The following is a 141,939-nucleotide window of genomic DNA, read 5'->3' as shown; positions in this document are numbered from 1 at the left end:
TGTCAGGTTCTAGTGACGGGGTGAGGCTCAGGCACAGAGTGACAGGCTGGACGCAATATGAATAACAAAAAAAGCACTCTTTAATGAGGCAAAACAGTTTACAAAAAACAAGGTCCAAAAGGGGCAGGCAGAGAATCCAGGATCAGGGTAGGCAGGGTCAAACAGGCAGAACCAGGAACACGGACAGGACGACGGGAAAAGGACACAGATCTATTGACGACAATCCAACAGGAGACAAGGGAAAGACTGACACAATATATAGGGGGGGGGGGAGACACAGGTGTACGACATCAGACACTAACGAGACAAGAGTGGCTGAGGGCAGGTGCAGGGAATTAAACAATCAAGAGAGGAAACACAGAGGAGACAGAGGAGACACGGAACACAGGAGAAACAGAACAGGGTGTTACAAAAACATGTATAAAAGCCATAATGTGTTTTTTTTTAATGGTAAAATACATATTGAAAATGGACAGGGGGCCTTAATGTGACGAATGTTGACAAAAGGACATGTTACTACTGAAACGTTCATATGGAACACGTGTTTTGGGCATGTTGTTCTTGTGTTAGAGGGATTAATGATTGACGTGCTTTATTAAAACGCACGCTGCTGCTAAAGCCACGACACACTGAATACCAACTGGAGCACATCCAGAGACGACACAACGGACCCCAGTGCGAGCCCAGTGGGAGCCCAGTGGTCATACAAACACTGCCACTGTGATTGCTTTGGACTGGATTGAGCTATAGAATAAAGGTGATAGTTTTCAGAGTGGGTCAAGTGTCTGTGGATTTGACACTATGAGTCATTAATTTAACATTATGCATATTAATCTGTTTGATCCCATCTGACAAGATGACCTCACCTAAGAGGAGTTGTATTCCACCGGTAAAGCTTCTGCAGCTCAAACGCTTTGAAAGTAAGCTGAGGATTTAAAGACGAGGATTTAAAGACGATGAATTACGGCGACTAAGGAATTCCAGGTGCGTTAAAAAGACTTTATCGTGATAATTAAACTACAATGAGTGGATGATGAGAGAGAGCGAGGAACCTCAAGGAGAAAGACATGAAAAAAGTATGAGTTGTTGAGAGGCTCCAACGCGGGACGGAGCCACATTTATCACAACAGGAGGAGCTGGAGTCGGATGCCATGAGGTTCTCATCTGTTGGGTTAGTTCTTCCTCATTGCACCGGAGACCCAGAGGACGGAGAGACCCTGAGACGCCACAGTGTGACGGTTCTGTTCAATAGCAAACATTAACAAACTCCGGTGCTTTCAGTTTTTCCGGCTCATTGCTTGCCTGATTACCGAGGCACTGGAAGATAAATGGTCGTAACAGAAAAATATATATATATACACTACCGTTCAAAAGTTTGGAGTCACTTAGAAATGTCTTTATTTTTCAAAGAAAAGCACTGTCTTTTCAATAAAGATAACATTAAATTAATCAGAAATACACTCTCTACATTGTTAATGTGGTAAATGACTATTCTAGGTGGAAACGTCTGGTTTCTAATGAAATATCTCCAGAGGTGTATCGAGGCCCATTTCCATCAACTATCACTCCAGTGTTCTAATGGTACATTGTGTTTGCTAATCGCCTTAGAAGACTAATGGATGATGAGAAAACCCGTGCAATTATGTTAGCACAGCTGAAAACAGTTATGCTGGTGATATAAGCTATACAACTGGCCTTCCTTTGAGCTTGAAGTTTGAAGAACAAAATTAATACTTCAAATATTAATCATTATTTCTAACCTTGTCAATGTCTTGACTATATTTTATATTCATTTGATGAATAAAAGTGTGATTTTTCATGGAAGACACGAAATTGTCTGGGTGATCCCAAACTTTTGAACGGGAGTGTATATATATATTTTTTATAACTAAGTCAACATCATATTTCCGTGAAAGACTATTTGTGTGTCGTCAGAGTGATCAGTGTGTAAACACACGACGAGGCAGAGAGGAGAAGGAGCGTGTCGTTCCCACCGCAGAGAGTCAACGGAAATAAAAAGGGATTTAAGATAAACAAGAGAATTTAACGGCTTTCACATGGAGGAAATCTGACTTGAAGCTGTTTGTTTGTTTAGCTTCGCAAGATCAACAAATACAATTTTGAGATATACCAAGAATAACCTCCTCTTCATCACTGGAGGAATGTGGCTGGATGCCATTCCTTTTGTTGTGCGGAAAAGAAGACAAAAATGTCTGCATTTAAAAATCCTACATTGCAAAACATTCATTCTTATTCACCCTGCGCGCTGCGTTTGATAGAGATATATTATTCATGTCCGGGGGGTAATTGGGGGGATTATGGGTTTCGAAGCTGACATTTTGATGGCTTTTTAAAAAAAGAACACTGATTTCCTACGAGACAACCAATAGTGTGCTTTACAAGTATAAGTTGTATTACCAGTGTGTTTCTGTAAAAGAGGGAGCCATTATGAAAACAGGAGAATATAAAGGAAGTCACCTCACCCAATTCAATCCATCGCTTTCTGTTGCGTAAACTATTTAATTGGGCGTTGTCATAAAGTCGCTGGAGGTGTTACTGCATTCATTTTTTGGGTTTTACTTTGTCTTTTGTGGATGAAAAATCAATATGGTTATTTATTTTGAAGGGATTAGAGGAGCTCATACGATGCTAATTGATAAAATACTCCAACAAACATGATGATATATGATCATGTATAATAATGGGTACTATACACTTCATTATATCACTGATATATGATTATGTTGTAGAGTTGTAATGGTTTTTATCTATATTTGGACATGAAAGTATAATAATGTATATTACATGTCTGTACTTTATTATGTCACTGGTCAGTTCTCTAAAGTTTTTGGTGTTACTTCTCATTGTGTGTTTTTGTTATTTTTCTTCAAGGTTGGAGAGTGATGAATCAATTGTTACATTTCTATCCTCCCGTACACCCCCGTATACACTATTCACCATCTTAAGCCATTAATTCAGTGGCCCGTTGTGTACAGTCCTGACAAGTTTCAAAACTTTTCTTTACCTCAATTTGTCTCTCGCGCCCACTCAGAAAGTTTGAAGTTGTTCAGAGGCTTTTTGGGGGTTTTCTCAGCCACTGCTGTGCTTGCTCTTTGTGCCCATCCATTTTATTCTTCATAAGAAACACTGAACATGTGACCGAATAACAGGAGGAAAACAGGAGCTGCACATAAAAGGAACAATTTGTGGGCAAAAAAAGGTGAACACAATCATTGTAAATGTGTGATTTTTCTGGATGGATAAAGCCTTCAACCAACAAAAAAAGGGCGGTATCAAAGGGCCTCCCAAATGTTGTGTGTTCACACTCCACCACATGGCCTCTTGTTGGCATACGGTGAGGATGTTTATTATCATTTAAAAAAACATACAAGGAAATTAAGTTGGCGACTCATCAGTCAGTACAGCAGTAACAGGCAAAAACATGTATACAACTAAAATGGGCACTCGGTAGAGCGCATACCTTCGCATATCACAAGATTGGGCATTGCATTATGAACATTTTGGCATTAGTTGCATGCCAATTGGATAGAAATTGACCGCGCTATGGTAAAAAGAAGATGTTGACCTTTTCATGACCTTGACCATGACCTTTGACCCGATCGATCCCAAAATCTAATCAAATGGTCCCCGGATAATAACCAATCATCCCACCAAATTTCATGCGATTCGGTTTAATACTTTTTTACTGATGCGAATAATACTCATACAAATAAATAAATACACGGCGATCAAAACATAACCTTCCGCATTTTCAATGCGAAGGTAAACAGTAAGACATGACGGTAGAATTCAAAACAAGACATTTAAAAATAAAAATAAATTCAAAAAACACACATTAGTGGATTAAAAGGGAAAAAGTGTTGTGTTATTGTCTATTGTTGGTTATTTGTTGGTTTTACTTGCTCTGCATCACATTTGTGTTCTAGATACTCGCTAAAGATGGAGGTGGACTTAACTCTGACCTCTTCGTGGAAGAGCTCCGCCCACATTGCAGTTTCCTGGGAGGCATCAGCCAATCAGTGGAGCTGGATGTAAACTCCCTGGATATAAACAGCTCTTCCGACCTCTTCCCTCTCTGAGCTGTGAGCGCTCATGTCGTTTGAAGTCTTGTTGTCATTGTGAGTGCAGGCGACCATTTGTCATCATTTGTGGGAGCTGTGTCGAGCTTCGCTGCTATTTACTGAAGACGTTGTCATTTCTGTTTTCTCCTGTTTTTTTGTGGATAGTTGGGCAGCTCAGTATTGTTCTTCTTGTTGCTTCGGTAGGAAAGTTGAACTTATTTTATAGTTAGTGTGAGTTTTTCATTATTATTTTGGCCTGAGAGACTCTAAAGCAGGGGTGTCAAACTCATTTTCACTGCGGGTCACATCCACATCATGGCCGCTTCTTAAAGGGTACCTGTAGTGCAAAACAATATGTAGCCAGATCAAAAGATAATGTGTTTCTAAAGGTTATTCATGCACTGACGGTCCAGTATTCAATAACAATACGTAGTTTAGGCTGTTCAAAGTCCTCAACTCCGACATGCGACATTGCACTGGAGCTTGAATATGTCGCGGGTGGTGTGACGTCAGATCGTTGATAGATCGACAGCCAGCCACAGCGGATGTGTTCAGAAACCAATGTAAACAACGTCGAGCGCTCGCAAACAAATGCTGAGAGATTGATAATATGGACGATGAAAGATTGTCTGATTCACCAACTGGATACTTGTTTGAACCTTTAAAAGCAGACTATCCCCATTTAGTGAATTGTGACAGCGATAGCGATGATTCTGATGAAGTTGATGCCGAAGGACCGCTGGTCCAGATGCTTCACCGTGCGGACCGTGCACGCAAGTCGGCGGACGTTTGGTGCAGTTGTGGGAAATGTGTGCCACAGAAAACAGACATAGAGTGCATTTGTTGTAAAGAGCACGAACTTATGTCCGATGATATAGCAGGGCTCTCAAGTTTTGAAGACAGGCAAGCGTGAGATTTCCATCAGCACCGATACAGCTGACTGTTGCGCGCCGCATCGAGCGAAAAGAGTTGTCAACGGGGGTGCTAGTGACTATTGCTACTCAACAATCGATCGGCGATTGAGCACCCCTGCATTCAAGCATTAAATAGCCGAGAGGTTTTTTCAGCGTGAGGAATTAGATGTGTGGCGGGAGTGCGTGAGATAAGACCGAAATGCGTGAGTCTCACGCTCAATGCGTGAGACTTGAGAGCCCTGATATAGTGTCATTAGACCTCATCTGCTTCACACAAAAGAGTGAGCTTGAGAGCTACATCGCGCATAAGCCAGCGCTGGAGATGTCTTTCATTGATGCAATGTTCGGCCGACATGTTCGGGGGTGCTCGTGACTTTTGCTTTGCTCCGTCCGTCCCGATGCGCGCAAACCGGTGTCGGGAGCTCCGCGGCGCATGAGACGGCGGGCAGAGGACTGTCAACGCAACACGTAGAGACAGAAATGACATGCTTCTGCTGTAATGTGGCGCTATAGAGAAAGTGACAGGGGGGCGGGCCAATTTTTTTTTATGTCATGCGATCTACCAATACTACGCCGCGATCGACTGGCAGGTCGCCGCGATCGACGTATTGAGCACCCCTGATATAGATTGTGTAATTCTTGAGGCCACCGATCTATCCCAAGAAGCAACGCGTGTAGAAGTGGCTCCGGATTGGCTGAATTCCTTTCAACGACTCAACGTCATAGTTAGCTTTGAGCTGGAGTAAATAACTAGCAAAATGGCTGCGCCCACGGACTCGGAATGTTGACAAAGAAATGTAAATCCTCGGGCTATGCGTGACTTGTTGACAATAGCGGCGGGGTAAATATGATTTATTTGATGCGCCGAATGGATGTAGCATGTTGTTGTTTTGCACTACAGGTACCCTTTAAAGGGCCGGTTGTAACAGAAGTATATAAAAGTATAAATTACTCCCCAACATATTGTTAAATAACTCTCTTTGCATTTAATTATTGTTTATTTTAGTGTAGAAATATTGTACATCAAAAAATGTCTCTAATATTATAACATAAATCCATTTAATTTAAAACCTTCAAAATAAAAGCACGGCATATTTTTCATAAATTTCTTGAAGAAAAGGTGACCGTATGTCTTTCAAGCCGTAAGGCACCACATAAAATGAAAATGTCTCTAATATTATAACATGAATCCATTTAGTTTGAAACCTTCAAAATAAAAGCACGGCATATTTTTCATAAATTTCTTGAAGAAAAGGTGATCGTATGTCTTTCAAGCCGTCGGGGGCCACACAAAATGACGTGGCGGGCCAGATTCGGCCCGCGGGCCTTGTGTTGGACACTTGTGCTCTAAAGGCTTCAATTTTAGTCAGTGTTTTAACTGCCTTGTCGTTTCATTTTTGGATCAACAAGGTTTTCCTTTACCCTGATGATGGGGATATAAATGTCTGTTATGCTCTTGCTGACCTTAGCTAAATTCTAAACACACACAAAGGTTAAAGAACATATCTTCGGAAACGTGTCTTGTGAAAACGATATGGAAGTGAAAGAGATGAGCCCGCAGTTCCACTTCCCTTTTATGATATGTATGTGTGTGTTAAGCTTTCAATAAAAGGCTGAAGCAAAGGGGTGCTCAGTGGGAAGTCTTGGACGTCGACACTGCTCTGAGCAGGTGTGACTGAGCTCCCCCTTTTGCAAAAGCCATCAAAGATACTGCTTGTCTGTGGTTCATTCTCGCCTCCTTGACCGTGATATTTTACATGATATAGAAAATACCTATCACCTGACTTCCTGATATGACCCATAGCCCGTAAAGGGATTCCTGGTTTCCAGAGCACAGTTTTGGTAACATCCCTGAAATGTCATGTGTCTGTGTAAAAAGGTCGAGTTAAGGTTAGAAGCCAGACGTGTTTAAGCCACACTAGCTCTCAGGATAGTTTTTAGTTAAGAGCAAATATTGGATGGATTGTCATTTGACCTTCATGGTCTGCAGAGGGCGCAGCCTAATGACTTCCCCTGACATTTCATGTTGTCCAATACATTGAATTATGACCAAATATCAGCAAAACCACTTTCCCCCATCAGCCTCAGCTATACTTGTTGTTTAAAACAGCGTGTGTGTGCATGTTAACACGTTACATTGAGATGAACCTTTTCCTGCTAATATACTGTTTATATTATATTAATATATTAGTATTGTCATTATAAGCATGTTAGCATCACAATATTAGTATTTAGCTCAAAGCATGTTGACAATGAATTACATAATTACAATAATATATATATTTTTATTTTATTTTTAAAAAAATATTTATTTTGAATATCCTACATATCATAATATTGATATACATGCATGAAATAAATATCAGATGTTTCTAACTGTCAAGACATTGCTCGTAGTATTTGTATTTCAGTGGGAATAATTAGAGGGACAAGAGCAGACACGGTCAAAGAAATACTAATAATAAAATCAAAAATCATATGTACTGTGTTAAAAAATTTATATTACACGCTGCTAAACTCCGGCAATAAATGTTACACAGGAACCGAATATAGACGTGTTCACTGAGTCTTCGTCTTGCTTCCATTAAAGTTATAAGATCATTCACATCCAGAGCACGTGTGCACCGTGATCAATATTCTGATGTGATCGTTAAAATAGATAGCAGGTTCATTGTCATTTGAAAGAAGTTATAGACTGGGGGGGAATAGTATAAGTTACCCTCTTTGTTATATTTTGCACTATCTCTCGGGGCACTGACCGATTTGTATAGTCAGACAATCTCTTTCCCATATGCCCAGATTTTTAATAATTCATTCCCTCTGAGAAAAATTCCCACACATTCAGAGAGATATCTGGACGTGGACAAGTGAGCAGTGCAGAATGTGTGTAAGTGTGGTCAGACACACCCCTGAAGGTCAGTAGGGACTATTGGGGGGGGGGGGGGGCACCTGCGGGGTCACACCACTCGTTTCTTTTTTCCCCGCGCACGAGAGCGTCGAGCAGAGCCGATAGAGCAGTAATTCATCTGGCTCATTATTATTTAATTGCGAAAGGAGAATTGTTCCCATTACAAGTCATTACAAGCAAAAATATACACTCATCGTCCAAAAATGCCCGACATTATTTCTCGGCCGCTGAATGAAGTCGTCCTCGGCGATGTTACATTCCTTCAGAAATCCTTGAGGTTTCCACGCTCTCTCTCCAGAGAAGTGATGATGCCCTTTTTAAATGGGGCGACACTGCGAGGGCCCGTTACACTTTGATAAAACACTGAGAGAATACTGATATAAATCTTCTTTTGAATGGCAGTCACTCTTCTACCTACTTCAATAAAGGTCATATACCCAGAATATGACTGTAAAGTCATTAATCATCTAAAGGCATTGTGGGCTCTACGGGGAATCTTCATGAATATATAAAGGGGAGAGCTCGTAATATGTGAAGATAAAATGAATGAATGATGGACGAGCTGTTTGGATAAAAGCATTTTAAAATATATAAAACAGTTATTACTGCTTTCTTCCTGATTGACTAATGACATTTAACTTCTGAAAACATGGCAACCCATTCATGAAATAAGTCTCTCAATACGTGTTTTGTGTATCCCTGAAGAAAATTCCCCAAAAAATACCTTTGCCTAATCATCAGGACCTATTCATTACCAATTATAACTATCTGAGAAAGGAATATAAAGCCAGCTCTGCAAACTAATTATTCCATTCATTAAGAATGACTTCTGCTCCAAGACATTTACTCCGAGACATTTCACACAAATCAGCACAGAGGACGAAACACGGCTGTCATGTGAAGGCCAGATCATAAAGCAATCAATTCATCATATTTTTTAAATATATCATTTTTATTAGTATTTAATGCAAGTTAGTGGCTCACCTTGAATAGAAGATAAATCAAATGACGAGCGGAGGAGGAGAGGAAAGGATTGCCAGATGAAATTTTCTCTTGAGTATGTGTTGACCAACAGATGGAGCTCAAATAAACACACACACACACACACCATAGATACACATCTGCAGGTGTGTGTTCGGTTTATCCCTCTGTTGTCGCCTGCAAGACTCCATTTTTATTTGTATTAATTTTCTCATAAAGACATTTTACTAAAACAAACTTTGAGTTTCATTACAAAATCCCAGTTGACATAATTAAATTAATTAAATACCATATAATTTAATTGGTTAACCTGCACATATTCATTTATACTTTATACTCGACTCACATAAAAACAAGTTTTATTAGATAAAGCATTAATCTTTCAGTCTTTTTTGTGTTCTCTTGGTATCTTTCTTCATAGATGTTTTAACTCATCAGTGATTTAATGTCAAATCCAATGAGTCAATTATCTGCATTCTGTTAATTAGTCTAGAATAAAAAAAGTACATAACCACGAGCACTGCAGCGATGTCTTTCTACTGCAAGTATCTGCTCTTCACCACAAAGCTACAGCTCACATATGACTCGCTCTGTGTGGCTTCCTGTGAAGATAAGTCATCCTGCTGTCTGTCTCTCCGTCTCTACCCCGCTCTTGAACCTCAGTCAACAGCCTACCCGCTGTCTGATTGGTCGTTATGATTCCGGGGAGCTCAGACGTGGCGGCGGCCGCCCTGGGAACGGCCTTCTCCCTCCTGCTCTGTGCCTCAATTATTCAAGGTAATCCTGGACCACATGTGCTGTCGTCATGTCGCGTAATATATAATGGCACATGACGATGGGATATCTGGGTTGGACATGTGTATTGGCTGTGTGACGCGGTGGTTCAGTATCATGCTACCATCGCATATGTCTGTAATACCAACTTCAAAGTGGAAGTGATTATGGATTATGGATATCTGTATTAAAACACAGATTAGCACTGAAATGGCACTTACGGTACTTTTTGTAGTTCGACTTTCTTGAAGAAATGTTACTTTCTTGATTCTTGTTTTTCTGAGTTTGTACTCTTGGTTGAATTCACTTATTGTAAGTCGCTTTGGATAAAAGCGTCTGCTAAACGACACGCGATGTTATGTAATCACGTCTCCTCGCTGTTCTTGCTTCTTCCAACGCCATACGATGTGCTCAACAGGGCGTCAGGAGGCGGAGGGGTTAAAGTTTGAAAGGATGGAGGCAGTAGCTGGCCAGAACGTCACCTTGCCTTGCACGATAAAAAAGATCCCCGATCTCAAGATCGTCAATATCGTCAGTATCGAATGGAGGAAGAACAAACCCCAGGGCACAAAGCTGGCTCTGTACAGCCCGGGTAAAGAACTGGTTCTGTTTTGGCCTAACATCACCATGCAGGTTAACAACACGTCTCTCTCCTCTCTTCAACTCTACGGGGTGACGACCCAGGACAGCGGTATCTACATTTGTGACATTGCGAGTTATCCTCAGGGCTCCTTCCGGAGGAGAATACAGCTAGAGATCAAAGGTAAGATGGAGGCGAGTACATGCAGAGCCACATACCTGCAAACCACAACCAGACATGTGCAGTAACTTTTTATCCTCATGCCAACATCAATACTTTTGTGCTTCTGAGCAAATACATGTAATAATTGCAAAAGAAAACACATCCAAAAGGTTTTTGTAATCCATGCCTTGTCATCTCTCTGTTTATATATTATTTGGCCTCATCACTCATTTACTTGTCCAATGATGCAGGTCCTTGAGGGGTCCTGAAGGGGTGTTATAAACCCAAAAGAGGCAGAAGAGGCTGTTCATGTGTATTGCATCTGACAGAATTGTGTTAGCTAAGTGTTGTTATGCTGTATTCATGTTTTAACCCTCCTGTTGCCTTAGGGTCAATTTGACCCCATTCAATGTTTAACCCTCCTGTTACCTTTATATTTACTGACATATTTTACCCTCGGGGTCAATTTGACCCCAGCAATTAAAACCTCCAGAAAATTATTAGAATTAATATTGTTTTCCAAGTTTAAGTGTGAGGTACTTCATGTTTGTTTGTTTGTTGACTACCTAAATAGCCCTTTAAATATATAAAAAAGTTGATATTTCTTATATGTTTGACAGTGAAAAACAGCCTGGGGTCAAATTGACCCGAAAGAACACCGACATTAAACATTGAATGGGGTCAAATTGACCCTAAGGTAACAGGAGGGTTAAATAACCAGTATTGTGTTGTCAATCCAAATGAATCGGACATTTTCTTCTCTATTAGATGATGTTGACATAAAGTGTGATGCGGAGAGCGCAGTCGAGGTCCACTCTGGAGGAAATGTGACCATAACGTGCAGAACGATGATCCCTGATGCAAAGTACACGTGGACCAAGGTATCAGAGAAATGCGTTAATCAGCCCCATGTCTGACCTTAATTTAATTGTCATGCATTGAAATGTCAAGATGGTTTGATTACCTCCGACATTGAAAACCTACAATACCCCAAAAGATCTCCGTATGAGGAAAAACAGAAGGTATTCATACACTTATAATCTCGTTCTGCCCTAGAACAAGGCGCTGGTGTCAGACAATGAATCTCTGGAGCTGCGGTGTGTGTCTGAGGCTCACACGGGGGTGTACACACTGACTGTCAGCAGCACAGGAAACGCACGTCTGCAGAAAGAGTTTACCGTCACCGTGCGAACAGCAACCACAAGCTTCAGTAGAGGTGAGCCTCCACATTTATTTTCCGTTATGTCTCTGGCGTCAAACTCAATTTCATCATTTCCTCAGAGCTCCACAATCCAGTAGAGGGTCCCAGAGACTGAACGACTTAATAGACTGCACTCGACCGAAGAGATGATACTTGTTTATTATTATCATTACCTTCGCATTGAAAATGCGGGAGGTAATGTTTGGATCGCCGTGTATTTATTTATTTATTTGTATGCGTGTTATTCGCATAAGTAAAAAAGTATTAAACCGAATCGCATGACATTTGGTGGGATGATTGGTTATTATCCGGGGACCATTGATTAGATTTTGGGATCGATCGGGTCTAAGGTCAAGGTCATGAAAAAGGTCAAAATATTCTTGAATCGCATGGAATTTGGTGGGATGATTGGTTATTATCCGGGGACCATTTGATTAGATTTTGGGATCGATCGGGTCAAAGGTCATGGTCAAGGTCATGAAAAGGTCAACATGTTCTTTTTACCATAGCACGGTCAATTTATATCCAATTGGCATGCAAATAATGCCAAAATGTTCATAATTCAATGCCCAATCTTGTGATATGTGAAGGTATGCGCTCTACCGAGTGCCCGTTCTAGTTATTATTATTATACTCGAGCTCACTCCATTTCATTTTTTTAATAAGCAAAAAAAGGGAAATAGAGATTCAAAAGGATGTTGGAGCTGCCGGCCGTGTTACGAGAACGCATTGGTATAACTACAAATTGGGAGCTACAAAGGTTTAAGAGAGGAAACGAGTAATGTGTTGCTGCAAATCGATTGCCTCGTGGGACCGAGCTCCACAAAAACAGTATTTGCAGTTTTTAAATTGTAAAACAACCAAACTGCATGTTGTCTTGCCCCCCTACTGGTGTGGTGCCTTCAGGTGCCTGTGCAGGAAAGCAATCCTCAGCTGTATTCTTTCTCTTCCTGTGTTAAGATAAGATACGATATGTACTTTATTCATCGTCCAGGGGGAAATTTCTTTGAAGAAGCAGCAAATATGTTAACAATATATATGCAATACAATACAATAAAATGAAATAGCGAGGCAGGACATATTTTATATATATTCAAGTTTCTCATGAGAATTTCCAACTGTCACAAAAGTAAAAAAACAAAACAAAACCCACATAGAAAGGAGGAGCAGGAGAGGACTTCGGATCTACGCAGGCGAACAAAATATATACTTTAAAGGGTACCTGTAGTGAAAGCGAATATGTAGCCAGATCAAAAGATAATGTGTTTCTAAAGGTTATTCATGCACTGACGGTCCAGTATTCAATAACAATACGTAGTTTAGGCTGTTCAAAGTCCTCAACTCCGACAAGCTTCATTGCACTGGTGCTTGAATATGGCGCCGGTGGTGTGACGTCAAATCGTTGAGAGATCGACAGCCAGCCACAGCGGATGTGTTCAGATACCAATATAAACAACGTCGAGCGCTCGCAAACAAATGCTGAGAGATTGATAATATGGACGATGAAAGATTGTCTGATTCAGCAACTGGATACTTGTTTGAACCTTTAAAAGCAGACTATCCCCATTTAGTGAATTGTGACAGCGATGATTCTGATGAAGTTGATGCAGACCGCCCCGTGGACCAGATGCTTCACCGCGCGGACCGTGCACGCGCAAGTCGGGGACGCTTGGTGTTGTTAATGGTGTGCCACAAAAACAGACATAGAGTGCATTTGTTGTAAAGAGCACGAACTTATGTCCGATGATATAGTGTCATTAGACCTCATCTGCTTCACACAAAAGCGTGAGCTTGATAGCTACATCGCGCATAAGCCAGCGCTGGAGATCTCTTTCATTGATGCAATGATCGGCCGACATGTTCGTGAGGGGGTTTTTTTTTTTTTTTGCCCCGTCCGTGCGCCGCGCCACCCGTGTCGGTCGGGAGGGCGCATTTGAGACGGCGGGCAGAGGACTGTCAACGCAACACGAGACAGAAATGACATGCTGCTGCTGTAATGTGGCGCTATAGAGAAAGTGACAGGGGGGCGGGCCAATTTTTTTTAATGTCATGCGATCTACCAATACTGCGCCGCGATCGAATGGCAGGTCGCCGCGATCGACGTATTGAGCACCCCTGATATAGATTGTGTAATTCTTGAGGCCACCGATCTATCCCAAGAAGCAACGTGTAGAATTGGCTCGGATTGGCTGAATTCCTTTCAACGACTCAACGTCATAGTTAGCTTTGACATGAGTAAATAACTAGCAAAATGGCTGCGCCCTGAAGCGTTCATGGACTCGGAATGTTGACAAAGAAATGTAAAGCCTCGGGCTATGCGTGACTTGTTGACAATAGCGGCGGGGTAAATATGATTTATTTGATGCGCCGAATGGATGTAGCACGTTGTTGTTTTGCACTACAGGTACCCTTTAATGTATTTAAAATACACTTAAAATGTGAGTAGTACATTTTAAATATACTATGAAAGAAATGTACTTTCAGCAAATATATAACAAGTATACTAAAGTCACCCTTTCACCTAAAATTCAACTTTTAGTGCACTTTAAAATAGGTGTACTGTAGTATACTTTCAAGAAATATATTATAAGAACAATTTACTTTAATTCTAAGTTCTGTGTAATTACTTAAATGTACTTATTTAACCCTTGTGTTGCCTTAGGGTCATTTTGACCCGAATCAATATTACACCCTCCCCCCGCCTTTGGGTCATTTTGACCCGATTCAATGTTTCACCCTCCTGTTACCTTTATATTTACTAACATATTTTACCCTTTGGGTTCAATTTGACGCCAGCAATTAAAACCTCCAGAAAATTATTAGAATTAATATTGTTTTCCAAGTTTAAGTGTGAGGCACTTTATGTTTGTTTGTTGACTACCGAAAGAACACCGACATTAAACATTGAATGGGGTCAAATTAATCCTAAGGCGGGGGGAGGGTGTAATATTGATTCAGGTCAAAATGACCCTAAGGCAACACAAGGGTTAAACTTGTTTTCAACATATTTTTGTATATTTCAAAATGTATGCTCTAAATTAGCATTAATACAATGTATTTAAAGTACATTTGATAAATACAGTTTAAATATACCACATTTTGTGTAATTAGTAAGTAAACTTTCTCATGCCATTTTTATATATATATTAATCGTACACTTAAAGTATACTTTAAAGTATACTTTTGGTTTACTATAATAACATTCTAAATATATTAATATTGTGATTAAAGTATACCAAAAGTATATTTTGGTAGACGATAATCACATTCTAAACATAATAATATTGTGCTAATAATATTCCAAAAGTAAACTTTTCATATATTATTAACAAATTATAAATATATTAATATTGTAATGCGTTAAAAGGTATTAGTCTACTGTGAAAGTATACTGTCAAACCACAAAAACAAACACAGCATTAAACGTCATCTCTGTATTCTGACTCTTGGTGAGAGCACAATCTGTTGGACATCCAGGAGTAGTACAGTCCAAATGAAGGATTAAAAAATACTGAAATGAGATGCTTGAAACACGTCACATTTAATCACAATGCAACGCAGCATTGTGTTTAATATGCTTCTCCTCGTTATATCGAATGGGGTACACAGGCTAAAATGAATGTCCTGGTGTGAATGTGGGGCTATGCAGGGAAGAAAACAAAAAGTTGAAAACAACTGATGCAAAACAGATTATCTAAAGTGCCTGTAAGAGCCATTTTGTTTGTTTTTATTTAGTTGGACCTCCCACCACTAGGGGGCGTAGCGCCACTGTCAATTAAGATAGAGGCCAATATTTATCAGGGGGAGCAAGAGGGCCAGGTGTTGCTAATTTGGCAGGAGGCAGGAGCATACCGTTTGTTTAGTTATATTTAGAGATAACACGACTAATCTCAGAATTAATCTTACTTTTATTTTTTATTTGTGTTTCTTTGTTTGATTTTTGTTGGTTTTTGAGTTCAAAATATTCACTTTCATTACGCTCAAAATTAGTGGGTGGCGGTAATGCACCCGAAAGCTGTTTGCCAGCCGCCAGAAAAAGCAGTAGAAGAAGAAGAAAAAGTGTTTTGACCGTGGGAGAACAGGTGACGTCATTTTTTTAAATTCATGCATTTTTTGGGGAACAGACAAATGGGTTTGGACAAAGAGCATATATTTCTGGATTGTGTTAAAAGCCATACAACTTTATAAATGAATAACTATTCACATTACAAACTGGACATCGCATCTGTTTATTGCACGAGTCAAAACTAAACCTCCAAGCAACCACAGTGACCTTTTTTGATAAGCAACGGGGGTCACTACAGTACTCAATAATTAGGAATACATTAACACCATACGGTTGTATTTGCAATTCATGGCCACGCTCGTTCCTCAGGAATCTGCGCCCGTGGTTTTCCCGGTGCAGCTTCTTAACCCTTGTGTTGCCTTAGGGTCATTTTGACCCGAATCAATGATGTTCAACTATGCCCGCTTTGGGTCATTTTGAAGTTTCAATGTGCATCACCTCCTGTTAACTTTATATTTACTAACATATTTTACCCTTTGGGTTCAATTTGCCAAAACCCAGAAAATTATTAGAATTAATTAGAATTAATATTGTTTCCATGTTAACTTTATGTTTGTTTCTTTTTGTTTCGAACACCGACATTAAACATTAAATGAATTATAAATTAATAATTAATCCTAAGGCGGTATTGATTCGGGTCATTCGGACAATATAGGCAACAACAACAAAAAAATAACTTGATTGATTATGCATAGAGTGGCCTCGTAAATGCCAACTCTGTCCATATTTTAATGATGTTCAACTATGCACCGTGGGTATTTTTTAAGTTTTGCAGTGTGCATCACTTCTAGTTCCAACTCCACATTCAACTTTCCAATGTCACGGCTTGTTGTTCAACATTTTTTGGGGAAACGTGGACCAAAAGCCAAATATGTAACATTGACACTTGACATTTTATTCGAGGTTAAGTGCTGGATTTATTTCTTAGCTGGTAACAGTTGCCAGGCAACCCGGCAGAGAGTCCAGGAAGTCAAAAAAAAAATGTCTCCAGCACATGATTTGACTCCTTTTCCTCCTGAAAAACTACAACCCACATTTCCCTTTGTTCACATGAAATAAACAAGTTCCAGTTGTTATGCTTTTAACTAAGCAGCTACATGTGTTTACTTACAGATATGAGTTGAATAAAAGTTTTTCCCAAATATGCCAATCAGTTGAATGCCTCCAACGTGTACATGTTCCTGCCTACATTTAGTGTAAACACCATGAAAGCTTCCATAAACTATTTGATGCCGTGCCAACAGTGGATGGTTTATGCTTTGCTGACGGCACGTTTATTCCATGTTTTTGCTACTTCCAGATCTTGTGACGGTGCCAGCACAGTCCAACGTAACGGAGGAGGGCCTCGCCACATCACAGTCCAACGTAACGGAGGAGGGCCTCGCCACATCACCCACCAATGGGCTTTCAACAACTGACGCCTATGTAACTCGGACCGTGAATATGAGCGCTGCTGTAACAGATGAGAATCCAAACGCCATAAATGTCACAGCTGAAGACCCCATGACCTCCTTCACCAATACACACGTCAGTGTCGCGCCATCCCCTCTCACACACACCGACCCGTATCGTTTGAACAACTCCGATGAGCGGGAGATACGCCCAACTCGCGATTCTAACACGGTCCCTCTATCTGACCAATCGGTGGCCTTCAATCTATCCACAACATTAAGTTACGGTCACGAGGTTTTCAGATCAACGTATGAGACGACGAATGAGTCCATGGGAGGAAATCCTGCCGCGCCCCCGACTCTGAGCTCCGGGAATACAACGGTAGTCATCGAGGATGAAGGTGATGTTTACTATTGTGCACACACATTTGATCCAGGGTGGCATTATTGTTGCATTCTCCTTACTTGAGTCAAACATTCTTAGAATTTGTGAGAATAATCAACCGTTCATAATCAATACCACATCTTTGTTTGCCTGAAAAAGGCTTTTTAGCGGCGCTCTCAGATTGTTTTGGGGCACATTATTCGCTCTAAAAGGCCGCGCGCAGCAGCAGTACCAGCAATAAAACAATAAAAAAATCATTGAAAAGAAGCAAATAGTTATAGTCGAATGCGCTAAATGCTCAAAGGCCAGATCCTCTTAAGAAAAATACAGATGAATAATAGTTTATTTGACTTCACCATCTGCATCTTCATCACATATGAAGGCTTTGCATATTCCAGTTTTTATCAGCCTCTGGCTAGATGCTTTAAAAAAGGTAGAAATCTTGCTTAAAAAATAAAAAGTCACCTTCTGACTGCCACCCGTTGAGGGGGGGGGGGGGGGGGGCAAGACACTTTTTTCTGCCACAAGGCAACAACAAAAAAGGTTTTGTAGCTTTAAAAGTATTATCCATATTTGTTGGGAGTCTGCATTCTGATTGATATCTGAGAAACATATCTTGTATCTGTTGCTGTCCTCCCAAATGGCTCTATTTTCCCTCACTGAATTTGCTTCCCAGGTACCGGGGGTGCGCGGCGGCTGTTGTTGTTGTTGTCGTTGATCATGGTTCCGATCCTGGTATCGATAACTACGGCTGGCGTTCTCTACTCGGGACGAAGGAAGAAGAGGTCAAACTCTCTCCATGCGACGATGCTCTCTACAGCTGCTTCTTCAGAGCGATGCACTCATCCCTCTCTCTTTGTTTACCAATAGAAACACAAGATCATTCAAACGTGTCTAGCAATGGCATGAGTCAATATGTATGCACAGATATTGACCTGTGCCATTGCTAGAAAGATTAAAAATAATAGCATTAATAAGTTTGACTTACTTATTACAAAAAAAGTTAAATTTAAACTGTATTTATCAGCTTTAAATACATTGTACGTTGAAATAAAATGCTAATTTAGAGGAAATATTTTGACATATACAAAAAATATGTTTGAAAATAAGGTTTAAAGAAGTACATTTAAGTAATTGCACATAACTTACACTTAATAGATTTTTTCTTATGATATATTTCTTGAAAGTATACTATTGTACAATTATTTGAAATGTTTTAAAAGTTGAATTTTTAAAATAGGTGAAAGCGTGGATTTAGTAGGCCTATACTTTTTATATGAATACATTTCTTTGAAAGTATATTTGAAATGCACTATTGAAATTGTCAGTATATTTTAAATACATTTCTCTCTCTCTCTCTCTCTCTCTCTCTCTCTCTCCCTGCAGGATGGATCGACCGCCTCCATTCAAACCCCCTCCTCCTCCAGTCAAGTATACAGCTGCAAGACACCAAGAGATTTCAACACGATATTCGAGATGTAACTCTGTGACTGAACCTCTAGAGATGAAACACATGTGCGTTAATGTGTAATGCTTAATATATTATCAATGACGCTCGACGCGTTGCACGTCTCTGTGGGAATTTAGTGTGTATCCTATTCTGGTCACATGCAGAATTACAAATCACTTTCAGTTATGGTCAAACTGTGGTCACAACAACGACAACTGTCCAAATGTGGTATGTGTGACTCACTGGAGGGGGTTGTATGCTTTGTGTATAGCTATGGTGTAAAAACACCATCATGTTGATAACCTTTCTAAATAAAAGTTGGTTTAATTTGACTATGGGCTGCTGTATAGCAGTGGTGTAAAAACACAATGATGTTGCTAACATTTCAAAATAAAAGTTGGTTTAATTCGACTATGCTGCTGTATAGGAGTGGTGTAAAAACACAATCATTTTGCTAACCTTTCAAAATAAAAGTTGGTTTAATTCGACTATGGGCTGCTGTATAGCAGTGGTGTAAAAACACAATCATTTTGCTAACCTTTCAAAATAAAAGTTGGTTTAATTCGACTATGGGCTGCTGTATAGGAGTGGTGTAAAACTAAAAACACAATCATGTTGCTAAGCTTTCAAAATAAGAGTTGGTTTAATTTGACTGAGGTTTAGTGGGCCATCTTTAAAGTAGAATATTGGCGTCAGGGGGGCGGGGCCTACGGTGAACGGATGGGTGTAAAGAGGGCGTCGGTGTATAAATGGATGAATGACATGAAGTGTTCAAAATGCCTTCAATGCTCGCAGGACTAGAAAGTACAAGTCTATTGAGCATTTAAATTGAGCAATTACACTGAAGGTGCTTGTGTTATTTACTTTTTCTTTTTTTATGGTATGCGTATACATTGTCCTTTTTTTGATAAAGTCCAAGCTACTATCTCTTATGCAGCAATGAATAAATATTTCCAGACAAACAACACAGTTGGAACTATTTGGCTGAATTACTTTACAATTCTGTCTCTCATCTCTTATGGCTGCGACACACACACACACAAACACACACACCCACACAAACACACACGCACACACACAGGAAGTGTAAATTGGAAATGTTAATTTAGATTTTCATAATTTTGAGTATTTACAGGTTTTATAAAAAATATATGTGCTTTCGGAATGATTGTTTATTTTGAGACAAGCTCATTTAGTTTGTAGACCCCGCTAAGTGGGCCTCGCTTGATTCGGTATCAGCAACCAAACATTTTCCCCACACACACACACACACACACATTCACAAACACTTTCACAACTGCTTTTTTTCAGACTTTTCCGACCACAGTAGCAACAATTATACTTTGTGTCAGGTGAACTAAACTCTTGATATACACACTGTAGCTCTGAAGCCCCAAGCACACACACAGCCCGGGTAATATATAAAACTCAATTATACTGTATTAAAAAACTCAAATTCACAAGTGTGCTTGTCGAATATTTGCTCGCTTTCAGGAAACTGATGAAGAAGGTGTAACTAATTGTTTTAGGTTTAAGTTCAGATTTAATTCAGTAAATTAAAGCTTTAATTGGGGACTTTTTTTAATTTCCAAAACGTGTAAATATTCTAATCTCACAAATAAATGGAATGAAAATGTTACATTTTTAGGGTGAAAAGTCATGTTTGCTTGTTTGTTTATATGCTGACATTTTCTTATCACAATAAATCTATTTAACTTGCTAATGAGGTATTTATAAAACCATGTTCATCCAAAGATAGTCATTTATTTTAGATTTAGTGTCGTACCTCACGACGTGACTGCAGAGTGCCTCAGAATGAGGTTACGTTGCTTCCTGTTTGAAACTGAAGAGCAGCCAGTTGTCAAAGCACTGACACGAGAGAGGTAAGAAACGCAAAGTAAAAACAGACGACAGCGTACACACACCTCACCGACTCGACGCGGCGATGCCCTCACAGCAATCGTGTCAGACAACCACTTGTGTTCAAGACGGCTGGAACATGCCTCCAGGTAGGATCTTCTAAAAATGAGATTTAGTTCTACAACCTGTATCTAATAGTGCTACATTGCATTGGTCTTCATATTATATCACTTGTATTCCTCTTGTGTATTTTTATCTGTACATTTTTATCCTTGTGTATTTGTTTCCTGTATGTGTGTATCTCTGTTCTGCCACCGGCTGGCTGTGGGCCATCAGACCAAATGTTGTTGTTTAACAACAATGACAATAAAAAACTATTTTTCTTTATCTACTCTTCATCTTTTGTGTATCTTGTAGCTTTTACCACAGAAACAGGAAGAAGCTAAATACTTTCTGAAGCGTGCGTCACCGAATATGACAGAACAAACATGTGAAACTACACAATGAGAGGAAAATAGAACACAATGAGAGGAAAATGAAACACAATCAGATGAAAATACAACACAATGAGATGAAAATACAACAATCAGATGAAAATAGAACAATCAGATGAAAATATAACACAATGAGATGAAAATACAACAATCAGATGAAAATAGAACACAATGAGATGAAAATACAACAATCAGATGAAAATAGAACACAATGAGACGATAATCATAATGCTCTTTTTACATTACCGCCATAATTCACACGGTATAACTTGTTTGTCGATGTCACAGTCGGCCCTACTTAGCGTTATAATATCATCAAATGGTTTATTCAACTTAGAAATGAATATACATTTACAATAAAACTGTTGGAATAATGAATTTCCTATGAAATGTGTCAGTTTTGTTTAGCTGAAATAGATACATTGTGTATTTCTGGTACTATAACGACTATTTAAAAATGTTTTGCTTCAATTCCACATCTTTAAAGTCAGTGATTGGAATGGTCCAGGGTATAGAAACGTGTACCTACATCTTCATTTGTCACAAAATAAAATAAAAACTCGTGAATTGTTGTTTTTGTGTTTGTCTTTGTAGAAATCTCCGGATATCTGGTGCCGTTGTCTCTGGCCTTGTTCCTCTCTTTGTGTCTCAACGTCATCTTCTGCATCACACGATGCACTAAATGGTGCCGAGGTACTGCATTGTTACGCGTAAAGTCATTATTAATACAATGTAGTCATTGATTCTAAAACTCTCAGTATTTTTTGTTCATGCAGACATAGACGACCCCTGCATCACACACATTTGCACAGAAAGGTATGTTTTTATTTAATGAGGCTTTAATGTGTGCCTGTGTGCCAATTATTAATGATTCGTATTATTATTAATATTATTATTATCATTATTATTATTATTATGAAATGTCCCCACTGTGGGACTAATCAAGGAATATATAATATAATATAATAAATAATGAGATTTAGTCTATTAGGTCTTAATTTGTAGTAAGTCCTAAGTATTTCAGTATTTATTTTTCTCGAACAACATCTTATTATAGAAAAATACTTAGAAGTTGTCCTTCCATATCTCGTAGAAGCACGTCTCAAGAGGAAGGCCATGATTTTCATAACCTTGATGATGATGAGCAGCAGGACAATCTTCAGGGTCAACGGGAAAATCCGATCTACGGCAACATCGGCTCAGACAGAAAAGGTGAGCGCCGTCTGCACACGGTCATATAACTTAAGATTTATGACAAGTCACCGCATCTTTCAAAGAAATTATTCATGCATTATTTGTCTACTATATATATATTTTTATAATGACAATTTTATTGTTTGCTTTTAGAAACATTCAGTGTGTATATATTTATTTATTTGTTTATTTATTTATTTTTATTAATATTTTTATAATAAGACAAAAGACAACAAATAGACATAACACCTAGGGGACGACAAAACAGTGGACAAAACATCATAAAGTCAGAGTATTGAAAAATGATGTGTGTGAGTGTGTGTGCATACTGTAAGTGTGTGTGTGTGTGTGTGTGTGAGCTTTTTTCAAATTTAAAGAAACAAAACACATAGATGAGGGCAGTTGTAAATGTATGAGCGTTATGCATGTACGTGGAATTGAATTTGTTTTCAGGCAAGGGAAATAAAAAAATAGAAGAATTAAGATTAATTAACTAATCAATAAGATGAGTGGTGTCATGTCTGTACACATTCAGTGTGTATTTAAACAAGACATGTATCAATTCCACGAAGGTTATACTTTAGATTCATGCTTAACTAAATGCATTCAGATAAAAAAAGAAGTGCCGTGTTTGTTGAACCTGTATATATATATATATATACAGTATATATATATATATATATAATATTTCTGTGTTGCATGTGTGAATATTGTGAAGACAAATGACCAAATCCTGTCTTTTACTTGTTCAGATTCCATAAACGTCTGCTATGAGACGGTGGCCATTCAACACACAAGAGATCCGATGAAGGTAACGGCTTTGACTGTAGACTTATTCTTCTGTCTGTGATGATATTACGCTCTGTATCCTCTGTATGATTATGTAATACATGTGATAGACCGATCTCATTATTGAGTTGCAAAACCATTTGTGTAGCATGCTTCGGTGAGTCGGGTTAAATTTCCACCTGCTCAATGTTATTATTTTCACCGAACCTACTTGCAACAATGATAATTAAATTCATTTTTTTAAAGCTTTGCATCTTTGCATTGAGCGGTAGAGCAGGGCCTTCCTTCAATACGAGGGTCGGCTGTTCGATTCCCCGGCTGCGCTCGTCCACTAAACCCCAAATTGCTGTATGAATGGGTTTGAATGTTTAGTTTGAGCCCCGATGGGCAGGTGGCTCCTTGCATGATAGCCCCCTGCCATCCGTGTATGAATGAGTGAATGTGTGAAAATACTTTGAGCAATCAGAAAACTAGAAAAGAACTATACAAGTACCATCTCAAATATAGACGATGGCATGTAGTTAATATAATATCAATAAAGCAACAGCTGGTTTCATGAGTTCTTTACAAAGTATAATCAAATTCTAGACCAGTCGCTTGACTATATATATATATATATATATGTATAGTATATATATATTTATATATATATATATATAGTGTATATATATATAAAACAACAGCTGGTTTCATGAGTTCTTTACAAAGTATAATCAAATTCTAGACCAGTCGCTTGACTATATATATATATATATATATATATATATATATATATATATATATATATATATATATATATATAGTGTATATATATCTAAAACAACAGCTGGTTTCATGAGTTCTTTTCAAAGTATAATCAAATTCTAGACCAGTCGCTTGATGATATATATATATATATATATATATATATAGTTATATGCACAGTATATATATATATATAGTGTATATATATAAATATTAAACAACAGCTGGTTTCATGATTTCTTTACAAAGTATAATCAAATTTGAGACCAGTCGCTTGACTATATATATTTATATTTATATATATAGTATATATATATTTATATATTTATTTTAGACTCATGAGTCCATAGAGCAACAAACACAAATACAACAACAATTTATAAAATACAATACAATAGGTATAATTTGTACATCTAACATATTTGTTGTTACATTTACTAAAATCTGAGTGCGTGTTTGTGGTGTAAAAGTACACACGCCGAGTATAGACCAGTTCCCACTGTGCGGAAAAATGTGCTTTCATAACGGAAGGCAGCACCATCGACATTGTGGTCACGATGAACACAATCAAGCACATCTGTTCTAAAAATAAACTCAAGACGTACAAAAATACGTGAGAACCTCCCGCCACAGTATTTCAAGATATATCATTTAAAGTGCTGCAACTTCTTTTTTTCCCTCCGTTCATCAATACAAACATCGTGTCTCTTGTTTGCCACAAGTCTTTAGAGCCTGACCTGAATTACGCCTCGCTGGATCTAAAGACGGCGAAGAAACGCGTGAAGAAGAATCTCCACCGGCAAGGCCCCGACCCTCAGGGAGGGAGCGACCCTCAAGATGAGCTGCCGGTCGACCTCACACCCTCTACGAACGCTTCCTTTGAGGCGGAAGCAGACATGGATGCTCAGCTTCCTCCCAGAGACACCAGCGCCATGGTGTCACACAGTTGCATCTACCTGAACAGTCAACAGACGGTCTAAGAGTCACGGGAGATGGAAAGAGAAAGGGAGAGGGAGGATGTGGGTCGATATTGTTTATTGCTTATTTATTGGATCCCCATTAGCTGACGCCTTAGCGACCGCTAATCTTCCTGGGGTCCACAGAAAGGACAAAATACAATACATGCAAAAACATACAAAACATATCGTGAAACCAACAGTTAAAAATAGGACAACAAAGTAAAAAATAGTGCAGTCAGATGCACAGTACAGTCGAAGGATAAGATATATGTTATGCAATTCAACTTAATTCATACAAAGAAAAAGAAAAAGAAAATCAGATGACTAAAAAGCAATCGAATACGTCAAGTGGTGAATGTTCTTAGGTGCGCCTTTAATTGTTTTTTGAATGACAAATTATTACTCATGTGAGTTAAACGAGGAGGTAGTAAGTTCCAAGCGGTAATTGCACGATAGATAACAGTACGTTTGAGGAGGTTAGTTCTTGGGGTTGGCGGTATCAATTGACCTAAACTAGCATTCCTTGTGTTATGGTTATGTCTGTTAAATGTGCATTGTAACTGATTGAAGAAATATACCGGTGTCTGATTAAATACTACTTTCCTGAAAAACATGAGGAGACAAAAGTGAAGTTGAGTTTCAACTGAGAATCATGACAGGCGAGAGTGCATATATGCAGTATTAGTTCTAATTGAACGATAGGGAATACGAAGGAGGGAGGAGGGGCGAAGGGGGACAGAAAAGATAGACAAGATAGTGATGGTGCATGCACACAGCTGGCCGAGGTCGAGGCTATTCGGAGGGGCTATGCAGAAGATGTGATAAATATAGAGGATATAAAGAGGAAAAAGGAAACCGGGTGACATTTAGAGGTCAAGGGGCCGCGTGTGTTGCGAAAGACGACGAAAAACAGCATCACAGGACACGAAGGAGCGCTCTTGTTTTTTGATGTTTCATAATCATACGTCAACTGACATCTCAGGAAATGTGCGAAGGAAAAAGATAAATCAGACTTTTTTTTCCCATGCTGTAGTCGAGCTTTTAAACTTTCATGAATAAAGTTAAATAAATTATGTGTAAGCATTTTTTAATCAGCTTTTGAGTCGTGTAATGACCGTAGATAGATATTAATGTGAGATAGATAGATAATAAGATAGATTCAAGAATACGAAAGTCTAAAAGTGAAGTGGGATAGATACTCATAAGTCCTTTTATTATCCTTGTCGGCATATTGTCATGTTAATGTCACCCGCAGAAGATTTTCCACATCAAAGTTACGATAACGGTCATTAGCTTCATAATCTATTGCTCGTGTGAACTAATGCGCCATCTGCTGAAATGGTTCTTTCCCTCTCTGTAATCCTCGCTCGGGGAGCAGCACTTACTGCCCTCTCATCTCAAGTGAACTCAGCGGTCAGAGACCTGCAGGACGCTAACTGGTTGTTGTCAGCTTTTCAAAAGCCGACCCCGGCCTCTTCCCCTTCTGTGGATTACAGAAATAACTAGAATGGGCACTCGGTAGAGCGCATACCTTCGCATATCACAAGATTGGGAATTGAATTATGAACATTTTGGCATTAGTTGCATGCCAATATGGTAAAAAGAAGATTTTGACCTTTTCATGACCTTGACTTTGACCTTTGACCCGATCGATCCCAAAATCTAATCAAATGGTCCCCGGATAATAACCAATCATCCCACCAGATTTCATGCGATTCGGTTTAATACTTTTTTACTTATGTGAATAATACTCATACAAATAAACATTACAATCAGAACATAACAACAAACAACAATCAACACGACAGAAAGACAACAAATGATGTGAAAGTGTTTGGGTTGTGTCAAAGTGGTGTGTTTTAGATGTAAAAGTGGCATGTGTGTGGAGGGGGCCTCAAGTTAAAGTGCATGTTAAAGTGACGTGTGGAGGAGGGAAGAAGAAGGAGGAGGAGGAGTGGGAGGAAGAGGGAGGAGGAGGAAGAGGAAGGAGCGGGAAGAAGGAGGAGAGAGGAAGGTGGAAGAAGAGGAGGTAGTCCTGGGGGTGACAGTCAGTCAGTCCCGGGTTCCATTGATGAGCCCGACTGCCGACGAAGGTAACAAGGGAAAAGTAACCGTCACATCTTGGGATGAAACAAAAACCTGGAAATATATTTACCTCGTCTTTCATAGAGACTAGACCTCCACCTTTTGTCTGATTAAAATTGAAATTAGTAGCATTTTGTCATATGTAAATTCATATCAGCAAGACTTTTTAACCTTTGGGCTTGGGCTACAATAATTAGTAATCCATTTCAAGGTGAACCTGTATATTTTGCAATGTGTGCTGTGTGTCATCTTCATTTAGTCTGCTATTTACACATCTGCATTATTGTGAGAATACTGCAGATGTGTAAATATCAGCCTATATGTTAAAAGTGTTTACTTTCATTATAACACAAACATTATTCAAATCAACCTTGTGTCAGAGGAGATACCCCCTTTTTTAGTTTGGGTGTGTTTTTTCGAGCAGAGGCCTAAAAAATTAGCTCGGGATTTAAAGGTTAAAACAGGTGTAGGTAGCATAAGCAATTGACGCAAGAACAAATAATCCTTATTATTACCTTCGCATTGAAAATGCGGAAGGTAATGTTTTGATCGCCGTGTATTTATTTATTTATTTATTTGTATGCGTGTTACTCGCATAACACAAAAAGTATTAAACCGAATTGCATGAAATTTGGTGGGATGATTGGTTATTATCCGGGGACCATTTGATTAGTTTTTGGGCTCAATCGGGTCAAAGGTCAAGGTCATGAAAAGGTCAAAATCTTCTTTTTACCATAGCACGGTCAATTTTTATCCAATTGGCATGCAACTAATGCCAAAATGTTCATAATTCAATGCCCAATCTTGTGATATGCGAAGGTATGCGCTCTACCGAGTGCCCATTCAAGTTTTAGTTGTTTTGATTACATTATTTACGGTAAAGAAATTATAGCTCAAAGCCCACATCACTGATGTTAATGTGGACTTTTGATTCAATGCTCTGAACACCAGTAGCCCTGGATCCTCCATGTTAACACTCACATATGATTTATTTAATTATTGTAATTATTTTGTCAAAATATATATCCTACAAATATGCACAAATATATATATAAATTTTTTTAAAGACAATATTATTTGCAATAAAAAATGCCTTTATTGTTAAAAAGCTATTGGATGACTTTTAGCGTGAGTGAATTATTTGAACAGACTTCACAGGTGATCTCTTTTTCACTTCTCCATGATCTCATGTAAAATACGTTTCAGCATTGACTTGTTATTTCTCTTTTATGTTTAACAGTTATGAAGAAACACACGTAAACTTCCTTCTCTTCACTTCTGTAACAGGGTTTCAAAGTAACCAAAGGTCAGAGGTCACCTGTAAAATAGGTGTAAATAGAAAGTTTTAAAAATTAAGAAGCAAGATGTGATGTTGTATTGTTGGTTTTCTTTTGTCAGAACTGTACTTAACAATAGCTTGTTTTCACACTCACACACACACTCCCTGCTTAGGGCTAAGTTACTAGTTTGGAGGACAAATGAAATGCAGTGAAGTTCTACTTTGACCCACTTCGGCTGATTGGTAATTTGCCAGGACTTCAGGATCTAGGGGAGTCCTTTTAATTCATGTTCGGGAGATAATCAGCAGTGGGTACGAGTGGGATGGGGCTGCACCTGAGAAGTGGGTCATTGCAAAATCAACTGCTGGTCAGTAGTCCCACACACACACATAGACACACACCTGAGCTCATTACAGCAGTTTAGTCTGCAGGTCAAACGCTGTCAGAGAGGTGCAAGTGAGCGGTGTGAAGTGGTGCAGAATACATGATGTGATTCAATTTATTAGACTGGCCTCGTGAGGAAATCTAAGACAAATGCATTTACTTTTTTTTAAATGTCAGTGTAATTACACTGACAACATTATGCAGAGCCCTCTGCAAACTGTCAGGGTGATGAAGGGCCCAGCAGGCGGCCTGAGTAACGTGACAGTGAGCTATTTAGATGTGTGACTCAGGGTAAGCAGCCAGTAATATAATATCCATTTCTTTTTCAGTTACACACAGTTAACGAGGGACAGCAACTGAACAGGCAACTTAAAGAGAAGTCCCACAAATCAGGTACAGTCATGTGACTGTAAATATTAATTAAGTAGGGGTCTGGGGCCATAACAACAAACAGCTGGTCAATATAAAGCAAAGAGAATCAATGCAATGTTCAAAATGTTGTTGGATTGTGTCAAAGGGGGACCTCTGGTTGTTAGAGGATGTAGTGCGGGGACGCTCCCGGCTACTTTTTATATTTTACCTTTTAATTAAGGCCTCCTTTGTGTTATACTTCTTTAATATACAGAAAGTAAACCACCGTAGCAGTATGGAAGAAGACATGACGGCTGATAGACCTCATCTCTACCATTGCCGGCCTCCGTGGACGCGCTACGAGTGAATGTGGTTTAATTCACCAAACGCCTCACCGAAACAGAACCGAAAGGAGAAAAATGTGAGCGGCTCTCTTCGGTTGAATTTGAGGCCCACATTAATGTTGGGACACAATAATAGGAACTGGGCATAGACCCCCCCCCCCCTCCCCCTATATTCTTATGTTTTCTCATTATTTATTATTCGTATTGATTGTGAATTGTTTTGTCTACCACCCTGACATTTCTTCATCTGCAATATAAACTGAAATAGTTTAGAAGGTTAATATTTGGTTACAGTTAGTAAAGTTCAAACATGTAAAAAAACAAAAACATTTACAATTCGAAAACATACTCAACAGGCAAAGCCTTGTAACAGTTTCAACAAGATGCAATTAACGAGTACAAACAAAAATCTATTGAATTATATTCCTGTCTCATACAGCTTCATTACAATTATGAAAAGTAGGCTGTGACGTCATTTAGCGACTTCTGTCGACTTTTTCGGACAGCCAATAGCGACCTTCCATACTGAGGAGTTGGTAACGCTGCGGAGTGACGCGTCTCCTCGCTCGTAGACGATCTTTGTTAGAAAAAAAATGGCAGCGCGCGTGTGAATGTCATGCCATCCTAAAACCATTCCCTCAACCAGTTTGCGTTTTGAATATTTCAATGTGTTTCATGTGTTGAAACTGACGCATGAATTAATTCATTCACCCTCCGACAGCTACAGACCAGGGAATCAATAACAACGCTCGTTTCAAGCTTTGGATGTTAGCATTTTAGCTAAACTACAACATTACGTTAGTCAACTTGGGGACGCAATCGCAATGGATCCGGATGGGCAACTCAGAAACGTGAGTCATTTAGATACAGTGGCGGATACTTTGGGTATTTATTTGTTTAAAAAAAATAAGCCGTTTGATTGTGAGTGGGTGATCTGGGTTTCTTCCACAGCTCCGGGATTTCCTCCTGGTTTACAACCGCATGACTGAAATTTGCTTCGATCGATGCAGCAGCAACTTCAACTACAGAAGCCTCACCATGGACGAGGTACGAATGCATCATCTGTGTTTCACCTCGACACCTTTTTTAAAGTCAACTGCCATGTGTGTGCTTGTAAATATCCCAAACTGCAAAGACGCACAAACATGACGCATCCAGATACGTTTTGAGTATTAATGTAGGGTGACCAGCAGGGTTGCCAGGTCTGTGTGACAAAACCAGCCCAATGGCCAATCAAAACCAGCCCAAAACCAGCCCAATGGCCAATAAAACCAGCCCAAAAACCAGCCCAATATCTCAAGAACTCAAAATATGCCCGTGCCAAACCATATACACTGCTTTTAAAGTGTGTGTATGTGGGCGTGTCCCATGTCCATGTGTGCACGTGCTGATCTGAAGTCAGTTTGGTAGGATTTGGGTATAAATAAATTATTTCTTTTAAAATATGGATTTTTATTTAAAGATATTCATGTAATTTGCATGCAAAATAGGTCTACCCGAACCAGCGGACACAAAATTCAACCCGCGGCAACACTTCAAACGTAGCCCAATTCCGCGGGAAAACCGCAGACCTGGCAACACTGGTGACCAGATTTGAGTTTGTGAAAAAGAGGACACACAAGTGCAAATGTCAAACAAATCTTTTTTGTGGCATTTAGTCCAGCGCTTCTTTAATGTGTCTTGTCCATATATTGAAGCAATAATGATCACAAATAAAAAAGATGTCATATGCTATAAACAAATAGTGGAGGCGGCAATTGAATTGAATTGAATTGTAGTATCGTACCAAAGGCTCAAAATGGTCGTATTTGGAGGATAATTATCGTTTATCTGGCAACCCTGAGATCGGTCGACCAATGACTGTTCTCTATACCGTCAGAGCTCGCGCAAGAAGGTGGAACGTAAGGGAGATACCATTTACAAAACTTGTAAGGGCCTAATAACTACTTTGTGAAAGATCCAGAGAAACACAAATATCCGACGAAGCAAAATCCCGGACGTTTTTGGAATCCCTGCCGGACGCATTTTTTTAGGTCTCAAAAAGAGGACATGTCCGGGGAAAAGAGGACGTCTGGTCACCCAAAATAATGCATACATACGCCTGGCTTGTAGTCAATTCATCCACAAAGGTGTATTAGGTTCTGAACCAGCCAGAGACTTGGTGTGTGCAGAGGGGTCACTGATGGTGTAAATGGAAAGGGCCGTAAACAAACTGCTGCCATAAAGGTGAACGCATGCTGAATATTACAATATGCTCTCGTTTTAGGATTATCATTTATTGAACCTAGGACAAACTATGAAATACCGAGTGTGTGTACCACGATCACGTTAGGCTTTGTTCACGCAGCCTCACGTTTCAAACCCTGTTTTATGTTACGAAGTGCGTCCTTCTTTTTTTTTTTACATCATCCGCTCTGTCGTTGCTGCCGTCCGTCCAGGATAAGTGTGTGGACAGCTGCGCGGGGAAGCTGATTCGCTCCAACCACCGCCTGATGAGCACCTACGTGCAGCTGATGCCTAAGATGGTGCAGCGGCGGATGGAGGAGATGGAGAGCAAAGCGGCGGAAATGGCCAAGGCGGCAGAGGCCGCCGCCGCCAACTCGGCACCTCCCCTGGCGGAGGCGTCGCCGGCGTCTCAAACCCCCGTCGACTCATCGCCACCCGCGCAACTACCGGAGCGACCTTTTACCTCGACGCCGATTGACGACGCCGGACCGGGGGCCCACGGCTCCGCCTTAATGCCGGGAGGAATGAATATTCCAGTTGACGCTGTCGTGTCCAATTCCACGGCAGAATCAAAAGTCCACTTATCGGCTGCAACGCCGCTCACGCCTGTGATTGAAGCAGCAGGTGTCTCTGTGCTTAATGGAGCTGGCGATTGACCGTCGTAAGCAGCGGGTTTACCTCGAGCCGCCATTCAGTCGGAGATCTCGGCGCCTGTATTCACGCCATCTCAACCAGACGTGCTCCCGTCGACAGAAGCGGCGCCGACGGTGTCTCGATCCATCGAGAGCCTGTCGGGGCCCCAGAGGGCCGCGGAGGTCACCCCGCCGTCGGGCCAGTCACGACGGCCGGTCCGGGTGTGTCTCCGGAGGTTAATCTGTAGTAATCTTTTACTCCCTCCACACACAAAAAACCCCCCAAATGTGACATTGCTGAAAATAATTGCTGATTTTAATAGATTGACATGCATTATACAATAACATCAACTATTATTACACGGGAACTATTCATGTCATATCGTCTTTTTCTGGAGTATGTCCTCTCAAATGGGAATATTTGATGTTTTTCATATTTCAAATGAAGTCTTTTTTTGGTTTGTCAATGCTTGTATTTACGGCAGGCTGTTGAATAATCATCAGTTTAGATTACTTTTTGACTGCCCTCTGATCCGACTATACAACACGAAACCCTATGGTGACAAAACATAGTCAAGCATGTCACTCTTAATAAGAATAGTAACAAACAAAAACAACGATGCAGATATTGCAATCATAGGTTTAAATGTTTTGAGGTAAGATGCAAAACAAAAAGGAAGTTATTGTAACCGTATATATGTGTGTGCTATGTTAGTTGAAAATAATATGGTTTAATGATGGCAGTCATGCTGTCATAAAAAGGTGATGAAAGGTGATTTATCTTCAATAAAAATGAGTATATATTACTTTTGTCCTGTTATTTAATTGAAATGTTTCATTGACAGCCTCTAATGCAGCCGTGGTTTGGGCATATTGTGCCACTCTCTTTCTTTTCTTTTTTTCCAGTTCATAACCTTTAGTCACATCGTCACCAACCCTCTCCTCCCATCATTTCCTTTTTTGTACTAAACGTGTTATGTACTCATCAAAACTATAATGTGTGATCTTGAAACAGGTTTCCCAGTGGCTTCATTCCTCAACCATAAAGACATAAAACCATTCTGACCAGTCTAAAAGAAAGCCCAGGTGTAAAGGATGTAATTAATGACGACTGCAGCGTCATTAATAGTCGTTAAAAATCATATTAGTGACACCTGTTTTTGCTGATAAGAATAGTCAAAACTATTATATCATTGGGGTTTTCCTTATAATTTTAATATTAAAATCTAGTATTGTTCCAACTATACGAATCACATATCGTATACAGTGGGGACACACATAATTTAACATTATCATCTCGATAAGCCTTTTTAAAATTTATTTTACCATGCATTATTAACACAAATATTATGAATAATTAACATTAAATAGTAAAATGGTGTGTGTGTGTGTGTGTGTGCGTGCGCACGTCTCCGCCGCCACTCGCTATTTTTGGCGCCGTGCTGAATGTCGCATTAGCGCATTTCCGCCAGCAGGGGGCGCTGCTGCCAGTAGCACAGCTCCTCTCGAACTTCTCACCAGTAGTCAACTCTCCGAGCGGGGCGTGGACTCCCGACTATTCTCTGCTCTTACATTTCAAGAGACGACCGACTCTCTGGTTGTAGGGGGGGGCGGGGGGCGTAAAAAGAAAGAAACGGACAAGAAACCGATCGATTCGCAGCGGGTAAGAGTTTTGAGAATGTTTCCTTATTTATTTTTTATTCTAAACTAGTTTTGTTTCTATTGCGGTTGCGGAAGTTTTGTTTATTGGATGACCAAATTCACTTAGACTTTTTTGTTGTTGAAACAATAGATCTCAAAGTGATCCGATAGGCCAGCCCTTCCGATTTAAAACGGAGGTGAAAAGAGCCGAGAGGGGAATGTGGGAATGTACCGCTATATATATAAATACCATCATCAGTTCATTTCATTGCACTCTTGTCTGGCTTTGTTATGTTTCTTTACGCAGCAGATGGGAATGTTGCATTTAAACTATCATAAAACAATGACTCAAAGTTTGGTTTATGATTTTTTTTTGGTGGAATATACTGAAACCATATACGCTTAAAAAACAAAACATAAAGCACAGGATTCAAACAGGGCGACGTCCAAACAGTCATGTGACATGGACCTAATGTAAGGGAACTGGAGACATGACGTCTGTGTACCCACCAAAAGATGCGCAATGCACAGTAAAGTCGTTTAAACCAATGTGTGTATCCGTTACCTTTATACTCTTACTCTTTGTTTAACACCTTTTTACAGGCTGCAGGTTCCTGATCTCTAAAGCGACAGAACCCCACAGCACAACCATGGATGACATCTTCACACAGTGTCGAGAGGGGAACTCTGTGGCGGTTCGTCTGTGGCTGGACAACACAGAGAATGACCTGAACTTGGGGTAAGTGGATATTTTCATCTGCAGTCGCCTTTATAGTCTTTGAAGACGAGGAGTCTTCATCATCTCTCGTATGCGAGAGTCTCGCTGCAGTAACAAATTGAGTGCAGTCCTCTAATGAGTGGGGTTGACTTTATAGCAAAACGTACCACATCTGGTGTGTGTGTGTGTGTGTGTGTGTGTGTGTGTGTGTGTGTGTGTGTGCATACAAAGTAGGCCTTGGCACATTAGAGGTGGTCAAATAGTTTCCATATTGTGCTCCCCCTGCAGCTCCACACACACACACACACACACACTGCTGAACATCTCCCAGCGTTGGTAATTCCAGTCCAGTCGTTTCCCTCCCCCCCTTCTTCTTCTTCTTCTTCTTCTTCTTCTTCTTCTTCTTCTCTTCTTCTCGGATTTCTCTCCTTTTATGATGTCATCCCCAAAAACTGTGCGTGTGTCTAAAAGCAGTGGGTGATTCATGGAGGTTGCGCAATGACGTAAATGAATCCCGCAGACTCTTTTAATTATAGCGCTTGAATATGATTTCATCTTTTTTTTTCTCCTTCTTCTTTTTTGGAATCGCGTCATCATTTTTTTATACGAATATTCCGCGGTCGTGTGCTGTTGTCCGGGGCGAAACAACCGGTTTGAAGACGTCGCCCTCGTCCTCTCGGAACACGTAATGGGCTTTTGAATAATGAATGAATCCTAAATATAAGCGATAATGGAGCAATAGACATGAGTTGCAGTCCTATTAGATTCTCTAAAGCGATGTTTAGGAATAATCGGAGCACTTTCTTGCCTGTTGACATCCCTTCTTTGCCAGAAAGAAGCTCGACCTCACCGCTAAAGACCTCGGTTATCTCATTCAGAGGCCAGGCCATATATGAGCAGTTTGTCGACGCTGACTCGGAGGGCTGCGGCGCTGCTAGCCAACCACGCGACGGCCAAGGCCATTTCCTCTGCTCAACTCCATACAGGGCCGGGCCCCTCGCTGAGAGAGAGCTTCTCCGGCATAAACATCTGAGAGACCAACGCGCCCGAGGGCCCCCGCTTTTCTCTGTTAATAGGAAGAGGCTCAAATTTGTTTGTGTGTCTTTCTTTTCTCTCCAGGATATTTTATAGTTTGTAATGAGTGTTTTCGTCGGTAGGAGCATTTCACTTTCCCCCCCGAATGTTGACGCTGAACATAGGAACCGGAGAGGGAGTCCACTGAGACGAACATTAAATGGCATTTTTAGATCTCCCCTTGGAGCTGTGCATGTGTGTGTTTGTTTGAGAGAGTGACACAGGAAAGAAGAGAGAGAGAGAGACTCTCAGAGAATGTGAAGAGGAGGATCCCACTGTGTATTTTCCGCTCTGTCGTCCCTGAGTGTTTCTCTTTTTTTCTCACTCGTTACTTTTTATAGCACCGCAGGGCCGGTCCGACTGCGAGCCGCATCAGAACTCGACATAGAATGTGACTAACGAGCTATTTCCCCTCAGTGCGAGCTAGTGCTGCAGCCGCTTCCTTCCAGGGTACACAAGCCCTCCTTAAGGGCTCTTGTTAAATAGAGGGTAGAGTTTGTGGCTTTTGCGAGGAGCTGTGAGAAGCCCCCCCCCCCCCCCCCCTAGCAGCTGCCCCCAATGGGGGTCAGCTCGTGTAAAGGAGTCCCTCGGGTGAAGGGGGCCGGTAACACGTAGGTGGCGGTGGTGGCGGTGGCTCGACACGGCGGCCATGTACGCCGTCTTGCGTCTCTGCATATGTTAGCAGGCATTCCGTCTCGCACGGACACATTTACCACCGGGCCGGCGGTCGGATGGATGAAGGCGGCCCGGCAGCGCGAAGGGAAAACGTGCCGAGGTCTAAATAAAGACCCCTAGGTGGTAATGTGGCTGTGTGTCCAAGAGCAAACCACACAGATCGTATTGTGACAGCTGGTGGATGCTCCGAGTTTGTTCGGAGAACTGCGCTTTTGTCCAAATATTGTCATTTTAGATTTAAAAAAACATTCCAATCTGAGCCCGACAGTGTTTATAGAGCACGTTTATCACGGTTGACCCTCCTGTTGTGTTGCGGGTCAAGGTGACCTGTTTGAAAATCTAGGGGAAATATGTGTACCTACTTTTTCTGTATTCAACTTATTCTGCTTACCTTATTTAGTGTAATTAATGTTTTAAAAAAATGATCATGGATTTGCACCCCCCCCCCCCCCCCCCCTTGCTGGTTTATATTCCCGAGATGATACCAGAACATCGTGGCTGTGGAAGTGAAAGTGGAGGCTATAAGACACAGGTGTCAAACACAAGGCCCACGGGCCGAAACTAGCCCTCCACGTCATTGTATGTGGCCCCTGATGGCTTGAAAGATGTACGGTCACCTTTTCTTAAAGAAATGTAGGAAAAATATCCTGTGCTTTTATTTTGAAGGTTTCAAATTAAATGGATTTATGTAATAATATTAGATACATTTTCTTATGTACAATATTTCTACACTCAAATAAACAATAACCAAATGCAAAGACAGTTATTTAACAATATGTTCGTGAGTAGTTTATACAGTGTGACAGTGACAACCGACCCTTTGATGCTGATGTGGCCCACGGTGAAAATGAGTATGACACCCCCGCTATAAGAGGTCAGAAGTGTCACGTTTAAACCTTTTCTTTCTTTCTTTGTAAATGCGAGACAGTTGAATTGATATAAAATGAATTTTCTTTTAATTATCATGAGTTGATCGCAGCTTAAAGATGGATTCATCTTTCATCTCTTAGGAATGCGTCCTCCTCTCGCTCTTCATGCTCCATTCTCGTGTTTTTAGTGACGACCACGGCTTCAGCCCCCTCCACTGGGCGTGCAGGGAAGGGCGCGGCGGAGTGGTCGACATGCTCATCATGCGAGGCGCTCGTATTAATGTGATGAACCGCGGAGACGACACTCCGTTACACCTCGCCGCCAGCCACGGACACAGAGACATCGTGGCAAAGGTAAACGCACACGAGTCGGTGACAACTGGACCGTTCACGCTCAGTTCATATTGTCTGAAGAGAGAAAACTGGCTCTGTTGCTTATTTCTCTCTCTCTCTCTCTCTCTCTGAACCTCAGCTGATTCAGTGCAAGGCCGACCCCAATACAGTCAACGAGCATGGAAACACACCACTGCACTACGCCTGCTTCTGGGGCCAAGATGAAGTGGCAGAGGTGCAGTACAACACACACACACACACACAGACACACACTCTTCTTTTAGCACAATCTGTTGGCTGGAAACGCCCTCTTCTGGGGAGAAGCTGACAGTACAGTGCACATTTTTGCCAGTGTCTTTTAATTTACATTTTTTCTAACTTTTGTAGGACTTGGTGACCATCAGTGCCCAGGTGTGTGTGTGTAACAGGTATGGACAGACCCCTCTGGACAAGGCCAAGCCCCATCTGAGACAGCTGCTTCAAGGTCAGAGGTCATTTATGGTCATTTTAACACTCCCAAAAAAGTAAATAATTATATTGGCACAATAAAAAAAAGGATCAGCACTTTATTTTTGTATTTTTTCTTCTTTCATGTAGAGAAGGCAGAGAAAATGGGTCAGAGTACGACTAAAGTACCCTACAAGGAAAGCTTCTGGAAGGGAACCATGCGAACACGACCTCGTGAGTCAAACTCTCCTCGTGAAAGCTACGAATCAAGCCATCAAATCCAGATGTTTGATTATTCCTGTTTCGTCTCTTTCAGGTAACGGTACCCTCAACAAGAAGGCGGGTATTGATTTCAAGCAGCTTTCGCTCCTGGCAAAGATCAATGAAAATCAATCTGGAGAGGTCGGTTGCACTCCCATGTTTGCTGCTGCGTCAGTCTTTTTTTAAATGTATTTGTTCAGTTCCTTAGTTGTAAACTCTGTGCTCCGTCTGCAGTTATGGCAGGGTCGGTGGCAAGGGGATGAGATCATCGTGAAGGTGCTCCAGGTGAGAGACTGGACCACCAGGAAGAGCAGAGACTTCAACGAGGAGCATCCAAAACTCAGGTAATTCACACATCCGTTTTCTAAGAATAAAAAAGCAGCGATGGTGTTTTTTTTTGTTGGCTCTCACGAGTATTGATTGTGGTGTGTGCACACGGCACATAGATTTTAAGATCTGGTGCAGAATTATTGTGCAAAAAGGTTGAGGAAACGGGCCGTGGAGGGTTTTGTGATGAAACAGTTGTTTGCAGCTGTCTGAGTGTGTGAAATGTGCTCCGCTCCACGATGTGAAAACCAAATTCCTTTTATCTCAGAAAACATGGAATCCATTAGGACATGGGATTGAATTATTTAAGAGAAAATAAACAGTGCTTTGAATTGTGTTTATCATGGTGATGTTTTTTGCACCATGTTATATTACTCATAACCCCAAAAGTTGTGCTTTTTGCCATATATGTACAGATAATGTCAAGAATATACATATAGTGATGTTAAGACGGGTTCACAGTCTGTAATCATTATTGACATATTTAAGGCGGTATTGTTTTGCTCATTTTAAAGAAGCAGCTCCCAAGCAAGTATCTTTTCTCGTGTATTAACACATCTATTATCATTTAAACATAATGATAATACATAAATTGGCCTTGTTTAATCAATGCAAACAACTTCAGACCAACTTTAAAGTGACAGGAGGGAAAAAACTCTCAACAAAACCTTAATAGGAGAAAAAAGAAGCAGCAAGAAAGATGAGTGGAATTGGAAGAACTTGGCAGTGTGCTTTCATGTTGGCTTCAGTTCTCTGAAGAATTGTAGCACACATGAAAGTACTTGGGATGAGTAAAAGCTAAAAAGAAATTCAGAGGAAAAATATAATCTGACGTGGACTGCAAAAAATAAAAGAGCTTCAGCTTCACTCTAAAGGGCCAAGGGTGATACCAACGTGGTACGCTGGTTTTTGGAAATTTCTTGCCCTCCCAACAGCAACTCTTTTATAATAATAATTATTATCTCTATTTAAAAGGGACCATGTACAGTTAAAACATAAATGTCACCATTTGATGCACTGCACCAGATTGTAGCTTCAGCTAATTTGCATCTGTAGTCCCCTGACAGACCTTATAACATAAAACATAAAACAATAACAAACAGTACAGGATAAATACACACAATGCAAAGTACTGCATTTTAAATTCAAGAAATTACCATTTAAAAGTAAGGAATAAAAACACACTGTCAAAAGTAAGTATTAAAAACCATTAAAAGTATGTAATACACACCATTAAAAGCAAGTAATAAAAACTATTAAAGGTAAGTAATACACACTGTCAAAAGTAAGGAATAAAAACCATTAAAAGTAAGTAATACGAGCCATAATAGTATAATCATTTTAAATTGTATTCCTAATCATCTGAGCAAGACTTTCATGTTTTAAGAATAAATTACAAGTGTACGGATTGTAAAGTCCTCTGAGGCCAAATTGTGATTCTGGGCTACACAAAAACTAACTGGATTTAATTTAATTTAATTACTTTTCATGTTTGCATTCTCCGTGTCTTATCATGTCTCCATAGGATTTTTTCTCATCCAAACATTCTGCCTGTTCTGGGGGCCTGTCAGTCACCTCCATCCCCTCACCCCATCATCATCACCTACTACATGCCCTATGGATCCCTGTTCAACATCCTGCACCAGGGCACCAGTATGTACCTGGATTTATATACAAAGTGGACATTTTTTCTTTTTTTTACAGCACCAAAGCATGCCTGAGGATTGCTACTGTAGATGGATGACGTCATCTATTCAACCTTTCTCTTCCTCTCCCTCAGCTCTGGTGGTTGACCAAAGCCAAGCAGTGAAGTTTGCACTGGACATTTCCAGCGGCATGGCTTTCCTTCACACCTTGGAACCGATGGTTTCACGGCTTTACCTCAACAGTAAGCACATCATGGTGAGACCCTTTGCTTTACTCTCCACAAATAATAACAAAAAAGATATTTAAGTCGAAGACAAAAGTGATCCTGTGACTTATTGACCAGATGTTTGATTTTGCAGATTGATGAGGACATGACAGCCAGGATAAGCATGGCCGATGCTAAATTCTCCTTCCAGTGTCCTGGTCGGAGTTACTCCCCAGCATGGATGGCCCCCGAAGGTATTTCATCCGTTCTTTGTTTACCTCCCTTCCACCTACCTCCTCCTCTCATAATGCCTTCTCAGACTTGATGAGTCATGCAAGTCATGTAATACTTTAGTCCCACTTAAGTGTCAGTCCTCTGGTGTGTTGCCCGTGTTATCCTATCATGATTATGAGCGCCCCTTGTTGTTTGCAGCTCTGCAAAAGAGGCCTGAAGACATCAACAGAAGATCTGCTGACATGTGGAGCTTTGCTGTGTTGCTGTGGGAGCTGGTGACCAGGGAGGTCCCTTTTGCTGACCTCTCACACATGGAGATAGGCATGAAGGTAAAGTGGGTGTGGTATTATTTGGCTGCCCCTTTGGCTTGTCTGTATATATGCTCACACTCACATTTCTGTAAACCCCTCAGAAATACAGCTCCATCCCTTCATGATATCCAGAGTTTATTACAGGTTTTAACTTTGTATCCCCCCCCTGTTCCCCAGGTGGCTCTCGAAGGTCTCCGGCCGACCATTCCTCCAGGGATTTCCCCTCATATCTGTAAGCTGATGCGGCTGTGCATGAACGAAGACCCCGCCAAGAGACCCAAGTTTGACATGATCGTCCCCATTCTGGAGAAGATGCAAGACAAGTGAACGCCTGCACAGCAATCTGTCCCGTCCCGTTAAGACGTTGTTGTTTTATAATCATCAAACCACTTCACTTCAATAATGTATCTGCTAAGCCACTGTAAATAATGTCAGAGACCACTTTTCAAGAAATAATTTAAACAATACTTATATTGCTGTTCTTGTATAAATTAAATTAGAGGTATAAATGTTCTTCCGCCCATGTGCTCTTATATTACGGCTGAAACATGTTCACTGGAATATAGGCAAACTTTTGAATCCAGTGTGGATTATATTCAGTGTCAGCGACGAGTCCGACAGAAACAGATCCAAAGAAATGTGTGTAGGAACAATGCTTTTATACACGTCAGCGAATACCAATGCAATAAATGTTTTATATTTATGACAAATCCTCGTTCTTTTATTTATTTTTTATCATGCTATCAATTATCAAGGCCACAAGATGGGGTTGAAAGCTCCAAATGTACATTTACTGTGGACCTTGTGCTCAAAATTGACTGTCAAATAACTTTATTATGTCTATATATTGAACCCTCAAGCTCAAATCACAGGATGCAGATTTCTCAAATAACATTAATCATGTAATTGCGTTATAGCATCCATTGTTCCATCTTGATCAGAGTTAACGACACATCACAGCAAATACAATCTCGGCGCATTATGTTGGGATGCCGTAACATTAATGTGTGAGAAGGTGCAATTTGCGTTCATGTTGGGAATGTATCGTTAAACTGTTTCGTAGAGTACGCGCACTGTGTACATAGTGCACGATTTAAAGTGCTGTGAACACACAATCATCTCGTCTCAATAACAACTCGGGCTGCAAAGTTCAACGCGTTCCGCAAAAGCGACTAAATTGATCTTCCAGCTCCAGCGTGTTGAAATTTCGCTCAGCACAACAACAAAAAGTGTGCCACGTGACTCGTCAGCTGACTCTCCTGTGTCTTTCATAAGAGCAAACCCGAGAGCTCGAGACATCACAACAACCGGTCGACCCGGCGCGCGCGACTTTGTGGAGGTGGAGCTGCATTTGTTCTCCTCTCTTCTCGGGAAAGGACGACGAAGACCGTCCGGGCTTGCGCTTTTTTTTTGGAGGTAAACGGTGGCAAATAAGTAGCTAGCTTACGACCTTGTGATAATGTGTTAATACGCCTTTTTGTTACATGTATTTGAGTGTATGAGTCCCCTTTCTTTCAAGTGTCAAGCGACCCCCGCTGCGCGTCACTTCCTTGACCCTTCTCGGCTCCTGTACTCTTCTTTAAAGTGTCCTTTTCGTGACCCTTCTCGGCTCCTGTCCTCTTCTTTAAACTGTCACTTATTGACCCTTCTCGACTCCTGTCCTCTTCTTTAAAGTGTCCTTTTTTTGACCCTTCTCGGCTCCTGTCCTCTTCTTTAAACTGTCACTTATTGACCCTTCTCTGCTCCTGTCCTCTTCTTTAAAGTGTCCTTTTTTTTTTACCCTTCTCGGCTCCTGTACCCCTTCTTTAAAGTGTCACTCCCTTGACCCTTCTCGGCTTCTGTACTCTTCTTTAAAGCGCTGCTCCTGTACCCCTTCGCGCAGACCGGCCAACTCGCATTCCTCGGAGGATTCCTGCCGTCAGTCGGGACCATGAAGCTGCCCGCCTCCTCCGGACTGGTCGCCTGCGCCCTGGTGTTAATGTGGCCGCTGTTCGGCTCGTGTCACCCCGCACAGACCCCCCAGCAGCCGCCGCAGCAGCTGCTGCAGCCCAGGCTGCTGTTCCTGGAGCAGTTCAGGCGACACAGTGTGGGCTTTAACTGGAGTAACGCCAGCTGCTCCTTCTGCAAAGGGATCTTCAGCATCCTGGATGTCATCCTCCTGGTAAAGTTAGAGCACGTCTCCTACCCAGGCTGCTAAAGAGGATGCTGGGAGTATGTAGTGATGCACAGTTACCTCTCACCACCGAGATGTTTTTTATGGGATATTGTTCGAGGTTATTAAATTGCCAATTCCATCTTTAAAAAGGCTATATTGTTCAATTTGAACTGCGACTTCGAATACATTGTTGATTTAAATGTAAGGGTTAAATCTGGTAGACATAACTCAATACAATCAACCACCAGAAATACATGTATTTTGTCTCCTTTAAACTGTCAGAAGTTAGCGTTAACTGTTTTTCTGACTAATTTATACAGGGTTATTCCAGTTTGAGTTAATGTTCTTCCTTATGACCATCTCATCTCTTCCTTGACCCATCTTTCTTGACGCATCTTGATCATATGGTCTTTTTTTAGCTACAGCGGTTGACTTTAAACGCGTCTTCTAAACTGAGCAGATAATTTTTTCTTCAACTTAAAAGTGAAATAATTCGAATCTAATGCTGCAATCATCCCACAGTGACAAGTATATAATTTCAAGCATTACATCGTGGTCTATTGGCTTGGAAATTTGAGATTAAAACAGATTTAAGTGTTTAAAAGGTCCTGAGATATGAGGCTTACAAACCTCCAGAGTAATCTAATTTAATTGTATTTGCTCATCTTCCTTTGCTTTTTTCCCTCTATTTTTTTGTTGGTTCCTCTCCTAGAGCACCACGAATGAAGAGCGCGTGGCGCGTGCCGTCGGAGAGGCCTGCGTCACTCTCCACCTGGCCGATGAGCAGGTGTGTCGAGAGATAACGGAGTTGTTCCGGGACGACTTCCTGCGGGCTCTGGAGCAGTCCCTGCTGTGGCCCACTGAGGCGTGCGGCGTGCTCGTGGGCCCTTCCTGTGGCAAGTTTGACATGTACGCCCCGTGGAACATCACCCTGCCGAAGGTCCGAAAGCCCCCCGTCACGCCGCCCGTTCTTCCCAAACCCGGCTCGCCGCAAAGCAGGGTCCTGTTTCTAACCGACGTCCACTGGGACAAGGTGGGTGTCGTTGAGAGATTAGATCAATTTAAATGGACCAATCACAACACAGCAAGTGATGGTTTCAGTTGTATACAAGCACATTACTTTCTCCAGACGTCTCCTCACGCTCTGCTGCCACAAGGACAGATACAGGAGAACATTCCTGCCGACGGCTTTGAGGCTCTACAACAGATCACCTCTTGCCAGATCATAGTGCAATAACTACAATAATAACTTCATATCCACACTATGTTGATCTGCACTTCACACATTTCATTTATTTACACGACACACATACACACACTTTGCATTTTGCACACTGTCTATATTTGGTGTTTTTATATTTAGTTTAATTTGTCATTCGTATTGTGTATTGTGTATGCATATATGTTGTATATATACATATATATTTTATTTTATATTTTGCTTTGTATGCTTCTATATCTTTCATCCCTGTTTTTTATATTTTATTTTTTATTCTTGTGTGTTTGGTTTATTGGTGCTGCTACTGCTACGACAAATAATATCTAGTATATATCTATGTGGTTATAACCCTTTTCTTTACTTGTGTGATAATAAAATGCTAGATTATTTAATCATCTATCACACAATGTGTGCATTAAATGCAGTATTTAAGTTGATGGTGGACCATATTGAATTCCAGGACTGCAATCTACCCTCTAACCCCCCCCCAAAAAAAATAATCCTCTCCACCGATAGGAGTATTCAGCCGGCAGCGCCGGAGACTGCAAGGAGCCGCTGTGTTGTCGTCAAGACTCCGGCGTTCCCAGCTGGCGGCAGAGGGAGGCTGGCTACTGGGGAACCTACAGCAAGTGTGACCTCCCTCTGTGGACGGTGGAGAACCTCCTGGAGAACGCTGCCCGAGACGGGCCCTGGGACTGGGTCTACTGGACCGGGGACATACCGGCGCACAATGTTTGGTCTCAGACCCGGAAGCAGCAGCTGTCGGAGCTCACGGTCATCTCCAGGCTCATCCACAAGTACCTTTCCTTTTTTTGTAATTTTTTTTTAGGATGCGTATTTAGACATGAAATGAAATGAATTGCTCCTTTCACACATGAGATAGTGGATGTGTAGTCTTAGTTTAGTTTAGTTTATTTTGATCAGCAAAATATACAAAAATCAAAATTCAACAAAAGAAGAAAGTGGCTGACCGAAAGGGTCGAGGCTGAAGCCATCAAGCTTAAAAGGGCCCTAATCTATGATTTCACGAAAAAACTTATTTCAGAGAACCATATACATATACATATTTACATAAAACAATAAATAAAACAAAAAATAACTAGTCCCCATTAACCGTTACTTATGATGCTTCATCAATGCTGATACGCCTGTACTTCTCCAGAGTCATGTCTTTAAATTTTTTCTTGAATATCACCAGATTTTTTACTTTCTTTGATGTAATCAATTAAAATATTCCACTGTTTCACCCCCATAGACAGATGTGCGCATGCTTTTTAAAGTTGTATGAACAATTGGCTGCTTGAAATTCCATCTCCCTCTTAGTTCATACTCTCCTTCGCTATCTCTAAAAAATCTCACCGTTACTCCTGATGACTTTACCATTTGGTAGTTAATAGAATAACCATGTTACTAGTAGGCTATTGCAATTTCTGGATTTGTGATCATTTATCTTAAGTGGCCACATTCTGGATGTGTTACTTGAGGCCTGTACTACGAAGCAAGTTTACATGCATAGTGTTATTATATCTCGTTCACATAAAATGTGTTCGCAGTGTATGACCTTTCACAATATTGGACGAGTCGACTGTCCGTAGAGCGACGTTTTTATCATAATCTCAGAGCAAACTATAATCCTAGACCAATACAAAGAAGTTTAACACGTCATCCAAGAGAAAGGGTTCAGGCTAACCTTATTCTGACTCTCAATCCTCTGCAAAGCACATGTATGACCAAAAGGGTCAAAGTTCAAGGTGCAATATATGACGAGGTAGCATGTCTGCATGCAGCTGGACTATAGATTAACAATATTAAGTATGCAGGTTGGAGCCCAGTGTGAACCTCTCTGTCCATCAACTCTCGAGCCGCACATCGAGGTGGCGCCTTTTTATTGATTTGTTATCTGCGCGGCATAAATGAGATAAAGTAAGTCGATAATAAGTGAGAGAACCAGTGTTAAAACCTTAAGTTGCATCGCTTGCCCCAAATCATGCATCACAGTACAGGCCTCCGAGAATTGATGCGACCGGTTGTTTACTCTGACCTCTTCACCTCCTGTCCAGACACCTGGGGCCCAACGTGACGGTCTACCCTGCCGTGGGGAACCACGAGAGTACCCCGGTCAACAGCTTCCCCCCTCCATTCATTCATGGCAACCGATCCTGCTCCTGGCTCTACGACACCATGGCCGAGGAGTGGGCGCCGTGGTTAACGGAGCAGGCTTTGAAGACTTTAAGGTTTCCAAATATATTCATCTTTTTCTATGTTTTTTTTAATATTGATGGGTACATAACGCAGTAAACATGAACTTTAACTGATATTTCCATTGTTACCTTCGCATTGAAAATGCGGAATGTTATGTTTTGATCGCCGTGTATTTATTTATTTGTATGCGTGTTACTCGCATAACTCAAAAAGTATTAAACCAAATCGCATGACATTTGGTGGGATGATTGGTTATTATCCAGGGACCATTTGATTCGATTTTGCGATTGATCGGATCAAAAGTCAAGGTCAAGGTCATGAAAAGGTCAACATCTTCTTTTTACCATATTTTTATCCAATTGGCATTCAACTAATGCCAAAAATGTTCATAATTCAATGCCCAATCTTGTGATATGCGAAGGTATGCGCTCTACCGAGTGCCCTTTCTAGTTTTTCATATTTTTGTTGACTTATACAAACTGGTACACCCACCTAGAGGAATAGGAAAATAAATGCATACAAATAAATAAAGAGGTCACCTCATTTCGCCGAGCCAGACGTCTACATATATGTACCTAAACACACACACATCTGGTACATCTGTATGTAGACACACCTGTATCACTCTACGGAGTAACTACACAGTCATTACATCACACAAGTATATTTTTATTGTAATCTTTACTGTGTGACATGTGCTGTGCAGGTCATGCCACCTTGTAGATACGGCACAATGATGTGTTTTTTTAGTCGTTTGTTTTACCTTTTTTTTTTTTTTTTTTTGGTTGTAGTTTTACATCCCACTTTTCACAATCAGAAATCTCATTTCCCAGTATAGTGTTCCCTATTTTGATGGTGTGGCCGAGAGCTGAAATTAACCTTTCGAGTCCATCTATTTCTCTCGCTGTGATTCCAGATACGGAGGCTTCTACACGCTGGAGATCGAGCCCGGTCTGAGGGTGGTCTCTCTCAACATGAACTTTTGTGCGCGAGAGAACTTCTGGCTGATGGTGAACTCCACGGATCCGGCTAACCAGCTGCAGTGGCTGGTCCACATCCTTCAGGGCAGTGAGGACAAAGGAGAGAAGGCGAGTAGAGTGGCAAAAACAAAAGGAGGGATGAAGATATTGGGCTGGTTTGATCACGAAACATTGTAAAGCCAATGAAACTCTTAGTGTAGTCCATGTCCTTCTCAATGTGCTGCATCCTAGAGGTGGGTAAAGACTACGACTTTGCTATTTTTACCTTTATTATATTCCCCATATAGTTATATAGTTAGTATCGAGCAATTAAGAGATTGCAATTAAACTTTATTTTTTGTGTGCAATAACTTTCTGTGTGCTCTCAAATATTCTTTTCTTTCAGGTCCATATAATTGGTCACATTCCACCTGGCCTGTGTCTTGGCAGCTGGAGCTGGAACTACTATCACATTGTCAACAGGTTTGATCCTTTAGACCTAAAATCCGCCGTATCTCGGAACATTTATCATCGCTGTCGTGCAGTGAAGACACTCGAAGGAGGAGTAGATCGTTCGTGTTGCTGAGCAGAGTCCATGTGTATGGAATATCAATCCAGTGTCGATAGTCTGGGGCTCTTTGCACAGATAGTTGGTAACAAAACCCAAAATACACCGTGTATTGTGTTTGACTTTGTTTACGTCAGATCTTTTGTGTCCGCTTTAGTTAATCAATGTGTTTCCTCTTTCTAGAGGTCAGTGAGCTCCTGTGGTAAAAGTTGCTGCATGTGACCGATGAGAGAAGTTGTAAAGGTTTCTCTTAAGATCCTCTTTTTTTAAAATTCAGATATGAAAGTACAGTCACCGGACAGTTTTTTGGCCACACCCATTTCGACGAGTTCGAGATGTTTTACGACGAGGCCACCATGACCCGCCCCGTAGGAGTGGCATTCATCGCCCCCAGTGTCACCACCTACATTAACCTGAACCCAGGTGAGTGGATGAACTCCTCCGACCTCGACATTCCCGAAGCGGCACGCAGCTAAATGTAAATATTTTGTGTGTATTCTCTCTCCAGGTTTCCGTGTCTACTACGTGGACGGGAATTACCACGGCAGTTCCAGGCTGGTGCTCGACCACGAAACCTACATCCTCAACCTCACGGAGGCCAACCACAGCCCGGGAGCGCCGCGCGCCCCGGTGCTGAACCCCAAGTGGACCCTGCTGTACCGCGCCACCGAGGCCTACGGTCTGACCAGCCTGTTCCCCTCCGACTACGACGGGATGCTGCGGACCTTCCTGAAGGACGACCGGGCCTTCCAAAAGTTCTGGCACTTCCGGCACAAAGGACACGTGTCGGAGCCCTGCAGGGAGACGTGCAAAACCACGCTGCTCTGCCTCCTGCGGAGCGGCCGCTACGACGAGCTGGAGCTGTGCGACTTGCAGCACGGTTTTGGAGGGAACATGGCGCGGGCTGCCAGAAAGACCCTCTGTTGACCAGGGGGGGGGGGGGGGGGTCAGGGCGGTCAGACTGAAGGAAATGACCGAAACTGAAATTCTGCTGAAGTGAATTATAATCTTTAGCTGGTCGTTCAACAAGCAACGTGTTGGTTTTTAAGAGTAAAGTTACGAGAGCCGTTGATGTGAATCTGACCGAAGAACTCGGTTACGCGTTATCGGTAATGTTTATTTCCCAAAGACGTACGATTGTAACGCGCCTCGGGTTTGTCAACCCCTGCTTTGGATGCAATGTCGTGAAGGCTTTAATCGAAAGCTGTTCTGTTTACTTGACATGCAGGAGTTTGGTCAACGGTCATAATTTATGCAATTCTGTTATACTCGGTGCCTTCTATCAGGAAGAATTGTGAAACATGTCTCGCCTTAATCTTATTCTATCGAATAGCGTTAACTCAAAGATGATTCTGTGTCCGTGAAGATTAAATATAACGAGACACAATCTCAATTTCTGGTAGATTGTGGCTGTGTCACAACGTGAAGCGAATAAGTGTCGCTCTATTGAACATGGACTGATGGATCGCTTCTTGAGGTGTGTGTTGCAGTCTTTTGGGACTTTTTAGCACCTTGTGGAGATTTAGACCAGTAAAGTATTTACTTTATTTCAGAGCATCAGCTGCCTCTAAATAAAGGAACCGTTTCTCCCACTGAGGCTTAGAGCTGTCTGCACTTTAGTTGTTAGGCTAGTTCACTTTCAGGTGTGGTTGACCTGAAGTGACACGAACAGGAAGTCTCCGCTCGGTCTCTGCAACCTTTGGTGCAACACGTGATGAGAAATGCATCTTGTGAAATGAGCAACGGTGTATTGTGAATTATGCTATAAGCTGATGTATTAAACTGAATTGTGATTGTAAAATCGATCAAGCCAACTTTATATATTTTAATGATTTGGTGTCTGCTCCCTGTTTTGTTTTTTTGAAATGCCAAATAAAAAATCTCATGCAGATGACCCAGCCCCTTCTTACAGAAACTGACCTGTGGCATGTGTTGTAAGCTGGTTTCCTCACTGAGAACAAACTGCTGCATTTTAGTCGCTAGACATGGTGCTTTAGGAAAACAGCTGGTTTTAAAACTATTTGAGGGGATTAATGCCACTGGGAAGTAGTTCAAGACTCAAATGGGCCGTCAAAGAAATACAAACTCTCTGCAAATTCGTGTTTATTTTAGGACGCCCAAAATAGTCGCCACACAAACAGATTCCCTGGTACATGTGATGGTAATCCAACCCCACGCCCCTCCATTATTATACACTCCAGTTGAAGTGCCACGGCTCGAATCAGAGCAACACTGCAAGATTTGATTGAGTGGAGGACTCGAGAACCTGGAGCTCTCGCAACATTTGAACATCTCAGGCCTCTTTGAACTCTTCATTTCTTTAGTTAGTGTTCAATCTACCAATTTACAAGTACGACTGTAACGAGTCATTTAATCCTTTTCGTCCTTTTATTACGGTTCTGAGAAGAGCATAGTGACGCCAAAGTCCTCCTTGTACAGGTTCCACATCTTGGGCTTGTGTGGGTTGTCCAGCTCGTCTCTGGGAAGAAACAGCCTGTGGGAGGGAAAGGAGAGTTCAGTCATGCTATATAAAAAACAACTAATAAGAGCTTAAATAAGTCACCGCATCGGAGACGTTACCTGTTGTCCTCTATGAAAGACGTATTGAACCAGAAGTAGAACGGAACGTCTTCGTATCCTTTCGGAAGACCCTGATGGAACGGACACACACACACACACACACACGTCAAGCTCAACACCAGCTTTACTTGCATACTGTGGTTTGCTGGTGTAAAGGAAAGCACTCACAGCACTGGATTCAAACATGACCTTCACATCCCCTTCAACCACAGGCCCGTTCAGCAGGCTGATGACTGTTGCATTACTGCCCACATCAGGAAATACCTTTAAAAAGAAAAAACAGTCACACTCGTTCAACAAGTAAACCAGTATGACCCGATTAGTGCATGAACTGTGTGTGTGTGTGTGTGTGTGAGACTCACTGTGCAGTTTTCCCGTTTGGCACACACACATTGAAATAGCAGCTCTTTCTTCACATATATCTTGACCTTGAGATCGCTGCCGTCACCTTTACCCACACCTGGGTGAAAGCAAAACAAAAAGAACAAGCAGATGGCAACCCAGGCGCAAAGAGTTCCGTAACGGATCACGTCACACGGTCCGCTGCGTGGCCTTCACCTCCGATGGAGTGGATGCGGATGCTCTTGATCACGAGCCTTTTAGGTGGAGGCAGCTGCCTGTTGAACTTGGTCTTCATGGTCTCGTAGTAGCCCACGTACCGGCTCTGTGACACACACAAGTGTCTGTGGTTTTGTACGGAAAACTGGTTCATAGCTAAATGTATGATGGATTATACAAATAAATATTGTATTTCTATTATAATTATCACTATTATTACTACAATCACTTTATGTTGGGAGAAACGTACTTTCAGATCTTCTGTATATTTGCACAAATGGAAGAAGTGACCATAAAGATGACAGACTGACTTTTTTTGAATAGCATATACAGTATAATGGTAAATTAGGTTACTGATGGAGACTGTAGTAACCTGAAAACTATTCTATAGGTGAAAGTTCCTGTTCGTAAAAAAGTGAGTCGTCTCCATGCGTTACTTTTACACCTTCTGTCAGCCAGTTCATTCTTTCTGACAGGCACCAGTCAGTCTGAAATGGTCAAATGTCTAGATAAATGCCTCGATCGCATGCATCTCTAACCTGAGAGGGCGTCTCCACTCCCTGAAACTTGGAGCTCTGACTCTTGTCCGTCCTCCTCTCACCAAAATACTCCAGACTGTCCTGGTGGACACAAAAGAAATGAAACATCAGAAAGGAAATTGAAAAAAAAATGTTGCCGATTCAATAACCCTCCCTTTACCGAATGTCAAAACTAAAAAAAGAGACGTACTTTTGCACTCTCAAACTGGTCACTGTCAATAAACCAGGTGCACACCAGAGTACCTGTGCGACCTGTGGAGGAGAGCAGTGGGGAAGTGTGACATGTACACCAAACCGACGTCTTTGTTCACAAAATGAGACCGAAACAAGTCGTGGTCTTCGGCGTCACCTTTCCCTCCTTTGCAGTGAATGGCGATGATGTTTTTGGGGTCAACAGACATCCACTCCCTCACACTGGCGGTGAATTTCAACATGTCCCTGAGACGGATAAAGTCGTGGGCAACACATTAGGACATTGAGATAAGCTGGCAGACTGTTGCACAACACGTGATGGTAGTTGTTGATCTTGTTTCCTTATGCACTCAGAACACAAAGTCAGCACACGTGCCTAGAATAAAAATACACTTTACTGGACACCAGCAGTCATAATGGAAAACTAATGCAGTGGTTCTCAAACTTTTTCTGTCGCGGCCCACTTTGAAGAAAAATATTTATGACTCGCCACCAACAAAATGGTAAGCTGACTTTTTATTGAAATAGCTTTTTGTGACTCCTCCATCTGTGCTTTATAATAATAATAAAGAAAAGCGCATCACTTTGAAGTAAACCAAATGTGAGATCACTTTGTTAGAATAATAAACAGGTTGCAAAATTTGGCAATAAAGAGTTTTTACACTGCATACATTTTCAAAATATAAGTGCAGATGTGTCTATTTCTAGTAGTATTAGTGGCTGAAATGAGCCTGCTTTCCACTACAAATATTTTTTATAGGGTTGCAAGGCACTCTAAATTCATGCTCAATGTTGAGCTTTTGTTTTGAAGGGCAACAGCGGAAAAGCCGAACTCACTTGGCTTTTGGCAAAACCTGTCGTACCACTGCGTCCCACTAGAGGGGCCCGGCCCACAGTTTGAGAACCACTGATCAAATGGATCAATATCGTAAGTATAGTAACAAAAGACGCCATTGCAGATCATCTGTAATCTGAATGACTAAAGTATGATTACAAACAACAACAAAATCCCAAAAGGAAATGTTACTCACTCCAATGAGGGGACGTTGTGGTCATCAATGAACACCCGCTCGACCTTGTAGTGGAAGAACTGGGGGTCGTAGCCTTTCTCACCTGGAAACAAAGTCGACACGTTTTGTGTACTTCTACATAATAATAAAAAAGGGGATGCAGTGCACGTGATGAGGTGCCACCTACTTACTGCAAAGGTTGTAAACTTTATAGTGGCCTTCGTGTTTAGTGTCTAGGAACCTCGCCACCTCCTACACAGAAAGAGAGGAACAGGTTGAGACTCCTGTGGAGGTGTGAATACTTTGAATGGAGTCTACTTTATATTGAAAGTTCTTAGTAACAATGGATTAATTTGGGATTTGGCGAGTCATTAGAATGACCTTGATTGGATTCCTGTAGAACGACTGCTTCCCGGAGGAGGGGAACGACATGGCGATGACGCGGTCTAAGTGGGTAAAGATGCAAAGAAATGTTCCATTGCTTAAAAGGATGTCATTTTTTTGTCTACATTTATTTTTTTAACATGCATTATGGTATTTTCGGGACATTGCACAACTTGTAACATCTACCTGTGACATAGGTTAGGTCAAGGTCAAATCCATCCTTTTGATAACGACGCTTGTTTTCAGATACCTGAGAAAAACAAGTTAATTACCAGGAAGAAGTAGACGTCTTTCTTCCCTCTTGATGCAAACTATTTCTACACAATCCTCCTGAAGACGCCAGTGAGCGTTACTACTTTAGGGATTCACAGTTTACTACGCAGCCATGGTAACAACCGTACCATCCTCCTGGTGACCTTCTCCAGCTCTTTGCGCTGAGCGGCCAGTCGGAAAACCCTCACCAGGATTATTATTCTCAGGAAACGGAGGAACGACACCATCCTGATGAAGAATTAATACAGAAATACAAACATTAAGGGTTAATGTTTTATTTATTATTACATTTTAAGAAATTTGCCAATTTTATTTGTAAGTACTATAGGGTGAAGTTGACATTTGGAAATGTGGTGAATATATTACATTACTTAGAAATATTTGAAGATATCAGTAGACTCAAAATGCACAGAAATGATATTGTTGATGTTCCCTGTATTGATTCTATATTTTTCACTGATATTTGACCAAAATATAATTTAATTAAATTGTCTGCTTGATGTAAAAAAAATGGATACGAATTTTTTATCATAATCTCTTAAAATAATTATAAAATACACTGCAGGAATATTATTATTATTGACTTTAGGCTTGCCACATATTTTAATTAAACCTGCGTTCACAGTCGAGCTTGCGACGTTGTGTTTAGGGATCGCTATATAATATTTAAATAAAAAATAATGAAATATATAATAATAAATGTATTATATATATATATATTTTTTTTTATTAGTTAAAGGTGAACCATTAAAGAAAACTCCAACTTTGACAAAAACCCAGGAGAAAAAGAAAAAAAAAAATCATACAATGAATGTTAAAAGCTGAGCCAGAACATTATTTTGTAGCGCTGAAAAGGGTCCCCAAGATTTCGTAATTCCTACTGGACATCTAGGCTTTATGAAATTAATTAATAGTCCTGCACACCACAGGTGTTTTCAATTACAGTTTGCACATGGCTCAGAGTCTAATCAGGCCACTTAAGTGAAAACACCTGTGTAGGTGGACAATGAACACTCTACACAGGTGTTTTCACTGAAGTGGCCTGATGGGCCTTTTTTTTTTTAAATCAGCAGAACATCAATTTGAGGTTAATTTACTAAATCAATCTCTAGCTTCCAAATTCTTTATCCACTACAAATGCACCAACACATGTAACAACTGTGTGAGCCACCTGTAGCGTTAGCATGGCGATGCAGAGGGAGGTACCTGGGGATGAGGCTGGCTCCCGATAAGTCAGTGAAGGTGTAGATCATGGTGATCGCCAGTGTGACTCCCACAACACCAGCGTCTACGATGTTCAGCTTGGAGCTGAAGTAGACTTTGAACCTGTAAAAAATAAAAAGACACAACGTGAGACAATGTGCAACATCTAGTGTGTGTGTGTGTGTCTGGAACCCGCATTACTTTAGGAGAAAGTATGTATTCAGTGACGCTCATTATGTTCCTCAAGGAACAGCCCCCCGTACATGTCATTTATTTCCTGTCCAGCTTCCTCTTCAGAGCTTCCTGTTTAACAGCTAATCACACTGGATTTCTGCTGACGGACACTCGGGGGACGTTTGCTTCACTCTTTTTTTTTTTTTTACATTCTAGCAAGCAAGTTGCGGAAATAACTGTCGTTGTGGGCAAACTAAATGTGAAATACTGGGGTGCATTTTACAATATATTATCCGATACAGCCACACCACGAAATAGTGACCTTCGGAAAATAAGTAACAAAACGTTCGAAACAAGGTGTCCTTGAGAAGGAACTCACCCCTCCACGTAGACCCGCAGGAGAACGTCGGCGAGAAAGAACAAGGAGATGGTGAGGGACACGGCCTCCAAGGCATTGCCGACCTCTCTGCTCTTGGCTGGCAGGGATAAGTCCACAATGACCAGCACAAAGTCCACTAGGATCAGGATCACGCCAAAAATACTGGACGGAATAGACGCATACACTTAATAATATCAGCAAACACTACCAGGCAAGGAAAAAATCAGCATGGGCAATTATATATTAAATCCAAAAAAGGAGTTCCCCATGCAGACTTACCGAAATCCAAAGGACATAACGAAAGGTGTAATCTTCTTCCGGACATTGCTGCAAAGGATAAAATATGCAATTAAAGTATGCTCCTTATGAATATAACTGTTGTATATGTGTTCAGTCCTTACTGATACGTCGTGTCTGGGACCACGAGCTCCTCCTTTCCATCGTCAATCTCCACTTTAGCATCCTCCATCTTTGCAACGTTTCTAAAAAGGACAGGTAGAGATGAGGTAAACAAACACACAAAAAAGCAGGCCGGAAAAGACACAATCACTACGTTCACATGCAAAGCTCCAGCAACACACATGGCATTCCTCACCCATTTACACCTGAATCTGACCCCGGGCTGAAATAGACGGAGGACATGATGTGTGGTGGGTCTTCCTTATCACCTTGTTCGGAGCGTGTGGATTCTGCATTTTGAAAACAAGGAACAGAGAAAGATTAAACTCCCGTGTTCAGCACGCCTCTCCAACTTTATATATAGTGTAACCAGCAGAGCTCCTGATGTAAAATGCTGCAGCTTTCACATAAATCCAGACAAAAACACTTGAATCTAACTTTTTAATCAGCATATTTCACATAAATCCAGCTCTTTTAAGAGAAAGACAAAACACTTTAATTAAACTTTTAAAATAAGCATATTTCACATGAAACCAGCTCTTTTGAAAGAAAGACAAAACACTTGAATTATACTTCTTTTTTTTAAATCACCATATTTCACATAAATCCACTCTGATAGACAGATAAAACAATTGAAATCAAACTTTTTTTAAAATTAGCATCCAGGATATATCAGTCCTTCCTAAAACAAACAAAAATCACACAAAAATTGCTTTAAAAAAAAGCGATAAAGACAAATTCATTGTTACCTCGAACAAAAATGAAAACGACAGGATTCAAATCACACAACTAGCCTCAGCTCCCCTGGGCTGAGAGCCCACCCTCTCACAGTCCCGTCTTCTTCTTCTTCTTCTTCTTCTTCTTCTTCTGCAACAGTTTGTTGAACCGTGGAAACCTAACCGATGCACGGTCCCCCCCAAAACACCCACGAGACGCTCTCTGCTGCTTACCGTCGGGACTGTCATTCGTGAAGGTGTACGGGAGTTTGTCTCGTGACTTCGTCTCGTGAGGACAAAGGAAGACGGTTCAAAGGTTAACCGGGTACAATTTGTTTCTTCTTTTCTCTCTCCAGCCACTATTCCGCTTTCCTTGTCTTTCTTTTTTTGCAAACGTAGCGGTTTCGGACTTCCTGGAACTCAGTGAAAAAACGCTCGGCCTTTTTTTCTTCCTCCACCCTCCTCTCTCCTAGTTAATCGTTACTCATCTCTCCGCCTGAGAAGCGCCGTGACGCGCCGTGTGTTCCCGAGCCTTACCGTAATCGTACCGTCCGGTGTGGAGCTGTGGAGCTGCAGAGCCTCTCGCGCCTCCTCCCTCCTCTCACATCTGGTTTTAATTGAACGCGCGTTCACAGTCGAGCTGGCGACGTTGGGTTCAAGGATCGCTTTTTATTTGCAAAAAAATATTTTAATTTGTGGAAAAATATATAATAAATACTAATACATTAATTAAAAAATATATATATATTATTTTTGGATACACTTTATTTAATTTTTTAGATAAATATCTTTTTTATTAGTTAAAGGTGAACCATTAAAGAAAACTCCAACTTTGGCAAAAATCCAGGGAAATCCTACTATGGATGTAAAAAGCTGAGCCAGAACAATAACCTATATTAAACAACTCTTACTCTGAATTTCTCTTTTCAAAATCAGGGTTTCTACGTGCTTCAAGACAAAGTCATGGTGGACAATATATATTCAAAACAGACAAAAAATACACATATAAATACACACAGGCACGTGCACAGATAGACCCCTAGTGGTGCTCAAGCACCAGCCCTTTTGCCCTGGATGAGAAAAGTGCCCTTTTTGCTGGAGCCCACTTTTTTCATTCGTCAGGATTTAAGAATAAAAGTTACTCTTTCTGTCATCAAGTCCCCACCCCCACACTCATTTTGAAAATGACGTAAGAGGGCAATACGGATTCGTATCAGACCAGCGAGGAGGGCAATACGTGGCTGGCATGACGACCCATTAGCCAATCAGAACGCGTGTACTGTTGTTGCTATATAATAATCCATCTTTATTCATAAAGAAAATGTAAGCTAGCGGTCTGATGCTGCCCAGAGGAAACGCAGGTTGAGGACAGCTTCATCAGTGTATTGCTGCTTATGCTTCAACTGTCAGAATTTTTTTTTGGCATTGGGTGCCCTTTTTCTTGGTTTGAGCACCTGCCCCCCAAAATGTCTGTGCACGTGCCTGCATACACACACACACATATATATATATATATAAATATATTTACCACAAACAAAAAGGTGTAGCTCTACCGACAGCCGACCCAGCTGAATTAAAGAATACCTTTGAATGTTTGATATGGTTTTGATCAACATCTCCTAAATCCATTTTTTTTACTTGGTTCCTGAACCCTAGATTGTTTTGCATATGCACTCTTTTTAGCATGTGATTATCATTAATATTAGAATATACTAATTTCATTGTACATGTATATTATTAGTATATACTGTACATACAATAACTTTCAGTTATCACTTTCTTTATTCTCTCTGCTCCATTTGGCTATACGTGGAATTATTGTCTTTTTTTTAACATGTAGAAGTGACTTTTGAAGGCTTGTTTACCCACTGTCTAAGGGTCACTCTGATTTCTGTTTAATAAAGACACTATGTTCTATTAACATGGATTAATATATACACATTTTGAAGATGATTTTGTTTAATAAAATCTAAAAGGAAAGAAAATACAAAACAAGTCAAAGGGCATGTACTTGTTATTTAAGAAATGGAGTCCTTCCAACACTTTCTCTCCACGTGGACATCTGCAGGTCTGGGATCAGCTTCACTTCCCAAATACCATAGTTGTCGATGGAGAAGGAAAATCATCAAACTGGCATGGAGTTCAGGGTTTGGCAAGGTTGGTCGAATCTGGATCCTCTAATGTGGACCATGCAGAACCGGCCAAGCCCATAAATAATGTACTGACACATTTTTTAGAGGAAAAGAACACTGGACCTTCGGGAGGCTTCGTGAAATGAAGGTAGGCTTGTGGCGCAGATATACTTTGAAGAAAGTTTGAAGAATTTAAGTGTTTGTCGTATCTTATTGTGTTTTAAAATTTCAGACTGATACAGAAGCAAAATACCTTTTCCTCAAAGTCATGGCAGCGCTGCTGTTCTTGGCTCTGGTGTGCCCCACCGTGGCCTCTTCTACACCCGTGTCAGTATGTAGCTCATCCTATACTTGTTAAGATCTTCTGTATATATATATTTTTTGTCGACATTGAAAATGTTAAACATTTGGTTAAAAAAGCATCAATTGTATATAAAAAAATCATTCGTCATTCCTAGAAAGTCCAGAGGCGTGATGAATCAAATCTGTTTTCATGAATGCCTGCTGTAGGTGCGGCCCCTTTGCTTTTTGCTCGGCCCGTCTAATATTAAAACTAGAACGGGCACTCGGTAGAGTGCATACCTTCGCATATCACAAGATTGGACATTGAATTATGAACATTTTGGCATTAGTTGCATGCCAATTGGATAGAAATTGACCGCGCTATGGTAAAAAGAAGATGTTGAGCATTTCATGACCTTGACCATGACCTTTGACCCGATCGATGCCAAAATCTAATCAAATGGTCCCCGGATAATAACCAATCATCCCACCAAATTCCATGTGATTCAAGAAGATGTTGACCTTTTTCATGACCTTGACCTTTGACCCGATCGATCCCAAAATCTAATCAAATGGTCCCCGGATAATAACCAATCATCCCACCGAATTTCATGCGATTCGGCGTAATACTTTTTTACTTATGCGAATAACACGCATACAAATAAATAAACTAGAATGGGCACTCGGTAGAGCGCATACCTTCGCATATCACAAGATTGGGCATTGAATTATGTACATTTTGGCATTAGTTGCATGCCAATTGGATAGAAATTGACCGCGCTATGGTAAAAAGAAGATGTTGAGCATTTCATGACCTTGACCATGACCTTTGACCCGATCGATGCCAAAATCTAATCAAATGGTCCCCGGATAATAACCAATCATCCCACCAAATTCCATGCGATTCAATAAGATTTTTACCTGTTCATGACCTTTGACCTTGAACTTTGACCCGATCGATCCCAAAATCTAATCAACTGGTCCCCGGATAATAACCAATCATCCCACCAAATTTCATGCGATTCGGTTCAATACTTTTTGAGTTTTGCGAATAACACACATACAAATAAATAAATAAATACACGGCGATCAAAACATAACCTTCCGCATTTTCAATGCGAAGGTAACGAGGGTGGAAGTGTCTCGTTGAACTTGAAATTGTGTTTTTGTTCCTCGCCGAAGGCTCTGGAGTCGTGCGGGCCAGAGGTCGCTGCTCTCAAGCGCAGCATCAAGAAGCTGGAGAATAAACTTTTAATCGGGAATTGGCAGGTCGAGTACTTGCAGAAGCACAAACACTTCTGGCCATTTCAACCTGCTTTGGATGACACTGAAGCTGAAACTGACACAAACCACAGCAGCAGCGAGGCGTTAGACGCCGCTAACAGGACTCAGGTCGTACCGCTTCCACCTGCAGGCAATCTGATTGTCTATGACAAAGGTAAACAACAATAATGTGTTTTGTGTCTATTTTAAGAATTTGGAACATCCAATTCTTAAATCAAGCAAAGAAACATTCTACATTTCATAATATAATGTTATATGTTCCTCATATGCAACATCAAACAAAATGATGTTCAGGGTTCATTCACATTTCGACCAATAGATTCCCACGACTTTAAACTAAATTTTCATGACCAAAATGTATTTGAAATCTCGGTGTATGCATGAGAAAGTGAGAAAATGTAGTATTTAAACTAAGAATGAGAATTAAAAAGCATACAGTATAGAACCGTAAATGACACAAATGAATTAGAGACAAGTTTGATTAAAAAAATTAACATTTGTGTCTTTTCAGTCCAATTGCAGCGCGAAAGATTTGCGAGTATAAGAGAGTATACCGGCTTATATTTTTTCAGCGTCATTCTTTGAAAAAAGCATATTCATTATTTAAAACTCAGTGTAAATGCACACATGAATATAACAAATGTCCAAGACTTTTCAAAAACTAGGGATTTATTTTTTCCCATGACTATTCCAGGCCTAGAAATAACCATTTTAGAATTCCACGATTTTTCCAGTTTTTCCATGACCGTACCGTGAGTAGCAATGGTAAGGATGATAATAATAAAGCTATATATTCACAGCCTTTCCCACGCTATCTTCCCAGACTGCTCTGAGCTGTTTGACAGACTGAGACCACCGAGCGGTTTCTATCGCATCAGACCCAAACCGCACCAGGATCCTTTTTTGGCCTACTGCGACATGGAGGACGGAGGAGGGTGGACGGTGTTTCAGAGACGTCGGCATGGAAAAGTGGACTTCAGCAGGTATTTCACAGAGCAAAGAAAACTAGCCTACTGTGTGGGAATATTAGCAATCTCAAATAATCTTTGCAAAGTGTCATATTACAGTGTATAGGTGTTGTGTGGGTGAAGTTCACAGCTGCTTCTTGTGAGGTCATATCTGTTCCTACATCTCATTCTAGAGACTGGGTGGACTACAGAGACGGCTTTGGGGACTTCAAACTGTGGAACGATGAGTTCTGGTTGGGCAACGAGCGCATGCATTCGCTCCTCTCAGACGGTCAGAAATTGTTAAAATCCAAGAATCCATTTTAAAAAGCAGTCTTTTATTTTGAAATTTTCTGTAACGTTCTGCATAATTTGCTGTATTTTTCTTCTTCTAATCGCTTGCCTACATTTCCTTGCCCCTGAAGGTAAGAACCTGGTAAAGATAGATCTAATGGACTGGGGTGGACAGAGAAGTTATGCATTTTATGAGAACTTCAAGATCACAGATGAGGCCGTAAGATAAAAAAATAATAATTTCAGTTTCTTTTAGTTCTCAGAAGTCGATGTGATTCCCAACATGCAATACCACCCCTTAATGCCTATTCCAGGATAAGTATCGTCTCCAGTACGGGCTGTATAGTGGGAAAGCTGGAGACGCTCTGACTGGTGGGGGGGGGATGGTGGAGCAGTGGTCTGCTTGCCTCAGCGGGATGCAGTTCAGCACCAGAGATCAGGTTAGTCCTCCAGCCGTTGTTCACCATGTATCATATTCTGCTGACAATGCAAATGATGACTGTGATGACAGTGATGACGGTCATCGACAGGACAATGACCGCTACCTTCAGGGCAGCTGCGCTGAGGAGAATAAGGCTGGTTGGTGGTACAACAGGTGAGACTTTTCAAAATAAAACCTAGTGTGTATATTGCTCTGTGTGCGTTATCTTCCTTTAAAAAAAAATGTTTTTACTTTGGTTTATTTGATAAGGGTCACATGAATAAAAACATTTCTGTAAATGTGCCAGATAGCCAAGACGCTATTTATCATGACGTCACAAAATAAACCTAAAAACATAAGATGACATGCCTGAGTTTTTCACAAGCATGACCATTTTTCTGGAAATAAAGTTTAAAATTTCCGTACTGATTTTTGCTCACCTCAATAAAAAATTATAAAATCATTTAAAAACACAAAGCAATTGCTTTAAAAATACAATAACGTTGAATTGCTTACATTTTTCTTCAGTAAAAAGTAGCATCCTTAATATTGTGTACTTGCTTTTTATCTCTAGATGTCATGCAGCGTTATCTTCCTTCTGCCTGTATTTCGCACAAGCAAAATATCTCTGTATATTTAGTATTTTTGTATATGTATCTAGTATTGTTATTGCCTTTTATTAATGCTCTAATGTGCACCTGCTGCTGTGATCCTGAAATGTTCCCACTGTGTAAAGGAATATGTAATCTAATGTAATCTAATCTGAAAGCATGATCAAATCTCTGTAAATAAACTTTTAATTTCTGTACTGAATTTTGCTCTCCTTGATAAAAAAGAAGAACAAGTTTATAACACAAAGAAACTGCTTTAAAAAAATCAACTAACGTTGAATTTGAAATGTAGCATCCTTAACTTTGTGTACTTTTTTTTAATCTCTAGATGTCATGCCGCCAACCTAAATGGGAATTTCTACCGCAAAGGGAAGTACAAGGGCCCGATTGACAACGGTGTGGTGTGGGGGACCTGGAAGGGCCTCTGGTATTCCCTCAGACACACCGCCATGAAGGTGCGGCCTCTGGTTTTCTTGGATGTCGCGGGCAGCGGAGCGGGAGAAATGTAATCCTTTATATTCCCTCGTGTAATCCAGAATGTAAGAAAAAAAATGAGGGGGAAAGACCGATCTGTTTCAATTCTTTTGTATTTAAACTTCAAAATCTTTTGTGTCATCATTTAAAACCAGAATAAAATGTTGATGTAACAGTACATTGTATTTTCCAGTAAGCGCCGCTTTCTATTACGTGTGTAATATTACTCAAAACAATAAAACAAACAGCATCTCAGCCACAATGCCTCCCTGATGTTCATATACCTGCTGTTCTGACAAATGCTTCTGTCACACGTAGAAATGTGTCACGTTACAGTAAACATCCGTGAGAGTGACTTTACAGCACAATGTTATACAACTGGACTTCACATTCAGACTAACCCGTCATAGGCCGTATGACTCATTACGGTAAATACTGCCCCAGTAGTTGATACACAAAGAAACCGACAGACGTCATATGTTAAATTATAATGCATATCAAATGTAGAAAATGTCACAATTATAATTTAAAAAATGGAAAAAAACCACATTTTAACCCTCCTGTTACCTTCACATTTACTAACATATTTTACCCTCGGGGTCAATTTGACCCCAGCAATTAAAACCTCCAGAAAATTATTAGAATTAATATTGTTTCCCAAGTTTAAGTGTCAGGTACTTTGTTTGTTTGTTGACTACCTTAATATCCCTTTAAATATATAAAAAAGTTGATATTTCTTATATGTTTGACAGTGAAAAACAGCCTGGGGTCAAATTGACCCCAAAGAACACCGACGTTAAACATTGAATGGGGTAAAATTGACCCGAAAGGTAACAGGAGGGTTAAATAGCTTTTCAAAAATGAAAATGGTGTGTTTCCCTCTCTCCCTTGGATAGAAGCAAACTTCCAAAAATCTCAAACATACAATTCAATCTTCACTGACGTGTGTGTGTCTGCGTTAGGATCACGTCACGCAGAGAGGATTCGGTTATGAATGGATGTAAAGAGCAATATAAGTTCATCCCATGTCCTTCAACCCTCTACACCTCGGACATATCGAGGTCCAACATCCTCTGCTCTGCCTCGCTCAGCATGTAGGGGGGGCCGCCGCCGCCGCCGTAGGGCAGCGAGTGGCAGCGACCTTTCCTCTGCTCCGAGGCCGACGCGCTGAAGGTGGAGCTGCGCTGGCGACCCTTGACCCCCCCGGAGTACGACTGAGCCTCCTTCAATTTCCGGGCCAGGATGTTCCTCTGGATCGGCGACGGGCCGCGGCGGTTCCAGTTCTGCTCGGCCCGATCCACGCTCAGGCTGGCGGGCCCCCCCCCGATCCCCGAGTTTCCCCCTCCGCCTCCCGCCTCCCCGCTCCTTCGCCCATCCGTCGCGCCGCCGACTTCGGCATCCGCGTGTATCGCAGACGCCGAAATGCTGTTTGTTTTGAGTTGGGCGCTGTAGGAGGGAGCGGCGGCCTCTATCCGGGGCTTCCTCTGGTCATTCATCTGGGGTCTGGATTTCGCCCACTCGAGGGCCCCGTGCTCTGGGATGGGGTACGAGCCGCACGGCTCCCGGCCTCCTTTGTTCCAGCAACTTCCTTCGGGAAGGGTGCGCGATCCAACCTGAAAATAAACAATGCGTAATCTCTGTTAATTAAGAAATACGACCCACGATACATAAATACATGTGAACGCATGAATACATCTGGATAGTTGACCTGGGTCAGACTCCTTTCTCTAAACGGTCTGCAGTGTCCAGAGGATCGAGGTTGGGGTGTGGTGTCATTAAAGCTGGAGGTCCGGCGGAAATGTGGATTTGTATTAAAGGAGTTTCCCATCCCTGCCTCTCCTCCTCCTCCTCCTCTGAGACCTGCAAACCCACTCCTCTCTACCATCTCCACCCAGTCAGCAGTGCGGTCACGCCATTTGGAGCCGCCCCCGCTTGCACGGGCCGAAGGACCCAAGACGAGCTCCGCTCCGGGACTCGGTCGGTCCGCCGTGAGCCTGGAAGTCTGCGACGGCAGCTCGGAAAAGGGAGTCGCAATCTGGAAGTGGTCGTAGTTCGCGTCCTCCCGGAGCGAGGGAGGAGCGAATCCACTCGGCGTAGGAATGAGGGAGTTTGTGGGTGAAGCAGATGTCCCCGACACCGTGTCGTGGACCGGGCTTGAAGAGACGTGGTACATCTGCGTTGCCTCCTTTAACCCTTTCTTCTTCATGTCTTTCAACTGCTGCTGAGCCAAATGGTACCTATAGATAGATAGATAGATAGATAGATATATACTTTATTAATCCCCAAGGGGAATTTGAAAGTCAGTAGCAAAAACACACACAAAAAAAAAAAAAAAAAAAATAAGAAGAGTTAAGAAGAAGTAGTAGAGGTGAACTGTTGTAGAGCCTCAAGCCCTCATAGCAGGAATGTTCTGAGGTATCTCTCCCTGAAGCGGAGAGAGGAGGCCTGTGAGGTGAGAAAGTACTCCTGGGTCTAAGGGAGGTGGTGGGAGGGTGTGGGGAGGTCCAATATGGACAGTTTCAGTTTTCACGTCCTCCTCTCTCTCACCACCATCCTGCCAGCAGCATGCAGCCACCAGCCCAGCCATCCTTCCAGCCAAGTTGTTAGTTTGTGCCCCCGCACGGCTGCGGCACTGCCCAGCAGCAGCACAGCAGGAGTCCAGCACGCAGCACAACCGACAACCAAACATCAAAAAACTCTGACTGCTTGCTCTGGTGCATTGAAGGAGAATCTTTGTGAAATATCCCTTCTTGTACACAGCGTTTCTTGGCCTTTGATGTTGATGTTGGCCTTCCAGTGGCTGTCGCTTCCATGTCCTTCCACTCCCACCCCATGTCCACTCCCTCCCACCAGTCTCCTCAGAGGTAGAGGCTCCCTCCCTGTCGCCACCACTCTCTCTCCTCACTGGTCTTCAGTTTGTTGGTGGTCGCCTTCCAGTGGTTCAGTTACTCCCCACTCACCAAAGCCTCCTACTCCCTCCCCCCCCTCTCACTCGACCCACCACCACTGCAGAATCCTGCAGTGCAGTCAGCTCACTACCGTGTTGGTTGTACTGAGTAGGGTGTGTACAGTGTGAAGAGAAAGACAGAGAAGTTCCTGATCAACAGTTCCACACATCCTCACCCATCGCTGACCACCGGCCCCTGAGGACTCCCTGTCTGGTAACTGTCTGCCATCAGTGACAGTCATCAGATGGACTGCGGGTGTGGCCACCGCCACCACACACTCAGCACTCACGGCAGCAGGCCGGATGGTGCACTAATGCATGGAGAAGTGTGAAAAAAAAGTCTCTCCAGTTTCCATCAGTTCCATCCAGGCTGCTTGAGCTTGCAGGCAGGTAGATGATGGATGTCTGCCCACTCCCAGTGGAGGCTGGTAGGCAAAGAGGTGAGGGTGAAACGATGCGCGGCCGGAGCGGGCCCAGACCAGCCTCTCCAGCACCTTCATCACATACATGGGGAGGGAGCGGTGGGGGTCGGTGAGGCCAGATGCTGACTTCTTCTTGACTTTGGGGACAGGGGCAGCGGCGTCTTTCCACAGCACTCCCCCTTCTCCAGCAGCCTCAGGCTGAGGTTGAAGAGGCGCTGCACCACACTGGGTGGCTGGGTCTGGGACCCTGGGGCTGATGGGGCTCAGGACCTTCACCTCTCCTGCTCTCTGTTGCTTCAGTTTCTTCCTGCCTGGTCAGTCCGTCACAGAGAGAGGAGAGGGGAGAGGGAGGAGCCCATTTTTAGGGAGGGGTGGTGTGGTGCAGCTCAGGGGGGGACAGAGGGGAGGAGGTGTTTGATGTGTGGGGGGAGGGGAGGGGGCAATGAAAAACAGTGACAGTTCAGCTGGTTGGCCTTGGCCAGGCACCTGCTCCCCTCCCTCCACACCAGGCCCTCTATATGCATGCCAGACCACCTCCCTCCTTGTTCAGTTCAGCTGGGGCCAGCCCTCTCCTGTGTCCCTCCCCTCCTCCCCTTCTCCTCCTTTTGCGCTTGGCTTTTTTCCTCACTCATCCCTGTCTCCAGAGCAGCAAGAAGCAGCTTTCATGTTAAGAAGCGCCTTCAGGTCTTCAGTGGCTTGTTGAAGGGGTTTGCAGCGAAGCACAGGGTGGTGGTGTGGTGGTGTGTGGGTGATGAACTTGATCCGTTCAGTCGGTCGGTCATCGGTGATGTGTCCTCCCGTCGGTCCACACACACATCATCCCCGTTCGTTCGAAGCAGTCAGTCCCTGTCGCGTCGTCTCCCCAGAGACCTCCTCCACAGTCCTGTGTGGGTCACGGCAGCCTCTCACAGAGGAACATACCTGGGTGTCAGCGGACTGATCAGACAGGGCTGTGGGCGCTGTATGCATCCTTAGTATTAGCATACAGCAAGTCCAGAATTTTATGTTTCCTGTTGGTGTATTCTTGTTGTTTGGGGAAGGTTTGCATGCTTTTTGGCAATGGTGTGGTTAGCTGAGTCACCAGTGATGTGCATGCATGCTGCAGCATGAATTCAGTCCATGGTGAGTGGATGGTGTCCACAGTCACAGCGGATGGCGCGTCAGCTGATGGCACCACACACACACACAATGGCGGACGGCGACTCTCTCGGCAAGCAGTACGGGCGCATCCGGCCAACAGTTCAATGTTCGGTTCGGGCCGCGCTCCCGCACGCACATGGTCGCATGCACCGGTTGGCACCACCATAAATTCACATAAGCGATCCGCCCCCTCTCCTTTCTGTCTCTGTGCTCTGTCTCTGAACAGTCTGCTCTGAAGCGCCCTGGCAAAGTGATAGGGATCGTGCATACGTCTCACGTCTCGGTGAAACTCAGAGACGGAAGACCTCTCACGGTCAACTCGGTCGACCGCGCGTCGCGCTCTTATTCCAGCGCGCCCTCACGCCCCTCCGTTCACGCCGACGGTACCGAGGTACCGAGGTCTCGTTTCTCTCCTTTGACCTCCCGCCTCCCGCCGCAGCCGAGCCCTCCGCCTTCCTTAGCTCCTCCAGGTCTCACAGGGTCTTCAGGGCAGAGCTTGCACCTGCACAGCAGCTGAGCTGAGCGCGCAGCGCGGTGAACGACAGTCCCAGTCATTGTTATGCTGGCGCTCCACGACACCACGAAAAAAAAACAAAGCCACAGTAAAAAAAAAAAAAAAAGTTATGTCCAGTGGTCGAACTAATTCAAGACAAAAAGAAAAAAAAAAAGAAAGAAAAGAAAAAAAGTCCAAAAAAAAAGACAATAAGGTAAAAGCAAAACGCCACTACTGAAACAAGCAGCCGTTGTTTATAAGACTGTGGAGGGAGAGAAGATATTGACGATAATGTAAAAAACGTAATCTAAACCAGCAGCAGAAATACACGAGGGCAAAGGGCAAAACTGCCACTAATAAATATAATATTGCCCCTGATATCACGAGGAGAGGGGCAACAAATGCCTCAATAATTTCGCTAATTTAATAGCGTTTTGTTGTAGTTCTTTGTTGTGTGTGTCCTATCTGTATTGCCTGTACTAGGCAAGTACACAAACAAATATCAAGTCAATATAATTTTGTTTTGTAAAAAATAAAATTTGAATAATGAAGAGTTGTTAAACAAATTACGAACAATAAATAACCACAAACAAATAAGAATAACACTTTATATGATTGTCTGATTTTCGGTTTGTTTCTTGTTCAAAAAGTCTCAGAAAACACTTATTGACATTTTTATGAACATTACTCAAATACTGTAAGCCTAAATAAGTATATTAATTATGTATGGTCAAAGGTTAAATGTTATTTCACAAGTTTCAAAAACTGCCCCCAATTAATTTTTAAATGCCCCTGGATTTCAGTCAGTAGGGGCAAAATTGCCCTCTAAAATATATATATATATATATATATATAAAATATGTTAATTTCCTACCCTGATCTAAACATACCCAAATATTGGTGGCAGCATCTTCGGCCCTGAGGGGGACAGCCTGTCTGGAGTCTGTGAGAGAGGAATCACGGGGGTCTGTGAGAGAGGCTGAGTGCCCAGGGAAGGCCTGTCTTCCTGGGCTGCACCCACAGCGACGACCCCCGGTTGGCCGTGACCGTCGGACAGGCTGGGCCTTTGGAGGCTGTGGCCAAAGATGGACGCCTCATCGGAGAGCTTGCGCCCTCCGGGGGAATGCATGGAGCCTCCGCGTACGGAGCTGCACTGAGGGGTCTTGCAAAGCTTTCTCCACAACGTCACCAGAACCGTCGCCAGGATCACCGCCAGGCAGAGGGAGATGCCAGCCACCACGACCATGTTGCCTCCCAGGCGGGCAACTCCGACGGCCCCGGGGGCGAGGGATGGAGAAGGAGCGGGCAACACTGGGAGCAAGAATGGGAGACAGTTATGGTAACGATGAAAGAGAAAAGTTCAGGAAATATGAGCAAGTAAAAATTAAGGGACAGAGAGAGTGAAACTGGGGGGAAAAAGAGATGAGGGATGGAAAGACTGACCGACACAGGCCTCCAGCGAGCAGAGGGACTGTTCCTTCACCATGCCGGTGCACTGCATCCCCCCGACGCCGGAGGGCAGCAGACACTCACGTACTCGTTCCCTCGCCCCCTCTCCGCAGCTCACGCTGCACACACTCCAGGGCAGCCACGAGCCCCATGACTCTGCAGAAGAAGAAGAAGAAGAAGAAGAAGAAGAAGAAGAAGAAGAAGAAGAAGAAGAAGAAGATTGTCACATATTTGTTAAATTGCAGATAAATGAGTAAGTGTGGAAGAATTAATTATGAGCTGCTAGTAGCAATGTCATGCAGTTCTAGGATAATTTTGAGGGACTAAAAAAGCAATATATATATATGCAGTTCCAAATACAAGGCTATTTACTAATGTATATATATACACATATATTAATATAAAGTTTTTTTTTTAATGCAAAAAAAAAAAAAAAAATGTCATGCATTCTGGATTCATAAATAGAAATATAAAAAGATTTATAACAGCTGAGTGCTCACCCTTGCATTTGTTTCGGGTTAATTAGACAATTCAAGTGATTTGTTTAATACCCTACTAGTATACTTTTTTTGATATATTTAATATTTAGAGATAGGGATATTTGAGTTTTCTTGCTGTAAGCCATAATCAGCAATAAACAGAATAAAGAACTATTTATTCTAATGTCTGTATATATATATATACATATGCAGCACCAAATATAAGGCCATTTACTAATGTATATATATACACATATATATATAAATAGAAATATATATATGCAGCACCAAATACAAGGCCATTTATTAATGTATATATATATATACATATGCAGCACCAAATATAAGGCCATTTACTAATTAGTAAATAATAAACTACTAATGAAACATAGTTTTAAAAATAGTCAGATAGTTTTGTTGGTGGAACATAGTTTATTCTAAATGTTGTGTATCTGCACACAAAATAACATAATCATTAGTTATGTGCTGAGGCTGACACTTCAATACAATGTGACATTATGATTGCAGAATAATGTGAACTAAAGTGAAATAAAAAGGTCATCCTCCACCTCAAAAACAAAAACAAAGGTGAGCGTTTCAGTCACGCCTTGAATAGCGATTAGTGATGTGGTCTTTCTGTTTGCTTCTAAAAGTCTAAAAGGATATTGCTCTATATTCTGTAAAGAAAGCCCTCTGCCCGCTCCTTAATGAAGCCGTTATTTACCGTGTGACTCCCCAATGTGAATGTGTCCGTCTGTTAAATCTCACCTGCGCTTCTGTGGACCACCAGGCAGGTCTGCGCGGGACTCGGGGAGCGACTGAGGTTGAGGACAAAGCGAAAGCAGTACTTGTTCCTCCCGATGAAGAACACAGAACAGTTGAACTCCGTCTCGCTCTCCCCCCCGGTCAGCCAGTTGAAGGCCAACGGGGGCGACGAGGGCTCCAACCCCATCGGTGCCGTTTCACCTGCTTCCATCCCGGGGGAAACCGCAACCCCTCTCCCAGGAGTCCCAGCACCACCTCCATCCTTATACAGCAACACTTTCCCATTGACGTGAGCACAAGGCGGAGCTATCAGTTTAACGGTCATCGTCCCTTCGCAACCGCCCCTGTAGGCGCTGGTGTTCTCCACCAGCAGCTTGTAGGAGAAGATGCGGGACAGGTACAGCGGCCCGGAGCTCTTCACATCCTGCGCGGCGTGGGGAGAGCGCAGGGCCACTCGTATGAAGTCTCTCTCCGTGAAGGGGAAGACGCAGGGCAGCTCGACGCTCTGGGAACGGAGGGGTCTGATTGGGTGTCGCGTGCGGGCCTGGACCTTGTCGATGCGGATTCGCCCGATCTGGTTGAACTCGATGTAGCTGACCTCCAAGAAGAGAGCCGCGTCGATGCCCCTGGAGCACGCCTGGAAGTGCTCATTGGTGGAGATCCCAACCTGGAGAGAGAGAGAGAGAGAGAGAGAGAGAGAGAGAATAAGAGGCGTAGAACTCACTTCGCTCTGCAGGAAAAAAAATTATTGTTACCTTCGCATTGAAAATGCGGAAGGTTATGTTTTGATCGCCGTGTATTTATTTATTTATTTGTATGCGTGTTATTCGCAAAACTCAAAAAGTATTGAACCGAATCGCATGAAATTTGGTGGGATGATTGGTTATTATCCGGAGACTATTTGATTAGATTTTGGGATCGATCGGGTGAAAGGTCAAGGTCAAAGGTCATGAACAGGTCAAAATCTTCTTGAATCACATGGAATTTGGTGGGATGATTGGTTATTATCCGGGGACCATTTGATTAGATTTTGGGATCAATCGGGTCAAAGGTCAAGGTCAAGTTCATGGAAAGGTCAACCTCTTTTTTTTACCATAGCACGATACATTTTTGTCCAATTGGCATGCAACTAATGCCAACATGTTCATAATTCAATGCCCAATCTTGTGATATGCGAAGGTATGCGCTCTACCGAGTGCCCATTCTAGTTTACATTTGTTTCCGTCTTGCCTGAAATGATCCCGAGTGGTTTCCGGCCCTTTCCACAGCGATGTGAAAGGTGGGCCACTGCACCTGCAGTTCTGAGCTCCACCACCGGTCGGTGCTCGGTGCGCTGCCCTCCTGGGTGCCATTGGAAGCGGCAGTCACGCTGGTCTGCCTCAGCAGGAAGCGGAAAGTTCCTGCGTACAGGAAGCAGGAGCAGTCGAACTCCACCCTGCCGGCCGATTGGATGTCGGGGATGTTCCTGGTCAGAAGGGTGGTGTTGGTTCCCGTGTCGACCAGAGAGAGGCTCGTGTTGCGGATGGTGCCGCTGTCGGATTTTGTGCTGAAGTCCACAAATACACTGGCGTTGCTAAGGGCAACGTGGAAGGAGGGCCAGATATTGAGCCCTGCAAAAGCTTTACAGGAGAGGATGAACAGAAGTCACGTGAGGCAAAGAGAAAGACACGTTGTACCGAGAGTGTTCGTGCATCTTTCTGAGTTCACGGACACGATGGATAATATTTCATCTCACAGATTGTTTTGTCTGTGTGTATTTATATCTGCTGCTGTTTGTCCGTCTGCTTCTTGTTTGTTTTGATGTGACTTTGTAAGCTGTTACTGTGGCTATAGAGGTGTGTTCCTGAGTGATGCACCAACTTCACATGTTCTGTCAGTTCTATATCCTAATACACACAGAAAAATTAAGATGATATCTGGAACCGAAAATGGTTCTTCAGAGTGATGCCGTAGAAGAACCATTTTTGGCTCCACAAAGAACCTTTCAAACCAGGGTTCTTTAAAAAAAAACTTTGCTTTAACCCTCCTGTTACCTTCGGGTCAATTTGACCCCATTCAATGGTTAACCCTCCTGTTACCTTTATATTTACTGACATATTTTACCCTCGGGGTCAATTTGACCCCAGCAATTAAAACCTCCAGAAAATTATTAGAATTAATATTGTTTTCCAAGTTTAAGTGTGAGGTACTTTATGTTTGTTTGTTGACTACCTAAATATCCCTTTAAATATATAAAAAAGTTGATATTTCTTATATGTTTGACACAGTGAAAAACAGCCTGGGGTCAAATTGACCCGAAAGAACACCGACATTAAACATTGAATGGGGTCAAATTGACCCTAAGGTAACAGGAGTGTTAAATAGTTTTTTAAATAACCTCTAAAGGCGTCTAAAAGAACCTTTAAAAAATGGTTCTTTACGGCACCATTTCTGATTCCACGAAGAACCTTTCAAACCAGGGTTCTTTAAAGAACTATTTCCTTAAAGAGTTCTTCAAAGAACCTATAAATGTGTTTCAAACGAAAAAATGGTTCTTCACTAGCTGATGGTTCTTCGTAGAACCACAAAGGCTTTTAAAGAACCATTTAAGAACCATTATTTTTCAGTGTGTAGCTGTTTAGGTCTGGACAATATAATATGTTAAGTTGTCTTCTTAATGTTTGGACTGTATAATAATAAAATGGGAACGGTCCGTCTCTAGTTGACACACATTTTAGAAATCAATCTGGAATAAATGTGCTATGTTGTGTCTCTTGACAACATAACAAGTGTGCATCATGATGTATGATACCAAAATATAATGCACAATGACTCACAACAAATGATGTAAAGGCCTATTAATATCGTATTCCCCAGGTGTGATCCAGTTAAATTGCAATAGGCCAATCGGCATCCATTATTTTGAGAGCTATTGTGTAAATCGTGTTGTGAAGACCTCACATCCTCCCAAAGCAAAGAGGGTGTGGGAAGAGGAAGCGGCTGACCCTCCTCTACACCCTTCATTCCTCCGCCTTTTTCCCTCCGAGGGTGGTAGTCGAGCACATGTAAGTTAAGTTAAGTGAATTCAAAATCAATGATCCCGCCAGCCTTTTACTTTTAGTTGGTAAACATGCAGTCGTGTTATTCAGGTTGTCTGGTGACACTCACCACATCCCAGGAGCGCCAGCAGAAAGGGCAGCAGGGAGACAGCCTGTGGCATTCCGATGTCCGTGCCTCGGTATTCTCCTTCACCACGTGACCGTCCTCTTCCACCATCCCTGACCTCTGACCATCATGAGGCAAATCACAAAGACAATATACAAAATATACAAACAAAATCAAACAGGAAGGCATGCAGGCAACAACCAAGAGCGCTGCACACAGAATCAGGCTTGGAAGATGTAGTGCGCTGATCTGAGGTCAGTGCTGCAGCATGAAGCTCTGAGCTGTTCTTCCATCTGCAGTCCATATAAAATAGTTATGAAGTATAGGGCCAAATCCTTGTTGTTTGGTTGCTTGCATATTTTTCACTCCTTTATTTGTACTTAAATCATGATGATATGTATGACTATTATTACTATCTGTCATTTAAAACAACATACTCGAACCTTTCTTGTTCTCGGACATATTACCACCTTCTGTATAGTGTCTTCTTTTATATTTTATATTTTGTTCTTTCTTATTGGAGTGTTATTTCTGAGTCGCAGAGCCCTGCACTAGATGTCCAAAGGGTGTGGACTGTTGGTTCTAGGCACAAATGGTAAATAAAAACTTGAATCTTGAAAGCTGGATCACAAAGTGTGCCTAATATTTATTCCCAGGAGAAGAGTTAAATAGTCAACGACTTCATACTCATCTCAAAAGTATCTGTGCTTATATATATATATATATATATAAGCACAGATACTTTTGTCACATTTTATATATATATATATATATATATAAAATGTGACTTCTTTTGAAAATGTCATACATAATAAATGATAAATACAATTTAACTCCATATATAGTTCTAAATATTCTTCTTTTAGTGCGAGCTTTCTAGTGTTGGTTTAAGTGTAAGTGTCACATCTCGGACACCCCGTGAACACAACCCTCATTGCCTTCAGGTGGAACATATCGCTTTAGTACTCACATTTATTGTCGACTCACAGCATAAGTCCTTTCATATTGTCCAACACGTCCACCGACGACAACAGTCCCTCCATGTGCCGCTGAAATTCTATGTTTTTGACTGATAATAGAGATAATAGTGACAGTCTGTCCGCGGGACCAGCGTCTTTTGGACCCAACTGAGTTGTGAAAAGGCGCGCGCCGGTGACAGAGCGCGTGAAAAAGGCGCGCGCCGGTGCGCGTGAGAGATCCGATCACAGTCACTTCACGGTCAACAGCGAAGCGGATTGAATATTATCCACAACTGGCTGTGTTGTTTCTTCCCAAAAACGTACAAGCAGAGTAAAGACAACTTACTAATGTGCTATTTTATTTCAGGAAGCAATTTATCGATAAATATAAATGTAAATAAATATTTAGCCTTCTGTATCAAACAATCACCTTTACTAAGACGCATAACCCGTTTCTCAAGCTCATTTTTTACACCGGAAAATAAGCAAAATGTAACTAAACTATTCAGTTTTTAAGTGGTTTCTTACAATTGTTAGATATCAATTTCCAAAATGTTGGTTCTCAAATGTACAGAAAGAAAAAAACATGGATGCAGATTGATAAATACTAGATGATTTGTTTGCTACCGGCAATTAGGTCCAAACAAAAGCACAAAGGACAGACTAATTCCCATCCTGGCAGTTTTAAAATGGCATTATACTATATACAAGTAATAGAGATTGTTATCAGCGCAGACTGCGGTCATGTGAGCCGCCGCTTGAAATGTAATGCGCTTCTATTCACGGTGTTACGGTACGGGGGCTCGTACAGCCCAAAAGGCATGCAGATTGATACATATTTAAGCAATTATTTGTACAATTTGGAAATAACAAGTCAAAAACCACATTCATTTTGACATTATATGAAATAATATTATTATAATAAAATATGAAGTTACACTACTGTACTGTTTTTAATTGAAAGTCAGCTCAAATTCAATGATGATATTCATAATTTCCCAATATTAGAACTGTTATTACAGCAGCTCCTTCATTATCTGCTTTAATAACAGTACAGCAGTGTGGAGTGGGGTAATCCATGATATGTGTGTGATGTTTTAAACATCACACACATATCATGCGTTTAAATGAGGGTATATTTGTATGTGCTTATATAAATACATCAATATGTGTGTAGGTATTTGCCGGTTTACCCATATTTATATTAATATATTTTATTTGTACTTTATTTTTGTATAATTATATGCCTGTGCATCTATGTGTAGTATGCACATCCTTTCTTTCATATGCATATCAAGATTAAATGAAAAATGAAATAAATGAAAAATGTGATCGCAAAAAAACAGTACACTAGTGTAACTTCATATGTTATTATAATATTATTTCATATATTGTCCAAAATAATGTTATTTTTGACTTGTTATATATCGAAATGGACACATTATTGCTTGAGAATTAGTCTTTTACGGGCTGTACAAACCCTCTTACCGTAACACCATGAGTAGAGGTGCATTACATTTCAAGCGGCGGCTCACATGACCCGATAGTTGCCCGCAGGCACCGATAGGTCATCAACGGAAAGTGACTACATGAAGAAATACGTGAGCTCCAACAGTTGGATCTATAATTCCCTCCTTCAAGAGACATCCACAGATTAATTAAAAAATAAAAATAAAGGTGTTGTAAAAGACTGTCTAATAAGAATCTCATGACAAAGTCATATAGAAAATCAGGATATCTCAATAAGCCCATAAAGCATTGACACATTGTAGCCATGACAGTAAACAGAATAACTATTCCTCACACACATTCAGATAACCTTCGCCCCACATATGACTGACAAGTTATTCTTCTATTATTAAGCAATGATAGAAAACCTTACACTGAGCATCATGGGCTCACTTAAAATGCACCATTGAGTGCACCCATACCCAACATGCAAGAACAGGACCTATTTTGTCTTGGAAAATGTTCACCAAAAGTTCAATGTTCATGCATGAATCTCTAATCGTTAAGATCAGACCTGCCTCAGTTTAAGTCTTGAAACAAGGAGGTATAGTGAACGATACATCGGGCTAATCTAATCAGCTGTTGCGCTCTGCAGACCTTCACATTTCCTCAAGAGACAGCTAAAAACAGGAAGCTTCTGAGAAAATGAAACACCCTTTACTGTTCGTCGACTTCACAATGGGAACAAAGAACTGCTTCTTATTCTGTGTGTATAAGAATCTCTTCAGGGACAGAGATTATACATTAAAGTAGGAACAATCTCAGCAGGAAGTAGAACTTTAAGACGATGAGGCTATAGACCAGATGGGATTTATTACGATTACCAATTCATTATTACTTCTGCAGTTACCCTTTATATGATTTACTGTGAGTCGACAGGGTTATGGGATTTTACAAAGGCATTTATATGGTGCTTAATTTACAACATAACCTCTGTAATAAGGGATTTATTGACCATATAATTATATTTATTTTCAATGTGAACCAAATTAACAGATCATTTTTTATTTGTTATTTCTTTATCTTTTCTTGAATGAATTCTTGATAAAAGTTATTACATTCGGTGACCGTTCGGGCCACAAATCACATTTTGATGGAAAAGATTGAGAGACCAAAACAAGCAGGGTTCTTACACATTTTGACCAATGTCTTTCCATGACTTTAAACCAAATTTCCATGACCAAACTGAAATCTCGGTATAAACATGAAAACTGTAGAAAATTCTGCGTATCGAGAGCTATCACTGGCTTATATTTTGAGCGTCTTTCTTTAAAAAAATATATAAATTATTTCAAACTCGGCTTAAATGAACATGTGATTTTAACATTTCCATGACTTTTCCAAAACTTTTATGATTTAAGTTTTTACCATGACTTTTCCAGGCTTGAAAATGACCATTTTAAAATTCCATGACTTTTCCAGGTTTTCCATGACCGTACGAACCCTGACAAGAAGAAAAGGTGAAGTAGAGGGTTCCTAAATCCTTTGTAACCCGGATATGTTCTCTCTCTCTCCTCGGAAGACGAGACAGCGTGACAAAGCTTCACTCCAACTTCATTTATTACAGAAATGTACATTTTAATTTGGAGAACATGTAATCACTTGCCATAACAATCCATACAAAAGTACACGCTTTGCAAAGCCGAAAAATGTGTGAAGAAAATGTATTTCCCATAAGAGCAATATTCCCAAACCTCTTTATTAGTAATTGTTTGCGCTGATCACTCCATCGAGAAGAGCAGATATGGAAACACTTTGTTCATGTACAGTATTTAAGCAATTCCTGGAAAAGTATCTCTTTCGAAGCAGCGTCTCGCTCTTAGACTCCGAACACCGACTGTTAAAAAAGTCCCGACCAGACTGAAAAGGTACACTATCCCGCTCGCGGTGGAGCGGACACTCGGCTGTGCACCGGTACGCTCGTGTCGTGGCGATGCATTCGTCTGATCAGCTGATCAGATATCAGCAATAATGACCACGAACGGGTCAAAAGTTGTTGGGGTAGAATCTCAAACCCTCAACGGAGTCGTCTCGACACAGGTGGCCCACCTTCTCCGCCAGCAGCAGCCTGGAGAGGAGGGAGGATCAGAGAAGAAGAGCACACCGTGTGACCGAATGAAGAATAACACGACGAGAAACAAAAGAACGGTGAATATTCTCAATGTTGTAACAATCTGTGAATGAGTGTGTGAGTGTGTGAATGATGACAAGTAGTGTGAAAGCGTTTTGATTGGTCGGAAGACTAGATAAGCGCTATACAAGCACAGGTCCATTTACAATATTGTGTTGTAACATATTAGAAAGAAAGAAAACATAAATAAATGTACACTTTAATTGATCCCCTTATGGAAATTCTTCTCTGTATTTGACCCATCTTTAGTTATTAATGAGCAGTGGGCTGCAGAGAAGCGCCCAGGGAGCCACGAGGGGTTCAGTGTCTTGCTCAAGGACACATCGACGTGGGTGGGGATCGAACCGCCGACCCCCCGATTGAAAGAGGGAGCTGCTAACCGCTGATCAACAGTCAACCCGTTATATGAACACAGACGGTCCGTAACAATGAGATTCACAACGTACCTTTCTTTGGAGAGAAGAACAGAGAGACCCAAGAGCTTCGCAAACTCCTCCGCTGTCAGAGAGCCTTTGTCTGTCACCTGTAGAAGAAGAAGAAGAAGAAGAAGAACAACAACAAGAAGAACAAGAACAAGAAGAACAAGAAACAAGAAGTAAATAAAAGCTTTGAAAGTCAAGGTTGCCGACTGTGACTCATCTCGATATATAAATTCAAATAAATATATCCCAAACAGCTGTTTGATGACACGCGTGTCGATGTCAGCATAATGTTTGCGTTGGCGACGCTCACATTGTCCAGCGCCGAGGATATCATCTCCTCTTCGCTGTGAGACTGCAGCTGGACCACCATCACGCCGCTGTCAAACACACGCAGCCTGCAGAGAGGACAAGATGGATGAAGGAAACAGTGTGTGTGTGTGTGTGTGTGGAATATTTTTATTTAGGAAGCTAAAATAGGGCGCTGGCTGGAGAACGGCAACCAGTTTGCGGGTACTTGGACCAACGGTGATTCTTTTGAAACACTGAGAAATGACAGGAAGTGACAATCGCAGAGGTCTGGACAATACCTCCAACAACAGGAAGTCGGGACAGGAAGAGTCTGGCCTCTGGGATACAGTGCAGGCCGTCAAAGCTGCACTATACCCCTTTAATAAAACACAAAGCCGGATCTTTTTTAGGAATGTGTGAAAGAGGGCAGAGATAAATCAAACAAGACAAAGACAACCAAAACCTCACCTCAACGTGAGCTTCAACGACTCGAACATCTTGCAGGCGTTGACCAAATCTTCTGGAGATAAAAGCTGTGGAAAGGGAACAGGAAGTGACCTCAGTGTCCGACTGAATGTAGAGAGAGCGACGTCGTAGGATTAAGGATACGTCAAGCACGATGATGTGTTCTTTAGTGTGTGTGTGTGTGTGTGTGTGTGTGCACCTGTGAGCATTACCTCCATCCCTCGAGCACGGTTGACGAGACAGTACACATCCGTGAGCGCCATCATACCCCCGCGCTCCTGGGAGGGCAGGAGAATCGGTCGGAAAGTCAGAAAAATGGGTTAAGATGGAACTAGAGTGTTGATCTTAGGCTGAGGAGATGTTCCCGCCGACCTCCAGAGGAGCCTGGAGCATGTCGTCCAGCTGCTTGGCGAGCTGCAGATGGTAATGTGTCCCGGATCCATGCGTTTCCCTGGTGACGGGGTCAGCAATGCCCATGGACAGCAGGTAGGACTTGAAGCGAATCGTCTATAAAAGCAGAACATACCCGTTCATAAAGAAAAGCACAACTACTTGGAAAAAAACATTGTGGGCAATTAAGAGTAAACAAAAATCAGAATCAGGTTTTATTGGCCAAGTAAGTTTGCACAAACAAGGAATTTGGCTTGGTAAAGTGACTCTGTGTGCTTACACAAAATATACACTACCGTTCAAAAGTTTGGAGTCACTTAGAAATGTCTTTATTTTTCAAAGAAAAGCAGTTTTTTCAATAAAGATAACATTAATCAAAAATACACACTATACATTGTTAATGTGGTAAATGACTATTCTAGGTGGAAACGTCTGGTTTCTAATGAAATATCTCCAGAGGTGTATAGAGGCCCATTTCCATCAACTATCACTCCAGTGTTCTAATGGTACATTGTGTTTGCTAATCGCCTTAGAAGACTAATATCTGATTAGAAAACCCTTGTGCAATTATGTTAGCACAGCTGAAAACAGTTATGCTGGTGATATAAGCTATACAACTGGCCTTCCTTTGAGCTTGAAGTACAAAATTAATACTTCAAATATTAATCATTATTTCTAACCTTGTCAATGTCTTGACTATATTTTCTATTCAATTTATTTGATAAATAAAAGTGAGTTTTCATGGAAGACACAAAATTGTCTGGATGACCCCAAACTTTTGAACGGTAGTGTACATTAAAACACAATACAATACAAAACAAAAACAAAACAGTGCAGTACAAAACAAACAGTGCAACGGTCTAAGAAGTTTAAGAAAGTGACTTAAGAAAGTATATACAAGGCGGAATGGCTATATACAGTGGCTGTGAAACAGTAGTGCAAGAACAAGTGGAGAGTGCGAGAAGTACAGGGATAAATAAATAACTATGACATCAATTGTGTGCTTAATGGTCATGGGAGGTTCGAGAGAACTTTATGATGAGTTATTGATGTATGTAGGAGCGGTCAGTAAAATCAACGCGCATTCTTTTCGTAGTGTCACTTCAGTACTTTCTTTTATTTGCAGAACAGCAACAGAAACATAAATGTGACTCATCTTAAACAGAAAAACCCGCCTCGACTTTATATGCGGTTCTTAATTTGCGGTTGACAAAACAGTTTGCCCTTGCGCTCTCTTGCCAAACACACCTGGTTGTACTCTGGTGACGTCATCATTGCATCATCATTATAATCATTTCAGAAATATGTCAGCATGATCAACAGTATTCCAGCATAATTTGATCTATGGGGCAGTAGCATGATTATAATGTACCCACATGGATGAGATACGCGATCGATGAACACAAAGCAGTGTAATGGCTTCTACACTGTATGTACAGTCGTTTGAAACCACGCCCATTGCACTCCTCTCCCGTGTCTGGTTATGCTTATGTTCTTACCTCATCTTCTGAAATGTTTCCCTGCTTGTCTTTGATCTTGTTGGCGATAGATCTGGACAGCTCCACCATCTCCTTGGCCTGTTATGTAAAAGTAGGGAATCATTCAGCAAATCCCACCGCTTAGCCAAAATATGAGCTTTACACAGGTTTTATATCTACGGTTATGATGAGTGAACAATCATACAGCAGAACGGAAAACATAAGTCTTAAAAAAAGGTAAATAATTATATAACAACAACAACTACAGTGAAATGTGAACGTGCAAAGGAAAACATTCTTTACCTTCACCATCAGCTGACTGAGATCCTCGAAGGCCTGAAAAAAAGAGACTAAATTGGTTATAGGGCTCATTCACAATAAAAAAAAAATCATGGCTACATATAGAATTTAAATATAATTGTCCTCTGTATTTGTAGGATAAAACAGAACATTCTCCCTACCCTGACACCCAAACATTCTTCTCATTAAGCTTAATACGTGTCATTTTATTAGATTTTATTGTATTTAAATTCAATAAATGCATTTACACATAACTTAATAAATGCTGAATATAAGATTAATGTCAGTTACAATAAATTCGAGGGTGGCAAAAAAAAAAAAAAACATTAAAACATTTACAGAAACCTTGATTGAACTAAACCGCTCTATATTCTCAATACCTTTACATTAATTCCCGTAAAAATATGATTAAATAAACAACTTCGGCTGGGAGCTTTGAGGAGACAAACTTCTCTGTATTTCAGTATTTTTGCTCAACAGTACCTCAGAAATATTCTTATCCGTTTCTTTCCTCTTCTCCTCTATTTTCCTCTCAATGCCGACAATCCCCACAGCACGTGTTCTTCCTGCCTGCATGACCACAAAAGGAAAGAAAAACACACGTTATGAATCACACGGGCACTGAAAAGGTCAAGGAAAGACAAACAATGGGGGGGGACAACAACTTGTGGTCACCCGCTGTTACGGTACTTAAATCAATTTGAGTGACTATTATCTCTAGTATTTGTCCACAATGTATGTAATCTCATTTAGAGACATGTGACATTGTGCAAATGAAAGTATAGAGAGTAACAGCAAACATAGACGTGTATGTTTACTGGTGTGAGTCCTGCTGTGGGAGACAATACTTAAATGGATGTTAATGCCAATTTAGCAATTGAGCTAGAAGTGACACTATTATATTATTGGTAAATAAGTTCTGACCCAGCCAATAATATAGTTAAGCCCATTGAAATAGAGACAACACTGCCACCCTGTGGTACATACATTGAATTGATGTACATCCCTGAAGTGGTTCTCAAATATGTGAAGGCACTCCAGGGGGTATGTGAGATTTTACTAAATATATTTAAAATTAGTATCCATTAAAAAAAAATCCTTTACAAATATTAGTTGTTAAATAAATATTCAATTAAATATAAATGTAAGTTCATAAATGTAACTTAATTTTATTCTAAATCACACTGATGACCCAGCACTGTGTATTACATATTTGTTCAAACAAAAAATGTGTTGCACTGGTTAGGCCGGGGGTACATGGCTGTAAACATAGGGGGTTACATCATTTATGGAAGTTTGAGAACCAGTGCCCTAATAAAATGCTGAAAGGCACATTTGGCCGGTACAGTTCAGATTCTAGTGGGATGGGAAGGAGCATCTGTTCAGCTTCTGACCTGAGAGCCCGTTCCTACGGGGATGAGTTGTGAAGCCGGCGTGTTCTCCCATGTCTTCCGAGTCATTTCTTCCGTCAGCCTCCTGTGAAACTGCAAGCGAATGACACCAAGTCAGTTGCCAGTCGTAAACAACCCAAAAGAGAGTCTCACTTAAGATTAAGAATGCTCTTGACGAGATAAAAGAGTAAAGCAACAAGCGTGTTTAACTACCTCGATCTGCCCGTGTTCTTTGAAGGACAGCTTGATGAAGGAGTACTTGCTGTGTTGGTAGGGTCCTGGCTCCTTGTTGGCAGGTGTTGCTTGCAGGTGGATAACTATTTTTGCACTACAGAATAAGAGATGTCAATAGTTAATTATCCAAGTACATCTTTTAAAATTAAAATGATTAACATAAAAATAAAAAAAAGTTGTGTTCCAACTACCATTTTTCCCCAGAGCTTTCAACTGCTATGATATTCTCCCCAAATACAACCAGCAGTTATCACATGGCCAAGGTTATATACTTTATTTATGTGACTACAACCTAGCCGTCTTAACAACATGATGCATTTGCCAGCTCCAGAAAAAAAGCTATTTAACAAACAATGATTTAAAGGCTTTTGGGCTCAAATGACACCTTTTTAAGCCATTGATGTCTGTGTTTTATGTTTTATTAATTTTTATATATATTTTAAATGTATTGTTTTAAATTAGAATGTCCTATCTTAATATTTGTATATGTGTTGTTACCTGTTACTGCTGTATTGACTGATGAGTCACCAACTTAATTTCATTGAATGTTTTTTTACAATGACAATAAACATCCTTACACGAACCTATTTATATATAAAAACACACAATCTCGTTGTTTGCCAATTTCTTAATGCAATTCTGAAAGCCTACTTCTCATTTCTGTTCATATTTCTGTGCCCAACACAATATGTATTTACTGACACTCACCTCTTTCCTATTCCTGCAGCCTGCTCCTCAAACAAGAGGATCTGCGACAGGGGCATGGCGACGCAGCATTCCTACAGGGGACAATAGAAATACAGAAGTGAGAGAAATAGCACACAACACGTCTGTAAACAATGACACACAGTTCTCTCACAATCACTGTAGTCTTACGTGATTTTTAAGGTCCCTCCAGATCAACCGATGGGTGCTCAACAAGGCAACCCCAACGTCGAGCTTAGCCTGGTCCAATAACATGAGAGTACATTACGTTATGTTCTTATATTTCTTCACCAACAACCATAATGATGTAGCTGAACTTCATCAGCACCTCGTGTGCACCGTCAATTCTTAACGTCATTTAGTTAACGTCCACTTATTAACATTGTTACATACACGTTTTAGCTACTGTATCGTTGTGTCAGGCCACAAACTTAGCGATCAGAAAACTAAACACACCTTATCATCACCGTCATAGAGTCTGACACCTCGTTGCTGGATCACTAAAGTTTCATCCATTTCCAAGAGCCCATTTGACCAAAAAAAGCGGTCCATTTTTCACTATTATAGACGATTATTGTTTATTCTGCACTCTGCTGCCGAGACGCATTTATATGTTTACTTCCTGTACGCTGTTCAGCATGACCCTGAATATGCCTGACAAGAAACACCAACATTGGACATGAAATAATAGATATAAAATAGAATCAATTTAACTGATGGTTGTGTTGCAAATAAATCAAGTAGAATCATTAATTAAATCACCTAACTACGAGTAATTTTGTTATATCTTCGTACTTTGCTGCATGGTGTCTTTTCCGACAGGCTGCCTTTTATAGGGGTCCTTTCCACTGTTGACGTTACTAGCGCCAGCTGTCAGAGGAAGCTAGCAAGATTGCTATCTTTCCTAGCGCGTTATTTTAACATTTTTATTGATTTATTTTTTACACTTTCAGTCTATATCGTAGTTATAGCTCGCACTGGATTTTATCTAAACTTGAATTAATTAATACCCTAAAAAATCCGCATTTTCCTCTGTCTTTTTGTTGAGTTGTGCACCGAATTAAGGATTGCTATAGCGGGCTAGCTTGTTGTTAGCTGCGGACAAATCTGGTGCAGGCAGGTTTTGCACTGCTTCTCTTGTTTGGAAGTCATTGTTCATGGGCGGAAAGTTGTATTTTATAGGAGGACTGTAAATATCTTGCAGCTTTATTACGGAACTGAAGGATACGGATGTACTGCAATTATGCAATACTCTGAATTCTGCTTGAGCAGCATTTTGATTTTAAATCAGTAGCGTTGGACGACAAGCATGGTATTTAGACTTTAAGTCCCCCGAATGCGTTTTATCTCAAACCATCCTATCTTCTGTATTGTAAAACGTGTTTTTACCAATTGCTGGTAACATTACTGTATTTATTGACCAAGAGGCGAACGTGTATTTAAATCCACAAACATGGATAAGAAATCATTTGATATCGTCTTGGATGAGATAAGAAAGGTAAGTGTCTAATCCCAAATAATTTAACCGAATTAAGATGCAGGCGTTTGGTAATTCTTTATTCTGTGTTTCAGTGTGTCCTGACCGATCAACGGATTAAAGCCATAGAGCAGGTGCATGGGTATTTCTCCAGTGAGCAGGTAACTGTCCAAGCAGCAACGCAGCCATGTGATCATATTGCGTTTCACCACACAGTTGGCACAGTTGTTAAAATAATGTACAGTTGTAAACATAATGGAACTTGTGTGTTGTGTTTTGCTAGATCCATGCATACTCAATATAATTATGTATTTGAAATAGTTTATTTCATGCAATGTAAAGGCAACGGAGGAAAACTCAGATATGGTTGTTTCAAAATTTATTTTTTATTGATAATACTGGTAGTCAAAACTGTCATGGTCTTTCATACCTCTACCATACCTTCAAGCGTCTTTGAGTGCTATGAAAAGCGCTATAGAAATGTTATGTATTATTATTATACCTCCAAACTATAGCAGCGCAGCTCTTATGCTTATGTAAGTTGTAACATGTCTTAAACATCCGCAGGTGATGGAGATACTGAAATATTTCTCATGGGCCGAGCCACAGGTCAAAGCGGTTAAAGCTCTGCAGCATGTGAGTAACGCGTACTTTCGGTGATCAGGTGGTCAGCATCAATGTATAAAGTTTGCATTCCTCAATGTTTTTTATAAAAATGAATTGGTTTAAAACAACAGTAATATCAGTGAGACTACAATAAGTTATTATTTTGTGGCATTACCACCTCTCTCTGTCATTGATATGTTTTAAAGCTTTAGTGAAACGCGTTTCTCCTTCTGTTGCCTTTTTTTTAGAAAATGGTTGCAATCACTACAACCAAAGTTTCAAATGTTCTGAATTGCTTCACCTTCTCAAAGGACAGACTGATTGTCCTGGAACTAATTGCTTTGTGAGTACATCTTTTTAATTCAAGCACCCTGAATAGATTGTCAAAGAACATAGATCCAATGTTGTAATATCAGCCGATTGGGAAATTAGTTGCTTGTTTTAATATCAATTTCTGTTCTCATACAGGAACATTTCAGATGCTCAAAATTATCGCCCAGTGGAGGATCTGTTTCGCATACACTTGTCTGAGAAGAAGCGGGCTCGCAGGATACTGGAGCAAGTATGTTCACCTCTGCACATTTAATTTCATGGTGTTTTTTGTGTTCTAGGTAGGTTTACATAGAAACCCTATTTTTGTTGTCTTGTTATCAAAAGCTCCTGTGGAACAGCTGTGGTAGTAATAGCCCCAGCAGTGCAGTCGATTGATGCAATTTAAAGATAATAAAACTGTCTCAATTGATGCTCTTAGAATAGCACGGGGCATCTGTTAATGCATTATCTTTGACATCCCTACACATTTGAATGTTTCAATGCATTGCTGTATATAAAGGCAAACACACACAGTTTCTAAAATACTACACTTCTGTGTCTCTAGGTATGTAAGGTTGGCTGCAAGGCTCCTGTAGCCATGATCTCCTCCTGTGGTATGATCCCAGGAAATCCATACCCTAAAGGTAGACCCAGCCTGGTCAGTGGCACATTCCCTGTAAGTATGTGCATGGCTCTCCATTAAGTTTTACTGAATCGCAAACAACTTGTAGTCTGGATGCCAACATCTATCAGATTAAGTAAAATCTAAATTGTGAATATTTTACTTTGTATACTTTTTTGGGGTAAAAAATAGTGTGTAATAGTGATACTGAGTTTGTTTTGTTGTCTTTGTGATTTGAATTTTAAGTGCGAGCAAAAAGAGGGCACACCTGACTCATGTAGTCTGCTCAAAATACGCCTCACCTTGTAAACATGTGTTTTTTGTTTTTGATCACAGGGGATTCCTCCAGTCAAGAAAGACGCAGAGAAGAAAGAGGATACTTTGAACAGTCTCGAGGGGAAAGGAATTTCCGCTCGAATCATTGGACCTTTCAAACCGGTAAGCACTAGAAAAGGAATCACAGACAGTTATGCAGCTTCTCTGGGGCATCCTGCTACTGTTGCATCATCCTAAAGCAGTGGTTCTTCACCTTACTGGAGGTACTGAACCCTGAACGCTTCATCGGTGCATAAGCCGAACCCTTCGTAATTGGAAAAATAAAATATGATTTCTTCAGAACATAGGCGTATCATTTATTAGTGCACGAAATGAACCATGCATCAGTTCTACACAAACCGTTCTCATGTCCGCCATCCACCACGGAAGAAATAACCACTAGTTCTTCTTTATACTTGTTGAGGACATCCCACAACCGTCGGAACATCTAAATTGATATATATTTATACATAACATCACCCGTAGGCTCGGTGACTTTCACCGACTACGTCTGGACTCGGCATTGGTCGAATTTTGCACTTTGTTCTATTCATTCCATTCACGTGTGTGGCATTGTCTTCGCAACACTTTTGGTGTGAACGCAGCACGGCGAAGAGAAATGGTGTGATGCCAAAATGTCGGCAGCCAAAAAACGCCCGACATTGCTAGTGTGACCCGGTCATACTGTGTGTGTCTTGACCCCGACCGAACCCCTGAGAGTGACTCGCCGGACCCAGGTTAAAAACTACTGTCCTAAAGGGTCAAGGCCTCACGTGACTATTAACAATGCTTATTAAAAACAAAATGCCAAGGCATGGTTTAAAAGATGACGCTAGACGATTGTGAGTCTGCTAATTGGACTGGAGTAAAGGCCGTAAGCAGAATAATGTCAACACACAGAAATAAATTGGTGAGAAAACATTAACATACACTTCACATTTAGATGTTAACCCTCCTGTTACCTTATGGTCAATTTGACCCCATTCAATGTTTAACGTCGGTGTTCTTTCGGGTCAATTTGACCCCAGGCTGTTTTTCACTGTCAAACATATAAGAAATATCAACTTTTTTATATATTTAAAGGGCTATTTAGGTAGTCAAAAAACAAACATAAAGTAACTCACACTTAAACTTGGGAAACAATATTAATTCTAATAATTTTCTGGAGGTTTTAATTGCTGGGGTCAAATTGACCCTGAGGGTAAAATATGTCAGTAAATATAAAGGTAAGAGGGTGAAACATTGAATGGGGTCAATGTGACCCTAAGGTAACAGGAGGGTTAAGCATGGAAATCAACTTTGCATATTGTACTCATGACTGATGAGGCTATAACACATGTCTTGGCTTCTTCATTCATAAAAGAGAATCGTCTTGGAATATGGGGACATTACATTCAAACGACCACCAGCATGAAAATGGCTCATTTGTTCGGCTTTTATACGAGCGGTGGTTTCATCTTCCACTTTTTTCTTCTTCTTTTTGGGGTTTTCACTTCTGTTTTTATATCGATTTTTGAAAGCTGATCGGTGTCTTCTTTTTATTGTCTTTTTCTAGTTCCCATCAACCTACAACCCTCATCGGCCTGTGCCGTACCCGATACCACCGTGCCGTCCCCACGCCACCATCGCACCCAGTAAGAAATGACCCCCATACCCACACATACCCCCGCCCCGCCCTGTCAACCAACACTGTTGTTGGAAGGAAACAGATATGTCCGATAGAGGTCTCTAAGACAAGTGAGGATTGCTTAGAGTGGTTTTAGGTACAGGTTGAGGTCCAGTTAGGAGTGGGGTGCGTTGTGTGAGTGTGTGAATCCCACATGTGTTTGTGTATACAGGGTTCGTACGGTCATGGAAAACCTGGAAAAGTCATGGAATTTTAAAATGGTCATTTCCAGGCCTGGAAAAGTCATGGAAAAAACTTAAATCATAAAAGTTTGGGAAAAGTCATGGAAATGTGTTAAAATTCATTTACGCCGAGTTTGAAAGAATTAATATGTTTTTTAAAGAAAGACGCTCAAAATATAATCCGGCGTACGCTCTCAATACGCAAAATGTTCTATATTTTTTATGTTTACACCGAGATTTCAGTTTGGTCATGGAAATTTGTTTTAAAGTCGTGGAAAAGTCATGGAAATCCATTGGTCAAAATGTGTAAGAACCCTGTGTATATAAATGTGTGGTGGACGCTATTAATATGTGCAACTATACTACTCAGGTGCGTACAACAACGCAGGCCTTGTTTCTGTGGGAGGGGTTATTACACCCAGCGTGGCCCCTCCCCCCTACAACTCCACCCACAAAGTAGCAGGTATGATTTGTTGGAAGCGCGAGAGCAAATGGACTTCCCTTGAAGCTCGCTGCCTAACTCTCTGGCATGCTGCTTACCTGCGCTTCTCAGGTTTAATGCCTTTTTAATCAGGTGAAGAAAGCGCCTCTTACTTCTGGAGTACACTGGGTGACCAGAAAAATGCACCGCATCAGACATTTTAGTGAAACCCGATGCAGAGCTGTCTCCTGGATTGCTTTTGTTTTAGAGCTGTTAGAGAGATTGATTCAGTTTATCAATATTATCTGATGGGGGGGGTTGTTGCCAAAATTGGTTGCTTAATATCTAATGCAACCACTCTTCTGATCTTTTGATATGATCCACTATTTGGTAGGTGAAGAAGACACTAATTGGTAATTCAATGTAAATACGTTTCAATACAATACAGTCCTGAACAACAACACAGAATGGTCCAAAGCAAGGCTGTTGTGTTGCAGTACATCATGAAGGTACTTCTGTTTTCTGGTCAGTCAGTGTAGAGGAACGCTTTGATGAATACGGGTCTGTTGTTGCGTGGTCCAAGAATAACTTTTATACTAATGTCATTAATCGTTTTTTTTTTTTTCCTTTCTGGAATCATGCTGTGAGCTGGCATTTAACATGCATTGCTTGAGATAACTTTGTATGTTTTTAACGCTTCTCGCGCGTGCGTGTGTGTTGCAGTTACTAGGCCAAATAAATTCTGTAAACATTTCCCAAAGGTAACAAGACATATTCCAATCTTGGATTTTTTTGTTTTTTTTGTTTGTATTTCCATATAATAAGTTGCACGCAGGGATACTCGCTGGCTATTCCTCCATTGCTTCTTCTACTATAATTCTGCCTGATTTTTTTACTTTGGTTCCTGTGTCCTGGAATGAAATTTAGTTTTGAACGATGGCACCAGTGATCAGAAAAAACTAAATATTATTTAATGCAACTATGTATTACCATTATCTCAGATGATCCTTTTTAACAACTTTGATATATATTTTTCCTCCACCAGGTTACGCCAAACCAGGCAATCCACAGCACACCACACCTGGGGTCAACAGCGGGCCCCTCCTCATTCCTCACGGGTCCACCACGCCTTCTACCCCCGTCCCGCCTCAAGCTTCTCCTGCTCAGCCACCTCCAACTACGCCCATCACACCAGTTTTCCCCGGCATGGTGCCCTCTCACAACCCCAATGCCCCGCCTCACTCCCCTGCTCCGTCCCCATCCGTGATCAAAGCGGGTCCACAGACCCCCGGTGGCCATGTTACACCTACACCCTCATCCGTCATTAAAACCCACACACCTTCAGGCACCCCTTGTGGAACTCCTGTCCCCGGCAGCGGGGGCTTCGCCACTTCCCCTTTCCACGCCATCTCCCGACCAGGCACCCCTGCGTCCTCCCGCAGTGGCCCCGACCCTTTATCGCAGACAAACTCCATGGGCGCCAATCAGCAGAGGGGTTTTTCTCAGTCCACAGATCACCAGTCAGGACCCACCCACCATGGCATGCACCCACAAGCGGGTAACCCCTCTGGGTCGGTGATCCGAAGTTACACCCCCTCTGGACAATCCACTCCGGTTCTTCCGAGCTGCTCCACCCCGGGTCCAAGTCCCAAACCCTCCCAAGCTCATCCGGCACAGATTCAGGCTGCCATGGCCGCGGCTGGAGCCAAGAACAGACACAGCGGGGGTAGCAACAGTGGCAGTGACAGCCCCGTGTCCTCTGCTTTTAAGGGCACCTCTCGCTCGGGCACACCTTCTTTTGTGGTGCAAGGTTCTGCCCAGGCGGCCCTTGCACGCTCCTTGGGTCTGTCACACCCGGGTTCTCCTCAAGTCTCTCTCTCTAGTCCTGTTGGTGTGGCCGGTTTCCAAGCTCTGTCCTCTAGCCAAGGACCCTCTCATTATCCGGGCCTGTCCCCTTTCTCCTCCCTTTCATCCGCTCTCCCTCCTTCATCCATGCCTCCCACGACCAACATTTCTAACCATCCACAAAACTCCATCTACTCGGGCATGGCCTCTAATTCTGGCCCCGGTATGGCCTCCTCTTTCGGTCTGGGCCCCAGCTCCGCCCCCTCTTTATTCCCAGGCCTTCCGCCTGGCGCTAGCTCCGGTGCTTTCCCAGCAATGGGGGTTTCAGGAGGGCATGGCGCCGGTAGCCCCGTGTTGTCTTCATTCATGGGCCTGCCAGGGGCCTCTTCGTCTTCAGTCGCGTCGGTGTCACCGCTGCAAACGGCAGCCGCGGCGGCCGCGACCGCGGCCGCAGCTGGTGTTCCGTCATCGTCCCCAGTTTTACCCGGCTTTGCGTCCGCGTTCAGCTCCAACTTCCAGCCTGGGTATGTGAGCTTTAAACACTTTGACTTATCAGTATTCAGAAGCCACGTTGCACGGTTAATCTAAGATGTGCCTGAAGATTTTAATATTGATTTCCTACTATTATGTAATGTACATGGGAAGATCCTAGCCGTTTCCTAAATTGAAATGTTTAACATCTTAGAAAAACGGCAGGTGAATGGGCATCCTAAATCTGCATCATAAATGTGCCTACATTTTTTTTCCACTGGGTTTCATTAGTGGAAACATCACACCCAAGTGCAAAGTCTACTTCCACTGTGGAGGCCAAGGCTGAGCCTTTGCTTTGTCTCTGATAGTTCTTTGCGAGTTGTGAATCATAACTTCCCCGAATTGTTGAACAAGTCCCTTTTTTTAAAGAACAACACAATTTATACTGATTTTCGGCATATTGTCACCTCAAATATGTTCCTGCTTTCCATAGTAGAATGTGTGTTGTATTTTAATAATGTTGCATCGTAGACTATTCTAGGAGTAATGACGGTAACTGTTCTTGTGTATTACAGGTTGAGCAGTGGCCTCCAGCCTCCAGGAAGCAGCGGGTTCCCCGGCTTGCTGTCCTTCCCCGGGGTGCCGGGCTTCTCTCCCTCGGCCTCTCCTGCAAACCTCGGTGGCCTCCACAACCCGGACATGCAGTCTGCCCTGCTGCAGGTATAGATAGATAGATAGATAGATATATACTTTATTAATCCCCAAGGGGAAATTTGTCGAGTCAGTAGCAGCAACACACAAGAATAAAAAAACAAAACACAAAATATAAGAAGGGTTAGGGTGATCTGGAAAAAGTAGTTATGGTCCAGTGTCCGACCGTAACTAAGACAAACGTGAAAGAAAAGAAAAAGAAAAAGAGAGGAAAAGTGCAAAAAAAGACAATAAAATAAAAGCAAAACGCCACTACTGAAACAAGCAGCCGTTGGCACAGCGCCACACACCTCCTGCAATATACACGCATGCATGCATACACACACACACACACACACACATATATTCCTGTATATGCCTTGAAGTGAGGACCAGGTAAATTCACATTGGGACTGAGGACCACCTTTTCTGCTATACATTAAAAATGAAATGAATGTTGCATTTGAGCACAAGGAGGCTCCCTGACTCCAGTTCCTGCCTCTGTGGAAAAAAAACTGAGGACCAGCATAAATGTCCTCACTTTGCATTTTGGTCCTCATTCCAAAGGTTAATAACCCTCGATGCTCCTCAGAAAGATAGCAGTGCAAACACACACACACAATACTTGACGTTCAAATAATGTTACTATGCCAGTTTGATACACGTTACAAACCCTGCTTTTCTTTGTCTTGTCGCAGGCTCATCAAGCATCTGCGTTGGAGAACTTCCCTCCTCAGCCCAACAGCTTCACCAACTGCCCTCCAGGCCCAGGAAGCCCCTTTCCCCTCCAACCCGGCATGCACCCCCAGTTGGGTTGGCAGTGAAACCCAACAGCACACTTTTTGAAACATTGATTACACTCTCGCGTCGATTTCCCCCCATCGTACACCCTGCCCGACCTCTCGGCAGGTGGCGCAATGTATTTTTTTGAAGGACGGAGGACAAATTGAAGCGTTTCAATAATGTGTATGTTACAGCCAGGTTACTTCTACAAGTAACACTTGAAATAGTGTGTGTGTGTGTGGGGGGAGATGGCATATGTCCTCCTATTATTCTTGGTGAACAGTTGTAAATATCAGTTGTCAAAGTGGTTAGGTTTTACAAGTAGACCATGAATGGTTTAAAAGTGAGCTGGACTTGGCTGTTTTTAATCAAGTTCATCAACATTTGTTAGTGAATAATGAATGATAGAAATGTAAATTGACAAATGTACATGATATCATGAAATGAATTGACAGTATCCTCGTGTGGTATATTTCATGCAGTCACAATGGAAAGGACCTGCGTATGATACTGATTGATCTTTGTGTTATGACATGAATTCTTTTGGTGGTTTATGTTATATTGTGCTGTGTGACGCAGTCATATTTTGAGGGGGGGGAAACATCAGAAAATACAGTTTCAGGGGTAGGAGTGTTGTATACAAAAAAAACTTGCATTTGTCAGTTCCATTCATGTCTGTTGACATTTTGGTGAACACCCACCTGACTGTCTGTTTACTATGACTCACATCGCTTATGTTTACACATTTATTTTTGTTTTGACAGATGTCACCCAGCTAGTGCTACGATTACAGTTTTAACCAGATGTACTGTATGCAAGTTTAATTGATATATGGACTTGAGATATAATGTCTAATATCCTTCAGTAAGGCTTTGCGACATAGTGAAAACTGTAATTTGACCTCATTTACTGTAAAGCTTAGTACACTCCCGAGACAGTTGAGAGTAATAGACGCGCTGTTTAATGCCCTGTGTGTTTTCTTTATGTCCTTGTTTTGTATTTGCACCTGTTTTTGTTATGTTGTCAGTAAACTGCTGGTTGCTGTCGCTGTGTCTCTTTAGTGCCGTGGCTATAAGGAAAGCCATTGCTCTTAAAGAGGCGGAACAAACATCACCTGTTTATGTGACTTTAAAAAAATAAAATATCAAATATGGCCTCTGTCTGATGAATTTAAAGTGACCCAATAATGACTAGCGCTCAAGGCTGTGGAAAAATGTGTTAATTGACATGCAATTGTTATTCTATTTCTATAGTTATTTTATTCATAAGATAACTAGAAAGTCACTGTTTGACAGCCTGCTTCATTTATAGCTTTAAAGGGTGCTTATCAAGATCGTCCTTGGTATTGCGAAACACACGCATGTTGTCATCAGTCATGTGTTAAACAGTCATGACACTCCTAGTCATGGGATCTCATTGGAGCATTTTCCATTATTCCAATTTCCATTTTGTTTTTTTTATTTATTTAATTCGTATTTTGTCAATTGTTTTATCCCTAACATAATAGTATTCATTACTATATACATTGATTTAGTTTCTATATTTTCAAAAAGTAATGTTAAGAATTATTTCACCATTTAGACCGATACCACGTCTTCATAATGAAACTGTCATGTATGCAACATTGCCCAACATGTCGCCAAAATTAGCTCATTTTAAGATTGTTTTTTTAGTTCCTCATTCTCCTCAGTGGACGACTGTTAGTCAAAAAGACTGGAATTGGCGGTTCAATCCCCACCCTAGCCGGTTTCCTTGAGCAAGACACTTAACCCTGCATGACTTTCTCCCTGTAGCCATGTCTACGGTCTATGAATGTAATATGGAAGTGAGTTGCTTTGGATACGAATGTAATGTTATGTAATAGGAAGTAAAAAGAAGTAAAATAAAGTTTTTGTATTCTTTACTTCTGCATCAGACATTTCAATTCATGAAATGTATTAGCTGTATTAATTTAAATTCGAATTAATACAATGCATAATTCAGAAAACAGTATGTCCTTTTTAATTGGGTTGATATTTATTGATTTACAATGTTATTATTAATGACTACCCAGTCATGTGGCATGGTGATAATTGCACCTTGTCGATGATCGACTCAGTTTCCGAAACACACCTTCTCTGACCCATGTTATACATTACGGCATTACAGCTTTAAAAGGCTGGGTGACTCCCTCCTCTCCACACACACACTTCATAACTCTCAACTCACTTCCCCTCTCAGTTCTATCCCGCACATGGAAATGGAGGACAACATGGAAAGCCAGAAGAGAAGAGGAGCGAGCAAAGAGGATTTAATATGTAAGATCAACCATTTTACCTCTGAGCTTTAATGTTACATATATCTCGTCGTGTTAAAAAAGTTAAATATTATTAACACCAGACAGTCATGCTTACTGTTTAAAGCTTATATCAACAAAGGAGATGTTTGCTCTTCCATGAAACATGAGTCGACCACGCGTTAGTTTCCATTATAGTGTAACCTGAGTATGAGGGCATTAAGTGTGATTGTATACGCAGCAGCTCACCTATGCAGGTAGAATGCAGCGAGGGCAAAGTGTAACGCCGTCGTCATAGAGATAGAAATCACAATGAGATAAGAGTCCCAAAAGCATGTGACTCGGAGTGTTTGTGTGAAGTCAGGGGACGAGGACCCGTGACGTTGGCGTGTCCTTGTATTTAGTTGCTGATAACACACACACACACACACACACACACACTTCATCTTTTTTTTCAATCTTTGTATGTGTGCACCGCCAACCTGTTGGACAGGGTCGTGTGACACAGAGACCAAGAACACATTATTTACTTGCATCCTCTTTTTCTCTGGTGTTTGTTTGTTTATGAGGAAGGAAAATTGCATGAATTCGGTGCACTTGTTATGTGGACATAATTTGTGTGCAATTTCCCTTTATTCAAATAGGTTTTAGTGCAATTTTCTTGAAACATATTTAATTAAAAATGAAAATAGGCACAATTTAAGTAAGTAAGTCATTAAAGTGTATTTAACTATTGAAATGTTTTGGCCCTTGTTATTGCCACATTATTTTAATTGACTACTGTACTGCACTTTGTGACCCTTTGTCTGTGATAAGTGCAAAATAAATAAACTTTACTTACTTACCTAATTACTTTCTGATCAGTGACCTGGGGTTTTATGGCAGATGTCCGTATTTCCACCCATTACTTTTGACACTTTGTGCGACAAGAGTGAACAATTATATATATATAATAAATATTTTATAAAAACACGAGAGTCCTGGTGATATGATTTTTTGGTAGGTTTCTCTTTTTCATATATTTATTACAGAAGTTTATATTTAAAAATATGTGCACGCCTCTAATTGGGAAGTCATGTTTTGGTGTATGGCACTTGTAGATAAGAAATATGTATAAAAAGGTGTATGGGGGACACTGGATAAGGTTATTAAACAGTGCAGAAAATACACGAAAAACTGGTAACATTTTATAGAAAATTTGAATGTATGAATGAATGTTGAATTAAGCTAAATGTGTCAAGAAAATATATTCAAGACATACAATACCTGCGCTCCTGCTTCATATATATTATAGTAAATAATATATTTTTTCTTTTTAATACACGGCTATGATTTATATGCTTTCCTCTCCATTTCATTTTGGTTTTATGGAGTTCACAGCACGCTATAACCGATACTCTTGCCTCTCCCTCGCTCTAGCTGAACGGACGGGGTCTTTGGGATGCATCGGTTGGTTGATAGTCATACTGTCCGGCTTCTTCACCATGTGCCTCTTCCCCATCACCATTTGGTTTTGTCTGAAGGTGAGTGAACAACAAAAGAATTAGCACAGTGGGTTGAAAAGCAGAAGCCGCTATACTGCACTTCCTTGTTTGTTTTTTTAGACTTTGAATGTGATTTTGAATGGAGCTTGTGTGCTGTGGTCTTCCTGCAGATTGTTCAGGAGTATGAGCGCGCTGTCATCTTTAGACTGGGCCGCATCACGGACAGGAAAGCCAAAGGACCAGGTACTAACAATAACTTTTTTAAATTTGTTATATATCCTGGATTGGCATATCATTTGTGGTGAAAAGAAAAAAATATATTCTTTTCAGATTGATACAATAAAATAATGTAAAATGTTCTTTTTTAAAAACTTTTGTTTGTCCACAGGAATCTTCTTTGTTTTGCCGTGCACCGACACAATCATGAAAGTGGATTTGCGAACAGTTTCATTTGACATCCCTCCACAAGAGGTAGGGGTTTGGGCCCAAAGAGCCACGGACACATTGATCTCACTTCTACTCCGTGGACACTCACAAACACACGGGTCACGTCTTGCTATTCCAGATCCTGACCAAGGACTCGGTCACAGTCATGGTGGACGGAGTGGTGTACTTCCGGGTCTGTGACCCTATTGCTTCTGTGGCCAACGTGGCTAATGCTGACTCGTCCACCCGTCTGCTGGCTCAAACCACCCTCAGAAATGTCCTGGGGACCAAGAACCTCGCTGAGCTCTTGTCTGACCGCGATTCCATCGCTCAGACCATGCAGGTACAGGAACGTCTCGGGCTGTCATCTCCGGCCCCAGATATAACGCTGATCCTAAAAGACATTTTAAGTTGTCTTGTTTTTCTTGATTTTTCATCTCCAATGCACAGCTTGATGTGATACGGAATTATCAAAGAACCAGTTGAGTTTGTCTTAAACCACAGGTGTACGCTCCTCCTCTTTCTGTCTTATGCAGTTGAGCCTGGATGACGCCACAGACAACTGGGGCATCAAGGTGGAGCGTGTGGACATTAAAGATGTGAAGCTGCCACATCAGCTGCAGAGAGCCATGGCGGCCGAAGCCGAGGCCACACGAGAGGCCAGAGCCAAGGTCAGGACACTATGACGCGTGACGCAGTACATGTTAATTTCAGGTGTGTACTTGTATGCTATGGTTATTGTGTGCCATCCTAACATCTCTTTCTTGATTCCCGTGTAGGTGATTTCCGCCGAGGGTGAGATGAATGCATCCCGCGCCCTGAAGGAGGCGTCCCTCGTGATCGCCGAGTCTCCGTCGGCCTTGCAGCTGCGCTACCTGCAGACTCTCACCACCATCGCAACGGAGAAGAACTCCACCATCATCTTCCCCCTGCCCATGGATATGATATCTCACTTCATGCACAAGTGAGATATCATTCGTTCGTCCTCTGAAGTCGCCGTCAAATCAAATACGACTTGGAGAGGATCGAAAAAATTAACTCTCGGGATGTGAGAGGATGCTGTGGTTGACATCTCTTCAGACCGATCAGAGAAACACCTTTATGGTTCCCGTAGTCAAGCTGTGATCAAGCCCTGTTGACAATGTGATGTAGACGAGCAAATAGCTCCCGCGCCTTTAACAACATTCATGATATAAGAACATGTTGTTAAAACTATATAACTCGTTCACCTCGTATAATCTAATGTTGATCAGTTGCATATTTTGAGACTGAATTAAATATAAAATGTTTAAAGCTATCTGTTGAAGTGTTTATTCTCAGTCACGCAGCTTACAAAGCTTCTGTTGCTTCGAGCCTTGAATCCCTTTGAGAAGGAATGTGATATGTTTTTGTCACTGTCATGGAACATGTTGGTAATTATATCTCTTCACCCCCCTATACTTTGATCTCCAGGATGATGTTAACTAGGACACGCCCATGAGTCCATTAAACACACACACACACACACACATACCTTTGAATGGAGAGCCAGACTCCTCAGTAGGGATGGGCATCGAGAACCGGTTCTGTTTTAGAACCGGTTCCCAGTGAACCGATTGTTTGGGATCGTTAGCCAAATTCTTTAACGGTTCTGCTAACGGTCCTCTGTGGCGTTGCGCATGCGCGAACTTTTTTAGTTTCTTCAGACTGCAGCAAACATGGCAACTAGGCAGAAGCGCTCTAAAGTTTGGCTCTATTTCACAAGACAAAATGACAACTACGCCACTTGTAACGTGTGTCAAAAATCTATTTCGTCGAAGGGAGGAAATACAACTAATATGAAGAAGCATTTGAACATGCACGGAATTAAATGACAGGAATGTCATGTGTTCGATGCAGCAGCTCAGCTAACGTCGGCGCTTCATCTCTTTCTGTCCAAGGTAAACTCCTCCAAAGTGATCACAACCACTCACTGTGTGAAGCAATTTGCCTTTATTGTGTGGAGTCGATCAAGTTATCTTCTGTCCCTTCGTTTGAAACATACATTTGTCCCATTATCGATCACTTCACGTTTGGATTTATAGTCCAGTTTTGAGAAATGTTTGATCGTAACGGTATTAATTATTGGAGGGCGTGTGTTATCAGCAGACGTTCGCGTTATCGTGTTAACCCATTATTAAACTGAGCATATCGATTTTTAATCCATTATTAAACTTAGCATATAGCTATGCTAGCTTAGCTACAGAATCTTCCATTGTCACCCTACATTGAGGCAGAGGTAGTGTTTGCCTCCCCTCTTAATGTGGCTTTATGTCAGCTCAGCAAATTCAGCGATTTTGTTCGTGCCATTTATTTCATTGTGTAAACCAGCTTTCACTATATAAATAATCTCCATTGCCATCCCATTTAGCTGATGAGGTTCAGAGTCAGACCGGTTCAGAGGCTGGTCGTCTGGGTCACAGGCTACAGCGAGCACGTCTTGTACACCTCCTCATATCTTTGTGTTCAGGCATCCTCCACCCCATCTGAGAGAGTGTTCTCCACGGCTGGAGACACAATAAGTCCCGGAGAAAGCAGACATGCTTATTTTTCTGCACAAGAATTGTTTATGATCCATACAATTGATGGTTGCACACTTGGTATTTGCCACTGCTAGTTTCATTTTTGGCAGCTCAGTTCATATACCCTTTTAAAAAAAGGAAGGAGCACTGTAATTTCTAGGAACATGTTTAAATTAAACAGAATACATTTTATTTAAGTTATGTAAGTTTTATTTTAAGTTCAAGAGTAATATCGTATAAATGTTTTTGGTGATTTAAAAAAAGTAAATGTGTATGTATACATACTGTGTGTGTGCAGCATTATATAAAAGAAAATTAATGTGAATAAACCCGTTTGTGCTCTTTTTTTCACCCCTTGCCCAAAATAATCGATAAGAGAATCGATAAGGAATCGAATCGATAAGCAGGAATCGATAAGGTATCAGAATCGTTAAAATCATATCAATTCTCATCCCTACTCCTCAGTAAATGAAACACGGACATCTCACGACTTTTCCTTCTATATTTTTTTAATACTGTGTTCTCCCCCCCAAAAAGGTACAAATGAAATCATCAACATACTTTGTAATACGTTACGTGCTGAACTATCTCGTTCCTCGTCCTCTAGAGTCGAGGCCTCCGACACGCTATACGGTTACAAGTCGACCATCGCAAATGCAGAGGTAAAAAGAAGAGGAAGGGAGAGCGAGAAACAGCAAAAGACAGGAAAAAACATGCTTCTATTACTTTGTTGATGCACTAAGACACAACCCATGTTGTACATGTATTTACATTCAAACCTACAATCAGTGCCAGAAGAAACTTATTTATCAATAACCAAATCCACAAGGGGGGTAATCGTATCGCTTCCCTGCACAAATTCAAATTCTGATGCTGGAAAAATCCCCCACAACAGCATTTAAATGTGAATGTTGGTGTTTCAACCCCGAAATGGATGAGATACATTACCCATGTTTCGTATGGGGAGGCTCAACCAAGTGCTACATATTAAATGGCTGCTACATGGCGGTCAGACAAGAGGTCCTTATATATCTGACAAAATCACATGAACGACTGTGATAAAATGCAGTCATTAATAACTTTTTGACATTCAGCGCATAGTGAGACACAAATGTCCACAGGACACATTGAAGGGCCATTGCCAGTTCATTGTTTCAGAAACCATAGTCCATTCAAAAGGGAAATATTAATCTTAAGATGAATTCTGTGTCATTTATAAACAATACTTTTTGTTGCATCCTTGTCGACTCGCTTTTCTTTGCACCTGAAGTGACTTTTAGGACGCACAGCAGGTGAACTGCAACCCTTCAAAAAAGAAAAACATCCAAAAACACAGTGACTCTCTGACTATTATATTCTCACAATTGATCGTTATGCAAAGACATTCTCAAAAAATCATTAGCGTAGGTATAAAATAACCGAGAATCAAGATACATTTCTCAAATCCTATGCTGTATTTAACATTCTTTCGTTTAAGAGCATAATAACCCTGTGTACATGTCCTACAAAAAAAAATCTTGAGGATCCATGACAAGATTTTTACTTTATCACGGTGCATCAAAAGTGCTGGTATGGCAATTTAAGATCGACTTAAAAGTGTATTACTGTCCTGGAAAAACCAGCAACCCAAAAAACGTAATTCTTTACATGCTGGTGAAACATTATATTTACTGACTCTGTAACTTAACAGAGACATGTCTGAAGATTAAGGAAGCAAACCATAATGCTATAAAATATTTTGCATTTATATATACCCAAGGTTGGTTTCTCTATATCTACATATAAGAAGACAATTATCTCGGGACATATCTTGAGTGTGTAACCTTTCTGTAGAGAAGCTATACAAAAGGAAAATAAGTATTTCTAGTCTAAATTTAGAAAAGAATTCCCTGAACGATATATATATTTGTGCACACTGAGAATTGAGTTGAGCTCGCAGACGTTTTAAACATTATTCGAAGGATAAAAGTGTAGATCAGATAAAGAAACCGGAGGCATCAGAAGAGGTTATAAAGAGGTTTACAAAGGTTCAGAAAGAGGCAAACCGAGAGTTAACCTGTATTTTGTTTAACTTACGTAGCTTATATACCAGTTCCTAGCACAGTCGCCCAAGCAATATCTACAGTATGTAAGTGTGATTACAACAAGTTAGTCTACCTCCTCTCTCGCGTTGTACGTCACATATTCCACGATTCGTTTCCTCCACACACTCAAACTTGATCAATAGACAGACCACAGCAATAATAACATGTTTTACTTTAAGACTGGAAGACTTTTACAGTATTTATACTTGCTTAAATAGCAAAAATACAAATTAAAAATAAATAGAAACATCACATTAATAAATAAAAATATTTCACAATAAGAAGAGCTTTTCTAAAAAGAGCAATTCCTGTGTACGGTTTCCCTGTTAGCTTGGAGCTCCCCGTTAGCTAGGAGCTCCCTGTTGCTTGGAGCTCTCCGTTAGCTAGGAGCTCCCTGTTGCTTGGAGCTCCCCGTTAGCTTGGAGCTCCCTGCTAGCGGTGTGTTGAGCCACAGAAAACAACACACTGCACATTCCCGCTGAGGTAAATTCAAAATGGCAGACATAGTTGACCTGAGGGATTCCAAAAGTGAAGAGTATAGCTCATCGTGTGTTGAGATGCTGGCAAAAGGTTTGAACATGAAGTCAAACGGCTCTGGGCTCAAACTATCGTCGTCGAACTGATTTTCAAAATGTCGAATGCACCTCGGAGTGACTGAAAAAAGTCCTTCACAAAATATACTGTTGTTTGTTCTCTGCTGGTGAGACAGCAGGACTAGTATAAGGCGCTTTGTTGGGCTTTTTTTTTCTTAGATAGAAATAAATAAATAATAATTGATTAAGAGAAAGTGAGAGAGTATATAGCTTATTCTATCGAGGACATGAACGTTGTGTTGTGTGCTACTTTCCATCTCTCCTGAACTGTCTGTGCGGGGCTCATGACTCCTCATGCAGGAGCTTTCACTACACGTCCACACTATCTGTGTCACTATCATACAGTATGTACAGTCTGCGTTGTACAAGTTGGGTTTTGGGGAACAGGGAACTCAACTGCATTCATCTGCATCCATTTCCCATAACACTATTTAGCTGTTTTTCTCCAACATATATTTCCAGGGCATTCACGTTCAAAAAAATGGAGAATTATGGAAATAAAGCAACAAGTATGTGCCAGATAATAAAATTAAAGAGAGAGAGAGCAAGCGACGTGAAGCTTATCTCTGCAATGAGCTGAGACAATTGGCCGAGCTGCAGCGATTGGCTGTCGCTCTGTGTGTGGGCGTGGCCGGGCCGGGGGAGTAATTCTGATTGCTCGTTTCTCTGTGTGTGGGCGTGGTCGGTCCGGGGGAGAGGTTCTGATTGGTGGCGGTGGCTCCGTGGGCCGGGGAGCCGTATTGAGCCTGCTGGGGACTGCCGTGGTAGTGGGTGGGGGAGGACTCCCACCCCGCGACAGGCGAGGAGGAGAAGAATGGAGAGGAGGGGGCGGGGGAGGTGGAGAAGGAGCGGTGCAGCGGGGAGGAGGCGGGCGATATGAGGGGGCTGGTCTGGAGGCGCCACAGGAGCTCGTCGTTGTTCCGACTCAGGCGCTTCTTCTCGGTGCTCTCCTTCTCGACTGAATCGTGGAGGTTGGCGTTCTCCTCAGACAGTTGCCTGCAGCAAAGGAACCGTGTACAGTTTAAATCAGGGGGGGTCACAGAGTATTCGACTCGAACGCGTGTTACCTGGACAGGACGAGGTTATTGTCAATACGAGCCCTCAGATCTTCATTCTGCTGCTGCAGAACCTGGACCTTCTCCTCGAGGAACACGTTCTTATGGGCCTGAGAGGGAAACACAACCACGATGTGATCTTCATTCACCAGACGCACCGTGTGTATCCAGGCCAAGTGTGCATGCTGTGTCAGCTGTTTTGAGCCCATACCACTTTCTCCAGATCCGAGATCTTCTTCTCTTGCTGGTGAATCTGCTGGTTCTTCATTTCCACAACTTCCTTCAAGCTCTTCAGATCTTGTTCAATGTGCTGGTACGGAGCCAAAGCGTCCTGCGAAGAAACACACAATGCACAATACAGTGAGGTGTTGGTCTGTGAGTGTCTCGTGTGTTTATCATATAGTCGGTGAACTCACAACGATCTGTTCGTCTGTGCTCCTCCTCAAAGCTTCCTCAAATCGTTTGGCTTTGTCCCTCAGACTCTGGTTTTGAAATGTGAGGGTATCCACTTGATCCTGAACACGCACACATACACACACACACACACACACACACAAATACATATACATTGCCTCAGACATCAGTGTTCGTCAACCCCAAAAAAACTATATATACCATGAAGTGATATTTGTTTATGGCGACATACCTGCAGAGAAAGCCTGAGTTTATCAAAATCTTCCTCCAGGAGCATCTTCTGTTGCTCGTGAGCTTTCCTTAAGTCTACAGAGATACACAGATGCACAATGGAAAAATAAATTGTGTTGTTTTTATTTATTTTTTATTTTTTATACGGTTTAAAATCCCACCTCTCATTGTACGGGCGTGCTCCTCGTGCAGTGTTGCCATGGTAATGTTATGCATGTCTCGAAGCTCCTGAATGGCTGCCCGGTGGTAGACCGTCATCTCCTCCATCTAAAACAGACACACACACACACACACACACACTTTAATACTAATAAGGTGTCGTGGGAAAAAAGATCTTATCCAAGCGAACTACATTTCCCGCGTCTCCCATGATGCATTTGTTTCTTTCACCTGTTCCTGCTGCTGAGTCCTCAGCTCCTCCATCTCTGACCGATGCTCCTCCTTCAGGTGTTCTGCCTCCGCCGAGTGACACTTCCTGAGCACATCCTCCACAGCAGCCAGCTCCGCCTCCTGCTGCTGCTGCAGCTCCTGCAGCTCTCGCTCGAACGCCTCCTCCAGCGCCGTCTTCTCCCGATGGAGCCTCTCCCATTGCGCTGCATTGAACGCTGTTCACGAAGCAGTGTTTCATCGCATTATGTTCTCTTAGAGAGGGCCGACTTTGTGCATTCATCACCATACAAACTGTGGTCAGGGTTTAATTTATTTTTATTTGACCGAGGTGAAATACAAGGAATAAAACCTCCAGTTGGTTGTCAATAATATGAAATTAATGGTATGTTTTTTCAATGAAGAGAATGATTTATTAATCCTTTTAAAATAAAGCAATCAGTATTATAAGAGGCTCCCTCAAACTCGCGTAAGAGCATCTTACTCACTAATGAGCCGTCGGTAGTGTTGTTAGTCGCGCCTGCTGTTGCCTGATGGGATTGATTCAGGTGTGTTTTATTTGTGCAGTAAAAATCGTTGGTTCTCACTCACCCATTTCCTCTGTGATATTTTGTATTTCCAGCGACAATTTCTGTTGATTTTCCTTTGTTGTTTTATTCTGAAAAAAGCAACAACATTTGATCACGACGGAGAAACAGACAGTTAGCTGTTGTGAATGTAACAAGACCACAAACCACACGAGCAGCTCTGAGAGATCGATATTAGACACAGTGGGGCCTTGAGCTAAATGCTAATGTCAGCGTGCTAACATGCAAACTAATGAAAAATAAATAGGGTCTGGGGGCGTGATCGGTGACGACCTCTGACCTCTCGGATTTGGCAACAATCTTTTTTCATCCATCTGTTTAACCAACAATCGATTGGACTTTTTTTACAACCATGTTCTAGCAACAGTCCAAAGAAATGTCTACTTTTTCATCATAATCAATGATTGCTTGAATGAATGTTTATGACATTTATATATAAACAAATATGAAAATTCAAAGAGAGACACTCCTTTTATTCCGCTGCGATAGAAAATGAATCCCAGCTACGTGTAAAAAGAAAAAAAGGATGATAAAAACGTATTGGATTAAAAATGATGCTTTTCTCCTGTTTGCTGCGACATTTTTGGTGTTTTTATACATATAAATGTCAATATACTGCTACTCTAGGTTTTAATTTTCTCATAGAAAATTGTGTTATTGACATGTGATCTGTTTTATTTTGTTTATGATTACATATGGTTTTCCGAACTATTCCAAAAAACAAGGAAAAATCTGACAATTGTCTACTTTTTCATCATAATCAATGATTGCTTGAATGAATGTTTATGACATTTATATATAAATAAATATGGAAATTAAAAAAAACTAATAAGAAATACGTCTATGATATGTGGAGACATACTCCCAAGGAGGTTAAACTGAATGTAAGCTGCTTGAGAACAACGCCACGATCGATGTTGCGTATTGATGAATAAACTCATATTCATGGGTTATATATATTGACTCCATGCTGTTGTCCGGGTCTATGCAGGAACTGTACTGCCAGCAGAGGGAGCGCAAACCTACCCCAACAGGAAAAAGACACTGAAGGCATTATTGTCTTAACACTTACTGTATCTGCACTATGGGCTGGTTAGTGACTGCAGCCCTCAGACAGTAACCATAAAGAACCCAGACAGTCCCCTCGGCGGTCTGGCGGCCGTAATAAAGCTATCGCACCTTAGAGGCTAAATCATTCCATCAGACAGAGAGCTGGGGGAAACCAGCGCAGTGACACACTGAACTCTGGAGGACCAGGAGGTGAATCTCATCTCACCTCTCAATGTTTAATACTGTATGTGTTGAGTTATTGTGCGTGTCAGCATGTTTTCTATACATTCCAGGCTCTAAGTAAATGGAAAGGTCGAAGCACTGTTGTCTATCTATCATAGGATGCAGTAGCTTAACCTTCAGATCATTCCTGGTAGTATAGGAGATTGCATTGTGGGGGAAATAGACGATGATAGCGGGTGAATGGCATATTTATTTGCATACATTGTGTTATTCAAGCTGGCTACCTTGAGGCAGTAATGCTGAGTGGTGATAATAAAGGCTTCCAGGCCCAAGGAAGTCTTCCTCAGTTCTTCTCTTAGAGCTCCCATCTGCCTCTCCTGCTGCTTACAGCGCCCCTGCAGCCTCTGAACCTATAAAGTGTCAAGGAATATAATTCTTGGTGACAAACAATAAATCATCGATTGGGGGTGCTGCAGATTTTTTTGAATTTTTTTAGCAACTCACCTCCTCCCTCAGCTCTTCTTTTTTTCTTTCTTCCGCTTGCCTCTCTCTCTCTTTCTGTTGAGCCTCCTCTTTCTCCCTCTGCAGGCTCTCCTGCTGTTCCTGCTGCAGCCTCAGGGGGGCCACGCGGCGAGGGGACCCCAGGGGCGCTGACCCCCGCACTGCTGATGCGGGCCACTGCCCAGACTGGACTGTGGGCAGAGAGAAAAAAAACATAGAACATTCAATTGATTTAGAAACGTTTGTGTTAGTCTGTATTGTTTCTATAAAAAAAACATTGTAAGTATATATATATTTATAAAAATATGTATATATATATTTATTTTTATATTTATATAAATAAATATATATATGTATCTATATTTATATAAATATATATCTATTTATGTAAATATAAATATATATATATGTATATGTATATATATATATATTTCTATATATATTTCTATATATATTTCTATAAATATATATATATATTTATATATATACACTACTGTTCAAAAGTTTGGGGTCATCCAGATAATTTTGTGTCTTCCATAAAAACTCACTTTTATTTATCAAATGAATTGAAAATTGAATAGAAAATATAGTCAAGACATTGACAAGGTTAGAAATAATGATTAATATTTGAAGTATTAATTTTGTTCTTCAAACTTCAAGCTCAAAGGAAGGCCAGTTGTATAGCTTATATCACCAGCATAACTGTTTTCAGCTGTGCTAACATAATTGCACAAGGGTTTTCTAATCAGACATTAGTCTTCTAAGGCGATTAGCAAACACAATGTACCATTAGAACACTGGAATGATAGTTGATGGAAATGGGCCTCTATACACCTATGGAGATATTTCATTAGAAACCAGACGTTTCCACCTAGAATAGTCATTTACCACATTAACAATGTATAGTGTGTATTTTTGATTAATGTTATCTTTATTGAAAAAACAGTGCTTTTCTTTGAAAAATAAAGACATTTCTAAGTGACCCCAAACTTTTGAACGGTAGTGTATATATTTTTCTATATATATATATATGTAATTCAAAGTATACATACAGCATATGGTATCTCCCATATGCTATTAATTAATCATGTACTAATTCTTAAATCTAACTAGGACACGTCGATCTAAGAAATAGACGAGTAAGGAATTAGAGGAGATTTGACCTGACCTATTGCTAATGCCAGTGCTCACATGATAAATGATAGTGAGTTAATTGAATCTTTGGGGTAATCCCCCGTCCGGTGTTCTTGATGATGGACCACCAAATCTGATTGAGCAGCAGCATGTGATGATATATACGCTCTGTTACATCATGTGTATTGTGTTTGTGTGAAAACATTAAGACACATTAAGTCAATTCCACTCATGATTATGCAATTCGAACGCCAGTCGAACACAAACACGTGGAAGCCATTTTCCCCTCGTAGGGGGCACAGCCATTAAGCCACAGTTGACATACAGGCGGTCCGTTTAACCTCTGTGTGAGTCACCTTGACATGTAATGTAAGCCGATACCAGCCTGTGGTGGAGAAAGCATCACCCCGGACAGGCGACATTCTTTTTCAAATGCACCGTCCATAAACGTTCACACACACACTGACGGACGAGCCCGCGTGAAGCTGCACACACACGACAACTGAATCCCTGCAGCTCCACATCACCTGCTGATAAAAAAAACGTTTAATTCAGGCCTACTGATGCATGAAGCACGGTCTCCATGACAACGGGAGGCTTGACTTGGGTGGCAGGGTCCCAGGTAATGAGTGAAAGATAGGTTAGATGGAGATGGGGGGCGGTGGGGTTGGGGTAAAGTGAGAGGAGGGCTACGGGTCATGGATAAATGGAAAAGAGAGTGGATGGACAAAGAATTCAGTAAGAAGGGGGGAAGGTACCTCAAGGAATGATTCGATTTTAATGTTAGGCGTTTTAGGACAATTTAGCTCGAACACATATGTATTCTTACAAGTGTATGTTTGTAGTATCACCTAACATGTAAAAACTAAACATCAAAAGGCAACAACAACAAAAATATTTTCATGGAATCTAATAATTCAGGCTTTGCTTTTCAAATATGAGTAAATGTTTCAACATTGCATCTGCATCAGTGTATTCTCCTTGACGGCACATTAGGGTTCCCCGTCTTTGAAAACGACTTCTAAAAGCTTTTTGTAAATGATATCTCTCTCTCTCTTTTGTAGCCACGCACGTAAACACGCACACACACACACACACACACACACACACACACACACACACACACACACACACACACACACACACACACACACACACACACACACACACACACTTAGATATCCGCAGGTTTACCTGAAAGGTTAAAGAGAGATACGTGAATACTAAATGAGTTTATGAGTTTGACTGAGTGGGAAGATAACATGCATGAGGGGTTGATGGAGGAGGACTGATGGTGCAAGAAACAATGAGGAAAAGGTTATGGCAGCCCTTGTGGGGCTTCGACCTTGTGTGTGTGTGTGTGTGTGTGTGTGTGTTTGTGTGTGTGTTTGTTGTGCATTGTTACTCATTCACCAACAGGGAATCTACAGGTTGACTAAAACTCTCTGGTTAGTTATTATTTTAGCCAAGAGGGTGTGTAGATGTTTGAGTCTATGGTTTAAATTCATGCTCTTGCTGGCTGGATTATGGATGTTATTGACTCACTCTGACATATTGATATTATCGCTCCTCCATACTGTGAATATCTTGCAGTCCCAGGCAAGTCTTTTAAACTGCACAGGGGCTATTGGCTGCTAATTGCAATTGTTTCAGACAGTAGAGGGTCTATACTAAGTGAAGAAACCAGTCTCTTAAAATGATTTTGTTTTCATCTGGATATAAGAAAATATAAATGTTCAACTTTAGTGGATACTTTAAGCTCCGAACTCAACACAGAAGGAGAGTAACAACACTTTTACAATGTAAAGATGGGAGGGGAAAAAAGAGGGATATAAAATAGTCAGCGTATTTAGGATCTTTTCTTTACAGTTGTAGTTAATCACATCGAAATAATATGACTTTGACATTGTTTGTTATTGATGCAATTAATAGTGGAATACCGTAGTAGTCCCTTGTTGGTAATGTAGGTATGTATATGTGTGTCCATATATTTATGCCAACTTGTATTATCTGTAATTCCACGTAAACAACAGAATAACTACAGTGCTGCGAATCAGAGAGGAACCCAAAAAAAAGTTAATATTCTTATTTTGTGACTGTGGGAGGAGTCAACAACCAGCAAAAGATGCAGCAAAGATGAACTAAGAAGTCACACCCGCACTTTACTGCTCAGGGAAGTGAGCAAAGAGAGAGATTGTTGCCTGAGGTGTTGTGTGTCATCTCTGGGAGGAAAGATAGGTCGCCCCCTGCAATCCGATGAGGAAATGATTTTTACCACCGTGGAGCCAATGCGGAGAAATGTACAGACTGCACGGAGCAATTTAAAGATATTTGAAGCTGCTTCTCGGTGTGAGTGGATTAAGAAGAGGTCATGCATGTAAGGACACTTTTTTTTAAGGTTCGACAAGGTACACCAGTGGTTCTCAACCTTTTTTCAGTTATATATGAAAATATATTTTTAGCCAAGCGGAAACATTTTGGGTTGAAAAAAAAGATGTAATACACAGTGCTATCCCATTAGTAACTGATTTAATATAAAATATATAAAAATCTGTTTATTTTTTATATATACTTTATTGATAATGCACAATATGATATACAGTGATCAAATAACAAGTATTTTAATGTTTGTGTGTGTGTGTTTCAATCAGATTACAATTGTAAAGAAGAAAACAGGAAAAAAAAAAAAAAAAAAAAGGCAAAACAAAATGACAAATTACACTTACTTTTTAAAGGATTTTTGAATGGATGCTAATTTTAAATAAAATAAATCTCACTCCCTGGAGTGCCTTTTGAGAACCACTAAGCTAGACAATCAGGGGGGCTGGTTGAATATAGGATTACAAGCCACTGGTTGCATATAGTTCATTTTGTATGATATGTTTTGAAAGGAGGAAAGACTCACCGGGGGACTGAGGCTTGGGAGGAACCACCGCCAGCCTCTTTGGGGAGGAGAGGAGGGAATGTGTGACCTCTGAACTCCGCTGAAAGTCCTTCCTGCCAACTGTCAATCAACACGGATAGAGCGAGGCCAGAAAATAACTTGTATGACACACGTGAATTTAACAGTAACACTTTAAAAAGTATGTATCACATTATGCCAATCCAAACTTCCCCCGACGACACACACATGCACCAAAACCAACCAACCAAACTTTTCGTACTTCTTTTTCATTTCGTTTACAGATATTTTTTCCGCTCTCCTTTTTGAATCTTTCTGTTTCTCTTTCTGCTTTCATCTCCAGCTATCTCGCCCCCCTGCTGCGCGGTATAACTATGTCCCGCGGGACTCTGGGTCAAAGAGAAGCAGAGCACATACTGGCAAGCTGTGCCCACCAGCTCCCTGCTTCCCCTGTGACTGTCACACTTTGCAGACAAGACAATCAGGAACTTTGCCACCGATGTGGGCGGAGTGTATGGGAGTAGAGAAAGTAGCTGGATTTGTTAAAACAATAAACGTGAGATGCCTTACCCAGGAGAAAAAATAAATATGAGATGAAAAGACAACAGATGATAGTGAATAAGGACTTTTTTGTTTGTTTCTGGAGGTTAACGGGAAATCTGTTGTGAAGCAGAGAAGAGAGAAGGAGAGATGGAGAGAAGGAGAGAAGGAGAGGAGAGAAGGAGAGAGGCCTTGAAAAAAAACTAATTAGACCTGTAATGGGAGAGAAGCCTCTGATCCTGAACAAATCCCCCAAATAACCCTGGAGAGATACTTCAGCCCTGCAGAGACAGTGTGTGTGTGTGTGTGTGTGTGTGTACACGTGTTGGTGTGGTCATGCAAATGTGGCTCTCAGGGTGACTCATTACCGCCAAGTGAACCCCACACTCTCTCTATCTCACACACACACACACACACACACACACACACACACACACACACACACACACACACACACACACACACACACACACACACACACACACACACACACACACACACTCTAATGTTACTAAAAACCCAGCATGGGTGTCTTGAACTTGTACTTGAATATTTAATAAACCCCTCATGTATTTTTGGCACGAGGTAGCTGGGAGGTGTTTAGCTTAGCTGAACACAAAGAGTATAGAAGCATAAACAGATATCAGACTTTAAAAAAAAATAGATTAACATTCCTTCCGGCGACTCCAGATTTATTCATACTCAAACATACTGGATGATGTTGGTGGACCAAGAGTCTACAAGCTCGGTCGTGTCTTTTAGAGGCTGCGGAGGGTTTTGAGCTAATCATATAAGCTAACTTTAGCATGCTAACATGCTCACAATGCCGATGCAGTTCCTCAAATGTTCACTATCTTTGGTTCAGCCTGCGGACGTTACGTAATTAGTCTGAAACGAAGTGGCAGTGGCTTGTTTTGGGCTCATGTTTGAAGCTTTCGGGGGCTCAACATGATGGATGTAAGTTAAGGGTGACCAGATTTGAGTTTGTGAAAAAGAGGACACTTCGTCTTTTTTGTGGCATTTAGTCCAGCGCTTCTTTCATGTGTCTCGTCCATATATTGAAGCAATAATGATAACAAATAAAAAAGATGTCATGTGCTGTAAACAATGCAACTAGTGGAGGCGGCGAGGTGCTCAGTGTTGCCAGATTGGAAATGGTGAAGTATCGGACCAAAGGCTCAAAATGGTCGTATTTGGAGGATAATTATCGTGTATCTGGCAACCCTGAGATCGGTCGACCAATGACTGTTCTCTCTACAGTCAGAGCTCGCGCAAGAAGGTGGAACGTAAGGGAGATCCCATTTCCAAAACTTGTAAGGGCCTAATAACTAGTTTGTGAAAGACCCAGAGAAAGACAAATATTCAACGAAGCAAAATCCCGGACGTTTTTGGAATCCCTGCCGGACGCATTTTTTTACGTCTCAAAAAGAGGACATGTCCGGGGAAAAGAGGACGTCTGGTCGCCCTACGTAAGTCGTATGAGCAGATGTCCGAAATAAATGTGCAAGTCTGCGTTGAATTGAGATAGACAAAAATGCTATTATATATCGGACAAATAAAAGTCGTGTGTGTGCACGACTTCCAGGTTGACACTGACTCCTTTGGGTATTTTCTTCATTAATAATTTACAGTGCATTTGAAACTAGCAGGGGCCTCCAGAAGCACAAGGTGCTACACCATCTGCATTGCTGACACACAGGCCTGACAGGGGAGAGGGGGGGGGGGGGGTTGACAACAACACAAGGATGATCTCTACTTTAAAATGTGTGGTTACCCTCTATGTGATATTCTACTAACACCACGGCAAGTATAGCAGAGTTTTTTTTCTGTCTTCTATTCACTCAGCTATTCTGTGAAAGTTTAAAGAGAGGAAATAAGTGCGAGTGAGAGAAGTGTGATACTATACAGGCCGTCTGGGTTTAATTTCCATGTGTGAAAAGCATGGCCGCTTGCGCGCCTCCTCGCCTATGAACGGATCGCGTCGGCGCCGTCAGCGAGGACAGTTGTGACCCGACAAGCTCACAAATATTCATTAGCAGTAGAACGTGTTACATGGGTTGTGATGAGTTATGTGCTACACTGGACTGTATATAGGGGGCAGAGGGAAGATTAAATTCAAATTGGCTTGTTTATGCAGTGAGAACACTCTCTGCCTCTCTTACTATGGATTTCTCATGATACAAATATTTAATTTATTCTCATATTCTGCATGGGGTTCAGATCGTATGAGCATTTAGGGGTGAGTTTCCTGCTCGTTTCTACTTATATTGGTATTTCTGCACTGGAAATACACATTTTGGATGAATTCAGTCTGAGGATGACAACGTCTTATAGACTACAGTTAAACAAAATATGTAAACAAATTCTGTGGTTGAACCAATGAAGATTTGGACTGACCTCCAGGGGAACTTCTTGGCTGGGCGGGCAGGTAGCGCCGGTGAAGAGCTGGAGTCGAGGGCGGCTGGAGGCTGCTGCTGCGACCCTGCGCCCCTCGCTGGTGATCGGTCGACGGAGGGCCGGTGGTCACTCTGTGAAGAGGAGGATCCTCACTCACACTCAGATCTGGAGGACACACAACAAATGCTTTTTAATTTACATTGCATATGTCAGGACAGTGGTTCTCAACCGTTTTTTTGTGATGTGCCCCTTGTGAAATATGTGTACAGCCAAGTCCCTCCTAAAAGTCCCTCCTAAAATCAGTGTCTGATTTAGATTAGAATATACAATTAAGTTTTCTGAACTTACATTTATATTTAATTGAATATTTATTTAATTACTATTTATAAAGGATTTTTTCATAGATACCAATTTTAAATATATTTCCATAAATCTCACGTACCCCCAGGGGTACACGTACCCCCATTTGAAAACCAGTGCGTTCGGCTATATCAGATATCCCTTTTCTGAGTTGTTACATTTCATCTGGCTCCTTCCTCCTTTTATAATCACATATTGGTTTTTCTACAGTCTGGTATTGGGCTTAGTTATGTCTGAATTCAGGTTCACTGGACTGAGAAATGGTTTCTAACCTCAATCTTCCTTTTGTTAACCTGTAGCATCACACTTATCCTGCTCAAACACATGCCACTCACATGGCACATACACAGGGAAATACACTGATCACCGCTCATCCTGGCCTCTACTGCAGCTATAATCTATTAAATTACTATATACACTACCGTTCAAAAGTGTGGGGTCATCCAGACAATTTCGTGTCTTCCATGAAAACTCACTTTTATTTATCAAATGAATTGAAAATTGAATAGAAATATAGTCAAGACATTGACAAGGTTAGAAATAATGATTAATATTTGAAGTATTAATTTTGTTCTTCAAACTTCAAGCTCAAAGGAAGGCCAGTTGTATCGCTTATATCACCAGCATAACTGTTTTCAGCTGTGCTAACATAATTGCACAAGGGTTTTCTAATCAGACATTAGTCTTCTAAGGCGATTAGCAAACACAATGTACCATTAGAACACTGGAGTGATAGTTGATGGAAATGGGCCTCTATACACCTATGGAGATATTTCATTAGAAACCTGACGTTTCCACCTAGAATAGTCATTTACCACATTAACAATGTATAGTGTGGATTTTTGATTAATGTTATCTTTATTGAAAAAACAGTGCTTTTCTTTGAAAAATAAAGACATTTCAAAGTGACCCCAAACTTTTGAATGGTAGAATATATATATATATATATTTACACACTCCCAAGCTCACGTGCGCTCTCACACACTGCGTATATATCCTGCTCATCTCCCCCGATCAATAATGACACAACCGATTGCCCGCACTTCTCCAGCTTCTTCATGTGACAAGCGGGGAGGGAGCAATTCAATATAAAAACTTGCTTCGCAAGAAGCCATTAGATTGGCGATGAAGACGTGTAGAACAATCTCTCCTCATCCTCAGAAATCAGTGCTTGTTGGACTGTGATCGGAAAGCTGTTTCTTTTGTTTAGAGTCCCTCGGCCACTCTGGATTATAATAGTACAGCACGCCATCTATTCATATAGCAGCCTTTCCATTGGTGAGGATTGGGCTGTGACCAAAGAGTAGACACACACTGAGTTAATTTTGTGGGGCGGCTTTAGCTCAGTGGGGTAAGAGGGCCGTCCTGCAACCGCAGGGTTGTGGGTTCGATCCCCGCTCTCCCCATTAGTTGCAAGTCGAAGTGTCCTTGAGCAAGGCACTGAACCCCCAGCTGCTTCCCGGGCGCTTCACCGCAGCCCACTGCTCCTTAATAACTAAGGATGGGTTAAATGCAGAGAACTAATTTCCCCTTGGGGATTAATAAAAGTGTATATTCTATTCTATATTCTAATTATACATACTCCTTTTTTTGCTCCCTCCAATATTTGCTGCATTGTACCAGTATTGTCGTGAAATAGTGAGCAGGAACTGGGCCCATCGGGTTGCTTACGAAGCATTTCTGCAGCCACTGTATATCTGATCAGACCATAACTTGGATGAAATTAGAATTGTATTATAGGAAAACACATATAGCAGTAAACAGACACAATGGTCACTTCACAGAGATGTTTGACAATTCTTGAAAAAGAAAAAGAAAAGAAAAAATAGGGAGAAATGATTGGTACACATAAACAAGTGGATTAAAAAAAAGTTTCCACATCCAGTAAACCAAATATAATAAGGCACCGATTGAAAGTCGACTGAAGGATTAAATAAAAAAAAAAGTTGACTTTGATATTCTCCTTTGATAAATAAAATCAATATTTAAGTGGTATTATTTCTTAATGTGGCTCTGACAAAATGTTCCCCGATCCCATCTCAACATGCGTCCCATCAATCTCCTTATTTAAATAAACAGCATCCATGCAATAGCAGCGCTGACCCTGAGGGGTCGCCGGCGAAGCATAACAACACAGAAATCCTTCAACATTCCTATCAATCAACCAACCGCATGAACTAAACATGTTCATATACTGCTGCAGATGAATCATTTTACTTTCATCCGCTCTCAGCCTTTTTCTCAAGTGCACCGTTGCTCGTGGTTCATTACGACTCCGGAGAATTGTAAAACAACAATATCTTCCACTGTTTCCCCAAAAATCGGAGCCGTTTTGTCGCATGCAAGATAAACATGTAGAACCCACACCACGGGTGTGTTATGCATTACCGTCTATCATTCATTTGATTCAGTTCACACACACACACACACACGGCAGGGAGGGCCAGGTACCGAACCACCAAGCCTGCTGGAGTGTGTTCACTGCCCCCTGAGCCACACGAAGGTTTTTGATGATATGAACTTTGAAGTGAAGGAAGTGCCCCGAAGCAACCGGTGATGCAAATGACCTCAGTGCCATATGAATAGCAAGATGTTTCAGAATTGGAGAATATGTAAAAGGTAACTCAGATACTTTTTTTAAGATTTTGAATAAGTACTGAACATATTTATTTTGGCTCCTGTAAGTGAAAACAACAAAAAAAGAAAATTGCAAAGTTTGGGGTTAGGGTTATTAGTTTAAGTTTACTTTTATTTTGTATTTCTATGTCATGGAAAACATATGTCCCATGCCACATTACAATATATCACTATTTAACACATAACTACATATGTCTTACAGTAATGTAAATCCCCAAAAATAAAAATAAAGAGCAAAAAAATAAGAAAAGTTACGCAAATTCTATCATCTTTCAATGCAATTATATTGGGATAAAATGTTGTGTTTAGAAGAAAATCATGTGTGTGATGTTTTTTATACCTCTGTACGAGTTCTACTCGGGTGTCCTACAAACACTTCACACGACAAGAAATCACATCGAGATTATATTGCACCAAGTTCTTAATTAAATGAGAAAAATAGTAAATTTAAATAGTACATTTTTCTCATTACTTGAAAAATAGTAAATTTTTCAAGTATTTTCAGACTCAAAACCTAATATTATCTATGTATTACTGCTTTGACCTCACATGCCTTGATCGGTGCTTCATCCTCTGAGTCGACACGTTAGGTGGTTGATATGAACTGAGATGTGCTCATTAGTCATCGGGCCAAATATGAACCGAACAAACTCCCAGAGCACAGAGAGGAAGAGTAAAAGGTGGCGCTCTATAAATTCTAAAAAGGAAATTGCCATTCAGGAAGCGTAGAGAAAAATGGATGTGTTTCATTAATGGTAAAAAAGCAACGACTGATGAAAAATACCAGAGATATTAAAAAGGGATCATGAGCACGGGGAGACGGCCGAGAACAAAAGGAGCACGTTTTTTTCCAACTCAGTGGGAGGCCAATTTATTGGAGCAGATTGCAACTCACAGCAAAAAGAACGGCAGTAGAATAATGCTGACTGTTGCATCTGACTACACAGCAATTGATCAGGTGTATGTGTGTGTGTGTGTGTGTGTCTTCCCCTTGGAAAATGGCAACGTAGCAATGGCTATTCTACAAAAATGTATCGCCGCTGGGAAATAAACACTCAGAGTATCAGTGAATGCTTTGAAACGCAGCTGCATCCGGGACAGATGGACTCATGTGGGACATTTAGGGGACAGATGATGAGGTGGAGGGGATGATGTGAGTGACACGTTTGGCGTGTGGGAGAATCCATTTTATTTTTTTATTTTCCTTTTAAGTAATGTCTTTTTATGGCCACTCTTCAATAATAATGGCGTGTGTACGGCTTTAAGGGTTCCCGCGAACACACTCTCCAATCTGCTCTGTGGAGCTCTCCGTCCCCTTCAGGGTTATCGGCAGTTGCCTCTGATTAATGGCCGCCCGGCCCGGTCCGTGAGTACCGGTGCTCTCTTGGCACGTCCTTCGTGACGCCATAACTTTTCCATTTCGGAAGAAAGGATTTTATGGTGCTCCGTCTACGCTTAGAGTGCACATGCAGGTGGACTTTAATTCATTAATTAAGTGGCTTGTGAAGGACATTTTGTATTTTTTTATTTTGCTTCAACATTTTGGACCTTTGTGAAGGTCCATTACCTAAAATCTAAATACAAATACATTTAAATTCCAGTTTGTAACGCAACATTATAGCAAAAATGTGAAAAGAAATTACAAGTCACATGTATTTATGAAACATACATGATTTAATGAAATTCTGGAAGAGGTACTCAGGCCCTTTTTAGCAATTCCACATTGTAAAATATGACATCATGTGTTTTTTAGATGTCTATTGAATCGAATTATTTTAGTAATGTTTGTACATTTTAAATCTACACAAAGTGAGAATGGATACAAGTGGGAGCACCTGGTTCTATACAACCCTGGCTTTCACTAGCAGTCACCTGTGTGTTTATCATCATTATCATATTTTTTCCCCACCTTTCAAGACACACACACACACACGCACACATCTTAACAACTATGTGGTCATTTGGGTTCGATGAAGCTGTTCAACGTTAATTTATTGTGCGTCCCTTTTAGTTGTGGCCTCCTGAGCCACTTCCACGTGCTTGTAAAGTGTTTTCATACGTCTACCCTGGTGTCCTAAATCCACTTCACACGACAATAAATCATATCGAAAAAACATATTGCACCAAGTTGCTTTGACCGGTGCTCCATCCTCTGAGTCGACACAGATCAATTACCTGCTTGCTGTGAACTGAGATGTGCTCATTAGTCATCGGCCAAATGTGTACAGCGAACAAATCTCCAGAGCACGGAGAGGAAGAGTAAATGGTGGCGCTGTACATACGATCCGATCAAGAACGCTGTGAATTATAAAAAGGTCACTACAGTAAAAACAACTGAAAAAAATCTAATCCCACACACACATTTATAATAGGTTTGAAGAGAGACACAGTGCTTATACTCTTATAATTGCAGTCAATTTTGAAGCCTGACCTTCAGCGCGCCTGTAATATTAGATGACATCTTCACACAGACGGACGTCAGCTTCATTCAGTGCTCTTCAATACCGGAGACATCGTGTGTAATTAAGTTTGAAGTGTTGCGTCCACACCAGAGTCCACAATTCGTCCCGCTGACGAATCTCAGCACCGACTCTCATCGATGTGAAGCTTCGACTGTCTCGACGTCACTATTCATTCATCGGTCATCAAGCACAGGACAGTAGTTCCTGTGTCCTGTGATCTTTCACATGTTTGCTCTGTGCGTACAGTCTACGCCACAAATCGCGTGAATGAAGTTGCATCCGAGGAGTCTGGATAAATCGTCTAAAAACACTGAAGCAACATGTTTTTTTGCCAACACGCCAACATGTATCTCCAAGCAGATCGCTGTCAGGGCCGTGTACGTTTTGAGTGCCGGGACATGCGCCATAATGCACGATACACGCCATAATGCGTGAGCCACAGTTTTGCACGAATATTAAATGATATATTACGCTTGAGTGTGAAATTAGCTTTAATTGCATCGCCAATCAGTGTCAAGTAAATTAGATTCATGAGTTTTTTCTTCTCTCAAAACACTTCCAACAGCTGTCGTGATGGGTTCGCACATTTTTCGCGCGAGTAGATCTCATGCAGTCAACGTGCGGACGTGAATGTCTGCGAATGACGAGAATTTTTCGGCGAGCGGCGCGAATGACACGAATTGCGTAAATTGAGCGTAGCGCAACAATTCGGGTCATTCGCCTCAAGTTAAAAAAATGCTATTTTTGTTGTTGTTTTTTTTCCTTCTTTTTTAACAAGACAAAAGTACTACACACACTTTTCCCCATCCCACCCCCTCCCTTGTATGGCTCTCAATTTCCTTTCATTTATATATCCACACAGTCTTTATACAGTTTACATACACCCATCCGTACACAGTTATATCTACATAAACCAATACAGTATTCACAACATATACATCATTGTGGACCCCCAATTTTGTGTGTGAAAAAAACCCCCTGCAGCGCCGGTTTTTTGACGCCGGTCCAAGAAGGCTCACACCACCACGATCAGCCAAGTCCAGAGATGGCAGAATGTCTATGAAGGGGCCCCAGATTTTTCCAAAGGCTGCCTGCTTCCCTCTCACATTATACAATATCTTTTCAGGTGTGCGGTAAAACACAAGCTCATTCAACTTTGCCGAGAAATCCGCCCGACGCTGAAACCACGCCCCCTTTAAGGCGCGAATGAACCACAAATAGTCAAGCGAGTACACGTAAAGCGTCGCGAATATTCTCAAGCGGCATGAACGCGGCATCGCGCTGTGCATGATGGTCTTGAACGATAAACTCCTCCTGGCAATAATAGAGGTCAGTGAAGTACCGCCTTGTTTGTGGCAGTCAAGGTCAACGCTGCACGCACAGAGCACGGCGTGCCGGTCCTGCAGAGACCAGAACGGGCTGCAGACTGCGAGATGGATTATAACACCGGCGCTGACGGAAGCATCCACAGGACTCCGCTCTTCTGCCAGCTCCACCAGAGGGAAACATGTGACCTATATCTTCTGGTTAACAAGAGAGCGACGCTCCTTCGTGGTACACCAGTAATATTGATCAAGTGGCGTAACTATGACATTTATATACAGTAAATCCGACTTTTACCATTTAAAAGTGTTATTTTAGGACTCGTACAATCTCAAAAGCAAGGATTTATCTTCTTATTAATGAGAGACTGAAATGTATTGTATTTAAATGAATGTGGAGATCCACTTAGTGCGATCCTAAATCTGCTGGGCACAACGGTAGAGCATGAATAAGAATATTTGAGAAAAACGTCTCTCTTTTCAACGCTGATGTAGTATCGCTTACATGTTGATCTGATTGTGATGCCCATGTTTTCACATTCTCAATGTTTTTTGTCAGTATGGACCATCAGTTAAGCTCATAAACCATGAATTAGATGAATAAATTAGATATAATACCGGGAGTTTATCAGTGAGCGACCACTGTCTTCACTGTCATCGCTCTGCTTCTTCAATAAGCCTCTGCCATGTTAGTTTTCCCCCCCTCAGCTGCTGAATGGCAGCCATATCTAATTGGCCCATCTAATTTGTTTCGCTGGTGTGTGTGTGTGTGTGTGTGTGTGTGTGTGTGTGTGTACGAGCATGCACCATAGAAACCATCTGTTCACAGTGAGCTAGCATGAGTCACAGACCAGATCTGAGCCATGGCATCTGGGGCTAAAGCATCCACTCTCCTCCCTTCGCCAATCCCACCATGCATCTCTCTTTCCGCTCTCTTTTTTCTTTTTTTCTTCTTCTCCACATTCTCCCTTTCCTCTCTCTCCCCTCAAACTAATTGTGTCTCATTGAATTCGCTCTGATCGCTCCGTTGCCCTTCAGCTCATCCCGTCAGTTTTCACTTCCGTTTATTTGATCTTTCACCGAAAAAGGGAGGAGAGCGACGCCGGGGATAATGCTCGGATCATTCAACGTTTGTTTTGGCGATTGAGTTTCCATCCCGGAGGCCAGCGTGGCTCAAAGGCACTGTATCAGCTCCCTTCTGCTGGATTCTTCCGTCAGCTATGTAATGGAGTCTGTCAATCACAGTGGAATTAACACTGTATCCCCAAAGCACACACACATCCCTGAAACACCATAAGGGACGGCAGCAATGGCACTAAAGGGAGGATTGAGTTAATGGCTAATCAATGTCATATATAGAGTAAACTGGAGACAAACACACACACATGTACATGCATGAATGCATACTTGTATCCAAAACAGGTGATAAGAATCCATCAAGGCCAGAACATTAGCTCAAAGTCACCTTGGTTACCTGAGTGGGGGTGGTGTAATTTACATTATCTGATTTGTTTCACTAAAAATACTCTATGCCACAGGTGTCAAACACAAGGCCCGCGGGCCGAATGCGGCCCGCCACGTCATTTTATGCGGCCCCTGACGACTTGAAAAGACACATGATCACCTTTATATCCTGTGCTTTTATTTTGAAGGTTTCAAATTAAATGGATTTGTGTTATAATATTAGAGAAATGTTCATGTATACAATATTTCAACTCTCAAATAAACAATAATCAAATGAAAAGAGAGTTATTTAACAATATGTTCGGGAGTAATTTATACAGCGCTTCAGTTACACCGGCCCTTTAAGAGGCGGCCATCGCCTCTATATCCTGTGCTTTTATTTTGAAGGTTTCAAATTAAATGGATTTGTGTTATAATATTAGAGAAATGTTCATGCGTGCAATATTTCTACTCTCGAATGAACAATAATCAAATGCAAAGAGAGTTATTTAACAATATGTTCGGGAGTAGTTTATACAGCGCTTCAGTTACACCGGCCCTTTAAGAGGTGGCAATCACCTTTATATCCTGTGCTTTTATTTTAAAAGTTTCAAATTAAATGGATTTGTGTTATAATATTAGAGAAATGTTCATGCGTACAATATTTCAACTCTCAAATAAACAATAATCAAATGCAAAGAGAGTTATTTAACAATATGTTCGGGAGTAGTTTATCCAGCGCTTCAGTTACACCGGCCCTTTAAGAGGCGGCCATGACGCTGATGTGGCCCACGGTGAAGATGAGTTGGATGCCCTTGCTCTAGGGTGTGTCTTGAAGGCTAGGTACAGAAGTATATTTTTAACATACATCTAGTGAGATCTAGCCATGCACATAGTTTGGGTTTTATTTCACCATCTTTTTTTGTAATTTTTTTAAAAACAAAGTATATCTTAGAAATGTCTACTTAGTGTGTTTGCCTGGCATTTCATTTGATGTCAACAGAAGCCGTTAACGCTCATTGGAACTACTTTCAACCCGAGAAATAGTCCCCTTGTAAACTAAAATGTGTTCGGTGGATTATTCCAAATAACTGGAACATCGTGTGCGGGAAGAAATGAATTTATTTATGAATTTATTTTAAAAAGTTATTTTTCTTCCCAATGTCATTTTCCATGCTGTGAGCACAATCTTTCATTCAACGCCACATTCTTGGCGTGGAAGCAGAAACCGTGAGTAATTCTGGCTTTAATACTGAGATTCTGAAGAGATGTCTGCGACAATTTCATCAAATTCTCCCAAACCAAGTTCCTCTGCCTCTCCGCAGACACATCATTTAACACTCACACACACACACACACACACACACACACACACACACACACAGTTACCCATTGATCAGAGCAAGTTGTCGAGCTACGACAGTGGGGAGTTTAGACTCCTGGGATTCTTCCTCTAACCCACTTTACCGGAGCCTGGCAATCCTTTCCTCCCCATCGCTCTATTCCTTAATGACTCCTCCTCTCATCCGGAGCCCTGACGGAGTCGGGTTTCGCTCGCTGATCAATGGAGGAAAACGAGGAACTGAGCGTGGCCTTTCTTCTCTCTGTCAGATGGACGTTGCCGCGGTTCCTCTCGACATCCTCTCGATGGGAGCATGTGTGAGAGCTCATCCGTCAATCCTCATGTCCTTTGATCTGCCGTGAGAGGGGGGCGAAGACCCCCCCCCCCCCCCCGAGTGGTCGAGGAACATCTTAAACAATCACCGCGTCCGTACATCACGTACTTATATGCGTTTACCGGCACACACACAGTTAGACACAATAATGAACAGCCTTTTGGAAATCAGAAACGGAAGATTGTTTGGCATTCTCTCAATGTGTCTGTCGGTATTTCAACCATCTTGAATCATAACGTCCGTTATGATCGGGTTTTGTGCAGTGACTCCGAAACGTGCTCCAATATTTCTCACATTGCCTTGGGCAGCATTGGGATTTCAAAATGTAATTGTTGGATACAATTGACAATATCTCATATAATTAAATCAGGGAATAGGGGTGAAATTCTTTTCAAAGTTTCCGAAATGACCCTGGAGTCTCAGAATTTGTTCTTTTCTTTTTTAAAGGAGCATGTACACACCACTGAAATGATACAGTCACATATGTCAATTAGCTTTATGAGCTGAAAGAGGCATAAACAAACATTGTGGTACTTAATCATTCACAATAAATGTATAAATACGAAATTAAATGTGTTAAGTTAAAGCAAATGTTCAATTCAGCGATTGTGAACAACTAAACGATACAAATACATCCAGGTCAAGAAAAAAGGTTATAGTTTTCAAGCTAAAAATGATTTATTACCTTCGCATTGAAAATGCGGAAGGTTATGTTTTGATCGCCGTGTATTTATTTATTTATTTATTTATTTATTCGTATGCATGTTACTCGCATAACTCAAAAAGTATTAAACCGAATCGCATACAATTTGGTGGGATGATTGGTTATTATCCGGGGACCATTTGATTCGATTTTGGAGGTCAAAATCTTCTTTTTACCATAGTGTGGTCAATTTGTATCCAATTGGCATGCAACTAATGCCAACATGTTCATAATTCAATGCCCAATCTTGTGATGTGCGAAGGTATGCGCTCTACCGAGTGCCCGTTCTAGTTCTTTATGTTTTATGAATATAAGTGAGACAAAAGAACACCAGACAACCTCCTGGTTCAAGCTCCCCACATGGAAGAGGAGCTGCAGCCCCGTTTAGTCTGGGAGGTTCAAGTCGAGCGAAAGTTCAAATGCCTCTCAGCTAAAGGTCAACAGCACCACACCGAGTCCAAAGGGAAGGTCAATGTTGCTGCTCGCTCACAGAATCGAACATCAAAGATCTTTAATCTTTGGGCTTTCATGTCTATCATCCCTGGACTCAACGGCGAAGGGAAGAGGAACCGCAGGCTCTTCTTTTACTTCTTCTATTCGCTTGCATTATGCTGGCAGGTGTGTGTGTTTACAGTGTGTGTGTTTACAGTGTGTGTTTACAGATTAAATATTTATAAAGTGGTCCAAATGCCAAAGGAGGTTTGGATTACAGGTGACACCGGAGTAAAGCCGGACATTAATATTGGAAGCTGCTTAACCCTCCTGTTACCTTTAGGGTCAATTTGACCCCATTCAATGTTTAATGTCGGTGTTCCTTGGGGTCAATTTGACCCCAGGCTGTTTTTCACTGTGTCAAACATATAAGAAATATCAACTTTTTTATATATTTAAAGGGCTATTTAGGTAGTCAACAAACAAACATAAAGTACCTCACACTTAAACTTGGGAAACAATATTAATTCAAATAATTTTCTGGAGGTTTTAATTGCTGGGGTCAAATTGACCCCGAGGGTAAAATATGTGAGTAAATGTAAAGGCAACAGGATGCCAGGTCAATGTGTTTATCTTCAAGATTTAGTTGATGCTCGTTCCAGTATGAAGGTCTGATGAATGTGTGATCTTTGGCCAGCAGAATCTCATTTCATTGATTCAATATATTGATTTTTGCTTGGTAATTTATATATAAAGCTACTGTGCAAAGTATGCTATTTTCTGCTGGAAAGGGAAGGCTAAATGATATACTATGTATTGAGAGATATTAGAGACTGTATACAATTAGGTTGCATTCATCTCCAACAGTAAACTGAAATAGATTTAGCAACATCTAAATATTCAGCTGCAAGCGTCAGTCGTTGGCATGGAAACGGTGTGTTTAGCTCATCACTGTTCTGCTGGTCTTTTGACTTTATGAATGGACATTTACTTCAATCAGTCGATTGGAACTGTGCCATAGCTTTAAAATACATCTAAAAATAAGTTTGAGATAAGGGTTTACTACCTTTCTTCTACACATTACCACCTTTCTTCTACATATTACTACCTTTCTTCTACATATTACTACCTTTCTTCTACATATTACTACCTTTCTTCTACATATTACCACCTTTCTTCTACATATTACCACCTTTCTTCTACATATTACTACCTTTCTTCTACATATTACTACCTTTCTTCTACATATTACTACCTTTCTTTTACATATTACTACCTTTCTTCTACATATTACAACCTTTCTTCTACATATTACCACCTTTCTTCTACATATTACTACCTTTCTTCTACATATTACCACCTTTCTTCTACATATTACCACCATTCTGTACATATTACCACCTTTCTGGACATTTTACTACCTTTCTTCTTCATATTACTACCTTTTTTGTACACATTACCACCATTCACATTTTAACTCCTTTCTGTACATATTTCTGTACATATTTACTCCTTTCTTTACATACTCCTTTCTGAGTAATTATAAAATGTTCAACAAAAAATTAATACCACCCTGTGCAATAAATACGGGATCAAAAGACCAACTGCTCACTTATGCTGCAGCTAATTATTGTTTTCTTAATCAATGCATTCATTGTTTGGCCAGAAGAGAGGAGGAAGTTGGAGTAAAGCTTGGGAATTACTGAAACAATTAATCATTTCAGCCCAACACGTGCTAACACACTTGATCAATACTCACAACACAATTAGAGCACTAATTATCGATTGAGGCCTTTCATCTCGAATGGTTGAACCCAAACGTGCAATAACTGTTTATTTTTGTACAATCAACACTTGAAATGATAAAAGCACTCACAAAAGTGAAGGTATGAGGTCGGATTTTTCAAATTACCTCCACAGGCCTCTATTAAACGTATAAATAGCTTTAGAAAAAAAGAAAAGAAAACTTCATATTCCTAACACATTTAATAATGAAGAAATCCACTGCTGTGGAAACCCAAGGGAGTCCTTTTTCTGTTCCACAGCAGCCTGTGGGAGCCTGCCCCACATTACCGAACAGTTTGTATTAATTCACAACCAATAAGGGAGAGAAAAGAGGGAGGGAAACAAAAGGGGGGCAGCAGCAGGAGGAGGAGGAGGGAAGGAGCGATGACATAACAGGGGGCCTGAATGGAGGTGCTTACGTCAACTGTAACTGGGAGAGGAAGAGCAAGCATTCCCTATGTAGGTCACATTAAAAACACATGCGGCTACGAAAACAGCCAACTAACCCACCGGCCAGCATGCAAACTGCGATGAAATCCCCACTGTGAGTACACAACGGCGAACATGAACAATATCCATCCGGTACCGGCAACTCTGCTAAAGCCGACTGGATCTACAGCACGCAGCTAGTTAAGAGCCTCTTAAATGGCTGATGAGACCGGGCAGCATTGTTATTTTTTTCATAGATATAGACAAAAAGGCTGAGCTGAGTGTGTTTAAGTGTATGTATCAATGAATTATCCAAGTTGTGGGAAGTGTTGTGTTCTACTTTTATGAAGTATCTGTCGTTCTGCCTTCTTGTCTGTAATATATACACTACCGTTCAAAAGTTTGGGGTCATCCAGACAATTTCGTGTCTTCCATGAAAACTCACTTTTATTTATCAAATGAATTGAAAATTGAATAGAAAATATAGTCAAGACATTGACAAGGTTAGAAATAATGATTAATATTTGAAGTATTAATTTTGTTCTTCAAACTTCAAGCTCAAAGGAAGGCCAGTTGTATAGCTTATATCACCAGCATAACTGTTTTCAGCTGTGCTAACATAATTGCACAAGGGTTTTCTAATCAGATGTTAGTCTTCTAAGGCGATTAGCAAACACAATGTACCATTAGAACACTGCAGTGATAGTTGATGGAAATGGGCCTCTATACACCTATGGAGATATTTCATTAGAAACCAGACGTTTCCACCTAGAATAGTCATTTACCACATTAACAATGTATAGTGTGTATTTTTGATTAATGTTATCTTTATTGAAAAAACAGTGCTTTTCTTTGAAAAATAAAGACATTTCTAAGTGACCCCAAACTTTTGAACGGTAGTGTATGTAAAGTTCTATTTTCTTCTTCTCTGTAATATCACTCCAACTTCGCACCATCGCCTTTAAACTCGTGATTCTATCGAATCATCGGAGGAAAAAATTACGTCGCAATGTTCCACACATGCGACCGTAATGATTCTGACTTTAATTAATTAACATTAGTGCGATCTATTCGGGGCCAATAATGTGTGATACATGCACGTCACACGGGGAATCCTTGTGTAATCATAACACCCAATCGGTTAACGATAAGTCGATTGCAGTGGCAGAAATATTCCCTTAATCGTGTCACGTGTTACAAGAAAATATGCTTTGCGAAAAACAGCAGCCCGTTATTATTGACCTGGAGCTCGTGTATGAAAACACAGGGGGAAGAATAAATTGCGAGCAGGGTGGAGCGAAAGCTAACTGCAACATAATGAACGTGGGAGGGGGCCGTTTGTGCAAACCGTATTCATGATGGGATAGAAGAAAGCAATGAACGCAGTGTGGTGATGATAACAGTGTACTTCTGAAAAGCACCATTGAGATTTACAAATGTTGTAAGTGTTGTATAGGGTGGACTCACGGTGAGCCGCTCTGCTGGGGTCGCTCTGTGCGCTGTCGGCAGAGTGGGCCGAGGAGGCGGAGGAGACGCTGGAGCTCCGGACGAAGCCGAAGGCCGCCAGGCGGCCCGCCGGGTGGCGGCTGGAGCTGAAACCTGGCGGGCGCAGGCCGGACTGGCTCGCTTTGGGAAGCAGGGACCTGGAGGACATGGCTTGGGGCTGTGGTGGTGGTGGTGGTGGAGCAGCAGCAGCAGCAGCAGGAGGAGGAAGAGGAGGAGGAGGGTGGGTGAACACCTGGTCATCTGTTCACAATGAAGAAAAAGCACAATTAACCCTCCTGTTACCTTTGGGGTCAATTTGACCCCATTCAATGTTTAACGTCTCTAAAAAAAATGATTGACATCATTTTTTTTCACTTCATATTTCATGACTTTTCCTAATTTATTGGGGACAACTAGAAAAACCTAAAATTCACATGATGATATGTTTTCAATGTCCTGTACACAACTTATACATTTGTAAATTTGACCCCAGGCGGTTTTTCACTGTGTAAAACATATAAGAAATATCAACTTTTTTTAGTTATTTAAAGGGCTACTTAGGTAGTCAACAAACAAACAAAGATAAAGTGACACTTAAACTTGGGAAATAATATAAATTCTAATAATTTTCTGGAGGTTTTAATTGCTGGGGTCAAATATGTTAGTAAATATGAAGGTAACAGGAGGGTTAAGAATCACATTGTCATTGTGGAACACCCAATTAATACTATATACTGTTACATGTACATGTTATTACAGCAGCAGCAAGACAGTAAGTAGACAATAGCAAACTAATCATTTCACTTATCCGGTGACCCTTTGTTAGGCCCCGCCCCTATATGCTGCTACTCTATCAGCCATGGAGCCCGCTCTGTTACTCAATGCACTCCCAGCTGAAATAGCATCCACTAGTTCAGAGATAACAGATATAATGGTATAGGATACATCCAGGATGTCAAACTGATTCATTAAATAGATAAAGAAAGAAGCCAAAGTGTGCCCATCACAGTGTCAAAGTCAACCTGGTGATGGAGATGGAAGACAATGAGATACAACATACACTACCGTTCAAAAGTTTGGGGTCACTTAGAAATGTCTTTATTTTTCAAAGAAAAGCACTGTTTTTTCAATAAAGATAACATTAATCGAAAATACCCACTATACATTGTTAATGTGGTAAATGACTATTCTAGGTGGAAACGTCTGGTTTCTAATGAAATATCTCCATAGGTGTATAGAGGCCCATTTCCATCAACTATCACTCCAGTGTTCTAATGGTACATTGTGTTTGCTAATCGCCTTAGAAGACTAATATCTGATGAGAAAACCCTTGTGCAATTATGCTAGCACAGCTGAAAACAGTTATGCTGGTGATATAAGCTATACAACTGGCCTTCCTTTGAGCTTGAAGTTTGAAGAACAAAATTAATACTTCAAATATTAATCATTATTTCTAACCTTGTCAATGTCTTGACTATATGTTCTATTCAATTTTCATTTCATTTGATAAATAAAAGTGAGTTTTCATGGAAGACACAACATTGTCTGGATGACCCCAAACTTTTGAACGGAAGTGTCGTTCATCTGAATGATGTGCTAACACACTCGGTAAATGTTTAGCTGCTTCCAACCTCTCTGAGTGATCTGAGAAGATTGCACAAGACTAGATGTGGGTCCCTAGTTTAGAGCTGGCCGAAGCTACGCTACGATTGGCTCGCCGGCGGCCCGAGGGGCGGGACTTGTCGAACTAGCTGCATTTTGCTCTTTTTGTTTGAGCAGCAGGATGTGGTGCTGAACGGACAGCGCCACAGGAGGAGAGTCAAAGAGAGTGTGTGTGTGTGTGTGTGTGTGACTGCTATAAACGTATTAATCATCAGTTACATACCAGCACAGCCTCGATGTTCATTTGCCCTGTCAATAATTCATCCTCCTGTGTTGACTATAAGCGCTTAGTGGTTACCGGGTAGTTTTGTGTTATGAAAATATAAATATGATAACAATATACACACACACACACACACACACCTGGGGAAAGCTGCTTCTGGCTCTGGCCGCGCATCGCAGACCGGGCTGCCGGCCAACAAGCTTCTCCGATGCCAACACTAGTTATGACGTTCGATATGACCCCCCCCCCCCCAATTTAGGACGCAGATTATATATCTTTCCTAAAACATTCATGCACTGTTTGCCGGTGTTTATAGCTCATTACACGACGAGTAATTCCTCGTTATTAAAGGCATTACATTGATTCTGCAGTTACCCAAAGTGCATACAAATCTGTTTTTCTATACCGTTGGCGGGAGAAAACATATTTAAAACTAGAATGGGCACTCGGTAGAGCGCATACCTTCGCATATCACAAGATTGGGCATTGAATTATGAACATGTTGGCATTAGTTGCATGCCAATTGGATAAAAATTGACCGTGCTATTGTAAAAAGAAGATTTTGACCTTTTCATGACCTTGACCTTTGACCCGATTGATCTCAAAATCTAATCAAATGGTCCCCGGATAATAACCAATCATCCCACCGAATTTCATGCGATTCGGTTTAATACTGTTTGTGTTATGCGAATAACAGGCATACAAATAAATTAATTAATAAATACACGGCGATCAAAACATAACCTTCCGCATTTTCAATGCGACGGTAACAAAAAGAAAGAAAAGACGGGGAATCAAAGGGAGGATAAAAACAGTAATCACAGCTATTCTCAGTGAGCAACGGGGCTCTCGGTAATCGACGGTTCCCCACAGCCAAAAGGATGAAATGTGCAGGCATGAACAAACCGAGGCTGCAGACATTTACCCACAGAGGGCAAATCCTCCGGCCGGGGATAGAAACCCCGGCCTGCGGTACACGGGTTAGATCCTATAGACAGAAGAGAAGCATTACCCCCTGCTGGCTGCAGAGATAAGGTAGGCCAACCCTCTTTTCCTCAACTATTTGGCACAGCTGTGGGCTCCACATGCTACGAGGGGGAGCCGAGAGAGAGAGGAAGAACTCCGGGAAGGAGAATACGAGCTGTGTTGATAAAAGTGGGACAGCATGCGAGGGCGAAAAGTCTCCAGAGTGTTTCTTCCCCTCCGAGTTCATCAAGCGCTACTGTTCTCATCACCGCCGTCCTTCACATCTGGATGTTTCCCACGCGTTCTGTTTATTAGATTGGAGCTCGCTCCTCTTCAGCGAGAAGGTCAGGATCATTAAAGATAAATGTCCTGATTTTCCGCCCCGCTCCCCACCGCTCCACTCCTCTCCTCTGAGGGACCGATGAGGGGAGGCGGAGCCCCGACAAACACCTTCGGCCTAGATAGAGCGGACCTGAGCTCTTGTTAAATGAAGCTGCACATTATTCATATCAATCCAAAAGAGGAACTAGAATGGGCACTCGGTAGAGCGCATACCTTCGCATATCACAAGATTGGGCATTGAATTATGAACATTTTGGCATTAGTTTAATGCCAATTGGATACAAATTGACCGTGCTATGGTAAAAAGAAGATGTTGACCTTGACTTTGACCTTTGACCCGATTGATCCCAAAATCTAATCAAATGGTCCCCGGATAATAACCAATCATCCCACCAAATTTCATGCGATTCGGTTTAAAACCTTTTTTGTTATGCGAATAACACGCATACAAATAAATAAATAAATACACGGCGATCAAAACATAACCTTCCGCATTTTCAATGCGAAGGTAATAAGGAAGGGGATTGAATATTTAATATGACTTTGACGGTCCTCTCTTTCTGCTCTGCCCTCCCACTTTTCGAATTCTTATTTCTTTGAACGAGCAAAACACACTGATAAAGCAGCTCTCAAAAAATTACACAAGTAGGACAAAAAAAATTCAGCAAAGTAAGATTTTTGAAAATGCATCACCAACACCCTGGGTGTTTTTTCCTGGGCTTGCAGTTTTCTCCTTCAAGCGATTCCAAAGATTTGAATACAACTTTCCCCTTCATGGTGTGAAACACCACCTACTGTCTCTCGACAACCCCCCGAGAAATGAAAACATCTTCAACCATCGGAGAGAGTGTCCTTACTTGATCATGTAAATTGGGCTCGGAGAAGTCAATGGGACTTGCAGCTGGGATATAAACTCCATAAGGACCAAGACATTTTAATTAAAGCCCGAGGTGAGATGCAGGCAACCTGCGTGGATTTCCTCCACAAAGCGTTAAATTGCATATTATTAAATGTGAGACTTGAGCGCGAGGCAATCTCTGCAGAGTCTACTCGAGCAAAGCACGAGGCGGAGGAGAGCCTCAATATGCAGAAGTTATAGCTTCATCATAAACGTCCTGTAACTGTGATAACGTCCTCATTATCATCCCAATAGACATGCAGTTTAAACCCTATATAATAATGATGTGAATAGTTGGAGTACTCTATACTGCTATATAGAGTATAATTACTATAATATATGTACGCAGGATGGAGAGAATCCCCTTCACAAAATCCTGGAGAGATGTAATTCACAGAGATGAAAAGAATAAAGAAAAAACATAAAAGTGCTGAGTGGTACATTTTTAAAGGTTATGGCTCAGATTTCTTCAGGAGATGGATGAAAAAACAACAACGAAAACAACAAAATTCCCTTAACCCTTGTGTTGCCTTCGGGTCATTTTGACCCGATTCAATATTTAACCCTCCTGTCGCCTTCGGGTCAATTTGACCCGATTCAATGTTTAATGTCGGTGTTCTTTCGGGAGTCAACAAACAAACATAAAGTACCTCACACTTAAACTTGGAAAACAATATTAATTCTAATAATTTTCTGGAGATTTTAATAGCTGGGGTCATATTGACCTCAAGGGTAAAATATGTTAGTAAATATAAAGGTAACAGGAGGATGAAACATTGAATCGGGTCATATTGACCCGAAGGCGACAGGAGGGTGAAACATTGAATCGGGTCATATTGACCCGAAGGCGACACAAGGGTTAAGCACACAGCCTACAAGAACAGGCGCTGATACACACAACGTCAACGCACCCTGTATATATAAATATAAATATATATATGTATATATATAAATATATATATATATAATATATATATATATAAATATATATCTTCATATATATATGGATAAATATATATCTAATATATATATATAAAAATATATACATATAAATATGGATAAATATACATATATAATATATATATATATAAATACATATATATATAAATATATATATATTTATACATATATATATATATATATGTACATATTTCAGCTGGTGTTGATCCATGCGGTCTGTGTATGGGTACAGCGGGGATGAGACATGACACCAGCGAGAAGATACTGGCGTTACTTAAACCTTAATTGCTTTGCACATCAAAGCCTGCAGTTCCCAGAGGGCCGAGCAGCAGGGAGACACCATACATATGTATTAAAAAGGGATTTATGGATAAGGGAGCCAGATCATAACACCAATGATCAATTCAGTATGTGCCGTTTTTTTGGGGTTGCGTGTGTGTGTCTTTGAGTGCACGTAGCTACACGTGTGTCACACTGTGTGAGAGAGCGGATGAAATATGCATGGAAGGGATAGATGGCAACGCAGGCCAATGAGCAAAGTCCATACTTGGGTATTCCAGCGACAGCCGTAAGATGTAAAGTGAATCTGACGTCAGCAGTCAGAGTTGGTATATCTGAATGACGCTGTGTTTAAACGTGTGAGCGAGCTTTTATTTATTTGTCTTTTTGTAGATGGCAGCCTTCCGGAGCGGGAGACATCCCCTCAGAGTATTTCTTTCTTAAGAACCTTCCAATCAGTTCAGCCAAAAGGAACCTCGCAGAATCTATTTCGATTATCTCGGGCCAATATCATTGCTCTGTGGCTCGTTGCCGTGGTAATGTGGCTCTCCCTGGTGAGACTAATGTAAGGTTGCAAACTGTAGCTCAAAACCAGGCATCTCCATCTGGAATTCTTTATGCTCTAAAAACATCATTTGGGGGAAATCTCTTACCTGTGTTATCAGTGGTTTTCTGATTGGTCGCAGGGCTGACGGGTTGGACCGGCTGGCTGAAGACCAGCGCTGACCTCTGACCTTGACTGGGTCCTCTGCCCTTGGCTGAGCCCGTGGTCATCCTGTGGACGGCTCCCAGACCCAGACGCAGACCTCGGCCGGAGCGCAGCAGGCTGCCGCCGCTTCCTCCGGCCGGAGGGACCGCCCTCGACTGCAACGCGTCCTCAGCTGCGCTCCCTTTAAAACCGACAGATCTTCCCACCTAAAGGAGCAAAATAATGAAATGAACTTCAAAAACACTATCATTTCAACATATATACTGTAGCTCAGGCAAAGGCTCATCGTTAGTGTGAATAATGATTGACATATGGCTGATTGTTAGTAGAAAATAGGAATGGATGACAATAATTTCTATGATTCCACTTCATGTGGCCGATGCTGTGAGTCGAAGCACAAACAGTCCGATGGCATGCGGGACGGTTGGGATGTTAATCTGTTGTTAATTCAAGAGTGAGTGTTGTCTCTCAACAGCCTCTGTCAGTGGAACATAAAGTCCTGTGGGCTTTGTACTTTAACCCTCCTGTTACCTTTAGGGTCAATTTGACCCCATTCAATGTTTAACGTCGGTGTTCTTTCGGGTCAATTTGACCCCAGGCTGTTTTTCACTGTGTCAAACAAATAAGAAATATCAACTTTTTTATATATTTAAAGGGCTATTTAGGTAGTCAACAAACAAACATAAAGTACCTCACACTTAAACTTGGAAAACAATATGAATTCTAATAATTTTCTGGAAGTTTTAATTGCTGGGGTCAAATTGACCCCGAGGGTAAAATATGTCAGTAAATATAAAGGTAACAGGAGGGTTAAAATGCATGAACTATTTATCCACACATGTTGGTGTTTGACGCTGAGTGTGAGTACCAAATTAAGCTATTTAATCATAATCAATATGGGATGATTTTAAAGCTCATGAAAGAGTGGGGATAAAATGCATTTGGACAATTATCCACGGTTTACTGTGGGATAGAAATAATGGACTTCAACTTGTGAAACTGGTATGCAGAATCAACAAATGTAACAAGGGTTTTGTCTTTAATATGTAGAATATAATCAAAAAACAATTACATCCTGCTAATTGATTTAGGAATTATCATAATAAAATTAGATCTTTTCACTGTTTGTGCGATTGTGTGTCGTAGTGGATCGTCTCAGCGGTAAAGCAAGTCCTTTTGATGAAACAGAATGAGCACAATCCCAAACTATAATATAAGTCAGAAGGAAAGCTAAATTCTTCTAAGAACGATTTGAAATTAAAATTAAACATGAAATCAGATACTTACTGTTTAAAAAAAAAGAAGACTACATAGTCCTCACCTCGGATGGCGTCCCGTAGATGGTGTCTGCTTTGCTGCCCAGGTTTGGGGGTGCCGTGTGGCTGTGTGTGTGTGCAGGGGGGACGGTGTGTGTGTGTCCAGGCGGCTTGATACTCCTGCTCATCATTCCTGACGGGAAGAGGGTCGACTGCATCTCCTGCCGGTACTTGTCGTACAGCAGATTGGAGGCACTGAGCACCGGGGCTCCTCTGGTTTCTGCATCGGCCTTGGACGGGTCTCTAGCGGCGTCTTTGAAGGATCCGGGCGAATGGCCGTGTGTGTACGCCGACAGCCTGGACGGCAGAGAGGATACCTGATAAGGTCCGTCGGCGACCTGCGGCTTGAACTGAGGATTCTTTCGGACGGAGGTGATGATTTTGGGGCGAACTCCTTTGGGTTTCAGTTTCGGTGATGGGGAGCTTTCTTTGGGGATGGGGTTGTGATTCCAGCTCTGCTGGTGGTTTAGAGGCGCTTTGGGGATTCCACTTGTGCTTATATTGGTTTTGACCGGTGCTCTCATGCAACTGTTGCCGTAGCCCTGAGCCGATGTTGCCGCGGCAGGGTTGCATCCTGACGGGATGTGTCGAACCACTCCTGGGACATTCCTGGAAACGAGGTACATGGAGGGCGGCTGGTGCGGTGAACCCTGGGGTGTCCTGAGAGGGGAGTGGGGAGGGGTAGATGACCTGGAATCCACCCCCGTCCTGTTGGGACTCGAGCAATTCCTTCTGTACGTGAGCTGAGTCTGGGGTCTCTTCTCATAAGCGGAAGGATTCGAAGGACTCGGATTACGCCATGCAGTTGCGGCTGGCTGTTTCTCTGTGGGAGGAGCTTCCCTCTGGGCTGCCTGGTTGGGCTGCCTGAGCTGCGAGCTGTACAGGTTGGAGAAATCCGACGGCTCCCGCAAAGACGATTTTGTAAACTGTCTGTTCAACCCACCGCCGTACGGATCCGGAGCGAGGTTGGGGGGCGACGGTGGTCCCGTCTCCGGTGAGCTCCTCGCCCTTCCCACCTCGGTCTGACACAGGGGCCGGACGAGCTGCTGCCGTCGCGGCGGCGTCGCCCTTTCCTCAAATCCGGCCTTCCTCCTTTGGCCGAGCACCCCATCAGAGGTCAGTCCATTTCTACGATGACCTCCCCCCTCCTCGTGGCTCCAATCCTGGCTGGAGTATTGCGGGCAACCTTGTTTCTCCCGAGGGTGCGACGGAGGAGAGTTCCGGTTGGCGTCCGAAGAAGGGGCCGCCCTTCCTCTGGCCTGGGCTGAGGTAGCGATGTTCGTGTTGGGACGCGGGTCGGTCCGAGAGACGAGACGCGGCTCTTCTCCGCTCGCGTCCAGAGCGCTCGACAGGCTCCCGCTGAAGGAAACGGCCGACAGACTGGAGACGAACACGTTGGTCTCGGACTTGGACTCCTTCAGACCTCCCTTCCGTCGCTCCCTGTCTCTGCCGGACCTGGCGTCTCTTTTCTCCAGCGGGCTCGTCACGCATGCGTCGAGCTCTTCGTCGCTACGACCGGAAATCCGACTTCTGCTCCGCACTCTGTTGTCGTCGTTGTCGTTTCTCCTCAGGCCGGTCGAAGCGGAGCTGGCGGTGGAGCTCGAGGATATGGACATGGGACCGTCGTCTTTACCATCCCTCGCACTTCCTCCGTCGTCATCCTCCTCCTCCTGATCCCTGTTTCCAAAGAACGTATGTATCTCCTTACAGTCCAGAAGCTCAACGTCTCTCAGCTCGGGAACCGGACATTGCTGCTCGGAGCCCCAGACCCCGAACTTGTTGGGGGATTCGCTCTGCGAGACCAAAGGAGGGATGGAGCTTGTGCCGTAACCCGCGTCCTCTATCACTCCTCTTCTTTCCCGATCAGCAATCAAAGATACTTTATTGGCATTAGCATCCCCCGATTGGGGGAACCGGATCTGCGTTTTGTTCCCGATCTTCTCTCCTCTTTCAACATTGACCCTCAGTCCCTGTAAACCAGTCGGGATGCTCATGATGATGACGACGGCGTGCTCAAAGACACCGGCAGTGTGCTGAGGCCATCTACGGCGTTACAAGTGTTTATTCCCTTCCCTGCCTCACCTCTCTTCAGGGTCTGCGTGATGACGGTCCTTCAGCTGATTATTCCAAGGACAAAATGTCATCTCACGGAAGCTTTGTTCATTCAAGTCGTCACTTGTGCTGCATTTACTCTGAGTCCCAAAAAAGAAGCTGCCTTTGTATGGCTCTTCTTGGAGATGGAATTGTATTCAATCTGGAATACAAAGATACAAAAGGAAACTGTAAGAAAGGGCAACAAATAATCCTGAAGACAACCAGTTATTTTTGTAGAAACCGTTCGACAATTCATGGTAGCGCTTTCTAAAATTAGCCAATCTTGTTCCCTCTACTGGCTTCCTTAGGGAGAAAAAGACACTGGAGACGCCAGAGGAAGTGATCATGTTGGAATTAAGGCTTTAAAAAACATATATAGTCTATATAGACCGAGACAAAATACAAATAATGTTGTAACCAACGAGAGTGGTGTCCAGCATTGATAATGGGATTGCAATTATCAAAGGATGGTGTATGTTTACTATAGGGCAGGAAAAAAACGATTGATAAGTGAAAAGAGAAATGGTAGATATGGAGGCTGCAGACTGTTTGTAAGTGAAGAAGCACTCTGGGGATGTCTGATGAAGACAGGCGAGGAGGAAGAGAGGGAAAGGTGCGAAGTGTTTTGTAATGGGCTATTTTTTTCCTCATGAGACTTTGAAAAAAAGAGATGGAAGAATGAGGATGGGTTGAAAACATCTGCAATATTTAATATATGTTCAAATGTTTTATTATGGAATATAACAACGAAAGTAAACGGCGCCTCTTGTATGCTCGAGCGCATGTTTTCCAACATGAAAGAACATGAAAATGATGTGTGGTTGGCGGGGGTCGTCACAGGAAAAGTGTCAAAAACATCCTGCTCAGGAGGAACACATCCACACTGTCTGATCACAGCGGGGGGGGGGGGGGGTCACACTCTTCCCTCAACATGTCCCCCCCTCACACGCCATATGGCGGCGGATTCAACCAACGCCACGATCCGATCGAACACAGCAACGGCACATCCTCCTCCACGGGAAGGCAGAAAACATGCAAATGTGTTGAATGTGAGGAATAATATTAAAGTAATAGAGCAGATTGCAGGGAGGGCAGAGTTGTTGTGTGCAATAAAACAAAATAAACACCTCGAAGACATTTTTGAGAGAAAAAAAAAAAAACCAACAGAGACATTTAATCTCTCAATATTTATGCAAGAGCTCGATGAAGAATTCTCTTTCTGCCTTAAAGCAGACGCATTAAAACCGCACAATTTTTAAAGGAACAACGCCGTTTATTTCCTTTCCACAGAACTCACATAGACTGAAGTCATACTGTAAGCTTAATGTACAGACATCTGTGCATATTATGGTACGCTGAATATTTGGGCTGGTTGAAATAACACTCCCACCCTCTAATTATATGTGCAGCGGGGGGGGGTGGGCTCTGTACTCATTAGCAGGGGCCTTCTCCATGTGTCCTGTGGCAGTGATATCAGGGAGCTGAGTGAACTACTAAGAAGCTCTCACTGCCCGTGGCGGGTATGATGACACCGTTTGTCTAAAAACATTCGGAGGAAAAAACATTCACGGCTACGATTTGTATTCCTGAAGGTCATCTAAGAAGTATTCTTTAAATAGCTTCCTGAATAATCCGAAGTTTTTTTTTTTTACTCAACACAGAAACCTTTATGACCGACGTTTAACACTTTAAAATACATGTTGGCTTGCCACTGTATATTTGCATGAAATAAGCAGGTGTTTATACCAGATTCAATATTCAATATTTAAGTTTTTATTTGCCGTTTGTGCCCCGAGACCAACAGCCCAGACGCATTGGAAATCTAGTGCAGTCAACAGTTTAGAAATAACACTATAATAAGAAAGAAAAAATACAAAAGATAAAAGAAGGTGGTAATATGTACAAGAACGATAAAGGTGCTCATATATGACCACCTGAGGGCAACTCAGACACTGAACTCTTTTAAGACTGGCCTAAAATCCTTTTTATTCAGGAAGGCATTTTTTACCTTGAGTTAATTTATTGTCAGCTATTACATTCTTATTTTTTTATTTTTATGGGTTGCTTTAACTATGTTTTAATCGTTTTTATTTGTTTTCACTTATATGTGTGGCACTCAGATTCTTTGAAGGAAGAGTGCGATAAAAATGAAATGCATTATTATCATTATTACTATACAGTTGTAAATTACAGATAGTAATAATGTGTCACGTATTGTATATGATAAGTGTAGTAAGATAGTGTTGGGCTATTACATACATTTCAATAGTTTATGTTGCTCTCAGTCTGACTGTGGCAGGGAAGAACATACCAGATACCAGATAATTTATTTAGTATAGTGATAATATTCAGCTTGAGGTGAGATTGTACGACGGCAGAGGGAACGGAACATTCATTGTGGTAGAGAGATAGACAAATATGAATTATAACTCACACGCTGTCTGCCGTACTCTAATATTTACCCTCTCGCTTGTGCACACAATCAAATCATCAGCTAATTATGAAACACAATCCAAAGAGGCGGGTGAGGGAAAGAGATGGCAGAGAGACAGGAGAGTTGTCGAGAAAAATCCTATGAGAGGTCATGCTGGCAGATCCATTCCGGCGCTGATGGAGCGCTGCAGGTTGTGCCGATGTCAGCGGTCTCGGGTCACAGTGGCTGAACCACACAGTGAGCTGCACGCCGCCTCCGAAGCTCAGGCAGACAAAAAGCAATCAGGCAACAACAAAAACTAAACATAATCAGACAGAGAGCCAAAACCACCTGTCTGACTATGTGAGTAAAAGATTTTTTTTTAAAGTGTATATCTTGTGATGCTCCAGGAGACGTGCATTTGAGAGGAAACAAGTTCTCCCTGCTGTCGTACTTCCTTTTTTTTTTGGTGACACGCTTACTTAGATGTGAAAAGTAAAAAGGATCCCAACGGGAGGGAGTGGATGAAGCAGAACTGAGGTTGGTGAGGGGGCTTTCCTTTTGACTGGAATATGAATTATGCAATCGCAGGTGTAACAAATGTGGACATCTTTGATGTTCAAGGCACATCTAGACACACTGGAAGTACACAGGGACTGTTTTTAGCTGCAGCAGTTTGTGTAAACACCTCTGCCAACCAGGCTTTAAACAAATATATTCCTTTACCGGTTATCCACACTGATTCAAAACAGTTTAAATGCTTATTATAGGAATCCAGGATTGGAATTCGTAATGAGTGAAAGGCTTTGTTTCACATTTTGTTTCAACGTGTTGACGCAACCACCAAATTGCTCCGGGGTGGGAAAAACAGCAGAAAGAGCAAATTCAACAGTCCTGCTTCTTGTTGTCATGGAAATGATGGAGAACACCCGTCCTGACCCCAGCGTATCCCATCAGGGGAAAAAAAGAAAAAAGGTGAGCGTTAGAAAGAGAAGGGCCGTCCTGAAGGTCAGCCATGCGCGTCAACACTCACAACCATGCATACGTTGTGTTGGGCAACACTCACAACCATGCATGGATATATGTACTATATATATATATTTATATATATATTTATATACTGTAT

At 41.5% G+C, this 141,939-nt stretch overlaps 11 protein-coding genes and 1 long non-coding RNA gene across 17 annotated transcripts; 8 read left to right on the top strand and 4 right to left on the bottom strand.

Moving 5' to 3' along the window:
• The first annotated feature begins 9,548 nt into the window (after positions 1–9,548).
• On the top strand, positions 9,549–19,863 carry si:ch1073-15f19.2 (T-cell surface protein tactile). The gene is made up of 7 exons (XM_056411802.1): positions 9,549–9,662; positions 10,078–10,422; positions 11,170–11,282; positions 11,458–11,617; positions 16,969–17,460; positions 18,121–18,229; positions 18,831–19,863. The coding sequence occupies exons 1-7, from the start codon at positions 9,581–9,583 to the stop codon at positions 18,973–18,975; spliced, it is 1,446 nt and encodes a 481-aa protein (XP_056267777.1). The 5' UTR covers positions 9,549–9,580; the 3' UTR covers positions 18,976–19,863.
• A 10,098-nt stretch (positions 19,864–29,961) lies between these two features.
• Positions 29,962–33,042, top strand: timm10b (translocase of inner mitochondrial membrane 10 homolog B (yeast)). The gene is made up of 3 exons (XM_056408641.1): positions 29,962–30,229; positions 30,330–30,425; positions 31,817–33,042. Exons 1-3 carry the CDS (start codon positions 30,203–30,205, stop codon positions 32,258–32,260), a joined length of 567 nt encoding a protein of 188 aa, XP_056264616.1. The 5' UTR covers positions 29,962–30,202; the 3' UTR covers positions 32,261–33,042.
• A 752-nt stretch (positions 33,043–33,794) lies between these two features.
• On the top strand, positions 33,795–41,688 carry ilk (integrin-linked kinase). Its single transcript, XM_056407379.1, has 13 exons — positions 33,795–33,899; positions 34,481–34,616; positions 37,402–37,567; positions 37,686–37,781; positions 37,934–38,030; positions 38,144–38,227; positions 38,310–38,395; positions 38,489–38,598; positions 40,107–40,234; positions 40,362–40,483; positions 40,588–40,687; positions 40,866–40,996; positions 41,156–41,688. The coding sequence occupies exons 2-13, from the start codon at positions 34,528–34,530 to the stop codon at positions 41,303–41,305; spliced, it is 1,359 nt and encodes a 452-aa protein (XP_056263354.1). The 5' UTR covers positions 33,795–33,899; positions 34,481–34,527; the 3' UTR covers positions 41,306–41,688.
• Positions 41,689–41,775: 87 nt separating this feature from the next.
• On the top strand, positions 41,776–49,975 carry smpd1 (sphingomyelin phosphodiesterase 1). 2 transcript variants are annotated; one of them, XM_056407366.1, is made up of 9 exons: positions 41,776–42,394; positions 42,861–43,139; positions 43,846–44,166; positions 44,869–45,149; positions 46,413–46,586; positions 47,471–47,642; positions 47,920–47,996; positions 48,359–48,504; positions 48,590–49,975. In XM_056407366.1, exons 2-9 carry the CDS (start codon positions 42,909–42,911, stop codon positions 49,006–49,008), a joined length of 1,821 nt encoding a protein of 606 aa, XP_056263341.1. In that variant the 5' UTR covers positions 41,776–42,394; positions 42,861–42,908; the 3' UTR covers positions 49,009–49,975. The 2 variants fall into 2 exon arrangements, with proteins under 2 accessions (XP_056263341.1, XP_056263333.1); XM_056407358.1 differs by having other exon boundaries at positions 42,835–43,139.
• Positions 49,976–50,167: 192 nt separating this feature from the next.
• tpte (transmembrane phosphatase with tensin homology) lies at positions 50,168–57,073 on the bottom strand. 3 transcript variants are annotated; one of them, XM_056407037.1, is made up of 19 exons: positions 57,026–57,073; positions 55,969–56,062; positions 55,775–55,855; positions 55,653–55,700; positions 55,374–55,535; positions 54,824–54,943; positions 53,746–53,845; positions 53,531–53,594; positions 53,342–53,406; positions 53,152–53,212; positions 52,982–53,063; positions 52,108–52,196; positions 51,949–52,010; positions 51,759–51,839; positions 51,220–51,325; positions 51,024–51,121; positions 50,830–50,925; positions 50,662–50,732; positions 50,168–50,575 (listed from the first exon to the last, which is right to left on the bottom strand). In XM_056407037.1, exons 2-19 carry the CDS (start codon positions 56,013–56,015, stop codon positions 50,473–50,475), a joined length of 1,536 nt encoding a protein of 511 aa, XP_056263012.1. In that variant the 5' UTR covers positions 56,016–56,062; positions 57,026–57,073; the 3' UTR covers positions 50,168–50,472. The 3 variants fall into 3 exon arrangements, with proteins under 3 accessions (XP_056263012.1, XP_056263004.1, XP_056262997.1); XM_056407029.1 differs by lacking the exon at positions 57,026–57,073 and adding an exon at positions 56,723–56,939; XM_056407022.1 differs by lacking the exon at positions 57,026–57,073 and adding an exon at positions 56,522–56,705.
• Positions 57,074–58,575: 1,502 nt separating this feature from the next.
• On the top strand, positions 58,576–63,188 carry fgl1b (fibrinogen like 1B). Its single transcript, XM_056411591.1, has 10 exons — positions 58,576–58,645; positions 58,726–58,768; positions 58,853–58,951; positions 60,085–60,340; positions 61,010–61,169; positions 61,328–61,425; positions 61,559–61,647; positions 61,742–61,867; positions 61,958–62,022; positions 62,788–63,188. The coding sequence occupies exons 2-10, from the start codon at positions 58,763–58,765 to the stop codon at positions 62,966–62,968; spliced, it is 1,080 nt and encodes a 359-aa protein (XP_056267566.1). The 5' UTR covers positions 58,576–58,645; positions 58,726–58,762; the 3' UTR covers positions 62,969–63,188.
• On the bottom strand, positions 63,029–74,866 carry LOC130191868 (thrombospondin type-1 domain-containing protein 1). Its single transcript, XM_056411590.1, has 8 exons — positions 74,743–74,866; positions 73,776–73,892; positions 71,859–72,247; positions 70,632–71,295; positions 69,379–69,540; positions 68,826–69,246; positions 64,642–65,170; positions 63,029–64,546 (listed from the first exon to the last, which is right to left on the bottom strand). The coding sequence occupies exons 2-8, from the start codon at positions 73,825–73,827 to the stop codon at positions 63,974–63,976; spliced, it is 2,790 nt and encodes a 929-aa protein (XP_056267565.1). The 5' UTR covers positions 73,828–73,892; positions 74,743–74,866; the 3' UTR covers positions 63,029–63,973.
• Positions 72,181–74,392, top strand: LOC130191870 (uncharacterized). The gene is made up of 2 exons (XR_008831276.1): positions 72,181–73,672; positions 73,757–74,392. It is a non-coding gene; the product is annotated as an uncharacterized LOC130191870 (long non-coding RNA).
• A 2,916-nt stretch (positions 74,867–77,782) lies between the features above and the next one.
• On the bottom strand, positions 77,783–84,658 carry vps36 (vacuolar protein sorting 36 homolog). Of its 2 annotated transcripts, XM_056407391.1 has the most exons (14): positions 84,501–84,654; positions 84,216–84,284; positions 84,048–84,118; positions 83,319–83,433; positions 83,109–83,198; positions 82,198–82,284; positions 81,718–81,750; positions 81,436–81,513; positions 79,919–80,053; positions 79,759–79,824; positions 79,550–79,614; positions 79,104–79,188; positions 78,818–78,894; positions 77,783–78,308 (listed from the first exon to the last, which is right to left on the bottom strand). In XM_056407391.1, the coding sequence occupies exons 1-14, from the start codon at positions 84,594–84,596 to the stop codon at positions 78,227–78,229; spliced, it is 1,149 nt and encodes a 382-aa protein (XP_056263366.1). In that variant the 5' UTR covers positions 84,597–84,654; the 3' UTR covers positions 77,783–78,226. The 2 variants fall into 2 exon arrangements, 1 of the variants encoding a protein (XP_056263366.1); XR_008830663.1 differs by lacking the exons at positions 77,783–78,308; positions 78,818–78,894 and adding an exon at positions 79,381–79,458 and having other exon boundaries at positions 79,101–79,188; positions 84,501–84,658.
• A 288-nt stretch (positions 84,659–84,946) lies between these two features.
• On the top strand, positions 84,947–94,587 carry proser1 (proline and serine rich 1). 2 transcript variants are annotated; one of them, XM_056411485.1, is made up of 12 exons: positions 84,947–85,542; positions 85,617–85,682; positions 86,089–86,157; positions 86,376–86,470; positions 86,596–86,689; positions 87,005–87,115; positions 87,398–87,499; positions 88,932–89,010; positions 89,595–89,687; positions 90,691–92,014; positions 92,537–92,681; positions 93,350–94,587. In XM_056411485.1, the coding sequence occupies exons 1-12, from the start codon at positions 85,498–85,500 to the stop codon at positions 93,473–93,475; spliced, it is 2,349 nt and encodes a 782-aa protein (XP_056267460.1). In that variant the 5' UTR covers positions 84,947–85,497; the 3' UTR covers positions 93,476–94,587. The 2 variants fall into 2 exon arrangements, with proteins under 2 accessions (XP_056267460.1, XP_056267461.1); XM_056411486.1 differs by lacking the exon at positions 89,595–89,687.
• A 1,028-nt stretch (positions 94,588–95,615) lies between these two features.
• stoml3b (stomatin (EPB72)-like 3b) lies at positions 95,616–98,916 on the top strand. Its single transcript, XM_056407058.1, has 7 exons — positions 95,616–95,731; positions 97,129–97,232; positions 97,364–97,436; positions 97,582–97,664; positions 97,759–97,962; positions 98,156–98,290; positions 98,399–98,916. Exons 1-7 carry the CDS (start codon positions 95,668–95,670, stop codon positions 98,585–98,587), a joined length of 852 nt encoding a protein of 283 aa, XP_056263033.1. The 5' UTR covers positions 95,616–95,667; the 3' UTR covers positions 98,588–98,916.
• A 1,718-nt stretch (positions 98,917–100,634) lies between these two features.
• mtus2a (microtubule associated tumor suppressor candidate 2a) lies at positions 100,635–107,133 on the bottom strand. The gene is made up of 9 exons (XM_056411887.1): positions 107,028–107,133; positions 105,515–105,581; positions 104,927–105,141; positions 104,698–104,803; positions 104,538–104,611; positions 104,308–104,406; positions 104,103–104,222; positions 103,904–104,001; positions 100,635–103,832 (listed from the first exon to the last, which is right to left on the bottom strand). The coding sequence occupies exons 1-9, from the start codon at positions 107,109–107,111 to the stop codon at positions 103,397–103,399; spliced, it is 1,299 nt and encodes a 432-aa protein (XP_056267862.1). The 5' UTR covers positions 107,112–107,133; the 3' UTR covers positions 100,635–103,396.
• Positions 107,134–141,939: the final 34,806 nt, after the last annotated feature.

Source organism: Pseudoliparis swirei, chromosome 3, assembly GCF_029220125.1.
Source record: "Pseudoliparis swirei isolate HS2019 ecotype Mariana Trench chromosome 3, NWPU_hadal_v1, whole genome shotgun sequence".
Lineage (NCBI taxonomy): Eukaryota > Metazoa > Chordata > Actinopteri > Perciformes > Liparidae > Pseudoliparis > Pseudoliparis swirei.
This window is presented reverse-complemented; position numbering and strand designations above follow the sequence as displayed.

Coding starts and splice junctions, on each gene's coding strand:
- fgl1b (XM_056411591.1), top strand. Junction 61,648..61,741: donor TCAAGATCACAGATGAGGCC/GTAAGATAAAAA, acceptor TGCCTATTCCAG/GATAAGTATCGTCTCCAGTA. Junction 61,868..61,957: donor AGTTCAGCACCAGAGATCAG/GTTAGTCCTCCA, acceptor GGTCATCGACAG/GACAATGACCGCTACCTTCA.
- tpte (XM_056407037.1), bottom strand. CDS start 56,015: ATGTCCTCCGTCTATTTCAGCCCGGGGTCAGATTCAGGTGTAAATGG. Junction 50,733..50,829: donor TCATGTTTGAATCCAGTGCT/GTGAGTGCTTTC, acceptor CCGTTCCATCAG/GGTCTTCCGAAAGGATACGA. Junction 50,576..50,661: donor TCTTTCATAGAGGACAACAG/GTAACGTCTCCG, acceptor TCCCTCCCACAG/GCTGTTTCTTCCCAGAGACG.
- proser1 (XM_056411485.1), top strand. CDS start 85,498: ATGGATAAGAAATCATTTGATATCGTCTTGGATGAGATAAGAAAG. Junction 86,158..86,375: donor CGGTTAAAGCTCTGCAGCAT/GTGAGTAACGCG, acceptor CCTTTTTTTTAG/AAAATGGTTGCAATCACTAC. Junction 86,690..87,004: donor CTCGCAGGATACTGGAGCAA/GTATGTTCACCT, acceptor CTGTGTCTCTAG/GTATGTAAGGTTGGCTGCAA.
- vps36 (XM_056407391.1), bottom strand. CDS start 84,596: ATGGACCGCTTTTTTTGGTCAAATGGGCTCTTGGAAATGGATGAAACT. Junction 79,825..79,918: donor TGCTCCAGGCTCCTCTGGAG/GTCGGCGGGAAC, acceptor CTGCCCTCCCAG/GAGCGCGGGGGTATGATGGC. Junction 78,895..79,103: donor TATCCTCGGCGCTGGACAAT/GTGAGCGTCGCC, acceptor CTTCTTCTACAG/GTGACAGACAAAGGCTCTCT.
- smpd1 (XM_056407366.1), top strand. CDS start 42,909: ATGAAGCTGCCCGCCTCCTCCGGACTGGTCGCCTGCGCCCTGGTGTTA. Junction 45,150..46,412: donor ATCTCCAGGCTCATCCACAA/GTACCTTTCCTT, acceptor CCTCCTGTCCAG/ACACCTGGGGCCCAACGTGA. Junction 48,505..48,589: donor CTACATTAACCTGAACCCAG/GTGAGTGGATGA, acceptor TTCTCTCTCCAG/GTTTCCGTGTCTACTACGTG.
- LOC130191868 (XM_056411590.1), bottom strand. CDS start 73,827: ATGCCACAGGCTGTCTCCCTGCTGCCCTTTCTGCTGGCGCTCCTGGGA. Junction 71,296..71,858: donor ACCACTCGGGATCATTTCAG/GCAAGACGGAAA, acceptor CTCTCTCTCCAG/GTTGGGATCTCCACCAATGA. Junction 69,247..69,378: donor CTCGCTGGAGGCCTGTGTCG/GTCAGTCTTTCC, acceptor TCTTGCTCCCAG/TGTTGCCCGCTCCTTCTCCA.
- mtus2a (XM_056411887.1), bottom strand. CDS start 107,111: ATGGGAGCTCTAAGAGAAGAACTGAGGAAGACTTCCTTGGGCCTGGAA. Junction 105,142..105,514: donor AAATATCACAGAGGAAATGG/GTGAGTGAGAAC, acceptor CTTCGTGAACAG/CGTTCAATGCAGCGCAATGG. Junction 104,612..104,697: donor GCACGCCCGTACAATGAGAG/GTGGGATTTTAA, acceptor GTATCTCTGTAG/ACTTAAGGAAAGCTCACGAG.
- timm10b (XM_056408641.1), top strand. CDS start 30,203: ATGGATCCGGATGGGCAACTCAGAAAC. Junction 30,230..30,329: donor CGGATGGGCAACTCAGAAAC/GTGAGTCATTTA, acceptor TTTCTTCCACAG/CTCCGGGATTTCCTCCTGGT. Junction 30,426..31,816: donor GAAGCCTCACCATGGACGAG/GTACGAATGCAT, acceptor CCGTCCGTCCAG/GATAAGTGTGTGGACAGCTG.
- ilk (XM_056407379.1), top strand. CDS start 34,528: ATGGATGACATCTTCACACAGTGTCGAGAGGGGAACTCTGTGGCGGTT. Junction 40,484..40,587: donor TCAACAGTAAGCACATCATG/GTGAGACCCTTT, acceptor TTGATTTTGCAG/ATTGATGAGGACATGACAGC. Junction 40,688..40,865: donor AGCATGGATGGCCCCCGAAG/GTATTTCATCCG, acceptor TGTTGTTTGCAG/CTCTGCAAAAGAGGCCTGAA.
- stoml3b (XM_056407058.1), top strand. CDS start 95,668: ATGGAAATGGAGGACAACATGGAAAGCCAGAAGAGAAGAGGAGCGAGC. Junction 97,963..98,155: donor CCATCGCTCAGACCATGCAG/GTACAGGAACGT, acceptor TGTCTTATGCAG/TTGAGCCTGGATGACGCCAC. Junction 98,291..98,398: donor CACGAGAGGCCAGAGCCAAG/GTCAGGACACTA, acceptor ATTCCCGTGTAG/GTGATTTCCGCCGAGGGTGA.
- si:ch1073-15f19.2 (XM_056411802.1), top strand. CDS start 9,581: ATGATTCCGGGGAGCTCAGACGTGGCGGCGGCCGCCCTGGGAACGGCC. Junction 10,423..11,169: donor AATACAGCTAGAGATCAAAG/GTAAGATGGAGG, acceptor CTTCTCTATTAG/ATGATGTTGACATAAAGTGT. Junction 11,283..11,457: donor CAAAGTACACGTGGACCAAG/GTATCAGAGAAA, acceptor GTTCTGCCCTAG/AACAAGGCGCTGGTGTCAGA.